Consider the following 143,567-nt stretch of genomic DNA (forward strand, 5'->3'; position numbering starts at 1 on the left):
TATGTTCTTTCTGGTAACATCCTTGTATGTTTTTGCTCCTGGAAAATCATTACATGGCTTCATTTTTTTTTATTTGCTTAGTTTTCTAGGTACTTAACAAAATTAAAGCCCCAACTCTATACTGAAGCTATAAGGTCCTTTAATTTTTTTTTTTAAACAAATCTGGAAACTCCAACAATACTACTTTAAAAGTTGTTGGAGCTCTCTTCAGTGCTGCCGCTCCGATGAGATTAATTACTTATCCTCTCCTTCTCGCACAACACTAATCATCCTGGAATTCCACACTTGCTTGTCTTTTCAGTCTTTTGAGGAATAGAAGTTCAGAATTTTAATAAGTCAAATTCATAATTTTTCCCTTTGTGACTGTGCTTTTAGTGTCCTATTTTTGTTTTATGGCTTTAAGATTTATTTATTTGAGAGAGAGAACGTGTGCACGCGCACGTACACACACACACACACACACTAAGGGGCAGTGGGAGGGGGACAGAATCTCAAGCAGACTCCCCCACTTAGCAAGAAGCCCGATGTGAGGCTGGATCTCACATCCCTGAGGTCATCACCTGAGCCAAAATCAAGAGTCAGAAGCACAACCAACTGAGCCACTCAGGCTCCTATTTCTAAAATCACTCTCTATCCCAATACCTTGAAGACATTTTGCCATATTATATTCCAAAACCTTTATTGTTTTGCTTTCCACATTTAGGTCCACAACTGACTTGGAAATGATTTTTGTGTATGGTGTGAGGTAAGAATAAAATTTTATTTTACTTTCTCTATATATTTAATTGGGCCACATAATTTATTAAAAAGACCATCTTTCACCTACTATTCTGCAGTGCTATTCATGTTAATCATCAAATAACTGTGTATGTGTGAATCTATTCCTGGAATCTTTAATCTCTTCTGCTGATATGTTTATTATCCTTACATTAATACACTGTTCAAGTTACTGCAGACTTTTTTTAAAAAAAGATTTTATTTATTTATTTGATAGAGATCACAAATAGGCAGAGAGGCAGGCAGAGAGAGAGAGGAGGAAGCAGGCTCCCCGCTGAGCAGAGAGCCTGATGCGGGGCTCGATCCCAGGACCCTGGGATCATGACCTGAGCCAAAGGCAGAGGCTTTAACCCACTGAGCCACCAGGCACCCCTACTGCAGACTTTTTTTTTTTTTAATTTTTACTTATTTATTTGGCACAGAGAGAGAGATCACAAGTAGGCAGAGAGGCAGGCAGAGGGGGCGGGGGAAGCAGGCTCCCTGTGAAGCAGAGAGCCTGATGTGGGCTTGATCCCAGGACCCTGGGATCATGACCTGAGCCTGAGCCGCCCAGGTGCCCCTTTACTGCAGACTTCTAATACATCTTGACAACCAATAGAGCAAACCCTTCCAATTCATTCTCCTTTAAGTGTGTCTTGGCTCTTCTCAACTCTGCATTTCTATATAAATGTTAGTATTAGGCTTTTTTATTTTCCAGAAAAAGTACTGAAATTTTTATTGGGATTGCAATACATCTACAGATAAATCTACAGATGATTTTAGAATAAATTTTCATTTCACAGTATCAGGTCTTCTAATCCTCCTAATCATTCAATTTATTTTGGTCCTCTTTAATTTTTCTCAATAATTTTTTACTGGTTCCTGAATAATCTTCTCTATAAATTTCATTTTATAGACTCTGTTGGATTTTTTAAAATTGTGATGAAATATACATAACATAAAATTTATCATCTTAACCATTCAGTGTATAGTTCAGTAGTGTTAAGCATATTCATGTTGTGCAACCGATCTCCAAAATTCTTTCCATCTTGCAAAAACTGAAACTATACCCATTAAACAACAGCTCCCTCCTCCCCCTCCCCCAGTCCCTAGCAACCTCCATTCTATTTTCTGTCTCTATGAATTTCACTGCTCTCTTGATTCCATTCATGTAAGTGGAATTATATAGCATTTGTCTTTTTGTGACTGGCCTATTTCACTTAGCATAATATCCTCAATATTCATTCATGTTGTAGCATGTGTCAGAACTTCCTTCCTAAGGCTGAATAATATTACATTGCATGTATAATACCACATTTTGTTTATCCATTCATCTCTCAATGAACACTTGTTTGACTTCCATCTTCTGGCTATTGTAAATAATGCTGCTATGAACAAATACCTCTTCGAGACTGTTTTCAATTCTTCTCAATTTGTACCCAGAAGTGGAATTACTGGATCACATTTTTAATTTTTTGAGGAACTACAGTATGTCCTTTTAATTCTTCTTACATAATTATTTTTAAGTAATGGGAAAAGTCATATTAACAAACATTATAGAGTATATTTTTAAAAGAACTTTATGTTAATCCAAAGAAAATATTTTATAAAAATCATTGCTATATACAAAGCAAAAATTGATGAGTTTTTTTTCAATTCCCAAGTGGTTTTTGAGACATTGGCTTTTTTTTTTTTTTTTTGAGACATTGACTATTAATGTCACAAGTACTCGTTAGTTAAATTAGGTTGGGAAACACTGTATTACCTGAAAGTGAATTTGCAGCAAGAAGCAGATTAACCTGTGAGGCAAGTGAGTAAGGACAGCTATTTAATTAAGATATATTTATTGAGTGTGTATTCATATACGTGTTTTTGATGGATAACAACAAGAAAGAAAAAGAGATGTAGTCCTAAAAGAACTTAGGATCTGGTGGGTTGGGGCTGGTGGAAAGGCAGCATAACACATCAAATAATTAGAGGAAAATTATATTGAGTATAATTAGGTGCTAAAGGTGTGATGTAGTCAAGTTCTACAGGGGAGGAAATCACTATAGGATGAGGTCATTGGAAGAAACTTCATGGTGAAATAAGCTGGGCCTCAAATTTGGGCAAAGAAGAGACATTTAAGACTCAAAGAATTAGGGCACCTGGGTAGCTCAGTGGGTTAAAGCCTCTGCCTTCAGCTCAGGTCATGGTCCTGGGGTCCTGGGATTGAGCCCCACATTGGGCTCTCTGCTCAATGGGGAGCCTCCTTCCCCCCCTTCCTCTCTGCCTGCCTCTCTGCCTACTTGTGATCTCTGTCTGTCACATAAATAAATAAAATCTTAAAAAAAAAAAACAAACAAACTCAAAGAACCCCTTTAGCAAAAGCGCAGCAGTACAACTGAGGACAGCCCTGCGGCTCTTTGGCTCCCCCCTTCTACACAGTTATCGACTTCTGTGCATCAATAAAACAACTCCAATTTTTCTTGTAACAAAACACAGCTATCTGTCTTAAAGGTAAAGTTCTCACCTTCTCCTCAAAATACGGAGATACACAGCCCAACAGTCACTGTATTCATCACTGGTAATCTCAACTACTCCTCAAATTCAGGCGGAGTCCCACTGAATATTGTTACCTAATGAGTACACTGTGAAGTTAACTTTCGACTCTAGGTACATGAAAGAGAAGAAACTGGTCAGCATATAAAATGAACACATATGTTTAACAGAAAATATACAATGCTAATGCTGTCCTGGTTTCTGTGATTTGCTGGGAGGCTGCCAATGAGAACTGTATCTCCCTTCTTCCACTCCCCAGTCCACATTTCCTTCATCTGGAGTGACCCAAGCCATCACTCCTAGGCACCTCCAGCTAACTCCCTGGGTCTCACAGTCCTTCTTGTCTGCATTTATAGGAGCAACTTGAGTTCACCTCACCTAGAGTGACTTTTTTTTTTGGCCAGCTGGTTCAATGGTATAAGTAGTCCAAAATGTCCAGAAGGCATTCTCACTTTCTAGTTCAACTGAACCACTGTGTCTGCTAGTGGAAGCATTCCTCCCTTGGAGACTATGACTTTCAGAACAGCATTGCTCAAGGTTTCTGGGGCAGGAAAAGTAATTCTGCAAATGGGTATTGAGTTTAAAAGTGAGAAGAACCCCTCCCACTTCTAACCCTGGATGCCCAGATCCATATGTTCTGGCTATGGGGGCAAGAACACCCTGTAACAGTTGCTGATTCGAAGCATGTACCATATCCTGTGAGGTAGAATCACATTCTTTGGGGGTATCGTCTCCCAACTGGCACCACAAGTGAGTCTTCAATAAGCCATTTCATCTCTCAGGTAGGCCATCTGCTCCTAGGTAATGGAATATGTGGGTTAAGGCCACTGGATTCCATAAGCATGAGCCCCATGCTGTATTTCCTTAGCTGTGAAATGGACGAGAAGCAGTGCCGTGCAGAATACCGGCGGATGGACAAAGGATTCCCTAAGTACACAGACGGTACAGCTGGCTGAGGTATTGTGTTGAGGGTGTGGAAAGAGTCAGGGGAAATGTTCTGCTGGGTCCTGAAGAGCTGCGTGCTGAGCTTGTCAAGCCAGCACACCAGAACCAGGACGGGAAGCCCCTTTCTCTTGTCCTGTCTTTCCAGAGCCTCCTACTGACAAATATTAACATCACGCTTGTTGGTAAAAGAAAAATATTTAATAGGCCCATTTCAAGTTTACAGACCAGGCAAGGGGTGAGTTTCAATAAACTGCTAGCTGGCAAAGGACTGTAATGGGTTGAACAGTGTCCTTCCAAAATTCATGTCTACCTGGAAACTCAAAATGTGACTTTATTTAGAAAATGTACATTTTTTTTGCAGATATAATGAGGTTTTTAAAAAAGATTTTATTTATTTATTTGACAGAGGGAGACAGTGAGAGAGGGAACACAGCAGGGGGAGTGGGAGCAGGAGAAGCAGGCTTTCCAGTGAGCAAGGAACCTGATGTGGGGCTCGATCCCAGGACCCTGAGATCACAACCTGAGCCAAAGGCAGGCACTTAACTGAGCCCCCCAGGCACCCCTGCAGATGTAATTAGTTAAGATGAGGTCACACTGGATGAGAGTGGGCCCTAAATCCAATGCTGGTATCCTTTTAAAAGAAGATGAGACAGGGAGCCACACTTAAACACAGAGAGAAGGCGGCCAAGTGATGACAGAGGCAAAGAATGCCAGCAACCATGACAAGCTGGAAGGATACAAAGAAAGACTCTTCTCTAGAGCTTTCTGAGGGAGCGTGGGCCTGTTAACACCTTGATTTCAGACTTCTAGCCTCCAGAACAATGAGATAATACATTCTTGTCGTTTTAAGCCACCAAGTTTGTCGTAATTTGTTATGGCAGTCCTAGGAAACTCATACAGCACCAAAACATTAGTTCCAGTTTGGGGAGAACCAACTCATACATGAATATCTGAAGCCCTATGCCTCGGGAGAAAGGCGAGAAGCAAGACCCTATATGGACAATGTGCTGAACACCTGAGATTATAGCAGATTCCGAGATTCTACCATATAGCTTTCCTCTCATTAGGCTTTACTATCTTACCAGACATGGTTCATGGTATTGCAGGAAATTTCCAATGTCCGTCTCTTCACATGAAAATGTCATGAAGCCATTATGCTTTATTCCAATGTATCCTCCTGCAGCCTCTCTCTGACCCACTGGGCTCTCCTCATGGGTTATCTGTCTTCCCTGGTAAGTGCTGTCCCTTGAAATCTATCTGAGCAGTCTATTAAATTTCAGAAACCATCCCTTTTATCAGTTTGATCCTCTTTTTATTCATGTATTTATGGAGCATGAATTAACTAGAAATCACTTGCCAGCTACCTTAAAGGGAACAAATAACACAGAGAATACAAGGATGAACGAGACACAGACCCTGTATGACATGCACCTGAGCGACGCAGACACATCTTGGAAGATCCAAGATTTCTACTGGGGAGATGGTGGTGCTCATCCAGGAGATCAGGAGGAAAAAGAGGCGAGTGGAAAGGAAGTGAGGAAGAACTCATGTTGAGTTTACATTGCCTGTGAAACAAACAAGGAGTGTCCATAAAGTCCTCTCTATGGGGAGGCGGCTCAAGAAAATGCTCGGGCTTAGGATATAAACCGGAACTCATTTGTTTAGAGATTGTATTTGAAGGCATATATGTGGAAATAGAGAAATAGCCCAAAGAGAGCCCAAGTGTGAGAAATGCAGGAACCAAAGGCAGAACAACAAAGAACATGAATAATATGTGGGATTGTTGAAGAAGAGGAAGCAGTGTAAGGAGGGCTCAGAAGAAGGAAGAGAACCGGAAGACAAAGGGGTAATGAAGGACAGAATTAAAAGTGGAAGAAGTACTGTAGTTAATAATGTGAAGTGCCGGCTTCCTGGGTGGCTCAGTTGGTGAAGCGTCTGCCTTCGTTTCAGGTCGTGATCCTGGAGTTCTAGGATGGAGTCCTACATCGGGCTCCCTGCTCACCAGGGAGCCCGCTTCTCCCCTGACCTCTCTCCTCCCATGCTCACTCTCTCTCTCACACAAATAAATAAAATCTTCAAAAAAAAATAATGGAAGTGCTGAGAAGATAAGGACTAAAATAAGTGAATTGTATGTATTTGGCAATAGGGAAGACAAGTGAGGGGCGAAGGGTGCAAGCTCCTTACAGAAGGCTTAAAGGAAATAGGAGGTACGATTGTGGTTTATTCCTGTAACTGATGTTATAATACACATAATGGAAAAGTCAAATTGGTCTATGAGACCTGGAATGGACAAGGGCAGTCCCTTACCCCATCCCACTACTAAGTCCTGCTCGGCAGAACTACATCCAACCTTCTATTTTTATAGCTGTTTCTATGGGGATTTACTTACATGTTCTAAATAACGTAAGACAGCCATCTCTTTTGATATTTGACCTTTATGTGTTATTAAGTTCATATTATGGAATAGAAGGATTTAGCGCTCTTATACAGCCACATTACCTTCATACACAGAATTGTCAAGACCCCCCAAACCTCCCAATATACTTCTAACTTATTTTGGTTAGATCAGATTTCAGTGTTCACATTATAATGACTATGTACGTATTATTCATAGTTAAGCCTTCCAATGAACTATAATTAAATTTCTTGCACACCATTTTGTTTGCCTGGACTTAATGATAAATGAGTGTGGTTCCCCCCCCCCTTAGCTTACTCTTCTATGTAGTCATCACTAACCCTGCCAACATTGCAAACTTTCAGTCCAAAGCATGTATCAGCGATGGAACATAACAAACACACCCAGTACTCTATCTGAAGTACTTTGCCGCTTGGAGGCATGTGCCTTGAGCTCTCCATCTTCTTAGCTCCAAAACTTTCACCTAGGGTCTCCTTTGTCACCCTCTCGAGAATTTCCCTCATTACCTACTATGTTGAATCCCCCATCCAGCTTTTCTTACTATGATTACTCTCTCTTTTGGGTAGACCTCCAGTAGCCTCCTGAGAAAGGGTACATGGGAGATGATTTTTTTTTAATACTTCACATATCTGAAAATGCCCTTATTCCTACTTTGAATATCATTCATCAGGGCTTAAGTTAGAAGTCAATTTTCCTTAAGATTTTGATGGCAGTGTCCATCATCCTCTAGACTGAGAAGTCTAATATCATCCCATTTTACAATTTTTATTTTGCAGTTAGATTCTGGAAGCTCTTAGGATCTCAAATTTGTTCTATATTTTGAGAAATTTCGGAATGATACAGGTCTTCATCCTTTGTGCTGTGCATGCAAAAGGCTAGCCCTTTTAATCTGTGAATTCTCATGTTTCAGTTTTGGAACATTTTCTTGGAAAACCTTTACTTAAAACTCTGCCTTTACTCAGCATCACATCACCCACACTGGGGAATGGGGGTCAGAACTCAGCCCTTATGAGTCATTCAAAGAATCCATACTAGGAAAGTGTATATCATCTTTAGGTTGTTTGATCATCTCCAGAATATTTGGTAAAATGGGTTCTACTAAGAATCTAAGGCAGACTTCACCTCAGAGACATTGCTGAGTGGGCAGTTAAAAACATCTCCACCCATTTCTGTGCAATAATTAAACTAGTTTAAATAGGAGAGGAAATGGGCGAACTAGCTGATGGGTATGAAGGAGAGTGCTTGTTGTGCCTGACAACTGGTGGCGTATGGAAGTGCTGAATCACTATGTTATACACCTGGAACTAATATTACTATTTAACTAACTGGTTAATAGTTAACTAATAGTTAAATAGTTGATATTTGAATAGTTAATAGTTAACTAATAGTTAACTATTAGTTAATAGTTAATAATAATGCCCTGAAAAATGAGTGTGGGATAGAGATAAAAATAGAAGGAACAATTGAGTATCTGTTTAAAGATCATTTAGAGTACCCATTCCCTTCCATGCCTCAGCTCAGTGGATGGCTACCATGTCTACTCACCTATGCAGAAGTCTACAATTTTCTTCTCTGGAAAGGTCTCTGAACTGTAGGACACTTTGCATCTATAGTAGCCCTCAACCTCACCCTAACCATCATCCCAACCCAAACACTAGTCCTACCACTAACCCATAACTGGAATATCTAAGTGTAATTCTTTCCCTAAACCTAACCCTCTAGCAAAATCTCTGAACTACAGGGTACCAGGCACAAACCCTTCCCTTAAACTTAACCCTTACTGTAACCCTAACCCTAATGCTAGAATTGAGAAAGTTCCTGAACACAAAATAAGAAAAGCTGAGAAGCAGCCAAGTTATTGTGGGGAAGATCTCAAACCTTTAAGAACTGGTAATATTTCTGAAAATAGGTGGAAAGGTAGAGATACAAACTGAAGGAACAACTGAATTTCTTTTTAAAGAATATTTAGGGGCAGGTGGGTGGCTCAGTGGTTTAAACATTTGACTCTGCGTTTCGGCTCAGGTCATGATCTCACAGTTGTGAGATCAAGCCCTGCCTTGGGCTCTCTGCTCAACAGGGAGTCTGCTTCCCCTCTCTCTCTCCCTCTGCAGCTTCCCCAACTCGTACAAACACACACACACACACACACACACACACACACACACACACACTAAAAGAAATAAATATTTTTTAAAGAAACAGTATTTAGAGCTCTAAATCCCTTCCATGCCTCAGCTTGGTGGATGGATGCCATGTAAAATCACACTGAAACAGAAGTCTAAAGAGGCCTCTGAACTGAAGGATACCAGGCTCATACCATAACCCTAACCTGAACCCTAACACTACCCCTCTCCTCTAATCCCAACCAAATCCTATGGATAGGTCTCTGAACTGCAGTACCCTCCCCATGGCCCCCAACCCACCCCCTTCCCCTAGCTCTATCCTGAACCCTAACCCTAGAGGTGAGTGGGGAAAGGAAAAAAGGTAAGGGTGGCATATATATATATATATATATATATACACACACACACACAGTGGAATATTAGTCATTAAAAAAAGTATAAAATCTTGGCATTTGCAGCGATCTAGATGGGGCTAGAAAGTATGATGCTAAGTGAAATAAGCCATTCAGAGAAACACAAATGCCATATGATTTCACTTATATGAAATCTAAGAAGCAATACAAATGAGCAAAGGGATAAAAAAGAGAGAGAGAGATAAACCATAAAAGAGACTCTTAACTATGGAAAACAAATGCGCGGTTACCAGAGGGGAGATGGGTGGTTGGGAGGATGGGGAAAATAGGGGATGGGGATTAAGGAGCCCACTTATGTGATGAGCACTGGGTATTGTATGGAAGTGTTGAATTACTATATTATACAAACGAAACTAATAGTACTCTATGATAAGTACTATAATAGTACTCTATGATAAAAATAAAACCTTCCCAAAAAAATAAGTTTTAATTGAGACAAATTCACTATCAAATACCAAAGAACCTACTCTAAAGATGGGAAAAGAAATTTCATTTACCAATTGTACAGTAACCTGTCTGACATTTGGACCAGGTTTCTAACAGCTTGAATTTGGCTCTTCATTAAGTTAGTCCGGGAAATAGACATTGCCTTTGTTTCTTTATTGCTAGATACCATGAACCAGCTCCAAGATTCAGTCAGAGCCTTGCTACTCAAAGCATTATTATCACCTGAGAATGTGCTAGAAATGCAGAACCTTGGGCCCTACCCTCAAACCTTACTGAATCAGAATTTGCTTGTTAACAAGCTCCTCAAGTGATTGCTATGCACATTTAACTTTGAGAAGCAGTGATAATGAGTCATGGACATCTTTGAGAATCAGACAGATGATGCAGACCAGAGGTCTCGGACTAGAAACTAATCAGGTGATGGACCTGGAAAGGGGCAGCTGGGGACCTTTAGCAACTGGGGAAAGCAGCCTCTAAGCGTCCACAGGTAGCAGCTACTTCACTCCAAGAAACATTCACCCACAGGGAAGACAGGATCAGTATTCTTTTTTTTTTTTTTAATTTATTTGAGAGAGAGACAGTGAGAAAGAGCATGAGTGAGGAGAAAGTCAGAGGGAGAAGCAGACTCCCCATGGAGCTGGGCGCCTGATGCGGGACTTGATCCCGGGATTCCAGGATCATGACCTGAGCCGAAGGCAGTCGTCCAACCAACTGAGCCACCCAGGTGTCCCGACAGGATCAGTATTCTTAGATTTTTCAGTTTTCCAAAACTGAGTAGTGTGGATTTTTGAAATGTATTGAATTAAAATTTAAACTTTCAAATTGAATTTACAATCCAATTGCAAAACTGCAGGGCAACTAGAACACATCAACAGGCTAGTCTTTGTCAAGATCAGTAGCTTGTGTCTTCTGTTAGACCCTGTCCCCAGAGAAGTACACATATACCCCTAGAAACACATAGTTCAGTGGTGTCTGTTAGAGCTCTGTACCATGATTCTTACGCTGTCAGTATGATAGTCATTGGCCCTATGGGGCTACTGAGAACTTGAAATTCGAAAAGTGACTAAGATATTGAATTTCTAATTTTATTTTAGTAAGTTTATACTTAAGTCACCACATGTATTTAGTGGGAACCACATCAGGCACACAGATACAGAGCCCAGAGACCGTGGGTTAAATCTCCTCTCCGGATGGCAGGAGGGGTGAAATAAAAAGGATTACGAGTGCACTTACCTTGATGAGCACTGAGTAATGTATACAATTGTTCAATCACGATATTACACACTTGAAACTAATCTAACAGTGGATATTAATTATACCTCAAAAAAACCCAAATAAATAAACCAAAAAACTTTCCCAAACAACCTTTCCTTTTGAGGCAGTTCTTTATTTAGCTAGTACGGAGGTTCTCAACCTCAGCTGCTGTGGGAGACCAAAAAATGGTCGCAAAGACATCAGGTCCTTATTCCTGCAACCTGTAAATGTTACCTTATTTGGGGAAAAGGTCTCTGCAGGAGTGGTTAAAATAGGGATCTTGAGATGGGGGGATTATCCTTGATATTTCGGCTAAGTCTTACATGCATTTACATGCAGCCTTACCAGAGGGAGAAACGGAAAGACATGAGGATGCTGCCTTAAAAGAACAGAGTGAGGCAGTCACAAGCCACAGAGTGCTGGCAGCCACCAGAAGCTGTAAGAGGAAAGGACTGGATTCTTCCCTTGAGCCTCCAGAGGGAGTACCACTCTGCTGACATCTTGATTTTGGCCAGTGCAACTGATTTCAGACTTCTGGCCTCCAAAACTGTTGTTTTAAGGCACCAAATTAGTGGATGTTATAGCAGTCCTAAGGAACTGATACAGCTGCCCACTGGAATTGCCTGGGGAGCTTTACCTACCTACATTAATTTATTTAACCTTCTTCCAACAAGATGACTATTGTGATCCCTAGTTTATAAATGAGACAAGGATTGGCAAATTTTAGGAACTTACCCACAGTTAGCTTGGGGCAGAGTTGAGGAGAGAGCCCAGGTCTGTCTGCTCACTTCTGGAAACAGCAAACAAAGAAGAGGGAAATATCCAAGATGATTTCTAAGACTTCTGCCTGCAACATGGAGCCAAGAGTAGTTTCACTATCAAAGCAAGGAATCTGAGAAGCATGGCAGTTGAAGGTGTTAAGTAGGGAAAGATAAACTCAGTCTGGAATGCTTCCTTAGTTGTTTTCTTAACTCAATACTTCATTCTTGTCTTCATGACGAGAATGGTTTGCATCGTTCGCTCATCCAAACTCCCACAGCTACTCAGTGTGCACCTACAATTGGACCTTCTACACACACTCCACCACTCTCTTGGAAACCATAGTTCCACTGCAAGCAAATTGCCTTTTATTTCTAAACCTCTAACTAACTCAGTATCCTTGCAGAAACATGGCAGCTTGTCTCTAACATACCGGCTTCATGAATCTCAAGGCAAGGAAAAAAATGAGTGTGTGTACAGATGGATAACAGATCCACACCCATGAAAGTTTCTAACCATATGGAGAGGAAATATGTTGGGATAAAGAAATAGAATGACTGGGGCGCCTGGCTAGCTCAGTTAATGAAACATGCAACCCTTGATCTTGGGGTTGTGAGTTCAAGCCCCATGTTGGGTATAGAGATTATTTAAAATCTTTAAAAAAGAAAGAAAGAAAGAAAAATACAGTGATGAAGAAGAAAAGTAGAAGAGTGCTTATAATATTATTACAGGGATGCCTGGGTGGCTCAGTCAGTTAGGCATCTGCCTTTGGCTCAGGTCATGATCCTAGAGACCTGGGATCAAGTCTCACTTCAGGCTCCTTGCTCAGCAGGGAACCTGCTTCTCCCTCTTCCTGCTACGCTCACTGCTTGTACTCTTTCTCTCTAACAAATAAATAAATAAAATCTCAAAAAAAAAAAAAAAGAGTTAAAAAAAAAAAATCTCTGGGTGGGTTCAACAACCTGTATCTTGGGCGTACATTTTCCAAGAGTCCCTATGGAAAGTGGGTGGAAGAGGAAGCCAATATGTGGAGTTGTGGCCTTGTAGCTCATTTAGCCCCCAATTTTTTAAAATTTTTTTAAGATTTTATTTATTTGTTTGACAGAGAGAGAGATCACAAGTAGGTGGAGAGGCAGGCAGAGAGAGAGGAGGAAACAGGCTCCCAGCTGAGCAGAAAGCCTGATGCGGGGCTTGATTCCAAGACTCTGAGATCATGACCTGAGCCAAAGGCAGAGGCTTTAACCCACTGAGCCACCCAGGAACCACCCCCCCCCCAAATTTACTTTTAAATTGACTTAAGATTTACCTGAGGAATAAAAATATATATATATGCCAAAACACGTGTGCAGGTGGGTTCTCACCTTTCTAAGGGCCATTAGGTTCTCCCGTGAAATCCTGGGGCCGAGGTGGGGGAGTCAAACCCGTTCCTTAAAACAGCACTATTTGGGGTGCCTGTGATCGTGGGCGAGTCACGGAACTTTGGGGCTTATTTCTCGTAAACTGGGAATAACCTTACTGGGTTATTGAGAGTAAATGGAATAACCTAAGTAGAAGCCCCTAGAGAAATAACAACGCCGGTTTATGTGAACAGGGACGCCGAGCAGCGGGATTCCTAACCCGCGTCACACTGAAAGCTGCCGCGGCTCGTCTCCATGGCAACCGCCGCTCCCTCTCCGGCTGGCCCCAGCCCGCCACGGGGACCGGAAGCAGCTTCCAATCGAGCGCTTCCCCCGCGTCTTCCGGATAACGCGGGGTCGCTTTTCCCGGTCGGGAGGTGAGAGCCGAGGCCTCTTCTGAGACTCCAGGCCGCGGGGAGAAGCGTCCTCACCCGGGGGTGGGAGGAGGCGGCTGCGGCCGTCGGCACCGCCGCCAAGCAGCCCACCGGGCTCCTCCCTCCGCGCACGCCCTCTTTATTCCCGCCGCGACTCCTGTCGCACCTGGCGCTTCCCGCGGCCCCTACCTGGCCCCGCACCTCCTTGCCCCTCACCTTGTCCGCAAGCCCTTAGCTCCGACCTGCCCGCGCAGCCCCGCGGCGCCTCGGCCGCAGCCGAACCCGTTAGGTTCCCAGCCGGCGCGCGCTCACCTGCGCTCGGCGCAGCGTCCGCAGTCTCGCGGGGCCGGGGCCCACGCGGGAGGGGCGCTGGCGGGGCAGGTGGGCGACGCGTCCGGGGACCCTCGAGCAGCGGGCCTCAGCGAGCCGGCCCCCTAGGGGTGGGATTCTGGACCGAGAGTCCGTCCTCCGCGGAAGGACCCCGGATTCGCGGCTGTGTGCGAAGCTCCTGCAGGGAGCCCTAAGGCTGCTGGCCCGCGTGCGGTGTTGGGGGTTCGGTCTCCCCGTCTTCCGAGTAACGCCGAGAGCTGGTGTGCAGGAGGCATGTGTCGGCTGCTGGTGCTGAAGAGGCACAGTGCACCGCGGCCGCCCCTCTCTCTCCGTGACTTCCCGAGGCTGCTTTAGTTTAGGGTCCCTCAATGTAATGCCCCCAAAAGGCTTCCAAACTCATGGCCTCAACCTTTCCCGCGGATTAGGTCTCCACCCTACATTCTGTCCTGGCCCAGTATATCATCCAGGTCTGCTGCTGCTCCTCTGCCCTGGGACGTCTGGCCTCCTGACCACGCAGCACCGTGGGTAAGTGGATGGCCTGTGACCCCTTGCCCGTGCTCTCACTCCCTGAGCTTGCCTTGTTCAGTTCCTCATCTACAACGTGGGCAGGAAAATTACGAAACAGGGCTTTTGAGAGGATTTAAATAAATTTATATTTAAGGTGCTGAGAAGCGTGCGTCGTAAATTCTGTGTGTCATTTGCTACATCGCAATCACTGTCGTATCACTTTTTTGGTAACATTGTTGTCTCTCCTGCTAGAATATAAGCTTTAAGGAACCACAGGCTTTGTTCAGGTCACTGCTGTATCATTGGTGTCCAGAACAGCGCTTGATGAAGTCGGATGGAAATGGTAGACTGCCTGAAGAGGACAAACGGGCACATACAAGATTTTTTAATTAGCCATCAGTTATCAGTGATGCATATACTAAAATGGTGCTAAAAGTGTCTTTCAACCCCCCTTTCTGCGAACAAGCTAATGACACTTGGGGAAATTGCTGTCCTCATACATCACTATGCTGCTGTTGACACTGTGGATCGATAAACAGTCTTTTCTGTAATTCATTTGATAATAGATAGCAATACATTTGCCACTCTCCTTAGAGCCGGATAAGCCAAGTCCTTGGGATATCCTTGAATAACTTGGGGGAAAAAAAATATATTCCTGAAAATGTGCCTCCCAACATTATTTATGATAGTATTTATGATAGTAATTTATGCTAGTAAAAATTTATGATAGTGAAAATTAGAAACAACTAAATAGTCTCTGATAAAGGAAGGTAAATAATAAAGATAATATGGATCGGAAGCAGAGCATGAATAAATGGAAGCATATTAAGATGGAGGAATATGCAATTATTTTTTAATAGTTCCTTTACTGTCAAAATAGTATTATTTTAATACTATTTGATAGTATGAAACATGATGTTATATTTAATACTCTTTAATAGTAAATGTTGAAAAAAATCCACATGAAACTACTTCTCTCATGAGACTATTTCTTAGCACTATTTGCAGCAGGCTAGAAAAAAATTAATTAGCTCCTTGAGCCTGCTGAGTCATAATTTTTCTCAAGCTTCCCTTATTTCTGCTCTCTAGGAGTTCCTGCACAATCCTGGCTGATCCCTTATTGTTATACTTAGTCAGCCTCGTGTGCATGATTTGCAGAATAAATTGGGAATTACTCATGCATATGAATTAATGCATCTTAGCTCTTCGATTCTCTCAAGGAAGGATTCTTTGAAAGCGTGGTTTATACTAAGATTAAGGGCAGTACTTTCTGTATAGTCTGTTACTAATCTTAGATGTGTTGTTCTAGGAAACATTTGTCTGTGTCATGTTCCCACTTGTTTCTTTAATCATATTTAAGGAGTGTCCTTAAGGAAAACGTCACCTTCTTGGAGATTAAAGCCTAGGTCTCTGTTCCCAGTCCAAATGTCTGCAGAGCTGAGAAAGTCATCACTTCTTCCACACACTTCAGAGGGGTCTGACAGCGCTCTGAGAGTGAAGATGGAAGAGGAAGAGCAGACCTGTGATCTGGACTCCCACCTCCCCTGGAGCGGCTGCTGCAGCCCAGAGACCTCCCGCCAGTGGTTCAGGCAGTTTGGCTACCAGGAGTCCCCTGGTCCCCGGGAGGCCCTGAGCCAGCTCCGGGAGCTTTGCCATCAGTGGCTGAGGCCGGAGGTGAACACCAAGGAGCAGATCCTGGAGTTGCTGGTGCTGGAGCAGTTCCTGGCCATCCTGCCTGACGAGCTACAGGCCTGGCTTCGAGAGCGCCGGCCTGAAAATGGAGAGGAGGCCGTCACTCTGCTGGAGGAGCTGGAGAAGGAGCTTGACGAGCCAGCTGAGCAGGTAAAAAGGCATCTGGTGGGGATGAGTGACCGGGTTGAGTCAGGAGCTCTGAGGCATCACTGGGGATAGAGCTCTCAAACTGTACTCCTACTTAGCACACTAAACACGGAGGGCAGTGAATGTACTTCCACCTGTGCCAGAAAACAGACTGTGGCTCCGCTTTCTTCCTCCTTTTTCCTGAATCCCCGGGTATTTTCCATGTAGTATCTTCTCTATTATTTTTTTTAAGATTTTATTTATTTATTTGAGAGAGAGAGACAGCCCAAGCAGGGGAAGTAGACAAGGGAGAGGGAAAAGCAGGCTCCCCGCCAAGCAGTGAGCCCAACGGGGGATTGATCCCAGGACCCCGGGATTATGACCTGAGCCGAAGGCAGGCACTTAAGCCAGAATCACCCAGGCACCCCTTCTTCTCTATTATTTTATCCCAAGTCTCAACAATATTCCCTTCTTCAGTCTCAGTTATACCTAACTGCTTCCAGGTCCTTTTTGGACAAAACGAGGACAAGCTTGCAGAGAAACTGGCATCTTGGGAAATCACTCAGGAGTCACCATGTAGCCGGATCAAGCCTGTAAAGCAGCAGCTGCCATTGGCTTCAAGGGAGTTCTACTCAAGACAAAAAGGTGAGAGGCGGGACTTGGTTCATGGGGACAACCCATCATGTGTCAGCCCACCACACACATCCCGGCTGCTTTCGGCAAGAGGTCTCCAATCTCCGCTCCTGCTTCCTCTCACCGTGGGGTCTTCCACCACTAGATGTTGTGCGAATGATCATTCTCAGTGTTTTGTTCTTGTTTCTTTCCCAGAGAGTTTCATAATCTCTCTCAGATTTTTAAATCCTTGACATCATCTCCATGGGGATTTTCAAGCCTTTTATAAAGGAGCATGACCCTTGGGCTCCTGAGTGGCTTAGTGGGTTTAACGGCTGACTTCAGCTCAGGTCCTGATCCCCATGTCCTCGGATCAAGCCTTGAGTCAGGGCTCCCTGCTCAATGGGGAGTCTGCTGCTCCCTCTCCCTCTGCCCCTCTCTCAATGTGTGCTCATGCTCTCTCTCTCAAATAAATAAAGTCTTTAAAACAAACAAACAAACATGACCCTCTTCTCAAATGAAATCTTGCACGGAGTTCCAGTACATAAAACAGATGAAAACACAGCTACCCTCACTGAAGCAGGAGCAAGCAGCGTCCATCCACAAGGGCTCCAACTTGGCCTGTTCCCCCCATGGTACCTTCGGGCAGCCCCTGAGGAACCCCAAAGTCGCAATCTAAAGACCACTGGTCTACCTCCTCATTTTCTGTCTAGCATCTTGCTTGGTTACTGGTGCCATGTAGTATGAGAATCACCATATTCCTGCTCAGATGACTTTGCCCTCTCATGATGACTTGAATATTTTCCTCTTCTCCCTCACATCCTAAACTGGCCTCGGTGGCTGCTTGCATCACTTTTACAAACGTGCTCCAAAACGGCTTACACAGCAGTCTGTTCCTCTATTGCAGATACTCAAAAAAATAAGAGCTGTGGGGAAAAAGCAAAGCAGGAGCGAGGTCTTACTAAATAAAGTAGGGACAGAGCTTTATTAAATGAAGTGGTGGAGAAGGCCTCTTTGGTGAGCCGCATTTGAGCAGAGGCCTTTCTTCTAGATGACCATGCTGGATGAAATGGGAGTCAGAAATAAAGAGGGAAACCCCACTTGGGAGGATCTCCCCTTCTCCCCCTCACACGGCTTCCATATTCCACAGGTTAAGCTAAGTAAGGTTAGAGTTTTTCCAAGATACTTTTGGTAAGAAAATCCAGGAAACTAAAAATACAAAAATACAAAAATTTATTTTATAAATTATAAAATAAATTTTTAAAAATTTAAAAAATTTTAAAAAAATAAATTATAAAATAAAATAAATTTATTTTTATAAAAATAAAAAAATACAAAAATTTAGAGACTTAGAGAGTAGTTCTCTTAGTTGACAAGTACCTGCTCCCAAGAGGCTTGCACCAGGCACTTAACATCTCCAGTGTAGCAAGTGTCTTGGCTTAACTAGGAGAGATTTCTCCTAGTGTGAAAGTCTTTTCATACTCCATCAGCATCGGGAGGGAACCTCCCCTACCCCAGCAGCTTTTTCTGGTAATGACAACAAAAGTAATCAACCTCAAAGCCAGGTCTTGGAACCCCATTGTTGACAAGAACTACGTTCTTGTAGAACTATATTCTACATCTGAATTCCCTCAGAGAGGCCTTTATATTTGTTGTTTTGTTTTGTTTGTTTTTCATTTTATTTTTTTCATCCAAATAACTGTACTCTTTAATCGCCACCCCCTATTTCCCCTATCCTCCCCAGTCCCTTACTGTCTGGTAACCATCAGTTTGTTCTCTGTAGTTAAGAATCTATTTCTTGGTTTGTCTCTCTCTTTTTTTTTTCCTTTCCTTGTTTTGTTTTGTTTCTTAAATTACACATATGAGTAAAATTATGTGGTATTTGTCTTCCTCTGACTGACTTATTTCACTTCCCTTAATACCCATAATACTCTCTAGCTTATCCATGTCATTGCAATGGCAAGATTATATTCTTTTTATGGCTGAGTAATATTCCAGTGTGTGTGTGTGAGAGAGAGACAGAGACAGAGACAGAGACATCACGTCTTCTTTCGCCTTTCATCTACAGATGGACACTTGGGCTGCTTCCATAGTTTAGCTACTGGAAATAAATGCTGCTCTAAAACAGGGTGCGCATGTATCCCTTTGAATTAGTGTTTTTGTACTTGTTGGGTAGATATCCAGTAGTGCAATTCCTGGATTATAATCTTATTTTTAACTTTTTGAGGAACCCTCATACTGTTTTCCACAGTGGCTGCACCAATTTGCTTTCCCACCAACAGTGCAAGAGTTTCCCTTTGTCTCCACATTGTCGCTAACACTTTTTCTTGTGATTTTGATTTTAGCTATTCTCACAGGTATGAGATTGTATCTTACTGTAGTTTTGCTTGGCATTTCCCTGGTGATGAGTGATGCTAAACATCTTTTCATGTATGTGCTGCCCATCTATATTGTCTTCTTTGGAGAAATGTCTATTCTTGTCTTCTGTTCATTTTTAAATTGGATTATTTGGTTTTTTGGTGTCAAGTTGTGTAAGTTCTTTATATATTTTGGATACTAATCCTTTATCAGATATGTCATTTGCAAATATCTTCTGCCATCCAGTAGGTTGCCTTTTAGGTTTATGGGTTGTTTCCTTTGCTGTGCAGGAACTGTTTATTTTAATGTACTTCCAAGAATCAATTTTTGCTTTTGTTTCCCTAGCCTCAGGAGACTTATCTAGAAAAATGTTGCTTTGGCTGATGTCAGAGAGATTACTGCCTTTGTTCTCTTCAAGTATGTTTATGTTTTCAGGCCTCACATTTAGATCTTTAATGCATTTTTTAGTTTACTTTTATGTATGATGTAAGAAACTGGTCCAGCTTCATTCTTTTGCATATAGCTGTCCAGTTTTCCCAACACTTTGTTGAAGAGACTGTCCTTTTCCCATTGTATGTTCATTCCTTCTCCATTGAAGATTAATTGACTATTAAATTGTAGGTTTGTTTCTGGGTTTTCTATCCTCTTTATTGATACATGTGTTTGTTTTTGTGCCAGTACCATACTGTTGTAATTACTGTCATGTACTATAACTTGAAATCTGGTATTGTGATACCTCATTTTGTTTTTCTTTTTCAAGATGGCTTTAGCTATTTAAGGTCTTTGTGATTCCATACAAATTTTAGGATTGTTCTAATTCTGTGAAAAATGCTGCTGGTATTTTGATAGGGATTGCAGTAAGTCTATAGATTGCTTTGAGTAGTATAGACATTTTAACAATATTTGTTCTTCCAACCCATGAGCATGGAACATCTTTCCATTTCTTTGCATTGTCTTGAATTTCTTTCATCAGTGTTTCATAGTTTTCAGAGTACAGGTCTTCTATCTCTTTGGTTAAATTTATTCCTATATCTTTTCTTCTTTTTGGTGCAATTATAAATGAGATTGTTTTATTTTTTTTTTAAGATTTTATTCTATTTATTTGACAGAGATCACAAGTAGGCAGAGAGGAAGGCAGAGAGGGAGGGGGAAGCAGGCTCCCTGCTGAGCAGAGAGCCTGATGCCGGGCTCGATCCCAGGACCCTGAGATCATGACCTGAGCTAAAGGCAGAGGCTTAACCCACTGAGCCACCCAGGAGCCTATGATATTGTTTTCTTAATTTCACTTTCTGCTGCTTCATTATTAGTGTAGAGGAATGCAACAGATTTCTGTACATTGATGTGTATCCTGTGACTTTACTGAATTCATGTATCAGTTCTAATAGTTTTTTGGTGGAATCTTGAGAGTTTTCTAGGTAAAGTATCATGTCATATGCAAATAGTGAGAATTCTACTTCTTCTTTACCAATTTGGAGCTTTTTATTTCTTTTTTGTCTGATTGCTGTGGCCAGGACTTCAGTACTATTTTGAATAAAAGTGGTGAGAATGGACAGCCTTGGATTTTGAAGGTAGAGATCAGACATTGAAGTCACTTTGGAATTTGAGCTATCAAAAATGAATTTGAGAGAGAATCCTTACCATTTACAAAATGATTTCTGTTTACACCAATAATAATGTCATTCACCTAGTACTATAAAATACATATAAGAGTAGAAGATTTTTGTAAGTGGGTACTCTGTGCTACCCTTGATTCATTTGAGGTGACAGTTATGCTAGTCTATAATCCTCCCCTTTTCCCTCCTAATTTGTATTTCTGACCTTATATTCCATATTCATTCTTGACCCCTTGGCTTTCTTCATTTATCATTATTAAACTTTTATTTATTGACCTACATACTAAGTCTTGGCTATTACTACCCACTGCCACATCTGACTCCTCTCCTTTGGTTGCTTCTCTGCTTCTCCCATAATTTCTCATCTTCTAGTCCCTTTTCTTCCAGAGTTCTTTTCAGTCTCTGATATATCTTTTTACCTCTAGCTGTTGCATGGAGATTTTCATCTTTATAATTGACTGTCTCCTCAGTATATAAATCTTTCCTTTTTGCCTTATGATCTTCTTAATGTTTTGTGACTTACCATCTCAATCTTCCACATTGTGGTGCTATTTTATAGACATGCTAGCAATAAATAATCGGTATATATTTTTTTGATCATTCTATTTGCCTTTCTTTCTTTCTGAACAGAGAACAGTGACATTGCTTTTCTGTGTATTATTTCAGCTAAAGACACGAAAGCTACAAATGTGAATTCAGCTTCAACACAAAAGACTTCTCCAGGTATAGAACTGCATTCCACTATTTCCAACACCCTTCATCTGGACGCTCCCCAGAGTTGCACGTATAGAAGAGCCTGTGAACAAGATGGCAACTTTGAAAGAAGACGGAGAAACCCTTTTGGAAAAAAACAACACAAGTGTGATGAATGTGGCAAAGTCTTCAGTCAGAGCTCAGCCCTCATACTCCACCAGAGAATCCACAGCGGGGAAAAGCCTTATGTGTGTGATGTGTGTGCAAAGGCTTTCAGCCGGAGTGCCGTCCTGATTCAGCATCGAAGAACACACACTGGGGAAAAACCCTACAAGTGTCATGAATGTGGGAAGGCCTTTAGTCAGAGCTCAAATCTTCTCAGACATAGGAAAAGACACACGAAAGAAAAAGTCCCATCGGCGTTGTAAGGGAATCAAAGCATTTGCTCAGAGCTTTTTCAGCGGGAAAAGACACAAAGCACAAACACTCTTTTAGTATTTCAGTGGTTTTAGTGGGCATTAGTTTGCTTTCAAAAGTCATGAAAGCTTCAGGAGAGAATGTAAAATATCTTCTGTCAACATTGTTTGCTCTTCTGCTTGTCAATTCAGTGTCGATTCAGATGTTCGAGATTCGAAAGCTTAATTCATATTTCTATCCCTAGGGCAGCTCTTGAACAGACATTCCCAAACATGTTCTATCTCCATTACTAATACAAATCATGAACTAGCACATTTCTCTTTAGACAAGTTTTCCCTGTTGAGAAGGAATGTGTGTATTACTCAGTATAAAAATAAGTATCTTCCTCCATTCCATAATGAACATTGGAATTCCCAGACCAAAGATTAGAGCATGTTAAAAATTTTCACCATTTGTTTTTTGTTACCAGATTCAAAATCTGAGAATAGGGTTGAGGAGGCCCAAAAGAATGTGTACTTTCAGACCAAATTATTGTTAGGGGGTAGATGAATAAAGACATCTACTCTCTTATGAAAATTCACAAAAGTCTGCACTATTGATGATACTAAGTAGTTTGCTTTTTTTTTTAAGACTTATTTTTAGAGAGAATGTGTGTGTGTGTTAGGGGGAGGTGCAGAGGGAGAGAGAATCTCAAACAGACTCCCCTGCTGAGTGAAGAGCCCACGACCCTGAGATGATGACCAGAGCCAAAATTAAGAATTAGATGCCTAACCAACTGAGCCACCCAGGGGCCCCCTAAGGAGTTTTCTATGTAGGAAAAAAATAATCTCCTTTACAATGTAATTTGGAAATAATTCAGTGAAAACAGTAAGATGGCTCTACATGTCTAAGGGAATGGCATAGGAATGTTGTAATAAACAGGGCTATCTCTGGGTGCTTATATAAGGTTCATGAGCATGTTAAAATGAAAAAAGGGAGATGAAGAAAGACTGTCCAAAGAAGACTGATAGAACACGAATATGAGCAAGCATGGTCTGTAATGGAGACTTGTGCCACAGCTTACATGGAAAAGGAAACCCTTAGCAGCTGACAGGTCTCCTTTGGTGTTCTTCAAGGCCCCTTTTCCGGCATAAATCAGCTGTGAGCATGTTTCAGGCATCTCAAGACAAGCTTTTCAGGGTCTTATGTACGTTCTCAGTAAGGTCTGTTTCTAGACAAACTGTCTAGACACCAGCCCCTGGGTTTTGATGCTCTTCCACAAAATTCTAAAGTTTAGTTTTAAGAGTCCACGGAGTTTTGCCCATATTTATGTCAATCAGATTTCCTGTTTAAAATGACTGATTAAATGTTATTACAATTTTTCTGACAATACACATCATGATGTTCCCTTTTCTAGGGAATCTTGATAAAACTATTACAAGAATACATGCATTAAAATGTGTTCTGTGGGTTCTAATATATGCATTAATGTGTTCTAATCATATGTTCTGATTAATCTAGTTAATCTAATATCTAATTATGTGTTCTAATACATGCATTAAAATGTGTTCTATGTTCTATGTTCCTGTGTGGCTCAGTGAGTTAAAGCCTCTGCCTTGGGCTCAGGTCATGATTGCAGGGTCCTGGAATCGAGTCCCGCATCGTGCTCTCTGCTCAGCAGGGAGCCTGCTTCCTTCTCTCTCTCTGCCTGCCTCTCTGCCTACTTGTGATCTGTCTCTCTGTCAAATAAATAAATAAAATCTTTAAAATGTGTTCTATGTTGCCACAGTTACCAATATGAAAGCAGATGTTAGAAATGAAGGTCCTTAGGAGAAGGGAAGAAGGGGCTCATAGTGAACTTTGGAATCGTTGTGATGTATTGTATTATCAGAAAATCTAACCACATCTAGTGCTTAGAGTAACTCCAGAAACAAATATGGGGTTACTGTGCTCTACTTTGAATATTGATAATGTAAGATTGGTAAGGGGAGAAGTGAATGTAAATTATAATTATAGAATTTTCTGATAGCAATTATACTTTGTGTCTTTGGGCTCATTCTCATTGTAATTAAAGGAACAAGCCATCTATGAAAGCAGCGAATGCTGTATTGTATATGTGTATTGTGAATTATTGCTTAATTAGGGAAAGACAAGAGTTTCTTGTTACTAGGAATAAAATGACAGAATGTCAATCAAGTGTGCTGAGGAAAGTTGTCTTCACTTGGTGCTGTCATAAACCTTAAGAGATGACATTCTCCGCATTGTGAATAATCTGAATTTCTCCCTGAGAAGGTGGTATGAGTCATACATATCTAAGTACATGACAAGTCTTTAAAGGGTGGTGTTGTGTCCTAGAAGTTACTCATGGACTTACATAGTCTCCTAATGCTAGTTCACTCAAATGGAGGTTTAATATGACTTGGGCTAAACTTGATATGAAAAATGAGCATGATGTTAGCAACCCCATTAGATTTATTTCTGTAGATAGTAAGTACTCCCAAATGAAATTGATATTTTTATGAATTTCACTTCATCGTGGCCTTTAATATTAGCTATAATTCTATGCTCTCTCTTTACCTCTCTCTCATTCTCTTCAGAGACCAGATCACATGTTGGTCACAGCCGTTAAACCTTCCGGAACTGGGAATGCTTCTGCATGCAAAATGCACGTGTGATGGTTTAAACAAGTAAGGCTTTGTAGCCAGAAATCTGGAGGTGAGTTGCCGCTGGCTGTCAATCAGCAGGTGGACAATAACTGGTCTAGATGTGGTCTCTGCCCTTTTGGCCTTTCCCTCCTGCTGATTTTCTCAGGCAAGAGAGCTGTCCCAGCTCCAAGAATGACATCCTGGGCCAAGCCAGGAAGGAAGAGGAAAAGGAGCTCCAGTCATGGCCATCTCCTTTGCTAGGAAAAGTAAAAGTTTTTCACGAAGTCCCAACAAAATTCTGCTTACGTTTCCTTGTTGCGAATGTGTTTGATAAAGCATGAGTTTTCAACCTCTAGAGAGAAAATGGCAGGGCAGGTCAGTTTTGGCAATGACGCTGGGTCAGCCAACAGTGTTTGCCACACTCCTGGGCCACCTTCCTTTTCATGGGCAGATGGCTGTTTTTGCCTCCTGCATTATGGGAAAAAAGCCCAAAGGTAAGTTACAACCTCCTGCCATCAAATTTGTCAACGTACCTACACCCACCCCTGATATCCCCTCCAAATGAAAGGGGTCTCTCTTCTCCCTCACCATTCCTTCTCACCTCTGAAGGAGCTTGGCTGTCGTCAGTTATTACCCTTCTCTTCTATTTCATCATCCTTTCCCCTCTTTGAGGATGCATCTCTCAACATTTAAATATGGTGATGTGACTAGCCCTCCAAATCTATATTTTTCTGGTGTATCTTTACAAAATTTTACAAAATTCTTCCCCCTGAGAAGAAAATGGCCCTTAGCTTTGACTTCTTCATATGCATCTATTTCTTTCAACCAGAACGATCTTTCAAAAACAAACATTTGATCATATCCCTTCCTTGCTCAAAACATAGGCTTCCCATTGCTTTTTAATTTTTTTAAGGTTTTATTTTTTTATTAGACAGAGATCACAAGTAGGCAGAGAGGCAGGCAGAGAAAGAGAGGAAGAAGCAGTCTCCCCGCTGAGCAGAGAGCCCGATGTGCGGCTCAATCCCAGGACCCTGGGATCATGACCTGAGCCGAAGGCAGAGGCTTTAACCCACTGAGCCACCCAGGCGTGCCCCCACCGTTGCTTTTAATATAAAGTTTTTGAGGCTTTTTGTGATCTGACCACAGCCTAGCACTTCAGCTTTATCCCTTGCCATTGCATCCTTCATACTCTATGCCAAAGCTATTCCGGATTAGCTAAAGTCCTGCCTCCAGGCCTTTGCATGGGGTACTTTGGAACTCTTACCAGCTTCTGCACTTCTGAATACACTTCTCCTGTGTATTCTAGCTTGCCACTTCTTCCAGGAAGCCCTCCACCCTAACACACTAACAATAGATTGGGGACCACTCCCACACCCTTCTATTCATTACATAGCAGTCTGTTCTTAACTGGTATTACATTTATCACACAAAATATCAAGCTGCAAATGTGGTCCCAAGAAGAGGAAGATGAATGACACTTTGGAAGAAAGAAGTCGTGAGATAGTGAAAGAAAAAGTGAAAAAACCCTCCCATCTCCTGGAAAGGGCGAGGCAAAGGGAAGGTCAGACACAGGCGTCCCTCTACCTCTGCGTCCAATCCCTGCAGAAATGCCAGAGGGGATTGGGAGAGAACTTGAAAGGGGAGAAGGCTGGGCCCACCTGCTATTGAGTGCATTGGCAGAGCAATTGCTGAACAGACCTCCCGTTCTCCAATACTGGACTACTGTAAAAATGGCAATGCAGTGTCGGGCAAAGGACCTCTACCAGCTAACAAATGACTTAGAAGATCTATGGCAGTTCTCCATGCTCATTGGGAGCCCTGGAAAAGAGCTGATTGCACCAGCTGGAGAGTTGGGATCATTGCACAAAGGAACTTTGTGGATCTTACAGCTACAGCTGCAGAACCCAGCTGGGAGTCTCACCCATACTTTAGAGGGTGGCTAGAACCAATGTAGAGATGACAAATGAAGGGAAAGATACTGGCCTCCAGCCTAGCCAAGAGAACAAATCACTGGTTGCTGTAGGTTAGGTGAAAAAGCACCACAGCAGACTACCTGTGAAGGCTAGAGACCAGAAAAGGACAGCAAGCCCATCTGAGACCCAATCCACAGCATGGCCTCACCTAGGCAAATGTAAACCCCCTCCCCAAATATCCAGATGGCAGAAAAGGGCAGAGGAAGTTAAGAGCATGTTAGGGAGTTGAACTTAAAATGGACTGAATAATTGAATTCTTTTACCACCACCCACCCACCCAATGGGGTGGGAATTCAAGCAGCAAAAATATCAGTTATAAGAAATTAGCTTCATTTTACTTTGCATATTTGAGAAGAATTGTGATAACTTTTTACCCCGCCAAATGGGCACTTATATCTGCTTCTGCTATTTTATGTTTCTTGAAAACATGAACTGACCCATTCACTGGTGTTTCTGAAGCATTTAGCATAGTACCTGATCCATAACACTTAGATACTTGTGGAATGAGGGGTGCCTGGGTGGCTCAGTCAACTAAGCGTCTGCCTTCAGCTCAGTTCATGATCCCAGGGTCCTGGGATCGAGCGCCACGTCAAGCTCCACACTCAAAGGGGAGTCTGCTTTTCCCTTTCCCTTTACCCCTCCTCCCCATCTGTGCTCTCTCTCACTCTCTCTCTTAAATAAATAAATAAAATAGATTTAAAAAATACTTGTGGAATGAAAATATTTGCAAATTGTATATATGATAAGGGATCAATATCCAGAATATATAAAGAATTCCTACAGCTCAGCAAGAACAAAAACAGCAAAAACAATTTATTTCAAAAATGGGCAAAGGACATGAATAGCTATTTCTCCAAAGAAAACATACAAATGACCAATAGGCACAGGAAAAGATGTTTAATACCACAACGAGATATACCCATTAGGGTGGCTTTGATTAAAAATAGAAAAAATAAGGGATACCTCGGTGGCTCAGTGGGTTAAGTGTCTGCTTTCTGTTAGGTCATGATCCCAGGGTCCTGGGATTGAGCCCCACATGGGGCTCCCTTCTCCTTAGAAGGCTACTTCTCCCTCTTTATCTGCCTCTCTCCTTGCTCATGCTCTCTCAAATAAATAATAAATAAAGCCTTTTTAAAAAATACAAAACATAACAAATATTGGCAACGATGTAGAGAAATCAAAACACTTGTGCATTGCTGATGGGAATGTAAAATGGCACAGCGGAAACCAGTTTGATGACTCCTCAAAAAGCTGAACATAGAATTACCAAATGATCCAGCAATTCCACTCCTAGGCATATTATCCAAAAGAACAAAAAGCAGGGACTCAGATAGATACTTGTATATCCCTGTTCATAGCAGTATTATTCACAATAGACAAAAGGTGGAAATAACCAAGTGTTCATTAATAGATCAATGGAGAAGCAAAGTGTGATATATAAGTACAATGAATGTCATTCTGCCTTAAAAACAATGAAATTCTGATAATGCTACAGCATGGATGAAACTTGAAAACATGCTAAGTAAAATAAGGCAAACACAAAAAGAAAAATATTTTGTGATTCCATTTATATAAGATACATAGAATGGCAAATTATAGGGACAAAATAGACTAGAAAGTTACCAGTGCTGGGGAAAAGGAATGAAGAGTTATTTAATAAGTACAGAGTTTCTATTGAGGTGATAAAATGGTTCTGGAAATGGGTAGTGTGATGATTGTACAACATTATGAATGTATTTAATACTACTGAATTATACATTTAAAAATGGGTAAAATGGTATGGGGCACCTGAGTGGCTCAGTCGGTTAAGAATCGGACTCCTGATTTTGGCTTGGGTCGTGACCTTGGGGTTGTGAGATCAGGCCCTGAGTTGGGCTCTTGCTCTCAACATGGGATCTGCTTTAGATGCTCCCTCTCTCTCTCTACCCCTCCCCCTCACTCCTGCTCTCTCTAAATAAATAAATCTTTAAAAAAATTGGTTAAAATGGTAAATTTTATGTAAATGTTGCCACAATTAAAAACAAAAGCATTGGGCGCCTGGGTGGCTCAGTGGGTTAAGCCGCTGCCTTCGGCTCAGGTCATGATCTCAGGGTCCTGGGATCGAGGCCCGCATCGGGCTCTCTGCTCAGCAGGGAGCCTGCTTCCCTCTCTCTCTCTGCCTACCTCTCCATCTACTTGTGATTTCTCTCTGTCAAATAAATAAATAAAATCTTAAAAAAAAAAAAAAAAGCATTGAAGGAAAGAAAAAGGGAATTACTTTTATATAATCCCTGCCCTAATAAAGTTTATATTCTAGCAAAAGTAGAAGCAAAACCCTACAGAATGAATGTTATTGAAAGGCAAGGATCTGGAAGACAAAATCCAGACAAGTGTTTGGTGAAAGCACTGACTGAATGTGAGCCCAAATAATGCTGTCTTTGCCACTAACATTGAGGACAGCCAATGAAGAGACTATACCAGCAGCCCTAGAGGAAGATTGGGGTGGACTATATCTGTAACAAATCCTGGACAGTTAGTAAATAATATTAAAATTAGTTGTACTTTCCATCTTGAATACAAAGTATTTCCTTGTGAGGCGCCTTGGTGGCTCAGTTGGTTAAGCGACTGACTACTGAGCTCAGCTCAGGTCTTGATCTGGGGGCGGTGAATTCAAGCTCCGTGTTGGTCTCCACACTGGGCATGGAGCCTACTTTTTTTTTCCCCCAAAAAGATATTTCCTTATATAAAACTATATGCTAAATTAGTTTATCCTGAAATTTTACCTAATGGATGTATCTTATTATTTGGGTCTCTTAATCTTACTTGAATTTGAATTTAGCTCAGATTAACTAGCCTGTCTTTGGTTGAAGTATTATTTTTATTCAGAGGCCAGAATGACAGGGTTGGCAGCTTATATAATGTATGCAACTCTAGTGTCCAAGCTAATGATCAGTTGGGTAAACAGCTGCTATCTTTTCCTACACAGCTTGGCTGGCTCCAGTGTATTGCAGGAGTTGTCAGGACGCTAGGTATAATATCACCATTTGGACAGGTCAGTGGGGTTGCATCAGAACTAGATTAATCCTTGGGTGCCTGGGTGGCTCGGCAGGGTTAAGCCTCTGCCTTCGGCTCAGGTCATGATTTCAGGGTCCTGGGATCGAGCCCTGCATTAGGCTCTCTTCTCCGCAGGGAGCCTGCTTCCCCCCCTCCCCCCCCCCCCCCGTCTCTCTCTGTCGCTCTGGCTACTTGTGATCTCTTTCTGTCAAATAAATAAATAAAATCATAAAAAAAAAAAAGAACTGGATTTTTCCATTAGACTTTGCTTTTATTCACTGCCTATCAGCAGTCTTATCACCTAAGCGGCTTTATAGTTTGCCCTCTCAACATTCATTCAACTCCAAATGATTACTCAAAGCCAATTATGGTAATGTTCTTCCACCTGCAAGTAATTTTGATTTAGGAATGGGCATATCCGGACGCCTGGCTCAGATGGCTCAGCGTCTGACTTCAGCTCAGGTCATGATCACAGGGTCCTAGGATCAGAGCTCCATGTGGCCCTTCCAGCAAAGCGGCAAATCTGGTTCTCCCTCTGCCCCTCCCTCCCACTCAAGCTCTCTAACAAATAAAATCTTAGGGAAAAAAAAAAAAAGGAAAGGAAAGGTGTGGACATATCTCCCAACCTAAGTCAATGAAATGTGAGGGGAAAACTTTTATGGTTTCTGGGAATAGCTTGCTTTCTCTAAAAAGGAGACACAGAAGAGATGATACCTTTCTATGTCCAGATGTTGCTGTGACTGGCTATGATGAGGCAATGCTGCGACAGCTGGCAGATGAAGCTGACACACGGAGGAAGGAGCTAAGAAATCTGCAGAGAAGAGAGACTCAAGTCCTGATGTCCCGTTCCTTGAAATACTTACATTAGAAAATAAGAAAGGTTTAAAATCAGTGATCTAATTATCACCTTAAGAATCTGAGGGAAAAAAGTTGAAGAGGATTTAGAACCAAAGTAAGAAGAGGAGACACAATGATAAAAATAAGAACAGAAGTTCTGGTTCTGGGGAAGGTAGAGTAAGCTCATTCCATTCTGTCTCCATGGAGAGATTCCCACAGAATGCTGGGCAGAGTGAGTGAAGCAGCTTCCTGAGGGGCTGTCAAAGTAAAGAGTAGCCAGCAGACTGGGGAAGACAACTAGGATGTAAAGTTCTACTGAACTGCATTGAATTTACCCTCTTTTTCTCCTTTATCTCCTAGCCTAGACTCTGCTTCCTAGTCTGAAACCCAGAAGTGCACACAGAGAAAAAACAGAAAGAACTCCAAGAAAAATGTAGACATGTTCTGTGTCTGGCCTAAGTGGTAAGAAAAAGCCTTCAAGGGTCAGAAAGATGGGGGAAGTCCCTATCCTTTTTTTTTTTTTTTCTTTTTTAGAGAGAGAGTGAGTTGGGAGAGAGGCAGAAGGAGAAAGAACTAGAGAATCTTAAGTAGATTCCATGCCCAGCGTGGAGTCTGACACAGGGCCCAATCTCACAACCCTGAGATTACCCCCTCAGCCGAAATCAAAAGTCAGACGCTTAACTGAGCCACCCCAGCGCCCCAACCCCATATCTTTTTTTCTTCATTTGACTTCTCTCCTATCTCAGCCTGCAGGCAATACTATGACCATGGCAGCAGCAACACAGCAATGGCAAGGGGTCCTAGGGAAGTCACCTTAAACTCAGAAGGAGGGGAAACTTTAGCTCTGATCAGAGGAGGTATTATTCCAAGAGTATGGTGCCAATCCCTGTGGCTTTTATTTTGTGTTCTATCACTGACTGACCAGAAAGCAGACATAGTTGAGAGAAGACGACAGCAGAGCAAGGAAACGATAGCCTGATCTTTCTAGCTGGAAGACTACTAACAGAGGTCTCGGGGAGCCAGAAAATGTTGAGTTTATTGCAAAGAACAGAGAGCTGAGGTGTAATCTTTAAAAGTAATGTCTGAACACCTCTGCTCACCTCTAAAGCGCGCATGCGAGGATGTGACCTTGCATTGCAGAGCACAGTCTCTGAGCACTGAGCTCCAGAGTAGACTGGCCACCAGGTGGCAGGCACAAAGGACTGGAAATGTTTGGAAACTGAGCTGACTTTGGAACCACAGCCCACACGGAACTTGTGGCTAGACCCTATCTGGGGCAACTGCCTACTAAAACAAACAAATCAACTTTCTGCTTAGGATTTAAAATGATATCCAGAATCTGATAACATACTATCAAAACGTGCAGGATCAATGCAAAATTATGAGGCATAGGAAGAACCAGGAATATCTCAATTTACAAGGAAAAAGAAAATCAAATTATACCACTGCCTAAATGACACACCTTAGGACGGTCAGAAAAAGAAGTTAAATCAGGTATTATAACCAAGTCTAAGAAGTAAGGGTGAATGAATGGGAAACGGAAACATCAGGAAAGAAATCAAAGATAAAAGAGAAGACACAAATGGAAATTTTAGGGCTGAAAAATACAACAACCAAAGTAAATAGTCACTGGACGAGCTCAGTGGAAGAAAACAAATGATGGATGAAATAGTCACTTATACACAGCAACAAAAATTACCCAATTTAAACAATCCTGGGAATAACAGATTGAAAAAAAAATTCTTAATAAACATAGGCACAAAAGTCTTCAAAAAATATTACCAAATTGAATTCCGCAATGTATCAAAAGAACAAACACCTGAACCAAGTGGGGTTTACCCCACGGCTATAAGGTTAACCCGGTAGCAGTTTCAAAAGGAAAAACCACATGGTCATATAAATTGATGCAGAAAAAAATACTTGGCAAGATTAATCATCCATTTATGTTACAAATAAAGGGAAACTTCCCCAGACTGATAAAGTGCATCTGTTAAAAACCGAGAGTTTACCACACACCAATTAGAAGGGCCAAAATGTGAAACGTTAAGAACACCAAATGCTGGCGAAGATACAGAACAACAGGAACTCATTCATAGCCGGTGGGAATGCAAAATGGCAGGGACACTTTGGGAGAGACCTTTTGGCAGTTTCTCACAAAACCAAACATACTCTCACCTTATGATTTGGCAATCACACTCCTTTGTATTTACCCAAAGGAGTTGAAAATGTACAATCACACAAAAACTTGTACAGAGATGTTTATAGCAGCTTTATTCATAATTGCCAAAACTTGCAAGCAGCCGAGATGTCCTTCAGTAGGTGAAAGGATGCATAAACTGTGGTACATACAGACAACAGTGTATTATTCAGTCCTAAAGAGAATTGAACTATTAAGCCATGAAGAGATACGGGGAAACTGTATGAGCATGGTACTAAGTGAAAGAAGTCAATCTGTAAATACTTCATACTGTATGATTCTGCTATATAGTGGACTTCCTGGAAACTATGAAGACAAAAAGGTAAGTAGTTGCCTGGGGGTGAGGGGGATGAGACAGGCAAAACACAGAGGTTTTTTTAGAGGAGTTAAAATACTCCGTATGAGGGTGCCTGGGTAGCTCAGTGAGTTAAGCCTGCCTTCTGCTCAGGTCATGATCTCGGGGTTCTGGTGTTGAGTCCCACAGTCGGCCTCTGCTGAGCAGGGAGTTTGCTTCTCCCTCTCATTCTCCCTCTGTGCTCTTCCTTTCTAAAATAAATAAAATCTTTTTAAAAAAAACCCTCTGATTGATATCATAATAATGGATGTGTTATATCCATAATAATGGACATAACAGAATGTATACTATTAAATGTGAACTCTAAGGTAGACCATGGATTTTGGGTGATTATGATGTGTCCATATAGGTTCATCCTTAGTAAAGTTATTTACCATTCTGGTAAGTGATACTGATAATGGGGAAGGCTATGCATGTGTGGGGGCTGAAGGCATATGGGAAATCTCACAACCTCCCTCTCAATGTTGTAAACCTAAAATTGCTCTAAAAAAAAAATAAAGTCTTATACAAAACAGGGGCACCTGGGTGGCTCAGGGGTTAAGCCTCCTGCCTTCAGCTCAGGTCATAATCTCAGGGTCCTAGGGATTGAGTCCCGCATCGGATTCTCTGCTCAGTGGGGAGTCTGCTTCCCCCTTTCTCTCTGCCTGCCTCTCTGCCCATTTGTGATCTCTCTGTCAAATAAATAAATAAAATCTTTAAAAAACAAAATGAAACAAAAATCCTAGAGTCAATATCACACTCAGTTATGAAAGACTGAATCCCTTCCCCTCGATGACTGGCAACAAAGAAATTATGTCCAGTCTTTCTATTCCTACTCAACATTGTATTGGAAGTCCTAGCCAGTGCAATAAAGCAAGAAAAAGTAAAGTAATATAGTTTGGAAATTAAGAAATAAATTTTCCCTGTGTTCACTTTGGCAGCACATATACTAAAATTGGAAAGAAATAAACTTTCCCTTTTTGTAGATAACATGATTATCCACATAGCAAATTCCACTGGATCTATAAAAAGTCTCTAATAGGGTTGTGATGGTTAATTTATGTGACACCTTGACTGGATTAAGGGATGCGCAGATAACTGATAAACTATTATTTCTGGGTATGTCTGTAAAGATATCTCCAGAAAAGATTAGCATTTATATCAGTAGACAGAAGAAAGAAGTTCATCCTCACCAATATGAGTGGGTATCACCCAGTCCGTTGAGAGCCTGAACCAAACTAAAAGGCAAAGGGCGGGCAATTTCACTCTCTTTACTTTAGTTGAAATATCCTTCTTCCTGCCGCTAGAAGAGCAACCAGACTGAATTATATCATCAGCTTTCCTGGTTCTCCAGTTTGCAGACAGCAGACTATGGGACTTCTCAGCCTCCATAACTGCATGAACCAATTTCCTAAATAAATCTCTTTTATATATATTATATATCCTTTGTTTCTATTTCTCTGGAGAACACTGATTAATACAGGAATTTGTCAAGGTTGTAGGATAAAAGTCAATACACAAAAACCAATCGCAGTTGACCCTTGAACAATGTGGCATTAGGGGCAACAAACCTTCTGCACAGTCAAAAATCCATGTAGAATTTTTGACTTACCAAAAACTTAACTATTAATAGCCTACATTTGACCAGAAGCATTACCTATAATATAGTCAATGAACACATATTTTGTATGTGTATTCTATACTATATTATGATAAACTAAGCTAGAGGAAAAAAGGTATTAAAAAATCATAGGGAAGAGAAAATACATTTGCTGTACAGCACTGTATAAATATATATATCCATATAAGCAGATCCACACAGTTCAAACACATGTGTTCAAAGGTAAGCTGTATATTTTAAATATTGGCAATGTACAACTAGATATTTTAATATATCATTTTAAATATCTCCAAAAACCAGTTACACTGGTTTAATAAATTGAACAAAATTTATTTTATTTTATTTTATTCAAAGGAATAAATTGAACGAAATATGGGCAGGATTTGTACACTGAATTCTACTAAGTGCTAATGAATAAAATAAAAAAAATCAAGCATTGGAAATACAGTCAATACTATCATAATAACTTTGTATGACACCAGATGGTAACTACACTTATCAAAGTGAGCATTTCATAATTTATGTAATTGTTGAATCACAGTGTTATACACCTGAATCTGATATAATATTGTATGTCAACCATAATTCAATTAAAATAGAATTTAAAATTTTTTTTTATTATTTATTTATTTATTTGATAGAGAGAGACACAGTGAGAGAGGGAACACAAGCAGGGGTAGTGGGAGACAGAGAAGCAGGCTTTCCACTGAACAGGGAGCCTGATGTGGGGCTCAATCCTAGGATGCTGGGATCATGATCTGAGCTGAAGGTAAATGCCTAATGACTGAGCCACCCAGGTGCCCCTAAAAATAAAAATTTTTTTAATTTTAAAAATCAAAGATCAAAATGAATGGCAAGATACAGTGTATTAATGGATTGGTGGACTCAATATAATTAACATGCCAATTGTCCTTAAATTGATCAATAGATTTAATTGATAGAAATTCTAGTACAATATTTTTGTAGATATAGGCAACTAATTGGAAGAGTTGCATGGAGCACTAAATGAATTAAATATTTGAACTAATTTTGAAAAAGTAAAACAAAGTTGGATGATTCACACTACCAGATTTTTAACTGTTACTAAAGCTATAGTAATCAAGAGTATGGTATTATCAAAAAGACACATAGATCAGAATAATAGTCTAGAGAGTATGGAAACAGACCCACAGAAATATGGTTTGTTGATTTTTCATAAAGATGAAAAGACAGGGTGCCAGGGTGGCTCAGTCAGTTAAGCATCTGCTCTTGACTCAGGTCATGATCCTGGAGTCACAGGACTGAGTCCTGGGATCGAGCCCTGTATCGAGCATACTGCTCAGTAGGATGTCTGCTTCTCCCTCTGCCTCTGCTCTTGCTCTCTCTCTTTCTCATTTACTCTTTCTCTCAAATAAATAAAATCTTGTTAAAAACGATGAAAAGGTAATTTAATGGAAACAAAAGAAACTTCTTGTCAAACAGAACTGGACATCTGTATGCAAACCTTCCCCCTCACACAAATCCTCAACTTATAATTCACAAGTTTTACTAAAGTTAATGCAAAACAAATCATATATTAATATTAAATATAAAAATATAAAAATTTTAGAAGAAAACATGAAGGAATCTTCATGTACTGGTGTTATGTATTCTCAGCTATGACACCAAAAGCACTACTTCTAAAATTAAAAAATGAATGAATTGGAGTTCATCAAAATTAAATATTTTTCTCTGTGAAACACACTATTAGAAATAAAATTCAAGCTACAGACTGGGAGAAGTAATTGCAAATGACAACATAAGAGACTTGTATCTAGAATATGCATATACTTAAAAAAGTTAGCAGCAAAAAAATTTTTTTTTAATGAGGTGGCATGGGGGGGTGGAGTACTTGAACAGACACTTCACAGAAGAGTATTTGTGGATGGCAAATAAGCAAATGAGAAGTTACTCAACATTATTAATCTTTAGGGAGATGCAAATGAAAACCATGATGAGATATGGCCATACACATATTAGAATGGCTAAACAACAACAAAAGATACAGCAAGTGTTGGTGAATATGGAGCATCTGGAACACTCATACATTGCTGGTGGTAATGTAAAATGGGACAGCCATTCTGGAAAACACTTTGGCAGTTTCCTATAAAAGCAAGCATATAGCATATAGTGTTTGTGTGTCTCACTGTGTGTGTGTGTGTGTGTGTGTGTGTGTGTGTGTGTGAAAGAGAAAGGAAGAGACATAGACTCTCCTTTCACTGTGGACTTCATTACAATGCTTAAACATAGCTATCAACATATTTCCAGTTGCACATTTTTTTAAAGATTTTTATTTATTTATTTGACAGACAGATCACAAGTAGGCAGAGAGGCAGGCAGAGAGAGAGAGGAGGAAGCAGGCTCCCCACTGAGCAGAGAGCCTGATGCGGGGCTCGATCCCAGGACCCTGGGATCTTGACCTGAGCCGAAGGCAGAGGCTATAACACACTGAGCCACCCAGGTGCCTCTCCAGTTGCACATTTTAAGTATTGTTCACCAACATTATTCTCTAGGCAGATTTTCTAGAGAAGGGGAAAAAGCCATATATAAAAAATACATTATACATATTATAGATATAATTTCTTACATATGTAATTTTTTAATGCTATCTTTCCAAATTCATATTTTATGTGCCATATATTATTGATTCTGGCTCAATGTTTCAATTTATTTAAACTAAAATAAAAAATCATATGTATCAGTCAGCTCCAACTGCTATAACAAAATACCATAGACTGGGTGGCTTAAATAACAGGAATTTATTTCGGTTGGGAAGTCTAAGATCAAGAGGCCAGCTGATTTGGTTCTCTGGTGAGGGCTCTCTTCCCAGCCTGCAGATGACCACCTTCTCACTGTGTCCTTATGTGGAGAGGAGAGAGAGGAAGAAAAGCTCTCTCCAACTCTTCTTATAAGTGCACTAGTCCCCACCTTCATAACCTCTTATAAACCTAATCACTTCCCAAAGGGTCCATCTTCAAATACCTACACGTTGAGAGGCTTTCAACATGTCAATTTGGGGGGGGCACAAACATTCAGCCCATAATACTATATTCAGCAATACATTCAGCAGTATAATACTATACTCAGCATTCCCTCTTCCAGATATTTACTCTAGAGAAATCAAAACTTATGTTCACCCAAGGCCTGTCCATGAGTATTTACAGTAGTTCTATTCTTAATTGCCCAAATCCAGAAACAACCCAAAAGTCCTTCAATGGTTGAATAAACAAACTATGAGAGCTGCAGTAAAATACTACTCAACAATAAAATGAAATGAACTGGAGTGCCTGGGTGGCTCAGTGGGTTAAAGCCTCTGCCTTCAGCTCAGGTCATGATCCCAGGGTCCTGGGATCGAGCCCAGCGTTGGGCTCTTTGCTTAGCAGGGAGCCTGCTTCCCCCCACCCTCTCTACCTGCCTCTCGGCCTACTTGTGATCTCTGTCTGTCAAGTAAATAAATAAAATCTTTAAAATAAAATAAAATAAAATAAAATAAAATGAGCTATGGAGACATGCAATAATGTGGATGAGTCTCAAAGGCATTATGCTAAATGAAAGATATGTACAAGCTTACATACTTTATGATTCCATTTATGTAATACTCTGGAAAAGCCAAAACTATTTTTTTAATTCTTTTTTTTTTTTTTTGATTTTGTTTATTTATTTGATGGAGATCACAAGTAGGCAGAGAGGCAGACAGAGAGGGGGAAGCAGGCTCCCTGCTGAGCAGAGAGACCATTGCTGGGATCCATCCCAGGACCCTGGAATCATGACCCGCGCTGGAGGCAGAGGCTTTAACCCATTGAGCCGCCCAGGCACCCTGCCAAAACTATTTTGATGGGTAATAAATTAGTTGTTACTATGGGTTAGGGATGCAGAGAAGTTGTAAGTACACCCCGAGGAAGTTTTATGGAATGATGGAACTATTCTGCATGATTTTGGTGGTAGTTTCACAAATCATGTATTAAAATTCATAAAGCTATATGCCAAAAACAAGCACCAATTGTACTGTATATTGTTTTAAAAGAAGTAGAACTCCATGAAATAAACAAATAATTGAGCAAATAAAGCCCCCAAAAGTTGATTCTTCAAAAAATAGTAAAATTGATGAATTAGTAGCAAACTGGCAAAAAAAAAAAGCAAACCAAAAACTACCAATTTTAGGAATGAAAGAGGAGACATCACTACTGATACAACAGACATTAAAAGGATATTAAGGAACTAGTATGAACAACTTTATGCCAATAAATTTGACAACTTACATGAAATAGAGAAATTTCTTTTTTTTTTTTAAAGATTTTATTTATTTATTTCACAGACAGAGATCACAAGTAGGCAGAGAGGCAGGCAGAGAGAGAGAGAGAGAGAGAGAGGGAAGCAGGCTTCCTGCGGAGCAGAGAGCCCGATGCGGGGCTCGATCCCAGGACTCTGAGATCATGACCCGAGCCGAAGGCAACAGCCCAAACCACTGAGCCACCCAGGCGCCCCATGAAATAGAGAAATTTCTTGAGGGACACAAACTACTTCCGCTTACATCTCATTGACCAGAACTGAATCACATGCCCATTCCTAGCTTCCAGAGAGGCAAAGTGAGTATATGGCAAAGAGAAACAGAATGGCCATGGAGGGCTTAGTTCAATCACAGCTTACTTTCTATGGCTGGGCACAGTGTTGCCCAACCCCCTCCAATCAAAAAATCAGGACTATATGAGAAGTAATGGGGAGTACTTTTTTTTCTTTTAATACTGATTTATTTATTTGAGAGAAAATGAATGAACATGCACACCTGCAAGCAGGGGGAGGCATCGAGGGGGAGGGAGACAAGCAGACTTCCTGCTGAGCCGGCGGCCAGAGAAGGGCTCCATCCCAGGACCTGAGATCATGACCTGAGCTGAAATCAAGGGTTGACACTTAGCTGACTGAGCCACCCAGGTGCCTGGACAGTGTTTTATGTAGGTAGTTAACAATGCCTACCGCATTTAGCTAGTTGCAATCAATACTCCTGGTACAGGGGCGCCTGGGTGGCTCAGTGGGTTAAGCTGCTGCCTTTGGCTCGGGTCATGATCTCAGAGTCCTGGGATCGAGCCCCTCATTGGGCTCTCTGCTCAGCAGGGAGCCTGCTTCCTCCTCTCTCTCTGCCTGCTTGTGATCTCTGTCTGTCAAATAAATAAATAAAAAATCTTAAAAAAAAAAAAGACTCCTGGTACAGTGCACTTATTGGCTAAAATGGACTATTTAACCAATGTACTTTAAATACCCAGAGGGAAATACTTCTCAACTGGGGGCAAGGACTGAGACCTTCAAAGTAATTGTTATAGAAAAGCCTAGAAAAGATTGTGATTATTCTTGAATGAAATCTGGTTATGATTTCACAGGTCTGAGGGCTGTGCTTTCCTTCCACTGTGAAATTTTTTCCTACTTTGCTTCCTCTATCTTTGGGTGCCTCTCTTCCCCTTCAGCACACTCCCTCATGGAGGTGTCCCTCCCCTGAGTGTACTGTGTTCTTCTTTTACTGGAGTACTTCTCTACTGCCTTATAAATACTTGTGTCTTTTTGTTCATCTCCTAAACAAGACAGTAATATTAAAAGAAGGAATCATGACTTCACTGTAGTCACATCTCGGTCTCTGGAATCCAGATAGTATTTACCTGGTTTTTGTTTTTTCCCATTAGTTAATAAGTGAGATGCTTTCAAAGCAAGGTTGAAAGATTTAGCTGGTAAAGAAACAATGAGGCTTTTTAAAATTGAGACAGATTAGTACTTACGTAGACAGTGAAGCCAAGAATTGCCAAAAGGTGCTAGTTCCCCATGAAGGATCGTCTCACCTCAAAAGGATAACAACAAAACAGAAGGAGTCAGATGACTTCAGTTTGAGATGTGGAATGCTTTGTTGCTAAGGGGCTAATGCCACGCTGTATCTGAGCCTTTTAATAGTCAGCAGCTGTAGGCCAGGCAGGTGAGGCGGACACCCCATCACAAACCAGCAAGCAATGAAGAACTGTCTCAGGACAGCGTCCTTGGAAGACAGGGTTGTGAGTGGCAAATCGCCTTATTGCAGCTCCTCGGAAGCTCACAAGGATCACAAGGTTGTTCTGCCAAGAATCAAATCAGCTGCAGTTCAAGCCTCACCTACATGACCTATGTAGGTATGTGCAGCTGGTATGGAGCTATGCCTTACTCAGGTTGCTCAGAGGAACATGATGCTCTATCTTGAGTGTATCTTTAAGATGGCAACAGGGGCTCCCATTCAAGAAAGAGCCCACATAATGGGGCTCAGAAGGATAGTGTTTCAAAGTGGGTGTTGTGAGTTCCTGCCCTCAAAAGAATAAATTAAAGAAGGAAACCTCATTATGGTTTCCATTTACTCTCTCAGAATTAGGAATAACAAAATGAATCCCAGGCAAAGAGTTTCATAACATTTTGCAACACTTTCAATGACCCCAAGTATTTCTGTTTGGCACTGTTTATCTATTTTCTTTTCTAACTTTAATTAGATGTAAAAATTCTTAAAGCAAAACAAAATAAAACAAAAATGCCTTGAGCTAGCCTTTAGGGTCACTAAAGAGTGAAAAGCTGGGAAGAGCAGCCAAGCAGTTTGGTGGCAGTAGCCAAGTAGGAGAGTGAAGTGGCAGAATTTTGTAGCCTCCTAAATGAGGAAAGAGAGAAGAGGCTTCAGTTAGCAGGAGTTCTGGGGAGACAAAGTTCCTGTCAGGTAGTAAATTAGTGCTATACCATCAGCAGCTTGCTTACTATCTCTCATTCATGAATCCAGCAGAGGCTGAGGGCACTTTATGAAGCCCTGAATGAAGCAGAAAGCTGAAGCCTGACGATCCTGAAATGTTTCTGGAAGGCTGGAACTGCACTTCTTACAGAGACATTAAACAACAGGGCTCTTTTGTGCTGTTCCTGATGCCTGACATGTGACCTAGCAAAAGGGGCAGTGTGGCAAGCCACAATTCATTTATTTAACAAATATTTATTGAGTTCTCTATGTACCAGGCAGTTAGCATCCTAGAACTAGGTGGGGATACTGTGGTGTACAAAACAAACAAGGTCCTTGACCTTATGGGACTTACATACCAAAAAAAAAAAAAAGTAAAGAATGGGGGAATAAATGAGATCACTCTACTCTGGTAGGAAGGGTGGGGAGACTTCCAGTGAGGCTAAGAATCCAGGGTCCCAACGAGCCTAAGAGCTGAAGTCAGAGTCGGGAGGCAGGGAACAGACCACAGGGGCCCTTGCAGGCCAGTGTAAGGAGTTTTTATATCACACTTAAGGCGGTAGGGATCCTTTGAAGGCCTATAAATAGGGGAATGAAGTGGGCTGGCTTACTTTTCAAATGAAAACGTCAGCAGCTGTTTTGTGGTATAAAATGTCAAGTCTGAAGTCAGAAGATGACCATGCACTCTGCGAATTCACTGAGATCACTGCCAAAGCTCTTAAGAGTCTCGTCTTGTTTGCCCGACAAATAATTTGGTCAAAATAAAGCTGCATAACATGCGTGGGAGCCAAAGGTTGGAGTCATGCTTTGGTTTCAAATTCCCCCCACCCCTTACTAGTTTTGAGCTTTAGGCAAGTTATTTACTTGTGCCTCAGTTATCTACCTCGGCTGTGAAATGGGGACAATAAAAGTTCTTGCCATCACAGACCTGCTGTGAAACGACAATATAGGTAGCTGGTACAATGCAGTAAGCCCTCATAAATACTCGCTTTTAGTACTTCTTTGAGAGGGTTACTGTGAGCTTCGTATGAGAGAATACCGCCTGTGAGAGGGCTTGTGAAACCGTAAAGACGATCTTAATGGCAGAATTCTCTCTTTCTTTTCTCTTCCTCTTAAGCGGAACACAGAACTCCCGGCTATCCGAGGAGAGAGGCGCGACGCCAAGCGCAGCCTCAAAGCGGTCATTGTCGTCGTGCCGCCCCTCCCCCGCCCGGAGCGCATCTCCATGGCAACGCGGGGCTTCGCCTCGCCCCGCCTCCTGGGACCCGCAGACCGGAAGCAGTCCGCGCCGGGGGCTTCTGGGAAACGGCTTGTGAGAGGCGTTTCTGCGTCTGCTTTGGACAGCGAAGCTGCTGCGGATCCTGAGTTGGAGGTTTGCGCGAGCATGGGGGGAAGGGGGTGAGGGGGATGCTGGGCTAAGAGGCTGCGGACCTCTTGGCAGGAGTCAGCGAAGAAGCTTGGCCGGGACCTTCCTTGGCTTCCCTGGAAGCGCGGAGGACAGGCCGCGGTCGCCGGGTCCAGTAGTGGGGGGGCGGATAGCTGTAGAAGGAAAGCCAGATTGGACTCTCAGCACCATCGGAGAATCCCCCATCTCCTGTGCCCTCCGCGACCCTCGGTTCTCCCCCTCCCCCATCGGCCGGTTTTGTTCTATTTCGAGGCCTGGTGTCTCGCGGAGGGTTCTGGGACTCGTTTTGGGCGGAGGTGGGAGAGGGCGGGCCTTGCGCGGGGGCTGCCGGGGCTTGTAGTTCCGCTGGACGCGGACGGAAATGCCGTCGCCCCGACGCTGTTGGGGCAATGTGGTCTTTAGGCATCTGAAATCCGCCGGCGGGAATAAGGAGAAGAAGAGCTGGTGGACGCCGGGGCGGGAGCGGGATTTGCAGTGGAACTCCGCGGAAGTGAGGCGGGATCACCTGGAACGCGGCTCCCCTCCCAAACACTGTAGCGACCGCGGGCCTTCCCTCCTTGGCGCCTCCTTGACGGGCCAGGAGCAGGCTGCCGTAAGAGAACTTAAAAGGGAGAGAGATTTCTTTCCTGTAGAATGATAGAGGCTTTGATAAGGTAGGGTCCTGGAATAGGAACCAACGAATCTGTTGGCTAAACCCTATTTAAAAGGCCGCCACACTCCAGAGTAATTAAACCTGTCTGCATGCCTTCTCTGATAAGGTTTATTCTGATAACGAACCTTATTAGGATTACAGGAGGTTTTGTGAAATCTTTGGTTTTCAGATTCTGGGCCCTAAATAGATACACGGAGTAGCTGCATGGCTCATTCCTAGTATGTGTTGTAAATGATGGCATGGGCATGACTGTGCAAATACAAGGAAAGGATCAGAAATCGCAGCACAGGGTTTCTCTGAAGGTAGAAGCTGGGAAAGCTGTGAGTCATCCAGTGTGAGATGATGAATCTGGGCCGGCCGATGCAAGAAGTTATGGTGTTACACTAATCCCTTCTCTTCATTGAATTTGCCGTGATCGGTGCGGGTCATTATGGATTTAAATGTAGTTACGGTGTCGTGGGTGACAATAGTATTTGCATTTCATGGCACCTAGTGGTTAGGTTTCTTTTCAGTATTAATCTGTTACTGAGCGAGTGGATATTTTTTCACACATATTTTAATCCCAGGGAGTTGTTGAACATTTAAAAGATCTTTCTTAACTCCTTAAAAAACATAACCCCTAAAAGCATTTTGTTAAATAATTTTTAAACAGTAACAGAAAAGCAGTCCCTGCTTTGAATTGAACTGCATGGGTCAGGGACAACAAGTCTTGAGTTGCAAGTAATGTGTTCCAGGGTTAAACGCATTTAAAAAAACACTGAGTTGGACAGGTTCCTACTTGGACTCTTTTGATTATTGAAATAAGGTTTGTTGACTTAGCAGGTCACATATTGGCCAAATTTTTTCTAGAGGGCTGGATGGTAAATATTAGATTTTTAAGACTATTGTGTCTGTTGAAACTACTCAACTCTGCCATTGTAGCATGAACCGTGGACAAATAAAATTATTTATGGACTCAAACATTTTAATTTCGTATCACTTTCACATATCATGAAGTATTCTTATGGTTTTTTGCAACCATGTAATAATGAAAACTCTCAGTACGTGTTGTACAAAAATCGTAGCAAGTCAGATTTGGCTGTGAGCTATAGTTTGCCAGCTTCTGTAGGTTATTGATTGGAATTTTTAATCTGGTTAAAAAAGAAAAAAGTATCTTTTACTTCCTTATCCGTATATGTTCAGATTCTTAGGATGTTTGGTTATTTATGTTGGTTTGTTTTAATTTCTTGTCCCTCAGGAGTGCCTGTGAAGAAAACAGGGTATTTCCCTGAGGCCTGTATCCTGCCTTGATTGACTTTTCTTTAAGTATTATAAATCAGGATGTCTGCACAGTCCGTGGAAGAAGATTCAATACTTATAATCCCAACTCCAGATGAAGAGGAAAAAATTCTGAGAGTGAAGTTGGAGGAGGATCCTGATGGTGAAGAGGGATCAAGCATCCCCTGGAGCCATCTTCCTGATCCAGAGGTTTTCCGACAGCGATTCAGGCAGTTTGGATACCAGGATTCCCCTGGGCCCCGTGAAGCTGTGAGCCAGCTTCGAGAACTTTGCCGTCTATGGCTCAGGCCAGAGACACACACGAAAGAACAAATTTTGGAGCTGGTAGTGCTGGAGCAGTTTGTTGCCATCCTACCCAAGGAACTGCAGACCTGGGTTCGAGAGCATCATCCAGAGAATGGAGAGGAGGCCGTGACAGTGCTGGAGGATTTAGAGAGTGAGCTCGATGACCCAGGACAGCCGGTGAGTCTGCTCGTGTCACTGTCCTGGGTCAGAAGCACTGGCATAGCAGTAGGCAAAGCTCCTTAGTTAATTCTGTTCAAATTAAAAATAATGTTTATCCCCACCTTGCCCACCCCCCCGACTGTTCCCCTCTAACCATGCTTTGTCATACATGCCCCTGCAGTATGTGTGTCGTTATGGTTTCTCTTACGTTTTTTTAGTTCTGAATCTTGTAAGATTTCTTCTCACCTGAGCCAAACTTCATTTTTTCCAGGTTTCTCTCCGTCGACGAAAACGGGAAGTTCTGGTAGAGGAAATAGTTTCTCAAGATGAAGCTCAGGGATTACCAAATTCTGAGCTTGATGCTGTGGAGAACCAGCTCAAGTGGGCATCCTGGGAGCTCCATTCCCTAAGGCATTGTGGTGAGGACCAAAACTCCAAGTGGGCTAGAGGAATAAAGGGAGTGTGGGCTTTTTGTCCAGAACTCCTTGCTTGTTCCCACTAGGGGATAGGGAATAATCACCTTAACCTGGTTTTGTAGACATAGACACACTATAGGATCTTGATTTTTACAATGGTTTGCAGACCGCAGTTTTTTAATTCTTGGGCATTAACATCATCAGCCTTTTCTTCCCTTTACCTCTTGAAGACCTGCCCATTTCAGGCTGACATTTGCCTTACGTTGAGCCAGCACCCACCTGTAGATTAGGTCCCTTTTTAATTTATTTATTTACTTATTAAGATTTTATTTATTTTTTGGAGAGAGAGAGTGTGTGACAGAGATCACGAGTGGAGAGGAGAGAGAGAAGCAGGCTCCCCACTGAGCCAGAAGCCAGACGCAGGGCTTCATCCCAGGACCCTGGGATCACGATCTCAGCCGAAGGCAGACACTTAACCACTTAACCACCTGAGCCACCCAGGCGCCTCTGAATCCCTTATTTTGCATGCAATATTCTCTGTCATCTGTTTCATATCCTTTCAGTCTCCTGCCTAATCTTCTTGGCATTATAGGCTTACCTGAAACCTCTTCAAATCCATTCTTTTTGTTGCTGACCACTGAAGTCTTTCTAAATTTTTGATTATTTTTATTTTTTCTTCAACATCCTACTTTAGAGCCTTTTTTTTCCTAAGAAGCATCTTTTATAGAAATGATCCTTGGATAAAACTCTTAACATTTTCCAGGTATTTATGCAAAAATAGGCTCTGTAGCTAAAATATGCTTTAAGCACAGAAAAATAAAAAACTCATGATTATAATAAGTCATTTAAATTAGTCTTTCCCAGTATATTGGAAATCGACACCATAGACTTAGTGTACTTTGATACAACCCAGTATATTCCTAAGCCTGCTGGGTTTGTGTGCATATTTATTTGAGACTGCTTTGAGAATCTTTCAATGAGGTAGTTGTAAATAATGCTTGTGTGTGCCACAGATAGGGTCTCATCACGTTTTCTTCCCATCTGAGGACAGTGCTAGGTGACCAGAACTGGCGGGGTGAGGCTGACGTCTGCTGAGAGCCCGTAGTTTTACATGTTTCGTGAAACAGTCTTCTCTGGAATGAAGTTGGAGAACCACTATCCTTGGTCATTGGAGGTGATATTTTCTTGGGTAGAAAATTTCTCCCCTGACTGAATTTTAGAATAGTTTTTCCGTATTTGTAAATGGTCTCATTTCAGGGGTCTGGTCTCTGCCACATTGGGGAACTTCTTTTTTTCTGTGCCATTTGTCCCCACATAACTTTAACACTTGTTTATCTGTTTTTCATGTCCCCACTCCTCCCTGATCCACTGCACCCTTCAGTCTCTTGTTGTTAGTCTTCTCTCTTGACTTGATCCCTTTCGTAATCATTATAGACTTGCTCACTGTTTACCACTTTTCTGATTGCTGCTGCTCACCCTCTAACTGCACTCTTCAAGGCTTGAAGTTTCAGGAAAGTCTGACATGAGAATTGCTCATACTGCTTGCAGGAGTTTAAGGGTACCATGTTGGTAGTTAATTCAGTTTTTTGTTTAACTGAGGCATAGAAATAATAACTCTAAGTACCATGGCAAATACCAAGTAGGGCAACCTTTATTTACAGGAAAACTGTCACTTTGCAAGAACTGTTGAATATATGTGTTATGTCTTGAGTTAACAGAGGATACCCCCAGCTTATCTTCAGTTTCTTATTAGGACATCTTCTGGGTTCTGCTTTTAGTGTAGTGTTGGCTGTAATCTGCCTGGCCTTGCTCATTTCAGAAATAGTCATTGCTTGTTATTTACACCGTAATAATCTGATGTAATTTCTCCTTTCCTCAGAACAAAAGAATATTGTAATGACCTCCTGGTGGCCAGTTTTATATTTCTTATGACATTTCAACCAGACCTAGCTTGCATCATTTTGTCTGACAGTCTTAGAATTTGCCATCATTCTGCCCATTGTTTTCTGACTAGTACTGTATAGCCCATGTGCTTATGTTACCACTTTTATTCAGGTAATAACCTTTTAATTCCTCATTATGTTAGCATGCCATTACCTCCCTTAGCCTCTTAATCAGTTGTTTCCCTTTTTTGTTTTTTGGTTTTTGGTTTTTTTTGGAGTAGGCCACCTTACCACCAGTTTTCAGAGTGCTCTTTGTAGATATATGCAGGCTCTTTACTTTTAGTTCAGTTTTACTAAATTTTTCTTTAGGTCTCTCTCCTTCCAGAATAGAAAACGAGTGATAATAACATTTTTTCTTTATTTCAGACGATGATGGTAGGACTGAAAATGGAGCGCTAGCTCCAAAGCAGGAGATTCCTTCAGCAGCAGAATCTCATGAAGTTCCTGGCACTCTCAATATAGGTGTTCCTCAAATTTTTAAGTATGGAGAAGCCTGTTTCCCCAAGGGCAGATTTGAAAGAAAGAGAAATCCCTCTCGAAAGAAACAGCATATATGTGATGAATGTGGAAAACACTTCAGTCAGGGTTCAGCCCTCATTCTGCATCAAAGAATCCACAGTGGGGAGAAACCCTATGGATGTGTTGAATGCGGGAAAGCATTCAGCAGAAGTTCTATCCTTGTGCAGCATCAGAGAGTCCATACTGGAGAAAAACCTTACAAATGTCTTGAATGTGGAAAAGCCTTTAGCCAGAATTCTGGGCTCATTAATCATCAGAGAATCCATACTGGGGAGAAACCTTATGAATGCGTTCAGTGTGGGAAATCTTATAGTCAAAGCTCAAATCTTTTTAGACATCAGCGAAGACACAATGCAGAAAAACTTCTGAATGTTGTGAAAGTATAAGAAATTACAAAAAAAAATCAGCACTCAGGTCTTTTTCTTCAGAAATGAAGACAAAATTAAAAACATGAAATGATAAATAATAGTTTTATTTCCCTATATAGACTGTTAGAAAATCCACTGGGAAATGTAGAAAATCTTCACCCACCATTATTTTATCTTGAAAGAAATGATGTCATACCTGCCTAGAAACTGAAATTTTCAACTTAATTCAGGTGTTAATGCCTAAATCTTCCATGTGATATTTATATTATTACTTTTCCAAATAATGAACTACCTGATTCTTTGTCCCTTTAAAGTTTCCTTTTTAGACATACATTATTTCTTTGTTGATCATTAAAATGTTCTTTGCAAGGATACATTCCCTTCTACATTAAAAGGCAACATAGGAATCATAAAATCTGAAAACTGAAACCATTTTTAAAAGATTTACCCTTCTGCTTCCTTTTACCTAATTTGAATATGCATTTCAGAAAATAGAAGATAAAGGATGACCAAAAGCCTCAAAGTAAAATGAGCCTTAAAACTCAGATAAGAAGTGATGGTGATAAAAGATCAAAAAGTGAATGGGACACCTAGATTGGGCAAGACAAATACTTTGATCCAAGAATTGAAGTATATCAAGAATTTATCTCAATGTAATTATCTGCCTGCAGGGAAACTCAAACACCGCTTATCCTGTCTAATTTGATGGCATCCCACTAATGAGAATCATGGTCTCCTGTGTTACCAGTAGAAAGTGGACAGTGAACAGTAAACACTTGTAAAACTATGAGAGTAGACATTCTAACACTAGGGAAGAATTTGTAGTGAACGGCAGTGTTGAAGGGCAAATGTAAACAGGAGGGTAATGGTCTGTCTTGGCTTTTAGAAAACAAGAGACTTGAAGATCTAATTTATTATTTTGCCTTCTTTTGGTTAAGGACATAAAAATCTATGACAGGTGGGCAACAAGTATCAGGTTTGCTGTTTTATTCTTTTGGTACAAAAGGGTTGCACACCAGGCTAACAAAACAGCCATGCATTTATTATTAAACATTTTCTACCGACAAGGCACTGTGCTAGGTACTGTAACCCTACCATAGGTAGGTAGATATTTCTTCCACTGTAAATCATTGGGGATTTGGTCTGAAGCTGTTTCATGTGGGTTAGCTGCTTCCCTCTGTCTGAGCAGTCCTGGGGGAGGTCATCTCTGAGATTCACAGAGCCATAGTTCTCTTACCAGGGTGTGTATTTGGGGGAAAAGAAGACTCCACTCATAGAGCTAGCCAGCTCTCCAGCAATCTTCAGAGGTGAGTCCAAGAAACTTTTAACACAGTTTGGAGGTTTGTGGGTCTTTTTTAAAAAAAACTAATCAATCTCTAATAGCATTGAGGTTGTACTTACATGTTAAGTTGAATGGATTGTTCTATTTAAAAATAGGTTATTAACAACTAGTTTATTAACTATCAGAATTGATTGAACTATTTTTTTTTAATTTTAAGTCTTAACACATTTTAAAAAATGTATAAAAAGTAATACATTGTAGTAGTAGGATTATATACTCCTTGGCTGAGAATCCCAAGTACTGTGGTTTTACTGTTTAGTGGAAAACTCTGGAAGTTAAAATAGAGAATATGAGGAAAGACTTCTTTATAGTGGGCATTAATTGTGTGGAAAATGACCCATGTGAATAAAAAGATTTCATAGTTCCAGAGATTTTGGTTACATCTGGTGCTTGGATCAAATTTGAAAATGGAAGGTGAGATTTGCATGAGCCTGTTAAAAAGCATAGTAATAAATGCAAGGCCAGCTGGTGGAAAAGTGAGGCAGAATGGAGCTTGTTTATAGATTTCCTGATAACAATTAATTATAAGAAATGTGCTTTATAGATTAAGATTTATTGAAGTATAAATATGTAGTAATGATATAATGTATTTTAAGTTATACAAGAAAATGTAGGGACTTTTGTTTGGGTCTTTTTCTCTTTGTGGCTGAGAGGAAACAAGTCAATGTCCAATAAAGCTATAAACTCCTCCGCTCTAAGATAAAATGATCTTGAGTTGATTTATTTATTTATAACTGGCTTCTTTCCAAGTAGGTTTTGAAGTGGCATATTTTTACTACTTCTGCTGAAATGACAGAGTTCTTGTATCAGAGTAGGTAAAAAGGGAGCAACCTCTCAATAGCTAGAATTTCACCCTTTTTTTAGATCTTACATCTTTCCTGTATACAAAGAAGCTTCCCTGTGGTACATTTGTCACAAATGCCAAAGATGTTTGGTATAATGTCAGAGCTTAGAAAATGTGGTGTTAGACTTGGCAAATACGAGTTTATCTTGTCAGCTCTGATACCTGTGCGTTGTTTAGAAGGGATTCTGAAGCTAAGGCAAGGCTCTGTGGGGAAACTGGGCTGGACCCAAAAAGACTGGATTTTAGGGTATATGGGAAAAGAAATGGTAGTCTTTGTAATCACCATCTTCTATTAGGCTAAGTCCCTAGACCAATTGATTTAAAGTAACTCTTCAGTGATTTATTATTTCATCCAGACATTAATTTATACCCCCGCAGATAGTCATAGTTAGCAATCTGGGGGCTGCCCAGCCTCTGATGAAGTGGTGAGCTGTCCATTGCCAAGCAGTGCCATCTGTTTGGTTAGTAAAAGAGCAGTCATTGTTCACGGCACGCAGACCGCTGATAACTGCCCAGTAGTTACTGAGCATTTGCTCATTACTGCTAAAGTTTCTTTTGGTTTTCTTGGAGGTTAAATCCCCAAAATTTGATTTAGCAATGTGCGTATCACATTTGGTAAATTGAAGGGAGGGTTGTATGCATTGAGATAATCTGCACACCAGGCATCAGATCAGTCACTATACCTATCTCACTTAGATTGGTAGGCAAGGAAAGAAAGATTCGGAGATTGTGTGATTTGCATGTGGCCAATTAGAGCTAAAACTCAAATCTAGTTTGTGATTTACCCCTGTGAACTTAACAGGGGTATCTATCTTTTCACGGTGTAGTGAGTGATGGCTGTTCAACCTTGATTTCTAAATGTCAGTACAGAAGTGTTAAATGGAAAAAGGACATTCCTCTTCACACTCTTCCTCAGAAGTAATACTTACTTGGTTTGCTGTTCTTCCAGACTTAGGAATATACATATTTAAGCAAAATGTGTTAATAGTTGACACTGAGGTTGCTGCGCATGGGCACTGTTGGAAGCGCTTTACCATGGATTAGCTCTTAGTCCTCACAGCAACCATATGAGGTAGGTACATATCCCTGTTTTCCATGTACTGCACTGAAAATTGCCTCCCCTCCCTCTCACCTCGATGTAGACATTGTTCTTTATGGCTGCACACTGCTCCATTGCATGAATATACAGTAATTTATTTAACCCCTTATTGATGGAAAGGAAGTTCTTTCCAATTTTTTATTATAAAGGGATAGGTACCATCCTTATCCATCTATTTTGCTGCCTGTGTAGATACTATTTCTGTAGGATAAATAGCAGGAAATAGATTTATCAGGTCAGAGAATGTGCACATTTAAAGTGTTGAGAACTAGCACCAAAAAGATGGTACCAATTTGCAACTCCCATCAGTAGAGTGCCTGTTTGCCCCCACTCCCACCAACCCTGAATCCTGAATGTTTTTACCACTCTGGTAGGTGAAATTTGTCTTTTTATTAATAAGGAGGAACATCTTTTTATGTTTATTGGCCATTTCCATTTCCTGTAGCTGTTTGCCATTTTTCTTTTTTTAATTATGAAAGTATAAATGACTACCATCTCATTATACTAAATACACAAGTATAAGAGCAGAGAGGCCCGTCTCTCCAGCACTTCCAGTCACATTCCACCGTCCACAGTTTGACATAAATCCATCTAGCTGCCTTTCCATACATTTCCATATGAATATACATAACAATGCTATTTTTACATAAAACCATGGATATGTATTGTTCACCTTCCTTTTTCTGATTTTTCCTTTAGTCTCAAAAATCCTGAGGTCTTTACATTTCTTTAATGGTTGATTAGGATGCAATACTATGAAAATCCCATTATTCAACTATTCCCTTAACTTTTTCTCTTGCTATTTACACTGCCAAAGGAAACATTTTTTCATATATTTCTGTGCACATGTGTGAATTTCTTTAGGATGGAGTTGTATGAGGTGGGTAGTTGGGTCCAAGGATACGCTTTCTGATAGACCCATCTTAGCCTTCCCAAAGGTCTTCATAACGTTCTGTTTTTACCCTATGTATGGAAAGTGCTCATTTCCCCACATAGCCTTACCTACGCTTGGTAATTGCTATCTAATGGGCAAAAAAGAAAAAAAAAATCATCTTGTATTTCCTGATTAATGGTGAGGTTGAGGTTATTTTCATGTTTATTATTGGCCACTTTTATCATGGATTGTTTGTTCATGTCCTTTACCTATAATAGCTTTTCTGTTGGGTTATGTGTGGATCTATGTTGTTGGGTGTTTGGGGGTTTTTGTTGTTGTTCAGCATCTCTTTCCCCATTGTCTGGTAACAGAATCCTTATTTATTGTGGGGAACCCATTCCCTGTGGCTTAGACGAGTAGGTGACCCGGTTTGGCCTTCCTGAGTCCTGCAGCTTCTTAGCCACAGTGATTAAAAGAATGGGCATGTAACTCAAGCCAGGCTAAAGAGAGCTCTCAACAGAACTTCTGCTGGAACTATTGGAGAGAAGGCTCTACAGAGATTCCGTGAACTAAGGACTGTGTAAGCCTGAATTTACACCATGTGGAGAAACTCAGGCTAGCAGAAAGAAATGAGAACTCAGTTCTGATATCATTTTTCTGGAGGCCCTAGATCCAGCTGTGCCTAAAGCCTGCCCTACCTCCGAACTTTAAAGTTTTGTGAGCCAATAAAGTCCCTTTCTTGTTTAAAATAACTGAATTGGGTTTCTGTCCTGATTAATATAGGTTCTTTGTATTTTCTTACTGAATTGTAGAAAAACTTTGTAATTCTAAACTCTAGAATTAACACTTTATGCACTATATAGGTTAATAAAATTAGCATGGCCTTCCATGACTTGGCCTCTGTCAGCTTCTGCCACTTGTTACTCCACCACACACATAACATTTTACATTCCAACAATAACAAAGCATTGGCATTGGAACATCTGCGGATGAGAAGCTTTTTGCACAACTGTGTGTGTCATTTCTCTTCCATCCTTCATATAGATTCATTCATTAATCTAGGACTCAGGACTGGGGATTATGCTGCCAAGTCTATGCTGTACCCACCTCCAACCACTGCTCTTTGAATATTCCCCTCAAACTTCCCCTGTATGTGACCCTTGATGCCCCTCCCCATGGCCATCATTTTATCCTCCCCTCCCCAAATACGATTCTCTGGGGCCCTAATTTTATTATCAGACCTGGGGATTTGAAGTTGCTAACATCCAAAACTTAGGAGTTAACGTATATTGCTTCTGTGTGTGGAAACTACACACAGCAGTAGAAAAAGGAAATGCATATTCATATGCCATGTGAATGAATGATGAGAAAATATTGGGGGAAAAAGGGAAATTTGAGGAAAGATGGGAATAAGTATAAGAAAGCAAGCCATGAGACTGGAGGAGAGACATTCCATGCGTGGGAACAGCAAGTGCAAAAAGCTTGATGTGGGAGCAATGCCTGATTTGTTCAGGAAACAGTAAGGAGGCAGAGTCACTGACGAAGAATAAACATGAGGTAAAATAAGGGGTTAGCCTGCAAATAAATAAGGGAAAGGGGACCAGATCGTGCAAGACCTGGTTAGTCATTGGTAGGGCTATGATAGGAGACCATTTTTGGGCAAAGAAGTAGCATAACTAAGTGCTAAGAATAGAACAAAGTGTCCAGCTCCATATGTAAATTCTTAAATAATTTTTTGCATTTTTATTTTATTTTATTTTTTGTCAGAGAGAGTGAGCCCAGGCAGACAGAGTGGCAGGCAGAGGCAGAGGGAGAAGCAGGCTCCCCGCCAAGCAAGGAGCCCGATGTGGGACTCGATCCCAGAACGCTGGGATCATGACCTGAGCCGAAGGCAGCCGCTTAACCAACTGAGCAACCCAGGCGTCCCTTTGCATATTTTTTTTATGAAGGTAATAATAGAGTTCAGAAGTGAAAATCACTCAAAAAGTGACCCATGAGTCTACAATCTTAGTAACATCCCATTAACATTTTAAGTTTCTCTATACACATATATAAATGTTCTGTCTATACCTATCCCCATCTGTACCTATTGCACTGATATTTACAACAGGGGGGAAAAGAGAGGAGTAAGGTGCCCATATCTTGGTTTGTTAATGCCTTCTTTCCTCTTAATTTTGGATCATCTGTGCTTCTGCCTGAATCCTCCACTGGCTTTAAGCTATCCTCTCATACTTAAAGACATGTTTCCAACATTCTCCATCTTGCATTATCAATTTTCCTCTCTTGGATTTTTTATGATGCAAATTTTGTTTTGTTTTTAAATCATGAACACAAAAAATCCGTTGGGCCAAGATGACCAGATCTAACTTGCCTGAACAAATGTAAAATATATACCATAAAGAATCAGAGATGGGAGCCCTGAGAGATGGGAAACAAGTGAAACAACCTTGGGTTGTCTCAGTTTACTACCTGGAGAGAGTTTCTAGGCCTCAGCACAGGTAAGGAGAACTCAAGCGGAGCCTGGCACACTCCCTAAGTTCAGAAGATAGAGCAAGGGATCCTGGGAGGCCACAGTGGTGGCTTTTGCCAGGCGATGTACCAGATAGGAAAGAACTAAACAGGGAACACTGGAGAGCTGCAGAGGGCACCCCCCCACCTTCAGCTGAGTACTGAAGAGCACATTTGTATAGCTACCTGAGGTAGGGAAAAAAACATCCATAAGGATGAGAGAGAAAAATCACTGGAGCTCACCAAGGGTACCTGTTAGAAAATCTCAATTCATAGGACGTGAAAACACGGTTCTCAAGTGCAGTTTTGCCTGCCACTACCGCCCGCCCTCCCGGACATTTGGCAACATCTGGAGATGTTTTTTGATTGTTACAACCAGACAAGATGAGTTCTACTAGCGTCTTGCTGATGGTGAGAAACTCTGGATTTGAACAGTAGGAAGGGTCCTGCCTCCTTAGCAGAGAAAAACTGAACCCTAGACTCATATTCCCTAAAAGATACTTCAGAGTAAGACCTGAGAGGATAAAACTGTACCCCAATAATTTAAATACATCCCAGAACAAAACTCAAGAATATATATAAAAAAGAGAAACTCCAGCACCTGCTAAGGCACAATGCATAATGTCTGGCATCCAATCAGAAATTATAAATCAAGCAATGAACCAGGAAAATATAACCCATAATAAGAAAAATCACTCAATTATCCCAGAAATGACAAAGAATTAACAGACAAGCACATTAAGACAATTATAACTACATTCCATATGATCAAGAAGCTAGTGGAAACACTGAACATGTTTGGTAGAGACATGAAAGGTATTAAAAAGCAACCAAACTAAACTTCTAAAGACAACTACAATGTCTGAGATTTTAAAAAATAAAAAGCAAAACCAACAAACAGATGGGATTAATTGTAGTTAAGGCATAATAGAAGAGATGAAGAAAAAAAATTATAAAAGACATACCAATAGAAACTCTTCAAAATGAAAAATAGAGGAAAATATTGAGAAAGAATGCATAGAGCATCGACTTGCTGTGGTACAATATCAAGTGCCTGATATGTGTAATCATAGTCTGAGTCCTCAAAAGCAAGAGAAGTATAGAGAAATATTTGAAAAAATAATCTGTGGATTGCAGTACTTATGGGGAAATTTATAGCAATAAAACAGAAAAAAAAAGTTGTGGGGCACCTGCGTGGCTCAGTTGGTTAAGTGCCCAACTCGATTTCAGCTCAGGTTATGATCTCAGGGTCCTGAATCCAGTCCTGCATAAGCCTCTGCGCTTGGTGTGGCGCCTGCTTGGGATTCTCTCTCCCTCTACCCCCTGCCCCCACTCCTGTGCACTTGCTCACTCTATCCAAAAAAAGAAAAAGTCTTAAGGTGAGCTACCTCACCTTCCATCCTAAGAAACCAAAATAAGAACAAATTAAACCCAAAGTACAGAGAAGAAAGGAAATAGCAAAGATCAGATTGGAAATCAAAAAATAACACAAAAGCTAGAAAAAATTTCTATATTATTTTCAAACCAAGAGTTAACTTATAAAAAAGATTAATAAAATTAATAAACTTCTAACCAGATTGTTGGGGAGTGGGAGGGGGGGAATGTGGGAAAAGAAAGAGAAAATAAATATTATGTCAGGAATGAGAGATGTGACATTACTGTATGTTAAACAAATTCTTATCCCCATAAAGAGTTGTAGTATAGTTTGCTCACCTCCATATTGCTGATTCCAATACTCATTTACTAGACATCTATTGATTACACCATCAGCAGTATTTTGCATAATTGACATATTTACATTTGGCTTCAAGAACAACATGTTTGGTTTTTCTCTAACCTCATGGGGCATTTCTCCTCAGTCTCAATGCAGCTCTCTCTTCATCTCTCTGGACTTCTATATGCTGTGGTGCCTGAGGGCTCAGGGTTCAAGTCTCTTTCCTTTTCTATCTATACTCTCTTCCTGGGTGATCTCATCTGGTCTGGTCTTCTTAAATTTTACCTATGACTGCAAAGTCTGTATCTCAGCCTAGACCTCTTCTCTGAACCACAGGCTCATATACCCCAGCAATAGCCACTCCGCCTGCTTTAGCTCGAGTTCCTAAGGAAATAGGACCGAAGATAAAAACAAAACCAAAAATGACAAAAACAAAACCTTATTGGTAAGACTTTTTTGGGGTGATGCAATCCCAGAAAAGGTTGAGGAGGGTAAATGGGAGGTGAAGGAAGGAAGGAAAGCACATACAAGCGGGTGTTGCTGGGGCATCTCATAGCTTCCCACAGCTGTTTGCCTAGTCTCACTGTGTGTTCTCAGCACCAGCGCGGTGGGGGAGCTCACCATGGCGGCAGAGGAGGGAAAAGATGTTTCTGCAGACTCTCCTGCCCTCTGGTCTGTTTCTACCACTGAATGAGAATTCCTCCACACTTCCAGGTGGTACCATTCAGCCTCACACAAGAGGAGCTGCAGGCCAGAGGTCAAGTACAAGTCAGTAGCTCCCTGGACCTGCAGTTCTGTGGCCCTGCAACTGCAGGGGTGGATGGTGCAGGCAGTAGTCTTAGAGGGTTATGGGTATCCGAACAGAACACCCACTCTGCAAATAGGAAGCATCTTGTAAAGTGTTTGGAACAATGACTAATTCAGCATCTTAAACCTAACGTACCCCAACGTCAAATCTTTAGTTTCTCCCACACCTGTTCTTCTCATAGTCTCCTTTATCTTAGAGAGTGGCAGTTTTGTCCTTCCAGTTGCTCTGGCCAATAGTCTTCCTGCTTTCCTGCTTGCCCTACTTCACTCAGTTCACAGCACAGCAGTCAGCTCATACAGAAGCTCATAGAGAATGCAGACCATGTCACTTTGGCTTAAAATCCTCTTCTTTTTTGCTCCATTTAATTGTCAGAGAGGCACTGCATCTGCCACTTACTCTTAAACTATTTGGAAAAAAACTCTACAGATGATAGATAAATAGGTAGATAGATAGATATCTGGTTAGACAAAACAGGTAGAGAATTATAAAGAAATTATAACAAAATGCCAACACCTGGGGAATCTGGGCGAAGGGTGTATAGGAATTCTTTGTACTATTCTTGCAATTTTCTATAAGTTTGAAATTATGCCAAAAGTCAAAGTTAAGGAAAACATAATGGCCCAGTAAGGGTGAATTACTAAAGGAAAATCAGGGTGGGTGCTATTATTGAGAAAGCTTGGGGTGGGGCTGGCGTGGGAGGAATACTGAGAAAGCAACCATAAATATCCACCATAGCCATAATTTAACGTGATGTTGTAAAGCTGTGCTTACAGACATATAAAATGTTATTAACAATAGAGAAAATTCAGTTTACCATTACCAGTATTATTTTTGGAAAAATAATACATACACACACACACACACACACACACACACACACACTATATATATATATAGAATGGCACACATCAAATTTCCAGGTTCACAAAATAGACTTCTTGATATAGTGACTTTTATCTTTATTCTTTTACATATTTTACGTATTTTTTGCTATTTACAGTAAGTTAGCAGTATATTTATAATCAGCAAAAAAAATCAAAATCAATAAAATTAAGAAGGAAAGTTCTCATTTAGGTCAGGAGTCAGCAAACGTGGCCCTTCTGTAAAGGGCCAGATAACAAATATTTTCAGCTTTGCAGGCCCCACAGTTTCAGTTGCAACTCTGCAACTCCGCCATTGTAGCAGAAAGCAGCCATAGATAACACATGAACAAATGGGCATGGCTGGGTTCCATTAAGACATATTTACAAAAACAGGTGGCAGTACCTAGTACTTTGCTGACCTGTAATTTAGATTGGTATCCTTTTCCCTAAAGAATGGCTTACAGGCAGGGTGCCTGGGTGGCTCAGTTCGTTAGAAGTCTGCTTTGCCTCAGATTAAGATCCCAGGGTCCTTGGATTGAGCTCTGCAGAGACCCTGCTTCTCTCTCTCCCCTGCTTGTTCCCTCTAGCTCTATCACTCAAGTGGATAAATAAAATCTGAAAAAAAAAAAAAATGGCTTACAGGCAAGAAATATTCCCCTTCCTATGGAACTTCGTATGGGGCCTCCTGGACCAACTGATGGTCTGAGAATTCCACTGGCTCCATGCTCTATCACTGAATAAGTAGGTTAAATGAAATTCAGTGAAAATATCTAACTCAAACCACGTTTATAAACAAGTAACAAACCCTTTGCCTAGAGAAGTGGAATGTGATATTGTATGATATTGTAGATGGATTTTGTCTGTCAGAGAACTGGATCCCAACTGTCTGAAAAAAATACTCCTTTTAATATGCCCTGGGGGCTCAGCAGCACCTCCCTGACTGCTGGAGTGATCAAAGGCCTGAAGGGAGTGCGAAAATCTAGAAAAAGCTGGGGTCCTCCTGGTCTCATTCCAGGAATGAAATCTTGCTCTGTAAAGAGCATAATCTACAGCTTCCATAAAATTAGCTGGGTAATGTACCATCTTTTGCTATTGTAAGGGCCTATTTAGGCAGAGCAATTCCATCTGGTTAAACAGTGATTTTGTTGTTTACGCAGTAAAAAAACTTAAACTGACCCTGCCACCACCACCACCCTGCCCCCCTCCAGGGGAACTTACTTAAAAGCAAGTCCGGGAAACTAGTAAAATATGGTTGACCAGTCCCAGGTAACAGAGTCCAAACACAAGAGCGGGTCAGGCCAGGTGGAGACATCCAATTGTGGAGTGCGCATACTGTCTCCCTAGCTACCAAGGAGTGTGGGCCCTGCCTTTTGGGCGCCTTTTGGGTGCCAATTCTGACCACGGTGCTAGGCTAGTTCAAATATCTACTATAGAGTAAATTGTAATTCAATTGGCCACCCATGTGTGACTTAGCATGACTATGCAACTTTCTCTGTGTGTGATAATCTTATTGGCCACCTGTGTGTGGCCAGGCTCAACCACATAGCCTTTGCCTTTTAAAAGGTAGTCTGTAAGGCAGGGAGGGGTCGCCCTCTCTGTAAGAGGCGGCCCCCAACAGTCAGTTTGATTCTCGATGCTTGGTGCGAAATAAAGTTTTACTTGACTTTCGCTTTGTATCAGTCTCGCTCCTTTGATTACGGACCCATCACTATTACCTTGAAGAGACTGTGGAAGATTGGTTTACTTCTTACTTTAACATGTGGAAGTATTCCTCACTGTGGTATCTGGCCTGGACTATTCTTTATAAGAAAAATTTAAATTACAATTTCCTTAGTAGACCCCAAATTGTTTAAATTTTATATTTCTTCTTGAACTAATATGGGATAACATTTCAAAATTTTTGATGAAATTATTAGTCGTATCCTTTATATTCTCTCTCTAACAGCTGTAGATGTGCATTGATGGCCACGTTTGTGCTCCTTACACTGATAGACGGTACTTCTCTCTCTTTCTCTCTCTCTCTCTTTTTTTTCTTGATCAGTTTTGCTGGGGCATTCTCAATTTTATTTCTTTCAAAAGCTGAACCAAAATATTTGTTTTCCGTTTCATTAATTCATGCTCTACAATTTCTTTCATTTCTTTTTTCTTTTCTTTTCTTTTCTTTTTTTTTTTTTTTTTTAAAGAAACCGTGTATTGTCTGTCGACCACATTTCCATTTTCTGTTTAATGGTCTGTGGAAGAACAGCTTAAAGCCACTCAAGAGTTAGTCATTCCTCTCCATTCAGGGACCTGAGCAGTGGGAACCGCAGACCACCCTTCAGGAGGGATCTGCTGACAAGGCACGGAGGTCACCCGCACGCCTTCAGAGCGGTCTGTGACCTCAGGCTGAGGAGTGGTAAATCCAGGAGCCGGAGCCGTCCGTTCACTCTGAAATTCCTCTGTGGTCACAGCCTTTTCAGCAGCGGTCTGCTCTGCCCTACAATCTCTTCAGAATCTCTGTGGAAGGAGAGGTCTGGGAGGACCTCCTCTAGTTGTACCCAGGACCTGGTGCCACGCATGCGCAGACCTCCCTGGGTGGCACCCTCCACATCAGACCCACTGAGTGAGCTCCCTTGCCTATGGGATGGCGATGTCCACGTACAGCAGATGGGTTGCTCTACCATGGCTGTGGTGGGCAGGTCAACACCAGACACGTCTGTGAGAGGCCGGTGGTCAGCCCTGGCAGCAGTAACCACCAGAAGTCTTTGTTCCTGGAACACTCCCTGGATCTGGTTAATGAAGGCTCTCGAAGTGAAGCGGCCAGCCATAGTGGGGGGTCCAAGGACGGCAGCAAACTTCCGCACAACTCGTTGGCCAGTATTCCTGAAGATCATGACCCTGACATCAGTTGGGTTTCTATGGCAACAATGGCCTGAGCTGCCAACAGAGGCTACTCCTTGGTTCTCTCCAAATTTATGCTAAAGATGCCATCACTTTTCCTTTTGTAGATGTACTATTCCACTTAGAAGTCAAGTTGGTACCACCTGAGTGGGTTCCCGCTGCGAGGAATTTGAGAACACCCTCTTCCTTCATTTGGAGAACATCAAATATTCTGGACATTGTGAAAATTTCCCTTTAAGCTACGATGGGAACCCAGAACAGCACTGTATGAACCTCTCTCTACATTCTTTCTTTAGATCTACTTACTATTCTTTTTCTAACTTCTCGCAATGGATATTTAAATCAGTGAATTGTAGCCCTGTCTTTCCTAATATAGGCACTGAATGCCATAAATTTCTCTTTAATCAGGGCTTTAGTTCTTTCCCACAATTTTTACTATTATCCAGACAAAGATACCTTCCAAATTTCCACTATGCTTACTTCTTTTACCTATAGGTGATTTAAATTGTCTTGATTTCTAAACATTTGGGAATTTATTTTTTAGTGTGTGTGTGTTACTGATTTCTAGCTAATTTTATTGTTGTCTGAAAACATATGCTAAGTCTTCCTGTCCAATGTGGTAGCCACTAACCAGATGTGACTATTTAAATTAATTAGAATTAAATAAAATGTTGTTCATCAGTCACATTAGCCACATTTTAAGGGCTCAGTAGCCACATGTGGCTAGTGACTATTAACTATGTGATTACTGTACTGAACGCTACTGACAAGAACCTATTAAGTTCTATTGGACAGCACTATACTAAATTATTTCAGTCTGATGAATTTGCTGAGGCTTGCTTTACAAACCAGCACATGGTCAGCTATGGTAAATGTTCTTTGTACACCCAAAAGGAGTTTTCTGCCAGTGTTGGTTGCACTGTTTTCTGTATGTTAAGTAGGTCATTTTATTAACATATCCTGTATGTCCACATGTACTATATTCTTAAACATTTTTTTTTCTGCTTGTTTACTGAGAGAGCTGTGGGGAAGTCTTCCACTAGGATTGTGGAAGACTTTCTTTCTCATTTTAGTTTTGCTGTCAATTATAGCTTTATATACTTCGAAGCAAAATTATTAGATGTATCTACTTTGGAATATTTGTATTTTCTTGGTAAACTGACTCTTTTATCAATAAAAATGTCCACTTTTATCTATAGTAAGCCTTCGGTTTTAAGGTCTACTTCTTGTCTAATATTGGTACAGTGATTAACAGCTTTCTTTTGGTTAGTGTTTTAACGGAGTATCTTTTTCCATACTTTAATTTTGAATTCCCTGGATCCTTGCTCTTACAGTGGGTCTTGCTTGAGCAAGTACCCTATAAACTATAAGAAATGCAAGAATTTTTCTCAAAGTTCATTTATATGTAACGTAATTACTGGTGTAATACAACTACTGATCTACCATGTTCCTTCTCAACACTTGTTATTGTCAGACTTTTAAAAATCATATTTAGGGCGCCTGGGTGGCTCAGTGGGTTAAGCCGCTGCCTTCGGCTCAGGTCGTGATCTCGGGGTCCTGGGATTGAGTCCCGCATCGGGCTGCTTCCTCCTCTCTCTCTGCCTGCCTCTCTGGCTACTTGTGGTCTCTGTCTGTCAAATAAAATAAATAAAATCTTTAAAAAAAATAAAAATAAAAATAATATTTATATATATGTAGTGTTACTTTTGTAACTCGTTTCTAAAACCTAGTGAGCAAGTGGATTTAGAAAACTTGGGGAAGTGGAGAGTGCAGGATGGCTGTACAGCAAGGTGCTTAGCCAGGATAGGGAATTCAGGAAGATATCATGAGGGTGTGTAGGAAGCAGTTGGTAGAAATGTGCAGTAAGCAGTTGGCTCTTAAAATTTATCCTCAGGAGAGAGGGGTAAACTTGATACAAATTTCATCATCCTATTTCTTCACTTTTTAAATCCCCCAAAGAATAAAGCTATTAATTATACCTTTTCCTATTCTCTTCTCAACTTACTGTCATGTCAATGCCTCTTAGCTCTTCTGCTTATGACCCTCATGCTTTTATTTCCAGACTTCAAAAGTTTTTCTTTCTGCCCCTTCCCCATTTGATTTTACTCTTCCCAAGGCAGTAAGATGATCATACCATTCCTTGGTTCAAAGATCTCAATGGCTTTCCACTATCTTGAGAACAAATACAGAAATATGAAACTCAATCCTGTTATAACTAGTACTCTTCCATTTTACGTGATACTAAATGCCAGAAAGTTGAAGTGCCTGCTCATTTAGCATCATACTCCTTAGCAGTCTTTTCTCGTACTTCATTTTGATTTCCACCTTATTCTCACCCTCTTAAGTACATGTTTTAGTCATTATTTGCAAAAACACTTGAGTGTAAGGGCAGGAACCCTTCCTATCCCCTTGAGTAGTACTCAGTAGTGCCTGACACTGAATGTGTATTGAATGAATTAATGACTAAGCACATACTCCACATTTCTTACACCCTCTTGCTTCTGTGACTTTGTTGACTACTCCCTTCCTGACTCTATGCCTCTAATCCCATCCTTCAAAACTCAAATCTCTGGAGCTCCCCAAACTTTCTTTCCAATTAGAATTGAACCCTACTTCCTCTTATAAGCATCTTATCTACCTCTACGATTGTATTGAGCCATGTGTTTTCTTTATACATCAGACTTTATCACATATGCTTTGTATATTCTCTGTGTATACCACAAAACCTTAAAAAAATGCCTTGCACATTGTAGATAACAATAACTATTAAAGTGATATAGTAACTGGAGGATTATAGGGAATATTCAGCGTATAGCAGTGGAATCTTAACAAATGGTTAATACTAGAAAAACAATTTTAAATTTTTATTCTTAAATAAGTTTCTATTTTTCAGTTAAAAACTTTGCATATAGTAGCCTATTATCATATGTATATCAGAAATCAAAACCAGTCTGATAAATGTTGCCACTTGAAAAAAATCGACGTCTTTATTTTTAGACAGAATATGGTATACAAATTAGTCATGTGGGCACTACTTCAGCTCTCATTTTTGTTTATCTATAGATGACATAGTGCTAGACTCTGACATATGGAATTTAAAAAAATTGTCTCATATTTAAGAAACTGTGATTAAATGGTAATATGGAAGAAATGATTTCAAACCACTGGTCTATGGGCTGCATTATTGAAAGCAAAATAAGTCCATATTTTCTGTCCCTATTGCAGGAACCTGAAAATTCCTACTCTTTAGGAAAACCGAAACTAGGGCAAAGAAAAAAATTTTTGAGAAAATAGGGCACTGGAATTATGTAGTTAACAAGTTTAATACCAGAATATCATAGCATGTTCACACACAGGGAATTTAAGACAGATTAAGTAATGTGAGCATAAGGTAGGACTCTCTGTTGTCAGGTGGTAAGTGGCATGCCGATTATGAGTGAATGCTAATTAAGATGTAGAAGGGGTTTAAGTTTTCCCCCACATGCTCTAATGTAACTTCTCTGATATGTAATAATTAGGGCTCACTAAAGGTTTGAGATAATGACACTAATACATTTCCTTCTGAGCTGACTGCACACCCCATCACACTGATCTTTACAGTATCTGATAAGGTTCTGCATTAATATTGTTATTCATTTCTTATAATGATAAAACTCTCCCCTTGTAGATTGTATTTGAATAAAAGACCAGAGGCTTGTTTTTTCATTATAACAGACAGAAATTTCTTTCCATTGTTGCTGACATTCAGTAATATTTATTCATATTGAAGGTTTTCTCAATTACTCATGGAACTCAGAATCTTTCTTAAGTTTAGTAATGTCTGAGCTCTCAGTTAAACTTTCATTGTAGAACTTGGTGTTTTCTGTCCAGTGTGTTTCCTTTTAATGTAGCACAAGAGTTGAGCACTGATTAAAACCATTTTCATAATCAATAGCATTCCTAACATTTTTTTCTGGTATAGTGTCTCTGGTATGAAATAAAATCTGTGAATACTCTGAAGGTTTTCCCACATTTATCACACTTAGCCTGTCTTCCTCAGAATGGACTGTCTCATGATTAATAAGCTCAGAGAGCTGGCTAAAACTTCTGTTGCACTGGACACACATGTGGGGTCTCTCCCCAGTGTGGATTCCCTGGTGTTCAGTAAGCTCAGAGCATGTGCCGAAGGCTTTCCCACATGCATCACATTTACATGGCTCTTCACCAGCGTGGATTCTTTGATGGTTAATGAGATCAGAGCGCCGACTAAAGTTTTTACCACACTGATCACATGAATATGGTTTTTCTCCAGTGTGGATTCTCTGATGTAGGATAAGAGCTGAGCACTGACTAAAAGCCTTTCCACACTCGGGACATTGATAGGGTTTTTCCCCAGTGTGGATTCTCTGGTGTTTGATAAGGTCTGAGTTCTGGCTGAAACTTTTGCTGCACTGTGTGCATGGGTATGGTTTTTCTCCTGTGTGAATTCTCTGATGAAGAATTAGGTCAGAACTCTGGCTGAAGGCTTTCTCACAATGATCACAATGATACGGCTTTTCCCCAGAGTGCACTCTCTGATGTTTGGTGAGGTCTGAGCTTTGACTGAAACTTTTATTGCACTGGTTACATGCATACGGCTTCTCTCCAGTGTGTATTCTTTGATGTTTAACGAGGTCTGAACGACGACTAAAACTTTTAGTACAATCACTGCATGGATAGGGTTTCTCTCCAGTGTGGATTCTCTGATGGAGAATAAGATTTGAGCTCTGACTAAAGGTTTTCCCACACTCATCGCATTCATAGGGCTTCTCCCCTGTATGAATTCTATGATGTTTAACAAGGTCTGATCTTCGACTAAACATTTTGCTGCACTGGCTACATGGGTAAGGTTTCTCTCCAGTGTGAATTCTCTGATGATTCATGAGATCTGAAAGTCTACTGAAGGTTTTGCTACACTGATTACATGGATAGGGTTTCTCTCCAGTGTGAATTCTCTGATGCAGAATAAGTACTGAGCTCTGATTAAAAGCTTTACCACATTCATTACATTTATAGGGTTTCTCTCCAGTGTGGATCCTTCGATGTTTAATAAGATCTGAGTTTTGACTGAAACTTTTGTTACACTGATTACATGGATATGGTTTCTCCCCAGTGTGAATTCTCTGATGCAGAATAAGATCTGAGCTCTGACTGAAGGCTTTTCCACACACATCACATTTATATGGTTTCTCCCCAGTGTGGATTCTTTGATGTTTTATAACATCAGAACTCTGACTAAAATGTTTGTTACACTGGTTACATGTATAAGGCTTCTCTCCAGTATGGATTCTCTGATGCTTAACCAGATCTGAGCGCTGGCTAAAACTTTTACTACAGTGACTGCACTGATAGGGTTTTTCTCCTGTATGGATTCTCTGATGGATGATGAGATCAGAACTCTGACTGAAGGCTTTCCCACATTCATCACATTTATATGGTTTTTCACCAGTGTGGACTCTTTGATGTTTAATAAGGTCTGAGCTCCGACTGAAACTTTTAATGCACCAAGTACAAGGATAGGGTTTCTCTCCAGTATGAATTCTCTGATGCAGAACCAGAGCTGAGCTCACACTAAAAGCCTTTCCACACTTATCACATTCATAGGGTTTCTCCCAATGGGTTCTTCGATGCCTAATAAGGCCTGTACTCCAAGCAAAGCTTTGCCCACATTCATCACAGTTATGCTGTCTTCTTTTAAAGAAATTTTGATCCTTCTCATTTAATTTATCCCCAAATTCACAAAATCCTCTGCATTCAGAATCCTGGAGGACATCATCTCTGGGGCTGCCAGACTCCTCAGGCAATGGTTCAATTTTTGTTGTAATTTCCTCCTCTGAAGTCACCTCTCCAATCTTGGTCTTAGTCTCACCACCTAGAACAATAAAAAATCCAAATGGAATGTATTCTTCATACTGTATATCACAATATAAGAGTGCTCTAAAACACTGAAAATTATCCTCTGAAAGAGCAATTAGGAAGAATCAATAAGTAATGGATCATAAGAACCATGTATTGAAATGGTTTACCAGATATGTCCTGCATATGTTTGTCACAGGAGATCTGGGAATACTGAAACCTAGTCAGAGTAATTATGAAAGTTCTGACTAAATTAAAACTAATACACAAGCAACTTATTAACATAAGTAAGGTAAGCAATATGAAAGAGTTCTTGAGGGACAGCGGAGAAGGAGAGAGAGAAGGCAGCAGTGGCAGCCTGGCTGTCACTGGGAAGAGCACCAACCAGCCTGATCAGAGGCTACTATTGGGGGTTAAGGCAAGCTCTGTTTAGTATTACTAGCCAATGCAACAAGACATGAAAAATAGGGGTGCCTGGGTGGCTCAGTGGGTTAAGCCGCTGCCTTCGGCTCAGGTCATGATCTCAGGGTCCTGGGATCGAGCCCCGCTTCGGGCTCTCTGCTCAGCGGGGAGCCTGCTTCCCCCTCTCTCTCTGCCTGCCTCTTTGCCTACTTGTGACCTCTATCTGTCAAATAAATAAATAAAATCTTAAAAAAAAAAAAGACATGAAAAATAAATGAGAGATACAAACAAGAAAAAAGTCAAACTGTCTTCACTTGCAGACTATACAATCATGTATATAGAAAATTCTAGGGGCGCCTGGGTGGCTCAGTGGGTTGGGCCGCTGCCTTCGGCTCAGGTCCTGATTCAGGGTCCTGGGCTCGAGTCCCGCATCCGGCTCTCTGCTCAGCAGGGAGCCTGCTTCCTCCTCCCTTTCTGCCTGCCTCTCTGCCTACTTGTGATCTCTCTCTGTCAAATAAATAAATAAAATCTTTAAAAAAAAAAAAAAAGAAAATTCTAAAGTATCTCAAAAAAGTTATTAGAGGGGCACCTGGGTGGCTCAGTGGGTTAAAGCCTCTGCCTTCAGCTCAGGTCATGATCCTGGGGCCCTGGGATTGAGCCCCACATGGGGCTCTCTGCTCAGTGGGGGACCTGCTTTCCCCACTCTCTCTCTGCCTGCCTCTGCCTACTTGTGATCGTGGTCTGTCAAATAAATAAATAAATAAATAAATAAAATCTTAAAAAAAAAATTATTAGAATTCATACATGAGTTTATTAGAATAACATACAAAACCCAACTGTATTTTAGTATACTACCCATGAAAAATTAGAGCCTAAAATTAAAAACGTTTTTAATTACACCAAAAATAAAATATTTAAAAACAATTCAACAAAATACGTGTATATGTTTATAATGAACACTACAAAACACTGCTAAGAGAAGTTAAAGAAGACATAATAAACAGAAATATATGTCATCACTTATGGAGAGGAAGATTTAATATTGTTAAGATGGTGGATTTCTTCCCAAACTTTGCTATAGGTTCAATGCAACTCCAATCAAAACCTCAGCAGTATTTTTTCAGAGAAATTGACAAACTGATTCTAAACTTTATGTAGAAAGGCACAGAAGAGTCTAAACAATTTTGGAAAAGAAGAACAAAATTAAAGAAGTTACACTACCAGATTTCAAGCTTTATTATAAGGCTATAGTAATCAAAGCAGTATGGGACTGCATAAGGACAAGCATATCCCCTAATGGAAAAAGACTGAGTCCATAAATAGATCCAAACATTTATGTAAAACTGATTGTCAACAAAGTTGCTAAGAAAATCAATGGTGAAAGGATAGTCTTTTTCAAACAAAAGATATTGTTATATCTTTTCAGCTGTAACAGTAACATAAATTAACCATCTTTTCTTATGCTATATACAAAAATTAACTAGAAATTTAATATAAACATAAACATAAAAACTAAAACTATAACACTTCTAGAAGAAAGCAAAGCACAGATGACAAAAGTTAAGGCACAGAACTGTGAGAAAATAAATTGCAGTTTAAGCCACACAGTTTGTGATACTTTGTTATGGGAGCCCTAGCAGACAAATAAAGCATGTTTTTGAACTATACACATTTATGGAATTATATCACATATATTCTATGATTTGTTTTTTTGTATTTTTTTTTGCTCAACATTATGTTTGGAAAATTCATCCATATCAATCGTTTAACTGCAGTCTACTTATGTTCACTACCATAGTGTGACATATACCTCAATTTATTTAGCCATTCTCCTTCAATGGACAGTAATATTTTTTATTTCAAACAAGGCTCATATGAATCTGCTGCTACATTTATCTTTATGCACATATTCAAGTGTTTCTCCAGGTTACATAAACTTAGGACCAGAATTGCTGGGTCTTATTTTTGAGTTTGAGTTCACACTGCTCTATATGCTAACCAATATTAAGTCTATCCTTTTTTTTAACTCACTGCAATCAGGCTTTTATCTCCTTAACTCCATCAAAACTGCACTTATCAGAATCCCTAATAAGCTCTATCTTAACAAATCTGATGGTCAATTCTCAATCTTCTTCTGTATTTATCTGACATAATTGATTACTCTCTTCTTAAAACATTTTTCTTCTAACTTACCTTTCCCCTACTCTCCATAACACAGTATACTTTAAATTTTTTTTTTTTAATTTATTCATTTGTCAGAGAGAGAGAAAGATAGCAAGAAGGCACACAAGCAGGGGGAGTGGCAGGGAGAGGGAGAAGCAGGCTCCTGGCTGAGCAAGGAGTCTGATGCAGGACTCCATCCCAGGAACATGGAATCATGACACGAGCCAAAAGGCAGATGTTTAACTGACTGAGCCACCCAGGCATCTCCAGAGTAATCTTTATATGTTATTATCATGCACAAAATGTTCCAGTGGTTTCCTATTACACTGGGAATAAATTCTGTGTCCTTACTATGGCTCAGAAGGTTCCATCCCGTCCTTTCTCTCTCTGCTCTCATTTCATTCCCGTTTCCTGTCTACCCCAAACTGACACTGTTCCTGCTACATTAAAGGGCCTCTGGCATTTGCTGGTCCCTGTGCCTAAAACACTCTTCTCTCAGATAGCCATGTGGCTTGTTTTCTCACTTCCCTTATATCTCTAACCAACTGTTACCACCTCAGAAAGACACAATACTTGGAGAGCTCTGCATTTTTGAGACAACAGATATCACAGTCGAATGTGCTGAAATGACCAATATTAGTACCCTGACTCAAAATTTAAAAAAAGGCTTTGCATGGGTCCAGGTTGCAATGTAAGCTGTCCTATCACATGACTTTATTAACCCAGATAACCAATAGTAAGAAATGTCTGCCGTAGTCAGGGATGCTGTATTAAGGCTTCTGCAAGCCTCCAGAAGAGAACTACACCGGAGTAAGGCCATATTCTCTTCTGCCATCAATTTTCTAAGTGAAAAACAGATGCTGGCTTGCTCTTGGGCACTAATAAGACTTAATGCTTCACCACAGAACACTAAATGACTATTACAAGCTGATCAATGTGAGCTACCCAGTTGACCCACCAAATCCTAAAACTAGACATACAGACCAGCATTCCATTATAAAAGCAAGGATGGAAGACAAATTCCATGTGCTAGTGATGTGGGTTTCCTTTTGCTCCACGAATCCCCTCCTTATTAGCCAATATTCATGGCCTAATGGGAATTCCCTCTTATCAGTTAACAGAGGAGGAAAATGTATAGAACTGAGTTATAGATGGGTCTGCTCAGTGTGTGGACACTAGCAGAAAACGAATCTTTCACTTACACCTTGACTCTGAAGTGACCTGAAACATACTGGTAAAGGCAAATCCTCCCATTAGACAGAATTTCAGGTATACACCTGGCTGTCCACTTTCATGGAAGGCAACAGAGCCTAAGATACACATCTGTACTGATTCATGGATAATGACTAATGGGTTATTGGTTAGTTAGGTAGCTAAAAGAACAAGCCTGGAAGATCAGATATAAGGATTATAGAAGAAAATTATAACAGACCTCCTACAATGGGCAAAGAATGAATGTATTTGTGTTCTGTGTGAATACTCACCAAAGGGCATCCACTTGAAAGAAGCCTCTCAATCAGATGGACATGGTGATCCACGTTGTGAATATCAGTCAGCTTTTTTACTAATGTTTGCCCAATGGATTCATGTACAAAGTGGTCATGGAAGCTATGTGTGGGCTCAACAATATGGGTGTCTACTTACAAGGCTGATATGCCTATTATCACAGCTATATAGCCATGCAGCCAACTGCTGGGACCAACCCTGAGCCCCTAACATGGTACAATTCTCCGGAGAGGAACGAGCCCACAACTAGGGGGCAGATTCATCAGACGTGGCTCCTTCTATCATGAAGAGGGCAAAAATTTGTTTTCAAAGGACTAAATATATAGTCCAAATACAAATGTGCACTGACCTAAGAGAATGCTTTATTTATTACCATGGGATTCTATACAATAATACCTCCAGAGGAGTAGTTTTACAGGGAAAAAAGTACAGCAATAAGCTCACACACATGTAATTCACGGGTCTTACCACACGTCCCATCATCCAGAAGTAAGTGGATTCCAATAATAGTGGAATGATTTACTGAAGGCTCAGTTACGGTACCAGGCTAGGCAACAACACCCTAATCTTGGGGTGCTGTCCTACAGGATGCAATATGTGCCTTAAACCAGAGGAGAATAAACAGTGTTGTCTTATCTATGGCCAGAGTACCTGAGCATAGGAGCCAAGGGTAGAGGAGTAGTAAAATGTCTCCTTTCACTATATAACTAATAATCCATTCATATCATGGATTGTATTATATTTATATTCTTAAAGATTTGAGAGAGCACATGAGTGTGCATGCACACGTGGGTGGGGGCACACAGAGAGGGAAATAAGCAGACTCCCCACTGAGCAGGGAACCTGATGTGAGGCTTAACCCCATGACCCTGAGATTACAACCTGAAATGAAATTAAGAGTCGGACAATCAACTAAATGGCCACCCAGGTGCCCCCAGATAATTTTTAATTCCTATCCCCATAATCTTGGGCTTGGTGAGTTTGGGGTTCTGGTTCTCAAAGAAGAAATAGGTCTACCATGGAACAAAGTCATGATTTTGTTAAATCTGAAGCTGAGACTGTCTCCTGGCCATTTGGGTTCCTCATGCTGCTGAACCAACTGGCAAGAGAAAGGGTTGCTCTGCTGGCTGGGATGACTGATACCAATTGATACTGGGGGTTGGCTGCTGCTATATAACAAGGGCAAGGAAAAAAAGGCGTGGAAATCAGGTAATTCAATGCGGGTGCTTCCTAGTTCTCTCCTGTCTAAAGGCCCAATCAATGGTACACTGAAATAACATGGAAGAGACAAGATCATCAAAGACTCAGATCATCCAGGAAGAAAGGTTTATGTTACTAAACTAGGTAAAGAAGTCTGCCACTGAGATCCTGACAGAGGGTAGAGACAACATAGAATGGGTGATGAAAAAAGATGTTATGATTATCAGTTTTGGCTTTATGAATAGTAAAACCTGCAGCAGTGATTTTAAGTTAATTATGTCTTCACCCCCTTTACCTCACTACCTAATATGAGGAGCATCAATGGCAGTGAAGTTTCACGTTTTGGTGGGGGGGGGGTGGTATAATTTAATTACAAGTCAACCTGTGAAGCAGAAGCTTAAGAGACTGTTTTCTCTGTTAGGAACATGATAAACCAAACAAAGGACAAAAGTAAATATAATAGGTTAAAAGGGGTGGACTGTAATGGGATATTCTCCTTTTGCCCCTCTAGGTCTACTGTTCATGTTTCTCTGTGCTCCAAGAGGCTGATACTAATTTATGGACTGCAGCACTTGGGATTTTGTGTCCTCTGGCTTGCAATTAGATTTGGCCCAAAGTAGGAGGAGAACTGTAGAATGACCAACTATCCTGGTTTGTCCAAAACAGATGGGGATCTTGGGATATAGGACTTTCAGTGCTAAATCCCAGGGGAAACCAGGATGAGTTCTTCACTCTACATCCTGACTCCCTTCTTGCTGGGCCAGGAGTTGCAAGTGACTGTGCTTCTTTTAGCAAAGGCTATGGCTCCTACTGGGGAGCTCTACCCTACAGCTATACTCTCCAGGATCTGGTAATCAGTCTCTCCCTTTGTAACACTAGGCCTAAGGGTAGTAACTGCTTATTTTTTTGGTCCCAAAGCTGTACTCTAACCCTTATTAATTTCTGTAATCCTGCCCATCTTCTTCATGAAATGTTGAATTACCAATTTGAATGAACCATCTGTTTCCTGCTAGAATCCTGACTGATATATCCTGGTATATTTTCTTTGTAACCATTACCACTATCTGATGTTCTACCATGTATTTATTTATTTCCTATTTCCCCCACCAGACTGTAAGCTCCTTGAGGGCAAAGGCTTTTCTGTTCAGTTCACTGCTATATGCCCAGCACTTAGAACAGGATAAGAGTAGCCCCTCAATAACTAACCATATTATATGGTCAGCAATAATTAATAAGCTATATTCTGATTAACAAATAAACATTTATCAACAATAAATATTTGTTGAATAGGTGATTACTTATTAGAAGGACACATTGTTAGTAGTGACTATCTTTTTTATTTTTAAAGATTATTTATTTATTTATTTATTTATTTTTAAAGATTTTATTTATTTATTTGACAGAGAACACAAGTAGGCAGAGAGGCAGGCAGAGAGGAGGAAGCAGGCTCCCTGCTGAGCAGAGAGCCCGATGCGGGACTCGATCCCAGGACCCTGAGATCATGACCTGAGCCGAAGGCAGCAGCTTAACCCACTGAGCCACCCAGGCGCCCAAAACCCCTATTTATTTATTTATTTAACAGGCAGAGATTACAAGTAAGCAGAGAGGCAGGCAGAGAGAGAGAGAAGAGGAAGCAGGCTCCCCGCTGAGCAGAGAGCCCGATGCGGGGCTTGATCCCAGGACCCTGGGACCATGACCTGAGCCGAAGGCAGAGGCTTTAACCCACTGAGCCACCCAGGCACCCCTATTTTTTTGAAGATTTTATTTATTTATTTGTCAGAGACAGAGAGAGAGCAAGCACAAGCAGGAAGAGGCAGAGAGGGAAGCAAGCTCCCAGCTGAGCACAAGGAGCCCAATGTGGGACTTGATCCCAGGACTCTAGGGTCATGACCTGAGCCGAACGTAGTTGCTTAGCCAACTGAGCCCCCCAGGCATTCCAGTGACTATCTTTAGATGGTGGAGCTGTATGTTATTTAAATTCCCTGTTTTGTGTCTTTCTGTATTTTATAAATGTACTTTAGTATAATTATATTATTCTATAGTAAAAAAATGTTCTTTCACACACACTCTAAGAGACACAAACACATGCAATATGTAAATTTATATAAAACTGCAAGAAGGAGACCCAATTCTGTAGTAATTCTCATGAAAAATGAGAGCTAGATGCCTTACAATAGATTCTTAAGGAAAGACAAGTTCTAAATATAGAAGAGAGAAACAAAACAAAATAAAAATACTCAAAACTATAAAGAGGCAGAAGATCTGGAGTATAAAAAAAAAAAGAAAAAGACAGTAAAATTTCACAAGCAAAATGAGAGGACCAAAATCAGAAAATAGCAAAATATGATGTGAAAATGAGACCCTGCAGAACACCTGAATAAGAATGGGATTAAAGAGGGGCCTGGGTGGCTCAGTGGGTTAAAGCCTCTGCCTTCAGCTCAGGTCATGATCTCAGGGTCCTGGGATAGAGCCCCAAATTGGGCTCTCTGCTCAGCAGGGAGCCTGCTTCCCTTCCTCTCTCTCTGCCTGCCTGTCTCCTTACTTGTGATCTCTGTCTGTCAAACTGATTAAAAAAAAAAAGAATGGGATTAAAATTATCTAACTAAAAATAACAGTGCCTACCACTTATAAAGAATTTACTAACAGTCTGGTCTGTGTGCAGAACTTTATATAATGTAATATTATTAGTGCTTGTGGTGTTTGTTATAGTAGTAAGGGATCCCAACAAACCCTATCTCCAAATAACTACATCCTTGTGTAGTTCTTTTCCACAATGACTCTGGAACGTCTATATAACACAAACATAAGTTAGAAAAGTGCTTATGCATCCCAAGGCTTTCCCTCTCTCCGTATGGAAAACTGTCTGCCCCGTGAGAAAGAGTGGGCTGGACAGCTACAGGTGGGTGACCCCAGCCATGACCAGCACCAACAGCCAGACATATATGGCTGATACTCAGACCCTGGCCCTAGTTGAGCCACTAGATGACTGCACAAGTGATCCCAGACGAAACCAGGAGAAAAAACTGCCGGCTGAAACCAGCCCAAGTTGAGGACCTACAGAACCATAAGAAAATAGCATGGTTTAAAAATGTCTGATGTAAAAAAAATAATAATAATTAAAAATAAATAAATAAAAATGTCTGATGTTTAAGGTCACTAAATTTTGGGGTCCTTTATTATGGAGCAATAGACACAACCCTCAAAATAACCTCCAAGGTATGAGTTACTAAATACTTATAAAATGAGGAAGCAGAAAGCAGAATCGTTTAAAAAAAAAAAAAAAAAAGAAAACGCAAGTAATTTACTGAAGCTAGTACATGACAAAGCTAGTATTTGAATCCAGGGTGTCAGACTCCAACCAAACTTTTAATTAGCCCAATCCGTACTTGAAAAAGATGACTTGATAAGATTTTAAAGGGAAAATATCAAACACTGACAGACCGGTGAGAAAGTGATTATAAGGGGGAAAATGGGCAACTGGGAACTTAAGAAGAGGAGGGAACTCCATGAGAATCTGACTGCCAGAATTCACAATAAAGCTATGTGACTGGGCTTGTAGCACTCAAGACATGATACCGCCTAATATAGTGAGGGATAGGGAACGAAGAATACCGATAGCCTGGAAGACACTAACACCGCACCATTAACAACCCTCCCCACCACCTGAACCGCCTACGAAAGGTAGAATGCACTGCTTCTCACCTGACAGAAGGTGGTGTTCTTGAGACTCATAATTAAAGTGGATCTCCATGGGCTGTAACTGGACGCTTGGCACCTCGGGGAGCAACTGGAGAATTACCATTTCCTCAGTAAGCTTTTCTTGTCCGCATAGGAGTCTGAAACCTGGAGGCAACGGGGTACCCCTGGGCTTGGAAGGCAATCATCGTGGAGACCGGAGATATAATTTCGGAGAAACATCCTCTAGATATAAGAGAAGTGAAGGAGAAAACAAAATCTCATTTAATTTCCAAGTGGTTTTCTCCGAGAATTTATTAGGCTTCCTCCCTCGTGATGAGGCTCGGACAAAAACCATTTTGGACGTGCAGTCTCCATCCAAGACTAGGGACCTTCAAACATAACTGGCGGTAAAGGCTCCTGAAATAAGAATGTAACTGGGAAGAGAAGGCAGGGGAGGATATTGTAAAATTCTGTTTCGGCGGTTAACGCTCTATTCGCTGCCTCTCCTATACCGCCCCGGCACTACTGGTCACCATCATTATCCCGCTTTCCCTCCTTCCCTTTTCCCAGCGCTCGCATATTCAGGCTGCTTTTCCCCCGCACGCTCTGCGGATCTGCGAGGATGCACCCCCCTTCCTGATTCCACATGTCCCCAAAGTTTCCGGTGTTCATTCGGTTGAACCCAAGGCCGCGGAGGCGCTGCCCGGGTACCCAAAGCACATTAGGCCGAGGACCCACCGCCCCAGGAGCAGCGCCTGGGGGCGACCCGCGCGGCCGGGACTCTCTACAGACTGCAGAAACCCCACAGGGTTTCCTGGCGGTGCCGCAAGGCAGCCCAGGAGGCGAGATCACCCGAGGTCCCCTGGCTCCCATGACCTTACATCACCCATACCTCGACGTGTCCTTCAGGTCCCTGTCAAGCCCCACGCGCTGCGAAACCGCCATCGCCGCGTCCACTCTAGGAAACTGGGAGGATTGTTCAGCTCTATGGCGCGAGGGGCGCCCGCCCCGGCGCAGGCGCAAGGGGTCGGCGGCAGGCTGGGGGCGGGTTGAGGAGATTTAACCCCTGAACACCCGCGTAGCTGATCCAGTCCCGCTGTAGCGAGCGACCTGGTCAGCCAGCGACAGGTCCCTTGCTGCCGTACCTGCCGGTTCTTGACGTGAATGTCGAAACATCTTTCGGGAAAGCTCTCTGGGGCAGGGTAGGTTTTCTGACTACATAATGAGTTCTTCCTTAATATCTCTCTCTCTTTTAAAATCCCCACGCCACCTCCTATTCATACTCGCTGGTGTGCTTCCATTCTAACTTTCTTCCTGTCGTCTCTGGTTTTTTCCCCTAGAACAGTGGTGTGCCTCCAAATCACCCGGAAGCCTTATTAAAAATTTTTACTGGGCCCCACCCCTAGAGTGAACCTAGAACTCAGGATCATAGGTACTGCTGCTGTTGGCTCTGGACCACACTTTGAGAACCATTGCCCTACGAATTAATTCCTGACTTGCCGGGAAGCTGGATTTTGATGTACTTTGCCATCACGGAAGGCCATAGGGGTCTTTTTTAAACAGTTTGCTTAAGAGGAAATTAAAAACAAAAAACAAAAAAACAGAAAAACAAAGAAAACCATGGAGACATATGAAAATGAAAACACAACAGCCCCAAAATCTTTAGGATGCATCAAAAGCTGTTCTAAGAGGGAGGTTTATAAAATACCTGCCTACTTCAAGAAGCAAGAAAAATCACAAATAAACCAACCAAAAAATACACCTGAAGGAGCTAGAAAAAGAACAAACAAAACTCAAAACCAGTAGAAGGAAGGACGTTGATAAAGACAAGATCAGAAATGAACAAAATAGAAACTAAACAATTTGCTTGCCAGTGCAATCCTTATTGTGGCTAAAGGATCAAGGTGAGAAGGATCTGAAATTTGGAGGAGCAGGGTGCACATTGGGGTAGGAAAGGATATTGTTGTGTCCTTGGATATTTCTTGGGAAGTACAGGGGGAGTTAGGAGAAGGATTGAGACATATAAGATGTTGGGGAGAGGTACAGGTTTGAGAAAGTGGTGGCTGGCTGAAATGATGGCTGAGGTGGAAGTAGAGGGCTTTGTGTCCCAGCCCAAGACACTCTTCTGATATATGAAATCTTAGAGATGTATAAATGAGACTCTGATATTCCTTGTATGGAATATCAAGAATGGAGTGGGTCCAGCCTCCCAAGAATGGAGTGAAGATATGTTAGAAAGAAGGCAAAACAGCTTCACTGTGATATAACAGACATAGAATAATAAGCAAATATTAGAGTATATAATTTGATAAGTTTTGCATATGCACATAATTGTGAAACCATCACCACAATCAAAATAATGAATGCATCCAACAAGTTCAGAAGTTTTCTGTACCTTTTGTATCTCCTCCCTCTTCCCAAAGCTCCCAACCACTGTTCTGCTTTGTGTTACTAGAGGTTAGTTTGTTAGTTTGCATGTTTTAGAGACTTATTTAAATGGAATCATACAGAATGCAGTCTTTTTTTCGTCAGACTTCTTTCACTAGGCATTATTTTTATTATTATTTTTAAATGATTATTTATTTATTTATTCGACAGAGATCACAAGCAGGCGTGGGGGGGTGGGGAGCAGACTCCCTGCTGAGCAGAGAGCCCAATGTGGGGCTCCATCCCAGGACCCTGGGATCATGACTTGAGCCAAAGGCAGAGGCTTTAACCCACTGAGCCACCCAGGCGCCCCCACTGAGCATTATTATTTTGAGATTTATCTGTATCTCGGTTGTCTATCAACTGTCCGTTGCCTTTTTTTTTTCCTGAATAATATTTCATTAGCTATATATATATCACAATTTGTTTAACCACTCACGAGTTGATGGGAGTTTGGGTTATTTGCAGTTTTTTTACTATTACAAATCAAGCTGCTATGAACATTGTTGTCCAAGACTTTATATGGACATGTACTTTTTTCTCTCTCATGGTAGCTGTATGTTTAACGTTTTGAGAAACCGCTACTCTATTTGTCAGAGTGGCTGAGCCATTTCGCATTCCCACCAACAGTGTATGAGAATGCCATAGCTGGTATACTACTTTAAACAGGTGTTGAGTAAAAGAGAATGAGAAATGTAACCAGAGGTTAATTCTTATGTACAAAGGTGAGGCTTTTGTTCACTTTTTACCTGGAAGTGATGATGTGACTGTGGATTTTCTGAGTGTTTAACCAAGGAAATCACACTTTTTTTCAGATTGTGCTAGATTTGTGGCTTTGTGGAGTTTTACCGAAGATGTTGCATTCTCCAAGCTGAGAAGCCAGCTTGGAATCTGTTTGATCAGTCGGCCAGAACAACCAGAGACCCAGCTGTGGTCCACACCAGCTGACACTGAAGGCGTTCCTCTCGGTAAGGTAAAGGAATTCAAAGGTTTCCAGAGAGATCAGGAGTGATAATATGGGCATGGGAAAAGATAAGAGATTCTCCAGAATGAAAGTGATAGGTCACCTGCCAATATTCTACCTGATTTTCATTTCCTATTCCATTTCCTCTTGGGGGAAACTAGGCCAAACTAACAAATGTCTGATTTATACATTGATTCTATAGCAGTGGTTCTTCATCTTTTGGGGGGTAATGTAACTACTTTGAGAATATGATAAAAACTACAGACCTCTGGGGCACCTGGGTGGCTCAGTGGGTTAAGCCTCTTTCTTTGACTTAGGCTATGATCTCAGGGTCCTGGGATTGAGCCCCGCATTGGGCTCTCTGCTCTCAGCGGGGAGCCTGCTTCCCCCTCTCTCTCTCTGCCTGCCTCTCTGCCTACTTGCAGTCTCTCTCTCTTTGTCAAATAAATAAATAAAATCTTAAAAAACAAACAAAAAACAGGGGCACCTGGGTGGCTCAGCTGGTTAAGCGACTGCCTTCAGTTCAGGTCATGATCCTGGGGTTCCAGGATCGAGTCCCACATCGACTCCCTGCTCAGCAGGGAGTCTGCTTCTCTCTCTGACACTCTCCCCGCTCATGTTCTCTCTCTCTCACTCTTTCTCTCTCAAGTAAATAAATAAAATCTTAAAAAAAAAAAAACAAAAAACTATAGACCTCTTCCTCACAAAGTTGGACTTAAAGACCTACTTCTTATCCTGTATTGCTTATCATGTATTATATTGTATTAGAAATTAATTTCCCTTGATAGTTAAACTTCACAAAGAATGAACTTCAATCTAAAAATCAATTCCCAGGTCCAGGTAAAAAAGGGAAATAAATCCAAAGTGTGAAGCCAAATGAAAAATTTAACATTCCTTTTGATCAAATAAATATTTATATGTAGGCTGCTGCTGTTTGATTTTGAATGGCACGTCTAAATTATGGACAACACAACAACTTTGAAATATTAATATGCATGTCCAGTTGACTGTGTCTTTTTAAAAATAGAACAAATGCTGGGATGCCTGGGTGGCTCAGTCTATTAAGCTGCTGCTTACCGCTCAGATCATGATGCTGGAGTCCTGGGATCTGCTCAGCAAGAAGTCTGCCTCTCCCTCTGCCCCTCGCTCCTGCTTGTGTTCTCTGCCTCACTCACTTGCTCGCTGTTTCTCTCTCTCAAATAAATAAATAAAATCTTAAAAAAAAAGAAAGAAGAAGAAGAACAAGGGCTAAAAACTGAGATTCAGAAAGCAAAATAATGGCCAATAGTATCAGTTCCTAAGGTTGACTTTGACAGAGATGAGTAGGCTTATATCCCAAACACCAGAATTCTTCAGGACCTCTAGAGTTGAATTCAAATCAGATTATTTCTTTTATATTCAATCAGTGAGGTCATTGGCATCAGTTTGAAAAGTCTTCAACTTCAAAACCAAGTCACAGTCATTTAAACTCTTGGTCTGTACTTAACACATTGTTGTGGGTTGAATTGTGTTCTCCCAAAAGATATGTTCAAGTCCTAACCTGTGGTACCTATGAATGTGACTTTATTTGGAAATAGGATCTTTGCAGATATAATCAAGTTAAGATGAGATCATACTTGATTAAGGTAGGCCCTAACCCAACAACTGGTGTCTTTATAAGAAGAGGTAAATTCAGAGACAAAGGAGACTCAGGGAGAGGAAAGGACACCATGTGAATGTGGAGGTAGTCATTAAAGTGATGCATCTACAAGGCAAAGAACACCAAAGATTGCCAGCAATTACTGGAAGTTAAGAGACAGGTGTGAACCTCAGGGTCTTCAGAAAGAGGATGGTTCTGCCAGCATCTTGATTTTTGGATTTGTAACCTCCAAACTGTGAGCGTATACATTTCTGTTGTATTAAGCCACTCTGTAGTACCAAAAGTGAGGAGCTGCTTTAACAAATACCTAAAAATGCTGATGTGGGTTTGGAGTTGAGTAATGACTAGAATTTGGAAGGGTTTTGAGGCTCATGGCAGAAAATATCTGGTTGCCTTGAAGAGACTGTTGGTAAAGGTATGGATGTTAAAGGTGACTCTGGCAAGGGCTTGGAAGAAAGTGAAAAGGAAAATAGAGAACTTTTCTGTCATCTTAGAGAATACATATATTGTCATGAAAAGAATTTTGCCAGGACTAATGAGCATTAAATATATTGGTGAGGTCTCAGACTGAAATGAAGAAAACATTATTGAAAGCTGGAGAAAAGGTGATACTTGTAAAGTAGCAAAAACTTGGCTGAATCATTTCTCAGTCTATCCTTGCTCTGGAGACAAGGCCATGGAGCTGGACAACATTTTGGTGGATAGATTGGGTGTATAATTCATGGATCCAACCAACTACCTCAACGGAAACCAGTGATAAAGTGCAGTGATTCAGGAAGGATCTGAGACGAACCCCTGCATATAATTGTGTGGATCTCCTTGATATCCACAGACACCAGCATGGTTCTTGAGACTCTTATATCACCAGAAACACTGCCAGTATGGACTGAACTGGACAGAGAGAACAAAATGAAGGAATCTTTCTGGGAAATTTCATGCAGGAAATGGGGTGACCAGTAGGCTGGTCCAGGGCTGAGAGACCAGGGCCACCTTAGCTGAGAGGGACTGATGGGGCTTCCATTGGCCCAAGGGACATATTGAGCCACAGAATAATTTGGGAACTCTACAAATATTTGGAAGTTAAATAGCCCATATCTAAATAACCCATGGTTCAAAGAAGAAATCACAAAGGAAATTAGAAAATATTTTAAACTGAATGAAAATGAAACACAACTGGGTGTGGTGAAAAAATAATGAATACTGTTTTTCTGAAAATAAATAAATTAAAAAAAAAAGAAAATGAAACACAACATAAACAATTTTATTAGATGCAACCCAAGTAGTGCTTAGGGGAACACTTATAGCTTTAAAATGCCTAAATTAGAAAAGAAAATCTCTTATCAGTAACCTAAGTTTCCACCTTAAGAAGCCTGAAAATGGGCAGCAAACTTAAAAACAAAAAAGCAGAAGGAAAGGAGTAATAATGATTAGAGTAGTTATGAATGAAATGGAAAACAGAAAAACAATAAAGAAATATCAATGAAACCAAAATTTTGTTCTTTGAAAATATGAACAAAAATTGACAAACCTTTAATATGCAGAGAAAGAGGGGACATCACTACCAACTCTATAATAATTTAAAAGAATATAAGGGAATACTATGAATAACTTCATGCCAACATATTACACACCATAATCGTCATGGACAAATTCTTTGAAAAATACAAATTTACTAAAAGTAACTGATGGACAGACGCCTGGGTAACTCAGTCAGTTAGCCATCTGTCTTCGGCTCAGGTCATGATCCAGGGTCCTGGGATCAAGTCCTGCCTTGGGCTCCTTGGCTCAGTGGGGAGCCTGCTTCTCCCTCTACCTGCCTCTCCCCCTGCTTGTGCTTTCTCTTTGTCCCTGACAAATAAATAAATAAATAAAATCTTTTTTTTAAAAGCGACTGAAAAAGAAATAGAAAATATGAATAAATGTATGAAAAGTAAAGAAGTTGAATTAGTAATGAAAAGTTTTCTAACAAAGAAAATCGCAGGCTCAGATGCTTTCACTAGTAAATTCTGTTGAACAGTTAAAGAATACCAGTCTTTTAAAAAAAAAAAAAAAAAGAATACCAGTCTTTCACAATCTCTCCCAGAAAACAGAAGGGCCAGTAATTAATTTGATGCCAAAGCAGACAAAGACATCACAGAAAAAGACAGCTACTGACCAGTATTTCTAACAATATAGATGCAGGGCATCTGGGTGGCTCAGTGGGTTAAGCCTCTGCCTTCAGCTCAGGTCATGGTTCCAGGGTCCTGGGATCGAGCCCCGCATCGGGCTCCCTGCTTAGTGGGGAGCCTGCTTTCCCCCTCTCTCTGCCTGCCTCTCTGCCTAGTTGTGATCTCTCTCTGTCAAATAAATAAAATATTAAAAACAAAACAAACAAACAAAAAACAATATACATGCAAAAGTCCTCAATGAAATATTAGCAAATTAACTTCATTAATATAGGGGTGCTTGGGTGGCTCAGTTAGGTGCCTGCCTTTGGCTCAGGTTAGGATCTCAGCTTCTTGGGATGGAGCTCTGTGTTAGGCTCCCTGCTTGGTGGGGAGCCTGCTTCTTCCTCTCCCTTAGCCCCTCCCTGTTGCTTGTGCATACTCTCTATCTCAAATAAATAAATAAAATATTTTTAAAAATTAACTTCATTGATATGTAAAAAAATTATATATTATAACTCAATGGAATTTATCCTAGTAAGTTGGTTTAATATTCAAAAGAAATTACTAATATTTGAAAATAAATTAATGTGGTCAGAGATATAAATAGATAGAGATATAAATATCTCTTTCAATAATGTTTAACAATAATAGAATGAATGAGTATTGGTTTAATCATACCATGTAACATTATTAGAAATGAAATATATACAGTGTACATTTACACAAAACAGTATGAACAGATTTCACAATGAAGAATTCATCCAGACTTTAAAAAAATACATATCGGGGCGCCTGGGTGGCTCAGTGGGTTAAGCCGCTGCCTTCGGCTCAGGTCATGATCTCAGGGTCCTGGGATCGAGCCCCGCATCGGGCTCTCTGCTCAGCAGGGAGCCTGCTTCCTCCTCTCTCTCTCTGCCTGCTTCTCTGCCTACTTGTGATCTCTCTCTGTCAAATAAATAAATAAAATCTTAAAAAAAAAATACATATCGAATTCCATTTCTATACAATTCAGAAAGAGGCAAGACCAACTGTATCATGTCAAAGTTCAATGTAGTGGCTATCTTTCAGGGCTAGAGGAGGGTGGTGACTTGAGAGCACAAGGAGACTTCTGATGATGGATAATATTCTGTTTCTTCATCTGAGGGCTGGTAACATGAGTATGTTCAAAAAATAGTATGTGCACTTATTTACTTGTAAAATCAGCATTACTAAGCAATTCTATTTGGCTGTTCTGTAGTCACAGCATCAAAACACAGACCAAAATGCACCATTTTTTATTAAAACACTTCATTTTATTTTCTGAGACTCCACCTACCTATCCTGTCTCATTCTCTCCCCATCAGGTCTGTATTCCTCTTTTCTTCTATCTTCAATTTTTCTTCCTACTCACATTTTACCTTTTTTTCTCTACAAATATAATTAGGTGCCTAGTATTTTAATTTTATTTTTTTTTTAAAGATTTTATTTATTGACAGACCGCAAGTAGGCAGAGAGGCAGGCAGAGAGAGAGAAGGGAGGAAGCAGGCTCCCTGCTGAGCAGAGAGCCTGATGCGGGGCTCAATCCCGACACCCTGGGACCATGACCCCAGCCCAGCCAAAGTCAGAGGCTTAACCCACTGAGCCACCCAGGCGCCCCAAGGTGCCTAGTATTTTTTTTTTAAACAAACACCTTTCAATCCTGTTGCCTAGTCCAACGAAGTGTCCTTTCTTTTTCCTTCTTGCACGATTGCATTTCTCAGAAGGAATTACCACCTGTTTTCCATATCTGATCCTAATACTTCTTACCCCGGGCAAGTAACATTCCACAGATAACATCTCTCAAGCCCTTCCTGTATCCCTCCCCTTAATACCAGCGTCACCAAAGCTCTAGCCTCCTCCCCTTCTCTGCCCGACTGCTGGTCACCTATTCTCTCTCCTGAAACACTCTGTTGGCTTTTATGATTGAACCATCTGGGCTTTCCTCCTTCTAGAAGTCTCTCTTTTCTATCTGTTCTTGCTCATCCCACCCCCAAACATAGCTATTTTATAATTTCCTGTTTATTTTCCATAAGTTTTCCTTTGGATCTCATCCCCTTCTCCATTTTCAGTCATATTTTCAGATACTACTAAAATTCTAAGTTCACATTTTTTTTTAAGATTTTATTTATTTATTTGACAGAGAACACAAGTAGGCAGAGAGGCAGGCAGAGAGAGAGGAGGAAGCAGGCTCCCCGCTGAGCAGAGAGCCCGATGCGGGACTCGATCCCAGGACCCTGAGATCATGACCTGAGCCGAAGGCAGCGGCTTAACCCACTGAGCCACCCAGGCGCCCCTAAGTTCACATTTCTAAACGTCTTTTTTTCTTCTCCGTTTTGCCCTTCAATCCAATCCACGCAGTATGTCAGATAGTGCCCCGAAGTACCATTCCTGCCATGTCACCTGAAAATGGCCTGCACTGATTACTAAAAGCATTTCTAATTCCCGAGGCTGGCATTTGAAACTCTCCAAACCTGACCCACCGCATCCCTCAGCCTAGGTTCGAGCCCACGAAGATGGGCTAGTTCAGGCCAATGTCCTGAACTTCCCACTGCTGCGCTCTCCCTCAGACCACTGCTCTAAGTCAACAGTTGTCTGGTAAGACTCAGCCTGAGTAGCGCCTTCTTCGATCGAATTATTCTGACTGTCCCGCTACGTGTTCATGCCCTTGTCCACGACGGCAGGGTCGATCCTCCGCCTGGCCCCCTCGCCAAACCTGAGCTGGGCCCTTCCCCTCAACCTCCACGCATTCCTCTACTTAGCTTCTAGAACTGCCACTGGGGATAGCGTGTTTGTGGTGTACGAACGCAGTTTTGTCCTCCTCTTCCCCACATTTACAGAGGCAGGGTTCTATTTTTATCTCCTCGGAGTTCCACCAGGCGCGTGCTCTCTATATATTTCTTTTGTCCTCCGTCCGTCGCCTGTCAACCATTTTGAATCGGGGCTGTCCCCACCAGGTCCCACTGGAGACTCACTCCCCTCAGCTTCGCGTCCCTCCTCCCAAGCCTCGGCGCCCGGCGCCTGCCACAGAGCCGCAGTCCTCCCGGCTTCCTAGAGGGGCGCGCCCGCCCGCACTTCCGGCGCGCGCGTCCCAGGGCTGTTCTGTCGCTCCCTGGGGTCGGTGCGGCAGCCTGCCGAGCGAAGGGTGAGTGAGGCGGTCTGGCGGCGCGGCCGCGCGTGCTTCCCAGATCGCCCCCGTCCGACTTCTGTCCACCCCGCCGCTTTGCCTCGGCCGTTGCTGCCGCAGGCAGAGCCTGTGGCGGTACCAGGTGGCCGCCCCTCCTGGATGCTTCTGTCCGCCCGTCCGCCCGTCCGTCCGTCAGTCGGTCCATTTCTTCATGCATTTGTCTGTCTGTCTGCTCACCCACCGCCCTAGCGTCCTTTGACTTCCCAAGCACTTACCCGGCGCCTCCTGTGTCCCAGGCCACAGGCCGCGCAGTCGGAGAAGAACTGAGGCAGTCTTTCTTCCCACTTAACGCGGCCAGAACTCGCTCTTGAGTCAGGTCTCAGCTGTTCGTCTTAACTTCCCCGGTCTAGCTAGGTTCGACCCTCACGGCCCTTTCCACTTTCCACTTTCCCCTGCATAGTTCTTACCAAGACTAAGTTATGTGTCCTTTCTGTTTAACGTCTGCCTCCCTATGAAAATCTTAAATTGTATAATGGCAAGGACACGGACTGACTTACAACTCTCTGCTCGGTGCCTCGCGCAGGGCCTGCACAAAGTAGGCATTCTGTAAATATTGTTAGAGAAATGTGTGGGAAAACACAGGACCTCGTCCACAGGGCCACTGGTGTGGTGCGGAAGGCAGTTCAGCAGACTACATATCTAAGAGCGTGGACCGATTTGTTTGAGAGCAGTCCAGACTACATCACTTCCACAGCATGGGACCGGAGAGAAATTATGTTTCTGTTCAGTACAACAGTAGAACCTCGACCATAAAGTGCTGTGAAGAGGAAGTGAACAGGTAGACTGTGCTTGATTGTACAATAAAAGCTCAGAGTTCTCTGTTACAACTAAGTAAGAGAACGGTGCAGGTATATTAAATAACAGCCATACTGCCGGAAGCAGTTTTGTCCAAAAAGTGTCCTGGAGGTTCTTGGGTTGCTTGGGTTAAGAGCTAGCTGGGGCCAGGTTCTCACCTCCCAGAGGGAAGGGCCATATTTAAGCTCAGTGCTTCCAGCCCTCCACAATGGGTTCCCTAGACAGCTCTGTAAACATGGACACTTAGAAACACAGTTCTGGTCCTAAGCAGTCGCCTATGGCCCCCACTGATAAGGCTGCTTTCTCATATTTACACTATGAGAAGGTGGAAGGAGCTCTTCCCTGAAGCAGCAGCACCTCCCCAGGATTCTCTTTTGTGGGGTGATGGAAGAATCACAGGACCAGTGATCATTTTACTCAGCCTAGCTGGTAAGTTTCCCCAATAAAGCCTATTCTATAACCCATGCCTTGTGATGTGGAATTTTGCCTTTCCCTTGCACCATGTCTGTCATGCATTGAGAGCCTGTTCTGGGCCCAGTGTTTTAAATATGAGTTTTATTATTACGTATGGTGAGGCCAACAGATCAGGAGATGATTGCCATTCAAAAGATAGTTTGTTACTCATAGTTCTCAAGAGGAGCAAGAGGAAGAGGCATGCCATGTCCCACATGGTCATATGGCAAAAATCACAGGTTCAGTCAGGAGACCAGGTGAGGGGAAGTTGGGCGGGAGCCTTTTCTGTGGTTTCCGTGGGATGGTTTGGGTCAGCAGGCTTAGGATTGACTAGTTTGAATAGCTTAAGTGATAAACTAGGTAATAGGTAAACTCTCTGGCTTGTTCCTAAGTTTTTGGCATCTGGCCCTGGTTGCTTAGGGCAGGGGAATGGTGGCCCTGGATGTGAAAGCCCGGTGCAGGAAGTGATGGGGTATGGGTTCTGGTTGGTGGTTTGCGTATGAAAAGCACACTTGAGTTTATTATCTGTAGAAATCTGCTAGCCCTGAGAAGGACCATCCCTTCAGTGTAAGCAAGGCCCAGATGTCAAAACCCCAGAATAAAAAGCTATGCTTAATACACCAAGCACTACTCTACCTGTCTTATGTTACTTCCAATTCCTGTAATAACAGTGCAATGAAAGTACTATTAACTCCATTTTTAGGAGAGGAAATGGAATCTTAGAAAGGTTTGGTTGGTGACTACTGTCACACAGCTATTAAGGTAGTAAGAGGCTGTACTATGATTCCAAACTGTTGGGTCACTTGACTCCAAAGGTGGTGTTCCTCCTGTGAGCTAAGTCATTTTTCTGCAGTCTAAGAAGTGCCATGGAAACATCTTTTAGTCCTTATTAGGCATTTGACATGTTGACCACTTCCTCTTTGAAACTCTTTTTTTCCACTATAATGTATTCATTCATATATTTATGGCACCTACTCTCTGCTGTGCATTGGCTTGGGTGGTAGGGAATGGTGAGCAAAAATGCTGATGTAACTTAGAGCTGAATCATGGAGAAGACATGTATTAATGCAATAGTCTCACTAAAATATATAAACTGACAAAATGAGAGCAGGGCTCTGAGAGAAAGGAACATAATTTTTTTTAACTGTGTCTCTTATGACTCCTTGACTGACCCAGCCCCACCTGCACATCAGAGTCAAAGAACGTTTTACAAATATAAAACCAGAGATTCTGACTCAGGCCGGGGTGCAGCTCAGGCATCTGTAACATGAAATTTTGCTCCCCTGCATTTGCTTTTTAAAAACTGGTCAGAGGAACAGGGTCAGATTTGCAATTTTGTAAAGGTTGCTCTAGTTCTAGTATGAGCAGACAGTGTGTTATTGTATAGTGTGACAGGACAGTTAAAGGGATGAAGATGGTAGTGGCAGAGATGGGGAAGGGCAGATTCTGGAGACAGGCAATAAGTCATTAGGACTTAATTTGCATTAAATACAGGAAGGAGGTGTTAGGGATGCTTTCCGTTTTCTAGAAATGCAGCCAGGTGGATGTTCCTAATTCCTGAGGGGACCACTGGGAGAGGAGCAGAATTGGAGTGGGAGGAATCATCAATTGGTCATGGATGTGCTGTTTTAGGTCCTTTCGTGAAATTCAAGAGGCATTATGGGAGTGAGGAACAGTAAATAGGGCTTGTGCTCAGATAAGAAGTTCGGAGTAGAGATGCCTGTGAGACAGTGAAGACAGTGCCAGACTTAAGGGCTAACCTATGGAACTCTGATGTAGAAGAGGTGGGCCCGTGAAGGATGGAAGAAGGAAGAGACAAGCTTTATGATGGAAAATTTCCCTTCGGCCGCATAACATAGAGGTAAGTTGGTGAGGCATAATATTTATAATAGAAATTTAGTATCACAAACATTGAAGTTAAAGGGCAAGACCCATGACATAGACCAGTGATCATTAGGCAAAGCACACATATCCATGTGATATAGCCCTTGGTAAATGCTGTATACACAGTGATACATAGATCTGATGATGCTTTGTTATGGGATTTCTTAAATGGCAATAACCACATAATAAGAACTAAAGAAATGTATTTAGTATTTTTCAAATACTAAAAAATTAGGAGGAAAAATATCCCAGGTTTCTCTGTGTTTATATATGTATGGCAAGAAACAGTTTAGGAAATGCTCCTTTGTAGTATCTCACATATAATTTTGTCATAAATCACTCAGGAAATGATACCACCATCCTTTCAGTCACCAGCAGCAGGGGAAAACCTATCCTTGACTCCTCTTCCAAACCCTTATCCAGTGTGTCCCCAATTCCTGTCCAATCTCTCATCTTTATCTTTGGCTCCCATAGCTTAGGCCCTCTCACCCAAGTGGTTGCCATAGACCCTTCCTATGCCTTCTCCATAGCCCTTCCTGAGTGGGCAGATGGACCCTCCAGCCATTCTAATGGCTGTGGGGCTCAATGCAAACTCTGCAATACAATCTTCCAGACCCTTGGCCTCCTCTCCCTCTGTGGGTGCCTCCTTTCTCACTATTCCTGAACTATGCCCCAGGCTCTGGCCTATTTGTTGTTGTTGTTGTTGTTTGTGTTTTTTGTTTTTTTGGTTTTTGGCTTTAAAAAAAAAAAAAAACATGGGTTCATATCAGAAACATTTGGAGGCACTTATTGAAGTCTCCCACAGAGAATCTGACTCAGGAAGTCTGTTGTGGGGTCCCTGCTCCATGGCTGATTCTGAGCCAGAGAGGACAACCACGAGTCTGGCCTCCCTAAACCACCCGCACCCCTCCTCAGTGCAGTCCTTCCACTGTTGTCTTTCCTTGAATAACCTGATGTGACATCTTCACCCGCTCATTCTTATCAGACTCTTGCTGGCGTGTCTTCTCCCGGCAGGTATCTCTCCCTGGTCTTAGTTGTCTCTGTGTCTGCTACCATGCCTGCTTCCCTCTATCCTTGGATTTATCACACTGCATTTGCACGTTTACTCTAAGGAGTCTTTGAGGACAGAGCTTTTAATCCTGAGAATCCTATTCAGTAAACTGCCTAGCATGTAACTCAAGTATTTGTTGAAATAATGAGTGAAGGAATTCATTCTCTTTTCTTGGTACTGTCTTAGAACTTGTGACTTAAAGGCAGGAATTCTTTGTACATCTCCTCTGGCCATTCTCCATGACACTTTCCTAACATTTTCACCGTCATTTAAAATGTGTAGTATCAACCAAGATGATCCTGGGCTAACCCATTCTGTAATAAAAAACAAGTGCTTTGGAATTGGGCAACCCTAGGTTCGTGTCTCGACTTTGCTATTTACCAGGCTGAGGCCATGGGTAAATTAAATTACTTTTAAAAATCTCAGTTTCCTCATCAGTAAAATGGGGATGATAATACCTCATAGTAGTATTGTCAAGCCCCAGTAAAATAGTATTTGTAAAGTGCCCGGCCCATAGTACGTGTTTATTAAGTGCAAATTCCCTTTTGGGGAGACCCATGGCATAATAAAACTCAGTACTTTCATTGCAGAGTTTGGTTCTGCTGCTTACAGGCTGTGTATCTTTGGTTAACTTATGTATCTTAGGAGCTTCATTTGGAAATAGACATAATTATGATCTTTTGGAATTATTAGGGAAATTGCATAAAACATACGTTAAATGTCCAGCTAGTGTTGGCATCTAGTAGGTACTCAATAAAATGGTGATGATGATGATGATGATTCTGTAGTGTTTTTCCTGCTTTCCATGATCCAGAAGTATGATTTATTATCCCTGATACTGACCCTAACATTATTTCTAAAGGTTCAATTGATTTTATTAATTCTTACATTTTCTATTTCCTGAAAAAAAATCTTTTCCTGAAAAAAATCCTAAATCATCTATAATGTATTTTTATCTGGTAACTCCATTTTAGTCATTTTTCTTTATAGAGCTATACTCTATGGCAACTTGTCTTTGAAAACCTGCATTTTTATTCTAAGCCAATTTTTTTCCCCTGTGTAACATTAGCATTGTCTATCTCGGGAGTCCCCTGAAGAATCAGAATTCAGAAGGAATCTCTTAGACAAGGGAATCCATTCCCTTCCTGACTCAACTGGGCAGCATTTTCAGACGGTCTCTGCCCAGAATGTCAGGAGAAGCTGCAGGCCTGGCCTCCCATGCTCCAAAAGAACAAGAAGGACTTATAATTGTGAAGGTTGAAGAAGAGAATTATGTTTGGGGGCAGGACCTTGGCCTTCAGGGAAACACCTGTAGCCTGGAGACCTTCCGCCAGCGTTTCAGGCAGTTTGGCTACTCTGATTCTGCTGGGCCCCGGGAGGCCCTGAGCCAGCTCCGGGAGCTTTGCCATCAGTGGCTGAGGCCGGAGGTGAACACCAAGGAGCAGATCCTGGAGCTGCTGGTGCTGGAGCAGTTCCTGGCCATCCTGCCTGATGAGCTGCAGGCATGGCTGCGAGAGCACCGGCCTGAAAATGGAGAGGAGGCCGTCACTCTGCTGGAGGAGCTGGAGAAGGAGCTTGATGAGCCAAGACAACAGGTAAGTAGGTGATGTGTTTGCTTATTTTTTATCAATTTTAAGTTAATGGGGAAGCCATTATGAGTGGTCTTGACGTCACCGCTATCAGAGTTATGAAATTTCTGTCTTTTGGGTTATTATTTGTGCACTGGGATCAAGGGACTGGGGCTTTTAATCCTGTTGTTTTCTGTCTAATCATCTGAATTCAGTTTCTGGCTCTAACTGCCTTGCCCATTGTTCTAGGGTTTTTTCCTTCTGTATCCTCAGAATCATAGTGCTGGTACTTGATTACTCCTAGGACACGGTTCATGGCCAAGGAATGATCTGGAAGGAAATGACTTCCAAAGGAGCAGTGAAGTCTCTGAGTATACAGCTCCAGCCTTTGGAGAACCAGTGCAAGAGTGAGACTCAGGAGTGCCAGACTTCCCATGAGAGAGGTGGGGAATTGCAGTCTATTTGGGGCTGAGGATGATGGTACGGATATCAGCTGTGACATAGTGCATTTTCTTGACAGTCACTTGTGGCTGTCATTAAGTATGGTGGAACGGCCCCCTCCTTGCCTTGAAATATTCTTCCATTGGCTGTGCCTAGAATCTAAAATTCCAATATAATTTCTAACTTTGGGTTAAGAATTAAGGTCTTCAATAAAATTCTCTAACACCCATAATAGTCAAAGACCAATATACTGTGTTTTTAAGTATTATGGACCACTGGCAAGGCAATACCCAAGAGGGAGATGAATTATGTATTAGTAGCTGAAATACATAGTAATTTAGACAAGGAAGTTCAATATTAAGAATTATGGACTATAATGGGGTTAATTACTGAGTGGTTAAAAAAGAAGAAAGAAACAACTCTAAAGAATACAGGAATAACACATGTAGGGAATCTTCAGGGCTGAGGCCAAACACCCAAGGAAGGCACAAATCTCTAAGAGAGTATCATATCTTCCTAGACGGCATCTCACTGCCTCTGATTCAATCTGCTTCTTCCCATCTCTCTGGTCATCTTAGCACATTTCTCTCGACATTTTTCAGTTTCTCCACATTCATTTGATATACAGGGATCGAACAAAACAAAACAAAACAAACAAAAAAACAAAACAAAACCCAAACCTCTAGTGAGGATCTGATTAATTTAAAATACACGATAGGTTCATTTCCCAGCTCTTATCTGTTGTACTCCATATGCTTTTGTTCCTTCCCAGTAGCACATTACTGTTGTGGACTGATAGATCTCATTGTGCTCATCTCTTTTTAGTCTTAGGGGTCTTGGTTAGCCCTGCCTCTGAAGAATTAATGTAGAGCATGTCATATCTTTCACCCAGATTGTGAGATTTAAATCACTGGGAGGATCTACCTTGCAAGGATTTTAAGAGTCACCATGTCATTTTTACAACCTTATATCCTGGGTTATAATTTTCCCATAGGTACTTCACTATCCTAACAATAGATCTTCCTAACAATAGATCTCCTAGATCTCTCCAGAAGAAGAACCTGAGATACGGAGATCTGGGTACATGTGATTTATTTAATTTTTTTTTTTAAGATTTATTTATTTATTTGACAGAGAGAAAGAGATCACAAGTAGGCAGAGAGGCTGGCAGAGAGAGAGGAAGAGGCAGACTCCCTGCTGAGCAGAGAGCCCTCTGCAGGGCTCAATCCCAGGACCCTGGGATCATGACCTAAGCTGAAGGCAGAGGCTTAACCCACTGAGCCACCCAGGCGCCCCAAGGATGCATGTGATTTAAAGGAAGCAGTGCTCTTGAGGAGAAATCTGTAAAGGAGTGAGAGAAGCAGGGTTAGGAAGGGAAGAGATCAAGCCATGATGTGGTCTTGGGTAAAGTCTAGCCTTGGCTTAATATCCTAATCCCTGCCCCACTCCCCTTGAGCATAATGGCACTGCTGAATTGTCCCTTCTTACCTCGTGGGTGGGTGGGGGAGAGGCAGTAAGGATATAAATAACACCCTGGGCCAGATGGTTCTCATCAGCCAGGGCAACTTTCCAGAGAAGGCGGCAGCTGTGGGTATTAGGAACCAACACTCCCAGCAGCTGTGGGAAGGAGGCACCAAGTTCATAAAGCAGGTCTGGATGGGCAGTGCAGCATACATTTACATAATTTTAAGGCTAAAAGCACGTTTGTTAATGTGCATTTAAAGCCACATCCCTAGGCAAAAGGCTTTTAGACCACACGGTCTCTGTCAATACTAGGGGACATAGGGAAAAACTGCAGGCCTTGATGTTGTGCATCTTTGAATCCTGGCTCTTCCAGTTATGAACTCTGTGGTCTTACAAAGGTGCTGTTGCCTCTCTGAGCCTTCGTTTCCTGATCTGTAAAATGCAGTCAGGTTTAAAGGACTACTGGGAGGATGAAAGTAAATGAACAGTTTTTTAGGTTTTCCTCCTCAAAATAATTCTGGTTTCCTCAGCCATCATCTAGTCGTCTCCTTCTGAGTTACCAGAAATCTAGAAACAAGAGGGGCTGGTTGTGAGAGTTGAAAGTTTGGCTCCAGGTGGTTGCATCTGTCTCTTTGTTTCCATCTGCCTTTGACCATTTGCACATGAGACAGTGAGCATATAAGACTCCCATCTGACCCCAGAATGAGTCAGGAAACCACAACATTCCTTTTCTTATGCTGTGAGTGTCTTATTCTGTTTGCTTATAATTGTTTGATCTAGAACTTGCAATTGCTGTAATGCATTCTTGTTCTTGCTTATGTAAGTCTGCTCAGTTTACCCTGAAAGAATTTCCTAGTCCTATATTCTGCTCTCCTACTTTTCTAGGAGCACCATTTATTCAGGTTTCTTAGACTTCTTTTTTTCTCCTGAACACTCCCTATTCTCTTTTCCTTTCCCTCATTACCAAAAAACGCATCTTCTCCTCTAACCCAGGATTGTCTCCTAGCTTCTTGGTCTCTCACTGCTACTTCTCTTTACCACCATCTCCTCTAACTAATGTCTTACCCTGCTCACCATCCCTCCTCTCCACTGCTGACTCCCATTCTATGTCTCCCTTACTCTCTGAGGGTGCCATCTCTCACTGCCCTAGGCCACTTCTCTAAATTCTAGATTGGGAAGCTAGTTCTTTTTTTTTTTTTTTTTTTTAAAGATTTTATTTATTAATTTGAGAGAGAGAGAGAGAGACAGAAATAGAGACAGAGAGCAGGAGTGGGGAGGAGAGGGAGAAGCAGGCTCCCCACTGAGCAGGGAGCCTGATGCAGGGCTTGATCCCAGGACCCTAAGATCCTGACCTGAGCTGAAGGCAGACACTTTACCAACTGAGCCACCCAGGTGCCCTGGGAAGCTAGTTCTTAAGAGTTTTCCTCCTTTTTAGGAAATACCCATTTCATTTGGGTAACTTTCAATTCCAGTTATAATAGATTTCTTTCTTCCAGTATGGGGATCCAATGACACTAGTATTTCTGTTCACATTTTTAGATGGCAAGCTGGCAAGTGACAAGGTATTAACAACAAAACAAGAAATTATTGAATGTGTAGCGTCAGCGGCCATGATATCCCCAGGAAGACTTCCTGGGGAAACTCCTTCACAACAGGTAGTTGGAGAAGCTTTGGGAGGTCTGGACAACTTTGAGAAGCCAAAAGGAACTGCTGCAAGGAGCAAAATGAGTCCACTTCCTTCCCAGGAAAGACATCTTAGTCTGGCAACCTTCAACAAGAAAATCTCCACTGAAGAGTGTGTCCTTGAATGTAACCAGAGTGAAAGGGCTCTCGGTGTGAACTCAGATGTCTTCACACGACAGAGAGTTCATGCTGGAGGAAAGCTCTACAAGTGCTTGGACTGTGGGAAAGCCTTTTGCCAGAGCTCGAAGCTGATTAGACATCAGAGAATTCACACTGGAGAGAGGCCTTATGGATGTAAAGAGTGTGGCAAAGCTTTCAGTTTGAGCTCGGACCTTGTTAGACATCAGAGGATTCATAGTGGTGAAAAGCCCTATGAATGTTGTGAATGTGGTAAAGCTTTCAGGGGTAGCTCGGAGCTCATTAGACATCGGAGAATTCACACCGGAGAAAAACCGTATGAATGTGGTGAATGTGGGAAAGCCTTCAGCCGGAGCTCAGCCCTCATTCAGCACAAGAAAATTCACACTGGAGACAAAGGCTATGAGTGTACTGAATGTGGTAAGGCTTTTGGTAGAAGCTCTGTCCTTATTGAACATCAAAGAATTCACACTGGAGAAAAACCTTATGAATGTAACGAATGTGGAAAATCCTTCAATCAGAGCTCAGCCCTCACGCAGCACCAGCGAATCCACACTGGGGAGAAGCCTTATGAATGTAGCGAGTGTCAGAAAACATTTAGGCACAGGTCAGGCCTTATGCAACACCAGAGAACTCACACAAGAGTTTAACTCTTGAGTAAGGATTGTACAATTGTGTAATACCAGGGATTTGGTGAGGTTCCCACCAAAGTGAGAAGTCTCCTGAGAGCAGAGTTTCTGTCCTTCCAGTCTAAGTTAGTACATGCTGTACAAGGAGATCCACACAAAGATGGTTGTTGATGTGCTGAATGGGCACCTTCACAGTAAAGTCAGGTCTGGGGCAAAGATCCTGAAAGAGCTCCTTCTAAGATGGGCTGAGAGGTGGTGCCTCCAATGGCAAGGATCTCTGTGCAGCAAGAAGAGCGTGCATTTGGCAGCTGGAGGCATGGGCAGAGGGTCATTTGGTTCTCTAAAGTATTCAATTGTGAGGCTGTGAAATGTTCAATCATGCCCTGGATCAGTTTATAGTTCATTCTGTGCCCTTGCCAGCTCTCTTCTCGACCCCGAGCTTCCTGAGGTCAGTTTGTTTATTGTGTACCTGCTGTGTGCCAGCCATCGGGGCAGACATAGCATTGCCCTCCCAGAGTTGAGAAGTAATAAAATACAGATATATATATATGGCAAGTAATTACAATAAAGAGTGGTAAGTGCTTTGGTGGAATAATCTAGGATTCTGTCAAAATACATGGCAGGGGCACCTAACCTGGTCTGCAAGTTATTGAAGTCTTCCTCAATGTGATGAAATCTCTGTTGGGAAATAAAAGGTGGATATAAGCCAGGTCAAGGCGAGAGGGAAGAAAACATTACAGACAGGTTATGGCACATACGAAGGCATGGAGAGAGGATCTAGAGATGTCTCTTCATGAGGACTCCTCTAGCAGGAATGTGTTCATGTAGACCCTGGTTTGGAAGCTAGGACATGTGTTGATTCCTCACTTCCTGTTCATAATCAGTGAGTTGGGTAGCCTATCCCAGACCCAGAGTTACCTAAAGACCTTGAGGGACTCAGGAGAGTTAGTGTGATGATAGACTTTGCTGCATTGTATGGAAAAAGGCATGTAGGTACGCCAAAGAAAGAAAAAATGTTGGAGGCTAGAGGGACAATGTCGGTGTCCCATAACCCTAGGGCTCAGGAAATGGGAAGCTGACAGGAGCCTGGGAGTGGGAGGTATGCCTTCCCAGGATCCACTATTCCTCATTTCCTGTCATCTCCTTACATCAGGCTGGAAGATACTAAGCTACTTGAAGGCAATGAGTACTTACTGAATTATGTCCTTAGATTCCTTAAAACTGTTTCTCTGTTAATTTTATTTTGGCAGTTTTAATTAGGCCACCATTAACTGCTAAAGGCAATTCATATGTAAGAGAAGGTTTGATTTCTCTTCTAAGATACCCTGATTTCCCTTCCAGATACTATCTCTTTTGAAGACTTGGTGATCAAAGATGTTTTGGGTAATAGGGAGGTGAAATTGGGGTGGGGGGGCAGTATTTGTATCCATAGGTTGGACGATTTTCATTGAGTGAGTCAGTTGGAATTCTGGAGAGACCCTTCAAATGGATGGAGTTGCTTTTCCTCTAGGTGACAATCAGATGATTTCATGTTTTTAATTTTATTTAATAGGTTTTTTCTAGTTTGTGAATTAATTGTAAATGTTGATAATATAGAAAATGAGAGGGGTGCCTGGGTGGCTCAGTGGGTTAAAGCCACTGCCTTCGGCTCGGGTCATGATCTCAGGGTCATGGGATCAAGCCCTCAGTCAGGCTTTCTGCTCAGCAAGGAGTTTGCTCCCCCTGCCTTCTCTGCCTGCCTCTCTGCCTACTTGTGATCTCTGTCAAATAAATAAATAAATAAAATCTTAAAAAAAAAAAAAAAAGCTTTTAAAAAAATATAGAAAATGAGAAAGTAGAAGTCACCCTCAACCCCACCACCCATAAAAATACTGTTAGTATTTTGCAGTTCTATAATTTTTTTTCTTTCCTCAGTCCTAGTATTTTTTGGTAAAAATCGTGTTTGGTAAATCATTTTTAGTAACTGATTTTAACATTTATACTTTGAGTATATACTTAAACTGTTTAGTATTAGAATGTAATACAAGATGTATTGTAATAAAATTGGAATCTTAAGGTTTGTTTTGACATGACTTGTTCAGGAATAGGAAGCCTAGTAACACAAGAGGAGGTGTGCTGGGAGAAAGGGGGAGGGAATTGTGGCAAGAAATCAGGGAATGGGTGTGCTTAGCTTTTGTTTTCTTGTCCAGGTGTCTGGAAACATGCCTAGTCCCTTGCGCTGCAGTTCACCAAGTGAAGACACAAAATTTAGGGGCAGCTGGTTGAGAAACCATGGGAAAGAGAACAAGTAGCCTCTTTAAACACACATACACATTGTGTCCCCTCCTTTAGGAGCAGGAGCCTCAGAGACTGCCATAGACCTTCCCTTCTCTCTCAGCAGGTCAACAGAAACATGTGCAGAAAAACCCTAAAACCCTTTAGATTTGTGATCATTTGCACCAGCCAACAAGAGTGTTGCAGATGGTAAAGTTACTGAGTAGCAGTGTGTGTTTCTGATCCCTCAGGAAGCAGGGAGCAGATGGTATCAATGGGGTCTGGCCATAGAGCTCACCCTTCCTCTTTGCAGAAATGCTCTCCAGGTCAGTTTCTACTGCACGGGAAATATTCTAATTGGCAGTTCCCTGACTTGGAAGATTCACTTAATGGGGCAACAGAAGCAGAGGATTTCACAGGAGAGTTTGGAGACCCCACGGTCAGATTTACTTAAATTTCCAGTCTCCAGCTGAACAGAATTGCAGTCTATGGAAATGAGGAGGGAGAAGGAGAGAGGTAGTAAAGTGTTATTAAGCAACCTGCCTATATTGCACATCTGTTTTTTTTTTTTTTAAGACTTATTTATTTGACAGGGAGAGAGAGAATCATAAGTAGGCAGAGAGGCAGGCAGAGGAGGGGGAAGCAGGCTCCCTGCTGAGCAGAGAGCCTGATGTGGGGCTCGATCCCAGGACCCTGAGTTCATGACCTGAGTTGAAGGTAAAGCCTTAACCACTAAGCCACCCAGGCACCCCAAATTGCACATCTTTTATTTATTTATTTATTTATTTATTTAAGATTTTTATTTATTTGACAGAGATCACCAGCAGGCAGAGAGAGAGGAGAAAGCAGGTTCTCCACGGAGCAGAGAGCCCGATGCGGGGCTCGATCCCAGGACCCTGGGACCATGACCCAAGCCGAATGCAGAGGCTTTAACTCACGGAGCCACCCAGGTGCCCCAATTGCACATCTTTTAAAATCACCTTTGACATCTACCTTATATTGATGCCTGCTCTCTTTCATAAACACATAGAACTTTGAAGTTTTACCTCTGAAATTTCATCTACTTCAGCTCCTTTAAACTGAGAGTTGAGGTGTGACTTGCTCTTGGCTGCAGAATTATGGAAAAGCACTAACATGAACAAAGGACTCTACTTCAAGGTTATTGCTTTTCTCAACTATAGATATCCTTCATGCAAATAACTTGTATTTGCACAGAGATTTATAATTTGCAGGACTTTTCTGTACACTAATGTGAGATGGTTTTGTCTGGCACTGTCACTTAACAATGAAGTCGTCATGGATCAGGGACTCCTGTGTGGCTCAGTGGGTTAAAGCCTCTACCTCAGCTCCAGTCAGGACCTAGCCCCGCATTGGGCTCTATGCTCGGCGGGAAGCCTGCTTCCCCCTTTCTCTCTGCCTACTTGTGATCTCTGTCAAATAAATAAAATCTTAAAAAAAAAAAAAGTCATGGGTCAGAGTTAAGTTAGACAGCCTCCTAGGACTTGGGACAGAGATGCTACAGAAAGCATGTGCTTTCCAGTATTTCTTGACTATCCTGGGTACTCATTCCTTTTAACCTTTTTTTCCTCAAAGTTTAGAAGTATTTATTGTAGGCAAATTTGGAAGACAGAAAATCACAAGAAAAAATTCGATCACCTATAATTCTGTCACCCAGAGATAGCCAGTGTAGCACTCTGAGAGTACAGATTTCCAGGATTTTTAATGCATAAATATATTTTTACATGGAGTCATAGTGTACGTTTTATTTTTACTTAAGATATGCTGTCATTTCTTTTGACATCAATCAACATCACTTTTTTTTTTTTTACAGCTTTTAAGAGTTTGTATACATTCATGATGTTTTCTGAAGCATACATTTCCAGGTAGAATTTTAAAGTCAAAAGGCAATGGTTAAGGCTTCTGGTACTGATTGCCAGAGATCCTATCTATTCACAGCTTACCAGCAGCACTGAAATCCCAACTTCCCTGAATCTTTATGAGGGGGAAAAAAGTACCATCTCAATTCTTGCTTTAATATACATTTTTAATTCTACCAAGACTGCCCGCTTGTCACCCACTGGCACTTGTTCTTTTGTGATTTGCTTACTGAAGTACCATTTTTTTCTACTCGGACTTCTTCATGAGGATATACTAGAGAGAGATGGCTCCACAGAAGGGTTTTTTCCTTTTGCCTGGGGTCAAAGTCTGACCTCACCACTTTTTAGCTGTAGGATATTGACTAAGCCATGATTCTAAGCCTTCATTTTCTCATCTGCAAAATATGTGCTGTCAGAGAAACAACAAATATATACAAAGCCCTCAGCAAAGTACCTGTTATATGTTTCTTTGTAGGTTAAGAACTCTCTGGTAAAGAATCTCTCCCTTTTGTAACATGTGTTCTATCAATTCCTACTTAACAATTGTCCTACCCTTTTCAGTTTCTTTATCCTGGGAGAGAAAACTGAGAGTTGAATATTAGTAACTCTTGTCATGTTACTTTGTTATCCTATCCCTTTCTTTTCTTACCTTCTCTGGAAGCAGGGGGATTTAGCCCACTGGCTTTCTTACTGGTTAGTTTCTGTTATCTATGTATGTTCCAACAGGAGCATTCTCTACTTATCCTCCTGAAAACTTGTCTTTTGCAAAGCTCAGGATTCTAAATTCCCATAGATTTCTATTTTTGGCAAGGTGTTTGAACTCTGACCAGTTGGGTATTTCTTATTAATAGGTTCTTCTGTTGCTAACCTATATCCCTTCTTGCATCACACTGAGAAGCACCAGACTAGGGATACTTTTCCTGCTGGGTCCCCCAGAAGACAGTAGTCTCTGGATGGACCAGGACTGTTACCTTTTGTTGCCCCTTCCCTTCAGCATTCTTTAAAATTCGTAAGACTGAAATACTGCAAAATGACAATGACATAAGGCAAAACTGAACACATGTGAGGTGCCTGGAGGCTCAGACCCAGGGACTGATACTGTTTAGCACCTGAGCCCAAGGGAGTGCACCAGAACTGTGGGGGTACAGCCCCAGAAACAGATGTGGTAGTCATAGCCGCTTCTGACCCAGAGACTTGCGAGTGAGCAGGAAGCGGACAACAGCTCTGATAGCCTCAAGAACCAAAGGAGCTCTTCCGTTCAGGAAAGAGAAGATTTAGAATTCTAACAGGTACTTAACGTTGAGGATAGGCTGGGCTCTTTCTAACCACCCTGCCTTCCCCAAACACACAGAAGGTCTAGCGGAGCCTACAAGCAAGAAACTAGTTATTAACCCTTTCCCTTGGCTCACACCAGACCATGACAAAGCTCCACTCTACCCTGTGGCCCAAGGACTCGGGATTTTGTCTAATAACAGGTGCTTCTCTGCTGGCTCCTACTTTGCTACATCCACATTTCTTACACACCTGACTCCACTTCAAAAGGAACTCAACAGCAACACTCCACACAAAATGGCCTTTTCTCAGATGTGCCAGACATTCTTCCTGACCTTTGTCTGTTCCCTCTGCTGGGAATATTGTTCTCTAGCCTGCCTGCCTACTTCCCTGGCTAACTCCTGTACATTCTTCAGTTTGTTTTTCTCAGAAACTTTCCCTGATCCAAGGCTGGCTCAGGTACTCAATGTCACAGAGCCCTGCTCATGCCATGATGCGTTCACCTTGCCCATTCAACCACAGAGACCGTCTGATTCCCCATTGTATTCCTAGTGCCTGGCAAAAGACAGGACTTCGAAAAGTGAACTGCTGGATAAGTTAGTATGTATTCTTTCCACTACCTCATTTCTGGACTGCCCTGGGCTCAACACATCATCTATGCACTGCTTCCCCATCACTCTTGCTGCCCTGTCACTGTTCTTAATTGGCCAGTAAAATTCTGTATTCCTGAGACAAATGTCCCTCATACTGTCCACACCATATCCCAAATCTGGCATGTGGACAGTCAGACGTGGTTGACAGCCCGGGTTGCTGTACCCCCTCATGGAAAATGAGGTTTCAATGTTATGTTCCCATTTTTCTTATTTCCTGAGTATTCCTAATGGTAAGAGGAAAGCTGGAAGCAGTGATTCTTCCATCTGCTGCTCTGATTAGTCCTAGGAAAAGCTTTCAAGGAACAATTTGCAGTAGCATCGGGAAGTGCTGCTCAGTTAAGTCAGCAAGACTCCAGACCTGGGTGTTTACCGCTCCGGAGTCTTGTTCCAAAAGTAAACCCTTTCCACTAACAAAGATAAAAATCTGACCAAAATATTTACAACATCCATTGTACTGCCAAGTTACTTGACAGTGTGCACCCTCTGATGGCGCAGGAGGACTGATCTGTGCCTGAAAGCCTTCCCACATTCATTACATATGTAAGCTTCATCCCCAGAATGGATTCTCTGATGCTGAACAAGGGCGGAGCTCCTTTTGAAGGTTTTGCCACATTCATTACACTGATAGGGTTCCTCTCCGCTATGAATTCTCTGATGTCTGATGAGGTTTGAGCTCAAACTGAAAGCTTTTCCACACTCACTACATTCATAGGGTTTCTCTCCACTATGGATCCTCTGATGGGTTATCAGCTCTGAACTCTGCCTGAAAGCTTTTCCACATTCATTACATTCGTAAGGTCTCTCTCCCGTATGAATTCGCTGGTGTCTAATAAGCTTTGAGCTTTGGCTAAAGGTTTTCCCACACTCGTTACACTCATAGGGTTTCTCGCCAGTGTGAATTCTTTGATGTATAATGAGATAGGAACTTTGACTGAACGCTTTGCCACATTCATTACATTTACAAGCTTTCTCCCCAGTATGAATTTTACGATGTCTAATGAGGGCTGAGCTCTGGTTGAAGGCTTTCCCACACTCGCTACATTCATATGCTTTCTCACCACTGTGAATTCTCTGGTGAATGATAAGGTATGACCTCAGACTAAAAGCCTTCCCACACTGGTTACACTTATAAGGCTTTTCTCCAGTATGGATTCTCTGATGTTGTGTTAGAGAGGAATGCTGTTTGAAGCTGTGCCCACATACATCACATCTATAAGGTCTCTCTTCTGTAGGAACTTTCTGGTAAGTTATAGAGTTTGTACTTAGAATCAAGCTGCTTTGAGGCTCAGGATGGTCTCTCTTTCCCAGAGATTTATGTGTGAAGATTACTTGACTAAAACTGCCCCCTTGGGTAGGGAATCTTCTTAATTTCTCCCCTGTAGGACTTTCTTGTTGCCACTCTAAATTACTGTCATGTTCACTAACTCCTCCAGATGAAGGCTCCTGGGGACGTCCTTGTGATTTTTCTCCTGAAATGTCCTTCTTGGTCACAGATTCGTGGTTCTCACGATCTGAAATGATAGCAGCAAAAATAGACTGTTTTATTTCTCTAGTCACTCTCAGTACCCACTTTTCACGTGAGAGAAAACAGAGGCTTCTATAGACAAGAGGTTGAGGTCCACACCTATCTTTCTTTAACTGCCCATACTGGTTCCTCCTCCTTTCTAGTATGAAGGCCTATACCTACAGTCTGAAGTTTATTCTTTCCTGCTCCCTCTGAAATTTCACTTGATCTCTATGACCTAGGTTTCAGTTACTACTTATGTGATAAGCTAATGTCTCCCCAGATCCCCAACTCTATTCTATTAAGCTCTAGACTCTCATCTCCAATGCTAATTGGGATATTACTTGTGAATACCCCACAAGCACTAAAATGGCCCAGACAAAACACATATTTTTTCCCCTTGTTTCCCACTTCCATTTACACAATAGCACCATCATTAACCAAGTTTTTCAAGACTAATACCTGAGTATCATCCCCAACTCCTTTCCTACATTCTCCACTTGTAACCATGACCAGCTTCTGCAATGCAATTTGAAATGCTGGTGAACAGGAGGCAACTTTGATCCTCCTTCTCACCAGAATATATCTTGACTTACTCACTGGTGCCATTTAGATTACAACAGTCTCTAACAGGACGCCACTCTTGCCTTCCTCAAATCCATCCTCCACTCTGCAGCTAAGTTCTAAAACACAAGTTCAGTCAACTACTCTCTTGTCCAAAACCTTTCAACTGTGCTCCACTGTCCTATCCAAACTAATTAGGATGATCTCCAAGTTTTCACAACCTGGGTCTCATTTCCCTCTCTAGTTGTGTTTCGCCATCTCTCCCCTATGAATTCTCTTTTCAGTTAAACTGAATTACCTGCGGTTCCCAGGATGGGTTGTATTCTCTCACCTTCAGGACTTTGTGGCCTTGCTTGTGTGATACTGTAATACAGTATATATGGATTTGGTCTGCACCCTCAGTTCCTGGCACAGAGCTTTTAAAAGCCCTTGTAATCTCCTAAGTGGTAGAGGTGAGAGGCGTATCGTTTGTTATTCATAATAAGCCCCTTTCAACCAGTACCTCAGTTTATGCTTATGAGGTAACTCAGGAAGGCTGGGGGCTGGCTGCCAAAGGAACGAACTATGTGATTAGAAAGTTGAACTTTCTGCCCCACCTTTAGACCTCCACGGAAAGGGACTGGAGGTTTAACCATCAATGGCCAATGATTTAATCAACCATGTCTATGTAATGAAACTTGTATAAAAACCTTAAACAAAAGGGCTTAGAGAGCTTCCAGGATGGTAGATGCATCCAAGAGCCACAACAGTGGTGAACCTCTAACTTCACAGGGGCAATAGCAAGCTGGATCTTGCCCTGCGTACCTCTCCATCTGGCTGTACGCTTGCATCCTTTATAAACTGGTAAGAGTAAGCAAGGTGTTTCTCTGAGTTCTGTGAGCTATTATAGCAAATTATGAAACCCGGAGAGGTGGTCATGGAATGTCAAATTTGCAGCCCAATCAGACAGAAGTGTGGGTGAGGTGGGGATTCATGACATGCGTTTGGCTTCTGAATTGGGGGATGGGGAGGGAAGCAGTCTGGTGGGACCAAAACCTTAACCTGTGGGGTCTGCATTAATTCTAGATAATTAGGCTCAGAATTAGAATTGCTTAAGATGAGGGAAAACCCCACATATCCAGTGTGAGAAGTGCTTTGAGTAGAAAAGTTTTTTTCCTTTAGGATGGAACACTCCCTCCGCTTATTTACCAGTTTTCTTCTTAGTCATAGTTCAGATCTTAGTTTAGGTGTTTCCTCCTCCAAAAAGTACTCCTTGAACCTCTAAGGTTGGGTTAGGTGTGTTCATATGTGCCCCCATAGTACCTATGGCCTACTTTTATTCTGTAATTTATTATACTATATTGCCACTGCCTTTTTGCTTGTTCACCACCCCATCTAGATGCAAGGTCTTGAAGACAGAGACCCAGTGCCTCCCACAGTACCAGACATATGTTAGCACCCTATTAAGTTACATAATCAAGGAATAAGTTAAGAAATGACAGTGAAACTGAAACAAGAAGGGCTCACTGCACTTCATGAGGGTTGCTGAATACAAAGTTGCTGAAAAAGGTACATCTGGTCTAGAGTAAGACAGGTGAGAAGTTCACATGCGGCATCTTTGTAAAATGCACGCTCAAAACCAGAGGCCTGATAGCGGTTCCCAGAAGAGTTTCTACTTTCTTACCACTTTTGGGGGAAAGGCAAGGTTCCCAGGGTTTCAGCTGTGTCTTTAAAGGCTGGAGTTGGATGTTTGTTAACTCCTGGGATGTTCCAAGACCTGTCAAATCCTTCCATGGCACCGCTGGTCCCTGAAATCAGGAAAAAAGTGGTTAGCTTTCTGAGAAACTCCCTAGGGAAAATGCTTAGTAAAAATTTCGAAGAGGGCAACAAAGACAACTCCAGGAATGAGTGATAGGAAAAAGAACTATTTAAGGACAGAGATAGGTATAACCACAGTAGTCACTGCAGGGTATGGTTTGGTGGAGACAACTTTCTCTTCCACTGCTGTGAGGATGCCACATGCTCTAGTCTGTACATTTCTCTTCCCCCAACATATCACATCTCTCTGTTCCCACCTGCTGCTGCCCTGCATCATCAAATTCCCTCTCCAAATCCTCCAACAGGGTCACAGCTTCCTCGCCGCTTTTTGGACTATGTTGCTGAACCCAGATCTGCAGCTCCTCAGGCAGGATGCTCAGAAACTGCTCCAGCACCAGCAGCTCCAGGATCTGCTCCTTGGTGTGCAACTCTGGCATGAGCCACTGATAGCAAAGCTCCTGGAGTCGGCCCAGAGCTTCCCGGGGTCCAGGTGTCTCCTGGTAGCAAAACTTTCTGAATTGTTGGCGGAACAATTCTTGGCAGGATCTGGTGCTCCCACCTTGCTTACATTTCTGACCCCAGGAAAGGCTTTCTTCTACTTTCACTAGTATTAGTTCTTGATCCTGAGGACTCTGAGGTACCAAGGTTGAAATTGTTCTGGATTCCACAGCCATTCTGGCCTAAACAGTGGAGCAAAAAGCTCACTACAACTGGGTACAGTATTTCAGTTTCTTTGAGTAATCTCTTTGTTCCTGAAAGATATAAAAGCACTGTTAACTTATAGCAGTGAGAAAAAAAAAATCTTGTAAGAACTTAAAATAAAGGTCAGTCATCCCAGTAATGTATTGAGAGGGAAGAAGTGTGAGACTGTAAAATAATCAAGTGACAAACTAAAGATCACTTGCCCATTTATCATCCATTTAGAATTTTTACCACTAATAATAGAAGAAATTATTTTAGAAGCAAAAGAATGCAGTATTACCATGAATCACATAACACAAAATCTCCTTTTCAATTCCTCCAATCCTGATGGTTATCAAGGAGAAAAATCTGTCTTTAATTTGTAGAACTTCCTCTTTAATAAAGTATAAGCCTCAGACTTCTAAGGGTAACAATATCTAGCTAGGATTTAATAATGTTGACTTTCAAATATTTATTTTTATGGGTGCCTGGGTGGCTCAGTGGGTTAAGCCTCTGCCTTCAGCTCAGGTCATGCTCTCAGGGTCCTGGGATCAAGCCCAGAATTGGGCTCCCTGCTCAGCAGAGAGCCTGCTTCTCCCTCTCCCTCTGCTTGTGCTTTCTCTGCCAAATAAATAAAATCTTTAAAAAATAATAATTTATTTTTAGTTACCTTCTATCTGTGGCAGATAATGACGGCTTCCATTTGCAGGAGTAACAACATTTTTAAAACTTTATATTAAATATGAGTTGACAAATAAAAACTTTCACCTGCCACTTGATCAAATTTAGTTTTCAATGCATTTCTTCAACAAACGCTGAGGCACTTACCATGGGCTCTGTCGTGAGCCAGGCATAAGAATACTAAGGTCTTTACTTTTGAGTAAACGGATCTACAGAGGAATTAACCAAGTGTTTGTTAAATGCGTACTGTGTGCTCAAAAACACGTCCGTTATCGTAGAGACACAAAAGCAGCAAAAAAGTCAATCTCCATTCTCAAGCTTAGCATATAGGGGAATGAACATTTTTTAGAGTGAAATATGGCAGCAAATAATTACGTATTCAATTTTGTGATATAGCTCACACAGGACCTGATTCGAGGACGGGTGAGTATCGACCGGAGGGTATGCCCTTGAAACTGCGGGACACATCAATACCATCTGACCCTAACACGACAGTTAACTTTAGAGATTAGAACAGTTAGGCTAGGCATCAGCCCATTTTCATAGCCCGGCTAAACGACCGCATTTGCGAAGTCACGGCGGGGAGGAGTAACTGCCCTTTCTCCTGGAAAGTAAGGGCTTGAGCTGGCCTCCGCGGGCTCCCAGAACGCTCGGAAACACCGCCTGGACAAGGGGCCGCGCGACCCAGGGGTGGCCAGGCCCGGGGAGCAAGGCCCCTTCGCCTCGCGCCCGCCGTCCGGGCCACGCGCCCTCCCCGCCCTCCCTCCGCTCGGGGCCCGCGTCCCTCACCGCGAAGCCCAGCAGCGGCCAGGGCGCAAGCCGCCGACTCGGAGCGGCGAGTCACAAAGACCGGAAGTGCGCTCTCGCGACCTTCCGCTCGCGCGTCCCCCGGAGCCTCCGCGCTCCCCACCCCGTGCTCCTAAGCAGCCAATCGGCGCCGCGGGTTCCTCGTTCCCACCGCCTTCCGTCTCCGGAGCCCCGCCCCGCGGAGCGCAGAGGCCCACGCGAGAGAGAGCTGGGAGGGGGGCGTCCTTGGGAGAGGTCACTGCGAGCCGGAGGGCTCCGCTCCTCGTCTCGGGTGCCTGCTACCCAGACACCCACCGCCACCCACCTCCCGTGCACCACTCCCTGTTGTCTCATCTGCAGTTTTCCAGAAAAGTATTAAGATTTGCGTGTAACTCTCGTGCGTTTCCATCACCTCCGGCAAAAGCAAACGCACGAACAGGCTGAACAAAAAATGACAGCCGCTCCTGTTGCCCTTTCGGAGCATACCGTTTCAGCCTTACGAGAGCTCTGCGCGTAGCTCTGTTATACCCGCTCTCCAGCCGTAGACACTGCCCAAAGTCAGGGCCCGTCGAAGTCCCCGTAGCTCAAGAAGACTTTGGTGTCCCAGGCTGCGACTCTAAAGAGGGGTATTCCCATTTTTCACTGGAACCCAGTTGGCATTAAGACTAAGTGATTACATTTAGTAGGTGAAAATGATGTTTCATGTTGTTTTAACTTGCATTTCATTTAGATCAGAGACCTTGAGATTAAGGTATTTTCTTTGATGTCTTTGCACCATTTATGATTTTTTAAGGAAATGGCTTTTCCCATTTTTTAAAATTGAGGTGGAACTATTTTCCTTTTATTTTATTTTTTAAAAATGTTTTTTAAAGATTTTATTTATTTATTTGACAGAGAGATTACAAGTAGGCAGAGAGGCAGGCAGAGAGAGAGAGAGGAGGAAGCAGGCTCCCTGCTGAGCAGAGAGCCCGATGCGGGACTCAATCCTGAGATCATGACCTGAGCCGAAGGCAGCGGCTTAACCCACTGAGCCACCCAGGCGCCCCACTATTTTCCTTTTATATGTTCCATAGGTTTTTTTACTTGCAAGGCTATCAGCTCACTTGTTAAAAATACTTCCTTTAATTTTCTTTAAAATGTTGGTACAAGGTGGTGTGTATACATGGAAACATTATCTTTTGTAAGCTAAGGCTATTGAGACATATTTGGGAAAAAATAATTAGCTTTCAGAGTGCTTAAATCTTAATCATTGTGAACCAGCTATGGTAATTTTACAGATCAAGAGAACAAATAATATTATCGTGTGTTTCAGTTATCCATGTCTGCATAAATCAAGCAGCAGATGTTTTATTGTTCCCAGTTCTGTGGTCAGGAATTCAGGCAGGGCTTAGTAGGGGTGCCTGGCTCCTGCTCGCTGAGGTGTAAACTAGCATAGCTTAACTGGGACTAGAAGGTGCAAGAATGCTTCCCTCACATTGCTGTGCTGCCTATTGGCTATGATTACTTGATTCTCCGCTGTAAAGCTTCTCTCCCTGTAGTCTCTTCATCATTCAGGAGGTTAGCTGAAGCTTTCTTATAGGGTGCAGGGGTTCCAATGGAGTGAAGGAGAAAGGGAACAGGCTAGTTCTCTTAAGGCCTAAGTTTGGAATTGGCATTATATTAATTCTGCTGTATTCTGTTGGCAGAAGGACAGGGCTCCTGGGAAGGGGAAATAGACTCTAGCCTTTAATAGGAAGAACAGCTTAAACATAGAAGGAAATTTAGACAATTATCCTTGCATCCAGTTTACTTCAACTTTTTATACAAAGAGGGCTACTACTTAGGAGTGGAACCGTTGAAAGAAAGAAGGAATGCTTTCAATTACAGTAATAGAAAACCTTACTAAATATCCAGATGTAAGCCTTTTAATATTTATTTATTTAGCCACAGAACAGAATCATTTTATTAGAACCCTGCTGTTTGTTTGTTTGTTTTAAATTAACATATATTCTTTGGTTCACGGGTACAGATCTTTGGATCACCAGTCTTACACAATTCCCAGCACTCACCATAGCACACACCCTCCCCAATATCCATCCCCCAGCCACCCTATCCCTCCCACCCCCCATACCCCAGGGCAGCCCTAAATTTGTTTGTTTCCTGTTATTAAGAGTCTCTAATGGTTTGTCTCCCTTCCCAGTCCCATCTTATTTCATTTTCCCCTCCCTTCCCCCCATGAGTCCCTGCCCTGCCTCTCAAATTGCTCATATCAGAGAGATCATATTAAGCCTTTTTATTATCCCACATAGCTACATGTGTGGAGATAAGGCCATCCCTAGGGTTGTGAAGGATGATATTGTGATAATATTGTGAAGGATGCAGGTCCTTTCCATCTTTCTGCTCTGCCATTTTTAGGTTTGTTGGCCTGTTTTCCAATCTGGCTTCCCTCGTGGTCCTAAAATGACTTAGTTTCAGATTACAGATGATACCCACAAGCAAAAAAAAGGAACCCCCTTATGTTCTGCCCATTTTTAAGACTAAGAAAAGCCTTGGCCCTCAGCTGATTTCTTCTCACATCTTAATTACAATTACTTCAACTGTCTATGCCTATCACCAACAAAGAGTTGTGAGAAGTCCATAATGGGCTCAGGCCAATTAAGATTCATATCCTAGGTGAGAGGAGCAAGTCAACCTCTCCTGAAAGACAATCTGGGGGAGGTAAACAAAATTAAGATTATGTTAAAAAGGCAAAAATGTTAAGGGCAGTGTAGGAGTGCTGACAACACTGATTCCATCTTTGGCCTGCCATCTCTTTCATGCCCTCACAATGACCTCCCCTCCAGGCTATAGGCTTCAGGCCCTGTGGAGGTTAATGCATCCCCGGACCTGAATGCAGGAAGGCTTGTTCTGATCTCCCCTAACGTGACACACAGAAGGCACCACTTTAGATAAATAGTAAAGGTGACTGGCCCGCAGAAGATTCCTCTTGAGATAACTACCCTGTGACCTCCTCATCACGAGACTGGCTGTCTAGAAGGTGGGTATTAAGGTCTGGATTCAGCTGGGGAATGGCTGCCTCCTGCGCTGGATCCTGTCTGCCTGATTCTCCCTCTAAGTTCCCGTGAGTAAGACTGTAAAGAGTTATGGTGTCACTTGTGTTGTTTTTCTGGGGCTCCTGGGTGGTGCAGTCAGTTAACCATTGGACTCTTGGTTTCGGCTTAGGTCGTGATCTCAGGGTTGTGAGATTGAGCTCTGTGTCAGGCTCCCCATGTTCTGCGCCGTCTGCTTGAGATTCTCTCTCTTTTTCTCTAAAATAAATATATTTCTCAAAGTGCCTTCTCAGTTTGGAGGATATTTTACGAACTCTCCTCGGCCTCCTAAAGGCTGAAAAAGAGGATAGGTTGATGAATGCTGAGTGTGTTATAGTAGCATTTACTTCATGTAGGTAACATGATTTACCTCTGTATAGGTACTAGGAAGAAAAAGGTTCCTGTCACTCCTTGTAATAGGGGGTGTATTTAAAATATAAACCAGTTTCTTAGTTGCAAGAGATGTAAGCTGGGGATTTATGGGTAGGACGTGGTTAAAATTTCTGGTGGGAGAGTAATTCGTTACTCTTAAGAAAGAGCCTTAGACAACATTTTCCAGTTACATGATGTCTTAGTCTGTTTGAGCTGATAATAACGAAAATACCGTAAACTCGGTGACTTATAAACAACAGAAATTAATTTCTCATGGTTCCACAAGATGGAAAGTCCGTGATCGAGTTGTGTAGGTTCAACTTCCAGTGAGGACCTTCATGAGCTTCATAGAGTCGTGATGGGTGAGTAAGGCTATCTATTCAGTAAATTTTAACTGTTTGAATTACTGTATCACATTCAACAGTGCTCTCCTTCAACTTCATTGGGCAAGATAAAAGTCTGAAAGATTGAAAGTCTCTTCACTGTAAACCACTGTTCTGTCACAAATGACAGAGAAAATGGTTTCTTGCTGCTTCAGGGAAGTGGATGGAAGTATGTGAAACACTGGTAAGAAAAGTGAGGGATTCAAAGGAAATACAAGTGAGGTTTTTTCACTTGAGTTACAACTATGAATCCTGGAGCATAAACTCCATCGGGCTTTGGTTTCCCACATTGTCTAGTATAGCCCAGCACACGCCATACAAAAGGGAGGAGCGGGTCTATTCAAGTATTTAGACAAGGAGCCGCTGAGGTGGCCCTAATGCCTTAGCAGCTTATGTAAGCAAATGAAAACCTGAGCTAGTATGGATGCCTTTAAAAGCCTCAGAATTAAGAACTAGAGGCTTAAGAATAGCTAATCACAAACAGCCAACTAAGCCTTCTCAAATTAGGCAACAAGTTGTAGCCAATCAAAGAAATTTCTTTGATTTGCTTCTCCATTTTTGCTGTTCGGCCTTTCCCTTAGCCCTGGCTGGTGGAGCGCCCCACGCCATTGCCAGTTTGGTGCTGCCTGCTGTTCCTTGAAGTTTGTTCAAAAAAACTTCAAAATGGGGGCTTCTGGGGGACTTAATTGGTTAAACGTCTGACTCTTGGTTAGGCTCAGGTCGTGATGTCCGGGTCATGGGATCGAGCCATGCATTGGGTACCATGCTCAGCAGGGATTCTGCTTGGAGATAGTCTCTATCCTTTTCCTCTGCTCCTCCTGCTTGTGGTTGTGCCCTCTCTTTCTCAAATAAATCTCAAAAAACCCAAAAACAACAAAAATCTTCAAAATTTTTGGATGTGAGGGTAATCTGGCTGTCTCCCTGATGATGGAGAGGGTTGATTTGCTGATCTGGCTGGCTAGGCGCATGTCCTGTTTCTCCCTCACCCCTACCTGTGTGTCCCTCCGAAGTTGTGCAATTGGTTGAAGAGGATGACCCTCCCTGATAACAGAGGACTCTTCCTGGGTCAAGGGTATACGAGTAGGTACTCCCTCCCCTGCTGGAACCTCTAAACAAGTTCTCAAGGTCCATTAGTAGGAGAATTAGGGTGGTCAAGCTTCAAGGATTCCAGACCCTTCCAAATGAGGCACTGCACGGGGCAGTCTGCTTTTCTTTAAAAACAAAACAAATGAAAAAAACCCCACAAAACTTCAAAATTTTCATGTACCTCCATTTACTTTTTAGTAGTGCTAAAACTAGGGATTGTAGGTATTTGAAGGGTTCAAAGATGGCAAGTGTTCAGAAAGGAAAAAATACATTTTTAAAGATTTTATTTATTTGACAGAAATCACAAGTAGGCAGAGAGGCAGGCAGAGAGACGCGGGGAAGCAGGCTCTGTGCTGAGCAGAGAGCCCAATGCAGTCTTCAATCTCAGGACCCTGAGATCATGACCTGAGCTGAAGGCAGAGGCTTAATGCACTGAGCCATCCAGGCATCCCAGAAAGAAAAATTTTGAATAACAGACTTTTTTAAACCCAGGATTTATTTTAATCGGGTATAGTAAGAGGCCAGTCATGGTGAGAACTGCCTTGGGGGGAAAAAGTTTATTACAGTTCCCTAGAGGGTGGAGACACTGCATGCCACACAAGGCCACGTGGGGTTACAGGGAGAATCAGACACAGAGAGAACTGGAACTAAATTTATTTTTCCTTTTTTTAAAAAATACTGCTGGGAAGTAGCTGAGTGGGGATGCTCCCTATCGAGGAGAAGGCAAAACGCCTGGATGAGGCTTGCACTTGGAGGGTTTGTAATAGATTTCCTGAATGCCTGATGATGGAGATGTTTGTAAAACAAAAGAAAACCTTGGACTGTTAGCATGACCTTGCATTTCCAAAATGCTATATCTTCAGCTACAAAATATCAGAAATCCGGACTCCACCAGCTTATTGTTACTGTTACCCTGATGTCACCCCTTCAGCTTTGTATTATTTAGAGACCCATAATAGACATTGTAAGGGAATGGGACAGTGCTCCCTTGTAGTATGCAAAACAGTAAACAAAGACCTTATTTACCAAGTTGTTTCTTTTTGCATCATTGTAAAAGAAAGCCCTTGAAGTTGCTCGTGATGCGGTTGTTTACTTACCATGCCTAGCAGAGTTAAAGCTACAGGTACACTCTTCCTGTCCTACTTTTCCCCCTTTCATTTCAGCATAACCGCAATCACCAGTCTCCTCCTGGTTCTTAATCCTGTCCGTCACTTCTGAAAGATCTTTCCTTAGGATTCTGTTCTGCCTTGAACAGAGTGATCATTGAGTGATTCAATGAAGATAAATTCTAAGATAAGTTTGGTGTGGGGGGGTGCCTTTCTAAATGCATAGAGTATGAGTAATAAAACCAACAATTCAGCTAAAAGCTGAGTGAAACATTTCCTGATGGTTTCGTGAGCGGGAAACAAGAGGCTGGAGAGAAAGCTTTAAAAAAAAAAAAAAAAAAAAAAGCTGTAGGACTTGGGTACTAAAGACCTTCACCTCATTTCGTTATAACTGTTGTTTGTGGTAAGGTGGAAATGTTTAAAAATCTCATCCGATTGCCTTGAGCTTGTAGTATTTGTCTAAATTCTTTTATTGTAGCAATCATTTAGAAGGAAATCTAGGTTTTATTTGAATTTTTCTACAGAACAGTGAATGTATTGAATACCCATTGGGTTTCTCTCTGACCCTGCCTAATGATAAATTTAATTAAAAAAAAAAAGATTTATTAGAGCATTTGTGTACACACACACACACACACACACACACACGCGGACGGGGGGGGGGGGGATCAGCGGTGGGGGAGCATAGGGAGAGAGAGAGAGAAGCTGACTCCCCGCTGGGTAGAAGGTTCTCCCTGGAGCTCCATCCCAGGACCCTAGGATCATGACCTGAAAAGGCAGGTCTCCCAACCAACTGAGCCTCTGAGAAATTAATTTTTGCTCTTGTCAGGCATTATGGTGGTAAGTGACTAACAAGTTTATATACTACCCAGTATTTAGGCCTTCTGAGGGCCATATATGTTATTTTAAATTATATTAAATTATATTTAAATTATTTTTCAGAAGGTACAACCTAATTTGCTTACCTTTTCTGGATTTATTTTGCTTTTAAAAATTACGTTATGTTTTAGTGGTTGGGATTATACTGCTTCAGGTAATCACTTCCCTTTATAAATGGTGACTTCTTTGGTTATTAAAAAGATCCAGTTGAATAGCTATTTGGATTTGCCTGATGTTAAGAATTATTTAGGGTCTTTTTAAGGCTAAACGTTTCTAAGCCTTCCGTTAGAACACCTAAGGAGGTGTTTAGAATTTATGTTTTTGACAAACACCCCAGACAAACACTACCAAAATCCCTCTTACTTTTGTCCTTCTTTATAGGCCATCTGCATTCCTATTCTAAGATGCCAACCAGGGCCTGTCAGGAGAGACTTAAATGAACTATGGAAACAGTAAAATCTTCCCCCACCCACCCCATACCGCAGAAGCATTGATTTCATTAAAAAAAAAAAAAATACACCAATGGGAGAGTGGGTGGCTCAGTTGGTTAAGCATCTGCCTTCAGCTCAGGTCATGATCCCAGGGTCTTGGGATTGAGCCCTGGGGACTCTCTGCCTGCTCAGCAGAGAGTCTGCTTCTCCCTCTTCTTCTGCCGCACACTCTCTCTTCTCTGTCTCAAATAAATCTTTTCTTTTCCTTTTTTATGATTTTATTTATTTATTTGAGAGAGAGGGAGAGCGTGCATGTGAGAGAGCACACAAGTGGGAAGGAGAGGGAGAAGCAGGCTCCCTGCGAGCAGGAGCCCAATTCAGGGCTGGGGACTGGATCCCAGGACCCTGGGATCATGAACTGAGCTGAAGGCAGGCGCTTAACAGACTGAGCCACCCAGGCACCCCCGTCTCCAATAAATCTTAAATAAGAACAGAAAAGCTATGCACCATAGCCCAGCGAGGTCATGTTGGAGAGGGAAATCCTCAGCTTCCCAGAGGCCTGATGTTAAATTAATACTGAGTGAAAGCATTTGGCGGGGGTGGGGAGAGGGGAGGGGTAGGGTGGTGACTTGGTGGTGGTGAAGATGTCCAGCTGCTTTTACCTTTAAATGGGAAATTGAGGTGCTTGACCATGGAAAAGCCAGTGTGACCAGATCTAGCTTGCTTGGCTTTTGGGTCTTTGTATTTACCATCTGATTGGTTGGGTGGCAAATCCCTTCAAAGTTGCCTTTTGAAAGGAAAATTAGGGCAGCTGAATGTTAGTTTGCTCTTCTCCAGAAAGATACGATCAAACACAGGAGAAAATGTTTTGATTGATGGCTTCTTTACATACTAACCTTTAGGACATATTTACCTTTGAAAAGGGTTTTGTTGCTTTCTTATCAGGGAATACCGAGAACTGCTTGACAGAGGTTTGAATCAGAGTTGAATGTCCCATAACCAGTGACCTGTTTGCTTCTAGGGTCCAAGCAGGAACAGAAACTCTATTTTCAGGTTTTCAGAAATTTTTATTATTTTTTAAAAAGATTTTATTTTTAAGTAACCTCTACTTGAGTGGTGTTCAAACTCACAACCCCAAGATCAAGAGTCACACGCTCCACCAGCTGAGCCAGCTAGGTGTCCCTTAGTTTGTTTTTAGTTAATGAATTAAGGACTACTAGGTTTAAGATTGATTCAAGAATGCTATTTAATTCTATGAAAACCAGATAAAGGATAAAATACTGTTTTCTTTGACTCTCTTGAGTATCTGTTTTTATCCTTTGATTTGCATGTTCTAGATTTATTTCACAGGGGCATGGAGGTTTATTGCTCTCTGCCTTGATGCTTATGCTTTAAGGACAGTATAAAAATCACTAAACAAAAATACATGTTGGACATTGCTGTTGGGGAAATGGAAGTGTTCTTTTCAGTGACAGTCAAGAGTGCTTAATGCTTGCTCTTTAAGAACCAAAGATACCATATTTTTGCACTTTTTAAATGTACTGCACATTACCATTCCCTTTGAAAAAGAGTGTATTGAAAATTTTTAAAGCTGTAATTTATACTAATATATGATTTTTGGAAATTATGGAACTATGGAGATAAAGATACATACTTAATCCTTACTCCGCCTGACACAAACGTTTCTTTATATCATTCCTCTAAAGTTGAACTTTTGGAGGCAGTGACTTTGTAATTGCCAGCACCTTGCAATGGCCTCTTATCAATCCTTATGTATTCTGAACAATAACATTTGTCTCTGTTGACAGCCTATCCCTCCCCTCCCCCCGGCCTATCCACACTTGGCCTAGCTAGCTCCTCTTTACTACCTACCTTTTTCTTTCTTTCTTTTTTTTTTTAAGATTTTATTTATTTGAGATAGGACATGTGTTCATGGGCGTGGGGGTGTGTTGCAGTGGGAGAGGGAAAAGCAGGCTCCCCACTGAGCAGGGAGCCCATTGCAGGGCTCGATCCCAGGATCCCAGCATCATGACCTGAGCTGAAGGCAGACGCTTAACCAACTGAGTCACCCAGGCCTCCCACTACCTCCTCCCTTTATACCTAGTTCTTTATACCACTGCCAAGCTCATGTTCAACACTCTTCTCTTCATAAGCATTACTTCTCTAGGAGAGTGACTGAACTCTATTTGTGTGTAAGTGATGCCTAAATTTGTTTTTCCATCCCTGACTTGTCTACTGAAGGAAAGTGGCTTGTTTCCTCCTTTCCCTTCTGATACCCAGTGTGTGGGTTTTCCACATCCAGTGGTTGTCTAGTCCCACACCTGGGTGTGCCACTGTTCATTCAGCTCCGCCGCCAGGCCCTGCAGGTTAGGGGCTCAGTCCCATGACCGTCTCCTCACTTCAGACACCAGTCACAAGGAGCAGGTACCCAGCTTGCCTACACTTCTCTCTGACCTGACCACAAATTGGAGGTTCCTGCAGCCCCCATAAGGTTTGGGTGTTTGTTAGGCTAGCTCATAGAAATCGGGGAATACCTGACTTACTATTGTTGGTTTCTTACAAAGGATGCAAATGAACAGCCAGATGAGGAGTTAGGGCGAATTCGGGAAGAGTCCAAGTGCAAGAGCTTCTGTCCACACAGAACTGGGGTTGTGTCCCCAACCTGCAAGCTCTCTTCATTGGTGTAGGATTTCTGTGGAGGCCCCATTTCGTAGTTACAATTGACGAAGTCATTGGCCACTGACGATTCACTCAATCTCTATTTCTCTCTCCTCTTCCTGGAGGTTAGAAGTAGGGTGCGGGACTGAGTATTCCAGTTTTTCTCATCATGTCATTGGTTCCCCTGGCAACCAGCCCTCCTGCTCCCTCTCATTAGCTAGCCAGTGTGCTTGACAGGGGCTTCTTGTGAATAACAAAAGCTTCTTCTCTTACACCTAGCTCAGAAAATCCCAAGGGTTTTAGGACCTCTGTGTCAGGAACCAAGAATGAAGACCAGACAGTGGTTTCCTCTTACATCACAGTATTCTATCTATCAAGTACCAGATCTTAATTTCTGGTTTATATGAACATCTATCCAAGCACGGTGAACAGTCCAGCAGTGTTTCAATATTCACACAGCCAAATCCCATTCAGCTACCTTCCTTTATTTTGAATCTATTGATAATGAATTGTTGTGGAATTATTATAATAGAGTATTATCTTTATCAGCTTTTTAAAATTTCTTCCTAATGCCATGACTAAGCAGAAATCTAGGGCCAGTGAAAGGGCAAATTAATCATTTTTAAAGTCTGGTCCTATTGAATTATCATCCAAAGTAGCTCAAATTTGTTGTTTTCACATTTCCACGATTTCAATTCAGGCCTTTAAAAACCTTCTAATAGGTTTTTAGTATCCTTGATTTCTATCTGGCCTCTTATCCTAATGCATCTTTCAGATTGTCGCAAGAATCTTAACATGAATCTGATGGATCATCCTATTTGTAAATCTTTGCTGCCTTGCTATACCCTCTACTGTAAGGCACACACCCTTACCATTTCATTTAACCTCTTCTTCCTTTGGACCCATATTAACTGATGTAGAAAGACATTAAGGTTCACAGCCTATAGCCAAGAAAGGATTCTTGAGAGGTCTTTGGTGCAAATAAAGGTGGTTTTATTAAAGCATGGAGACAGGACTGTTGGGAAGAAAGAACAGTACTAGGGTTATGAGGAGTGACCCGTTACACACTTTCAAGGGATGGAGTAAGCCTCCCAGGTATTTTGGAAACAAGGTTTCCAGGATCCTCAGGGGGCTAATTATTATTAGGAAAAGGTCATTTATTGCTGCTGAGTAAAAACTCAGCCTGAGACTCTTCAGATGTATACTGGTGGGTCATGTGCTTGGGGACGATTGCCAGCATGGATCCTGGGGAGAGATGAAGTTTCCAAAGGAATTTTTATATGTTAAAGTAGACATACAGGATCCTGGGGGTTGGGGTAAGATTGCCTTTTGCCCTTAGCAAAGTATTAACATTGAGGCAGCTGAGTTAGAGGAAGGTCACCCTGCCTGTTTCAAGGACTTGTCCATGGGCTGTGGGTAGTAAGGAAATTTACTAATTTTTCTTCCACCCTAGTTCCCACATCATTACCCATCTGTGTACTTGGGCACCAAAGCTGATGTTCCATTTCTCTCCTGCTACTGTCTAGTTTCTTTACCTTCGTCCTGACTTCAATCAATAACATTTTGCTTTTGGTTGAAATCTTCAGCATCGTTCAAGGACCGTGTATGTTATTTTCCCTATGAAGCTTTGCTTAGCCCGTAGGGCTCTGTTACGGTCTGCTCTTCTTGACTAAGAATAGTATTCCTTGATCGAGCCCCGCGTCGGGCTCTCTGCTCAGCTGGGAGCCTGCTTACACCTCTCTCTCTCTCTGCCTGCCTCTCTGCCTACTTGTGATCTCTGCCTGTCAAATAAATAAATAAATCTTAAAAAAAAATAGTATTCCTTGGATCTGCAAAGCACTTGAACATATTATTAAATTAAAAGTACTTTAAAAAAAAGTTATCCTTAAAATGTTTTTATTACCATTTAGTTTTTTGTTTTGCCGAGAAGCGGAGCAGTGGGGTGCCTGGGTGGCTCAGTCATTAAGCATTTTCCTTCAGCTCAGGTCATGATCCCAGGGTCCTGGGATGGAGCCCCACATCAGGATCCCTGCTGGTGGGAAGCCTGCTTCTCCCTCTCCCACTTCCCCTGCATGTGTTCCCTCTCTCGCTGTGTCTCTCTTTGTCAAATAAATAAAATCTTAAAAAAAAAAAAAAGTGGAGCAGAGAAAATTGTCTAAACTACTGTCATCATCATTGTTAGCCTTGCTTTGACACACATTGAACAAATGTCTGGATCACTTACATAAAATTGGGGTAGATTGGGGCAGAGAGCTCTAACAATTGGTCCTGCATTTAGCAACTCCATGAACTCTACAGTAGACCTGGAATGATGGGAAGTGACTGTGCTTCTCCTAGTGAAAAGATGATCTGTAAGTCTCCACGTTTCCTTTGAAATTCAAGGTCATAATCAGATTCATACTCAACATACTAATTTCTCTTAAGATTTTATTTGAGAGAGAGAGAGCATGCATGACCAGGGGAGAGAGCAGGAGGAAAGGGAGAAGCAGAAGCAGGGAGCCCAGTGTGACTGGACTCCGGGCTCAGCCCTAGGACTCCCAGATCATGACCTGAGCTGAAGGCAGATGATTAACTGACTGAGCCATCCGGGTGCTTCCACACCCAACATGTCTAAGCATAGTGACTACTCCTTTACAGAATTTTAAACAAGTCTTGAATAAATTGTGTGCAGTTAAACAAGCCTAGTCAGTTTAGTCTTGGTTTAAATAGCAACTGATTGCTCAGTCACCTAGGAAACTGGATGGAAACCAGGGACTTGAGTAAAAACCCTCTAAATGGAGAACATGTCAGGATCTCTTAAAGCTCTCGAATCAAGGATAGTATTACCAGTTTGTGTAACTAAGCATGACAACATGGCAGAATGAGATAAAATTAAGAAAGCACATAAGTGAATGCATTCTGCTAATGACTGAATCTAACGGAACCAATCCAAAATAAATTCAAATAAGTAGTCGTTAATTTAAAAAATATAACTTACCCAACATTTTATTATAATTTTATTGGTCTGTGAAAGGATCGCATGCTAGTTACATCCTACAGGTATAATAAAATACATGAAGATGTTGAACGTCAGTCTAAATAGACGTACCTATGCCACGGGATAGATACCTCTATTTTTGCTAAAGTGTTTACTTGTACAAAGAAGGAATAAATTAATCCACCTTAAAATCCTCACTGGTTTTTGTAGTTGATTGTATTATTGTTAGTATCTGTTAATGAATTGTATATAAAGGGTTAATAGTATAAACAGTAAAATACATCCCATATTAATTGCTTCCGAGATCAAAAGTTCATCAAATGTGCATATTAGAGATATTCCAGAATATTCAAGCAGTTTTCAATGTTTTCCTTCCCAAGCTCCCTTTGTTCCTCTACTTCTTTGGCTTCCCAGCAATCTTGCTAGTTTGTGTTGTTACACTTGTGAATTAACAAGCAGGTGATAATTAGCAATAGCGGTGACCTTGGATCTAGTTATAAAATGGATGAAAGCTTCAGTTACCTTTACACCTTTGGAAATACGACTTGCTGGAGCCAGTTCAGTAAACAGATTTTGTTTATCCACTGTTTAGTACCTCAGTTTTAAGAGGGAAAAACTCTGTTGTGGGGGGGGGAACTCTGTTGGGGGGCGGGGTACTGTCACAGGATTCTTGAAACCGTTCCTTGGAGCATGCTGCCACCTGTTGGCCAGATAAAGCAGGGCAGCTGCAGTTGGATCCCAAGGGAGGCTGAAGTATTATTTCTCATTCCCATTAACATTTAACACTTTTAGGAACCTAGAAAATTTGGATTTTCAACATCTAGGGGATTCATCAAATATTGGAATTATAGAGAAAAAACTGTAACAGCCTAAGGAACCAAATAATCTGGAGCACTTTGCCTGGAGTTACATGAGTACAAAGATGCTATAAAAAACACGAATACACCTACTTTTGAGCTGTATAAAGAAGAAAAAAAAATCAACCTTAGGAAGTGTTCTGGTGAATCTCTTAAAATTCAATTTATCTCATGTATGCTCAGTCTTGTAAATCTGTCATCACTTTTTAAAAGCAATGGCATATATGAAAACTAACTTTGGCCTAAATGAAGAAGTTGTACATTTAAAATGTCGTTAATAAATAAAATCTGTGTTATGACACCTAAGTTTTTGATACTTAGTTTAAAAACCAGTGTTTATTTAGCACCACTGAGCCAAGAAGTCTACTAGGTTCTGTGACTTGTACAGTGAATCAAAGACACAGGGTCTGCTCTCTGGAAACCTGTCTAGAAGGTGATACAGAGACATCAACAGAATTCTAGAAAAGCACGGGCCCCTGGGTGGCTCAGCGGGTTAAAGCCTCTGCCTTCAGCCCAGGTCATGATCCCAGGGTCCTGGGATCGAGCCCCGCATCGGGCTCTCTGCTCAACGCAGAGCCTGCTTCTCTCTCTCTCTCTCTCTCTCTGCCTGCCTCTCTACCTACTTGTGTTCTCTGTCAAATAAATAAATAAAATCTTTAAAAAAAAAAAAAAAGGCAGAATGAGGAACAGTATGTACAGAGTGCTTTGGGAGTATGGAGGAGGTACTTGAAACCCCAAGTTGGGTTATGGAAAATAATAAGCAGATAAGAGCAAATATTCTTTAATATGTGTATGCGTTTACTGCTGATATATGCAGACTTAAATTTATGTCCTCCATAATGAAAACTTTAACTCCAACTTTATATTGTCAGATATCTATCTAAAGTGTCTATTATTCATTATAAAGATTCCTCCTTTTTCTTCTCCCAAGGAAAAGTACTAAAATTTAGGCAAATCACGTACTATTTCCGTAGTTAAGATGTAAACAATTTAATAACTAAAGCTTAGAAATGACTAGCGGCTGCGCAAGTGTACATATTTATAATCTATTTGGATTTAATATCTGGTGTCGTAAGAATGATCACTTTGCTTTTCATGATCGCTTACCAATACTGTAAATGTGTTATTTTCTGACTTATAATTTAGATTAGTGTTCTATAAAAGGACTACTTTTTTTAAAAAAAAGATTTTATTTATTTATTTGACAGACAGAGATCACAAGCAGGCAGAGAGGCAGGCATAGAGAGAGGAGGAAGCAGGCTCCCTGCTGAGCAGAAAGCCCGATGTGGGGCTCGATCCCAGGACCCGGAGATCATGACCTGAGCCGAAGGCAGAGGATTTAACCCACTGAGCCACCCAGGTGCCCCAAAAGGACTACTTTTTAAAATTGATTTTCATTTCTTTAGATCTGTAAGTTTTGAGAATATGATTCCCTTCTACTTTTTTAAAAACGAGGGGTCCAAATGCTGGACCCTGAGATTAAGATTTGAGCTGAGATCAAGAGTCAGGGGTTTAACGACTGAGCCACCCAGGTGCCCTAATTCCCTTCCACTTTTACATCTGTTTTGTTTAAAATGAAATGACAAGCTGCTGGCCTGGAATGAATGAATGAATAAATGAACAAATGAGTAGGTAAATAAACACACAGTGCACACACAGTACGCAACACATACAGACAACAAGCTGTTGGCCTGTCTTTCTCAGGCTTTAGGTTGCTGCTGTAGGAAACCATAGGTCTTTGGTATTTTCTGGTAGTTCCCTTCCTACTGAAGAAGACATGTTCTCTGCTCTGCCAGTGGCCTGCTTTCAATGTTGTCCTTTTTTTAGATTTTATGTCCCTTTAAAATATCATGGCATTTCTAGCTCTGAGAATTTGATGAGAATCTGTTGTTCATGCCTTTAAAATTAGCTAAAATTATAGATCATTGTTCCTATGTTGAAGTAAGTTTTAATGAAAAAAAATTTTTTTTGACCGTTGAATGGGAAATCCTATTTCATCGTTTTGAACCAGGGGCTCTTTGTAACATCTTAAAACTTCTAGTCTCTGATTAGAAGGTGTTAACCAGAATATTCTCCACCTTAAAAAAAAAATTGGGTGGGATACCTTTTTTTTTCCATTTAAAAAAAATTTAAATGCAATTAACGTATAATGTGTTAGTTTCAGAAGTAGAGTTCAACAATTCATCAGTCCTACATAACACCCAGTGTTTGTTGAATCACATACCCTCCTTGATGTCTATCACCCTTTCTCCACATCCTCACCAACATCTGTCATTTCCAAACAGGTTAGTTTTAGCTATTCTGACTGGTGTGAGGTGGTACCTCATTGTGGTTTTGATTTGTATTTCCCTGATGCTGAGTAATGTTGAGCATTTTTTCATGCGTCTGTTGGCCATTTGGATGTCCTCTTTGGAGAAATGTGTGTTCATGTCTTCTGCCCATTTCTTGATTGGATTATTTGTTCTTTGGGTGTTGAGTTTGGTAAGTTCCTTCTAGATTTAGGATACTAACCTTTTATCTGATCTGTCATATGCAAATATCTTCTCCCAATCTGTCAGTTGTCTTCTGGTTTTGTCGACTATCTCCTTTGCTGTGCAAAAGCTTTTTATCTTGATAAAATCCCAATAGTTCATTTTTACCCTTGTTTCCCTTGTCTTTGGTGATGTTTCTAGGAAGAAGTTGCTGAGGCTGAGGTCAAAGAGGTTGCTGCCTGTGTACTCCTCTAGGATTTTGATGGATTCCTCTTTCCCATTTAGGTCTTTCATTCATTTTGGGTTTATCTTTGTATATGGTGTAAGGAAATGGTCCAGTTTCATTCTTCATGTGGCTGTCCAATTTTCCCAACACCATTAGTTGAAGAGATGGTCTCTTTTCCATTGGATATTATTTCCTGCTTTTTCAATGATCAGTTGACCATAGAGTTGAGGGTCCATCTCTGGATTTTCTACTCTGTTCCATTGATCTATGTGTCTGTTTTTGTGCCAGTAGCAAACTTTCTTGGTAACAACAGCTTTGTAATAGAGCTTGAAGTCCAGAATTGCAATGCCTCCAGCTTTGGTTTTCTCTTTCAATGTGACTTGGGTATTTGGGGTCTTTCTTCGTCCCATATCAATTTTAGGATTATTTGACCAGCTCTGTGAAAAAAGTTAATGGCATTTTGATAGGGATTTCATTGAATGTATAGACTGCTCTAGGTAGCACAGACATTTTAACAATATTTGTTCTTCCAGTCCATGAGCATGGAATGTTTTTTCATTTCTTTGTGTCTTCCTCAGTTTCTTTCATGAGTGTTCTATAGTATTTTGAGTGCAGACCCTTTACCTCTTTAGTTTTATTCCTAGATACCTTATGGTTCTGGGTGCAACTGTAAATGGGAATGACTCCTTAATTTCTCTTTCTTCTGTCTTTTTACTGTATAGAAATGCAAACTGATTTCTGTGCATTGATTTTTATATTCTGCCACTTTGCTGAATTCCTGTATGAGTTCTAGCAATTTTGGGGTGAAGTCTTTGGGGTTTTCCACTTAGAATATCATGTCATTTGGAAAGAGTGAGTGTTCAACCTCTTCTTTGGCGATTCAGATGCCTTTTATTTCTTTTTGTTGTCTGATTGTAGGGACTATGTTGAACAACATCGGTGATAGTGGACATCTCTGCTGTGTTCCTGACCTTAGGGGGAAAGCTCTCAGTTTTGCATGGATGCCTTTTAATAGAGGTTAAAATGAATAAAGTAACCTTTAAAAAAATATGCTTAAGGGGCTCCTGGGTGGCTCAGTCGGTTAAGTGTCCAGTTCTTGAGTCTGGCTCAGGTCATGATCTCTGGTCATAATATTGAGCCCTGTGTTGGGCTCTGCTCTGGGTGTGGAGCCTGTTCAAGATTCTCTCTCTTCCTCTGCCCCTTCCCACCCTTAAAATAAACTGCTTTAAAGTTGTCTGACCTCTACATCTGAAACCAACAATACATTATGTTAATTAATTGAATTTAAATTTAAAAATAACAAATTGGGGCGCCTGTGTGGCTCAGTGGGTTAAAGCCTCTGCATTTGGCTCAGGTCATGATCCCAGGGTCCTGGGATCGAGCCCCCCATCAGGCTCTCTGCTCAGCGGAGAGCGTGCTTTCTCCTCTCTCTCTGCCTGCCTCTCTGCCTACTTGTGATCTCTGTCTGTTAAATAAATAAATAAAGTCTTTTAAAAAAAAACACACACAAATTGTTTTTAATACAAGTTGATAACATTTTGAAAGATTCCAAAAATAGGTTACAAAATGAAACATTTTTGTTAGCTACTCAGTCTCACCTGTCTACCTGTCTACCTTCTGGATAGCCAATATAAATGTTTTGTTACGGGGCACCTGGGTGGCTCAGTGGGTTAAGCCGCTGCCTTCGGCTCAGGTCATGATCTCAGGGTCCTGGGATCGAGTCCCACATGGGGCTCTCTGCTCAGCAGGGAGCCTGCTTCCCTTCCTTTCTCTCTGCCTGCCTCTCCATCTACTTGTGATTTCTCTCTGTCAAATAAATAAATAAAATCTTAAAAAAAAATAAATAAATGTTGTGTTACATACCATTACAGAATTTCTTTGTGCATATATATGGAAACAAAATATATTTTACCTCTTTTACTTAAAAGGTAGCATACCATATACTGTTTTCACTTCACTTTTTTTTTTTTTTTTTTAAGATTTTACTTGTCAGAGAGAGCATGCATACACAAGCAGGGAGAGCAGAAGGCAGAAGGAGAAGCAGTCTCCTTGCTGAGTAGGGAGCCTGATGTGGGGCTCGATCCCAGACCCAGAACCCTGGGATCATGACCTGAGCCAAAGGCAGATGCTTAACTCACTGAGCCACCCCAAGTATTGCTTCACTTTGCTTTTTAAAAAAAACTAATAATATACCTAGAGATCTTCCTATATTATTAAAGAGCTTTCTCTCTCTCTCTCTCTCTCTCTCTTTTTAAAAACCACATAACATTCTAGCCTGGAAAATTTATTAGACCATTATATTCAATCAATCAGTCCTCCTACTGATGGACATTTAGGTTGTTTTACATCTTTTGCTGTTATAAACAATCCTACCAAGAATAACCATATACATTTAAAAATAGGATATTGACCTTTTCTTGTTTTTCTGCATCTCTTTTTCTCATGTATTTGTGTGTTGGGGGGGGGTGGATCTTTTCTCCATGAAGAGCTTTTTTGATTTTTATATAATCAACTTTGTCAATTCTTTCTTCTATAGCTTCCCCATTTTGTATCATGGTTAGAAAAGCTGTCCTTACTTCAAGGTTATGAAAGAAATGTCTACTTTCTTTAAATACCTCTATTGCTTTATTTTCACATCTAAGTCATTGATCCATTGAGAATCTCTCCTGATGTAGAGTGTCGGTCTAACATCCTTTTTTCCAAGTGACTACTCAATTGTTACAACACAATTTATTGAATAACCCATCTTTCCCTAACTAATTTCAGATAATACCCTTTTCATCTACTAAACCCCTGTGTGTATTTGATTTATTTCTTGGCTTCCTGTTCTGTTCTTTTGGGTTTATCTGGCTATATATATGTCATTTTCCCAAGTGACTTTAGATTTATTAAACATTAATAGGATTTTTTATTTTTGTTCAGTGAATAACTTGGGGTTGTAAACATCCTGTATTTTCAGAAAGACAGATTCTGTTTACCAAGGTAAGGTATGAACACAGTCAGATGACAGAGCTGCCAGTGCTGGCACCTTGATAGGCCCAGTGTCCTGGCCTTTGTGTTTATCGTAGGTCAACATTTTCTTGGTTGTTAGAGGGATGCTTAAAATTTTAGTAGCCATGTAGGCTCCCAGATGTTAGCTGTATGGCCTGGACATGAACTGGCTGGTGTAAATAATAAAAGAAAAAAATTTTTTAAAACATTTACTTATTTGTTTGACTGACAGAGATCACAAGTAGGCAGAGAGGCAGGCAGAGAGGTGGTGGCCGAGGGGAGGCAGGCTCCCTGCTGAGCAGAGAGCCTGATATGGGGCTCAGTCCCAGGACCCTGGGATCAGGACCGGAGCTGAAGGCAGAGGCTTTAACCCACTGAGCCACCCAGGTGCCCCTAAATAATAAAAATTTAAAAAAGCGTTTGATCTTGTCCAGCTCTACAACATAGGAAAATAAAATTCTTAAGAAAATTATTTCATTTATTTCTTACCATAACTTGGTAGGTAATGTTATTTCATTATATGGACTATGAAACCAAGAACAGATTGGTTAAATGAACCCAAGTTCAACGAAGGAGTGGTGGAACCTGGATTTGAACTTCAGGGTTTTATTTGTTTTGTCTTTGAGATCATTACAGTTACAAAGGAACTGCAAACATAGTAAGGGAGAGGCCCTGTGTACTCTTTATCCAGCTTTCCCCAGTGGTTCCGTAAGACACAAAACCACTGGGGAAACTAGGCAAAGGGTTACATCTTAGGTAATCATAGTACTGTATTAATACCAAAGCATGGAGTCTGTAGAGTGTGTGTGTGTGTGTGTGTGTGTCTGTCTGTCTCTGTGTGCGTGCATCTATGTCCTTCTATCACGCCTACATTGGTATAACCTCTGCAGCATCTAGGATACAGAACTATTCCTTCACCACAAAGATCCCCCTCATGCTCTGCATTTATAGTCATGGCTCCCCTCATTATCCCTCATCCCCAGCAACCACTAATCTCTTCTCCACATTTATAATTTTGTCATTTGGGGAATGCGACCTCATGGAGTAATACAGTATATGACCTTCTGAGACAGCCTTTTTCCACTCCCCCCCACCCGCCATAATGCCTTCGAGTGCCATCTGGGTTCTTGTAGGCATTTCGTTGTAGACGGCATAGAGTTGGGTTATGATTTTGATCTATTCTGCCAATCTGCTTGGTGAACTTAGACTGCTTCCATTTAATTTAGTTACTGACATTAGGGCTTAAGTATTCTATTTTTCATTTTGTTCCGTCTCTCCATTTTGCCTTTTGTGGGTTACTAAAGTATTTTGTAGAATTTTGTTTTATCAGTGATCTTTTGAATGTATGTCTTCATATTCCTTTCTTAGTGATTGCTCTAGGCATTATATTACATATACATAGCTTATCACAGTCTACTGGTGTTGACATTTACCAGTCTGAATCAAGTATAGGAACTGTACCTCCTTTTAAGTTCCCCTACTTCCCACATTTATAATATAATTGTCTTAAACATTTCCTCTACATACATTGAGAACCACACCAAATAATATATATATATTTTGCTTCAACCATCAAACATAATTAAGAAAATGCAAGTGGTGATGGAATGTCTGTTGTATTTACCTTAATCTTTACTCTTTTTGTTCTTCCTGATGTTCAAGTTTCCTCCTTGTGTTGTTTCCTTTCTGATTCAAGAATTTCTTTTAGCCATTCTTTTAGGGAAGGTCTGCTGACAACAGATTCTCTTATTAGTCTTTCATCTGAGAATGTCTTATTTCTCCTCTATTCTTTTTTTTTTTTTTTAAAGATTTTATTTATTTATTTGACAGAGAGAGATTACAAGTAGGCAGAGAGGCAGGCAGAGAGAGAGGAGGAAGCAGGCTCCCTGCTGAGCAGAGAGCCCGATGCGGGACTCGATCCCGGGACCCAGAGATCATGACCCGAGCCAAAGACAGCAGCTTAACCCACTGAGCCACTCAGGCGCCCTCTCCTCTATTCTTGAAGGTTATAGAATTCTTTTCTTTCCATACTTGAAATAGTCTTTTTATGTTTATGTGTAATATCCAGGTATTTTAGCTGTACTTAGTAGGAAGAATAGAGAGATGAACACTTACACCATCTTGTCCTGGAACCAGAAACTCCTGGAACAGTTTTCAGTATTTAATATTATTTGTATTCAAATTTAGAAAATGGGGTACTCCACGAGTTCCCCAACATATAGTTGATTTTTCCCCCCTGAGTATTCTAGAATCATCACCAGTGGTATCAAAATTTTATGTCCTAAAGTCACCAGAAAGTGATGTCAAGAACAAAGCTTAGGATACTGGATGCAGGGGCACCCAGCTGGCTTGGTCATGAAGCACTGTAACTCTTGATCTTGGGGTTGTAAGTTTGAGCTCCACGGTGGTTGTGGAGATTACTTAAAATCTTAAGGGGTCACCTGGGTGGTTCTGTCGGTTAAGGATCTGAGTCTTGATTTTCACTGGGGTCACCATCGCAGGGTTTTGGGATGGAGCCCCAAATCGGACTCGGGCCTCAGTGCGGAGTCTGCTTGGAGATTCTCTCTCTCCTTCTGCTCTGCCCTCCCCCCGCCCCACTCATGTTCTCTCTAAAATAAACAAAATCATTAAAAAAAAAGATCCTAAAAACATATTGGGTACAAAATCTAGATGCAGTTTCTAGGGAGTATAAAAACAACTTATTTGCCAAAAGAAAGACATTAGAGTACAAATAAAAATGCCAGCTGAATGTATCCAGTGTTTGCCACCCATTCTCTTTTGGACTGGTTAATTCTGGGAGCTTAATGAAATAGTCCTTTGTGAAAGGAAAGGACCTTAGAATCATTGAAGACTCCTTTCCAAAATCACACGTGCAGGACTGTAGTGAGACACATTCATTAGTGTTGATTGGAGTTATGTAATTCTTATTACTCACGGTATTCTAGCTCCCTTTGTCAGTGTCCAATCTAGTGCCAGACTCCCAAAAGGCCCCGAATTTGGCAAGCGCACAGTATGATGAAATGCATAGCCGTTTCTTAAAAAAAAAAAAAAAAAAAAAAAAAAGAGGGGGGCAGTCCAAGCTGTTCTAAGTTTTAAGCTTAGATTTAATCAAGTCCAGCCACAATTATCCCACCCAGGAGCTATTATCACATTCTTCCTTTTGAAAGCAGCTCAAACCACGGAATTGTTGGCAGTCACATCCAATCCTTTAGGAACAAAAAAATTCTTGGAGCCTCCCAGTCCCTAGCTCTTATTTCTTTTTCCTGTTTAACATGTTGGTGAAGTTATTTGGGAAACAAACAAACAAAAGAAGATTTGAGTTTTAATTTGTAAATCTTCAATTTATTGCAAGATATCATCATGCTAATAATGCAGATATTGAATCTGGGAGAAAGAGTAATTGGAAAATTGGCTTATGAGGGGACTGATAAAATTATGTATCAATATAAATATTTCTATTAATCTTGTTAACCAGCTATGTCTATGTCTGTGTATATACATGGATATCTTAACTAGAAAAGCAAAACCCAAAACCCAAGAGATAATGGCAGTAATCTCAGACATTAAAAATGACCAGGTTTTATTAAAATTTTTTTTAAGTTAAAAAAAATTTTAAAAAAGATTTTTATTTATTTATTTGACAGACAGAGATCACAAGTAGGCAGAGAGGCAGGTAGAGAGGGGTTGGGGGGGAAAGTAGGCTCCCCGCTGAGCAGAGAGCCCAATGTGGGGCTCGATCTCAGGACCCTGAGATCATGACCTGAGCTGGCAGAGGCTTAACCCACTGAGCCACCAAGGTGCCCCTAAAAAAATTTTTTAAGGGGGCAGCACACCCAGTGTGGAGCCCAGCTCAGGGCCTGAACTCTCGACCCTGAGATCAAGACCTGAGCTGAGATCAAGAGTTGGACGCTTAGCCAACGGAGCAACCCAGATGCCCCTTAAATAATTTTTGAGTGGCAACTCCTTGGGCTGAGCTGTAATGCCCTGTCCACATCTGTTTCTTCACCTTTCTTTTATAGATGTTTATGTGAGAAAGAAAACATTTAAAGATACGTGTATTCTACCTGCACCTTGTCAGAATTACATGTGGTTTTGTTTGGGATCTCTTTGTTTTATACGATGGCGGAATGGCCCACTTGAGGTTTAATGAACAGATTATTTTCCATTGTATGGGACAAGTGCACACCAAGGAGGGCCTTATAGGGCTGACCATGAATGGTGAGGGATGTGCTCATCCTGAACAAAACCGAGAAGCCCATGGAGGTGTGTTTTGGTTCTTTCTTAAATCTGTACCTTGTTTTCCTTCCTGAATTCACCATTTCCATCCACAAGCCCTGTCCTGAGGCCTGATTCTACTTTCACATGGCTGTCAAAAATTTTTTTTACTAACATTGGCTCAAGGTGTGTATAAAAGATGGTTTAAGTAAGCTAGCCTTCTTTACAATCTTTTGCTTTTTAAATGAGATCTTTGGAAGATAAAGTACTTTTTTCTCTTCTGCTGTGCCTGCCTGCAGCTGGAAGGAAAGAGTTAGCATCTTGAAGAGAGAGCCCCTAGTTTGTGCTTGTTTGATAGAAAGAGTTGGCTTTTTATGAATTATAGAAGCCACTTCTTGGGGGGAGAAGGGCTCTAACTTGAAAAAAAAATCACTGGAGTCCAGCCATCCAGGGCTCTCAAGGGAAAGGCTTAAGTTAAAGAGCCTCCCTAGTCGGGTCATCAATCCAAATAAAAAAAGTACCTGCTCATTGAATTGCAAGTGGCCATCTGCTTGCTTACTCATGTGCTGCTTTTTTCCTTTGGGCTGGTGATTATTTTCTGGTCTGGCCCCTTTTACTAACTAGCCTAAACTTGAGCTTTAGGCGAACCTCTTCCGTTTGGTTAAGCCATTTGAAGGGGAAAAAATTATTCTCAAGTTTACATGGACTGGTTATTGAGAATCTCGGTTGACTTGTGGCTTTTGCCGTGTACATTTGAATACTCCTAAATGAATTGTTTTATTTTATTCTTTTCTCGGCTTGGCAGTGTAGATCATAATGTTTACATTTACTGGTTTTTAGAACTAGACAGTATTCTTTGTTTCTTCAGTAAGTCCTGTAATATTAAAAAAGAACTCAGTTTTAAAGTTTAGATAACCAGTGCTAACCATTTAGCCTGCATTCTTTTGCTATGTTTATACCCCTACAAGCCTGGGCCATGGGCTAAATATCTAAATGTAGCAAATACAGTTGTAGGAGAATATTTCTGTGATGTGCTGGGGTGGGATGGGGAAGTGAAGGAGAGAAGCTGCTTCTTTTTTTTTTTTTAAGATTTAGTTTATTTACTTGTCAGAGAGAGAGAGCGAGAGTTAGAGCACACACAAGCAGGCAGAGTGTCTGGCAGAGGCAGCAAGAGAAGCAGGCTCCCCGCCAAGCAAGAAGCCCGATGCGGGACTTGATCCCAGGACCCTGGGATCATGACCTGAGCCGAAGGCAGAGGCTTTAACCCACTGAGCCACCCAGGTGTCCTGGAAGCTTCTTAAGCGAGATGGAAAACCCAGAAGCTTGGAGTCAGATTTGAATTAAATTAAAGGTTTAAACTATCTGAAGATGAGACCCAGCTTGAGAAATTGTTTATAATTCCCAAACAATTGAATGCATGATGTTTTCAAGGTCCATCCGTGTTGTTGCATATATCATGCTATTTAGGCAAGGAATTCCAGGGTTATGGGGACTCAGGGCACGGTCTAGATGGGGAATGCCTTTATGGGAAAGAGGAATGCCGTGAGAGGAAGACTGGAGCAGAGACTCAAGCAAAATAGAGTGGATGAGGATGGACATTGCATTATTTATTGAAGTGAGTAATTAGAAATACTGAACTGCTTAGCAGTAGAGGAAAGGTTGAGTATATCCTTTTGCTAAGCCACTAAAGTATAAGCCATCAAATACCTTAACCTTGCAGGCTAAATAGCAACATAGAAACTGTTTACTATGCATAATATCCATTGTGAAATATCCAGGCTGCAAAATTGAATGGACACTAGGACTTTACATAAAACATCAACTAAAGATCAATTTCTAGGAATTTATCCCACCATTATACTTGCATATCTGCAGAAAGATATAAGTACTAGAAGTCTCATTGTGGCCTTGTTTGTAATAACGAAAAATTGTAAATGAGTGATTTGGTATTCTATTGAGACTAGGTAAATAAATATTGCTACATTCATATATTGAAATAATATGCAGCCATTAAAAATAGTGAGACAATTCTCAATATGTGCATACATATATAAAAAAATTTTTTTTAAGAAGAACACATCCTTTAATCTTCTGTCTCCCTCTCATACTATCACACTATTGGTTAAAAAGTTTGTTTTTTAGGGGTGCTTGGGTGGCTCAGTCAGTTAAGTGTCTGCTTTCAGCTCAGGTCATAATCCCAGAGTCCTGGGATCGAGTCCCACATCAGGCTCCTTGTTCAGCGGGTAGCCTGCTTCTCCCTCTGCCTGCCCTGCCTTCTGCTCCCCCTGCTTGTGCTCTCTCTCTCTCTCTTTGACAAATAAGTAAAGAAAATCTTTTTGAAAGAAAAAAGCCTGTTTTTTGTCTCTTTCCTCCTTCATTCATTTCTTAAATTCCACATATGAATGAAATCATACGATATTTATCTGTCTTTGACTTATTTCACTTAGCATTATACTTACTAGATGCATCCATGTTGTTGCAAATGGTGAGATTTCATTCTTTTTGATGGTTGAATAGTGTTCTTTTATATATATTGGAATGGAATACTGCATATATATAACTTCATTCTTTTTGATGGCTGAATAGTATTCCATTATGCATACACATATATATGGGAATGGAATATATTTTATATAAACATGTAAAACAATATAGATGCATATATATGTGTATGTATGTATATATGTGTGTGTATATATACATATATTTATAAACGCCACTTCTTTATCCATTCATCTATTGATGGACACTTGGGTTGATTCCATAATTTGGCTATTATAAACAATGCTGCAAAAAACATTGGGGTGCATGTATCTCTTTGAATTAGAATATTAGAGTTATTAGAATTATTATTAGAAATATTAGAATATCTCTTTGGGCAAAAACTGAGTAGTAGAATTACTGGATCATGTGGTAATTCTATCTTTAACTTTTAGAGGAACCGCCATACTGTTTTCCACAGCAGATGCACCAGTTTGCATTCCCACCAACAGTGCATAAGTGTTGCTTTTTCTCCACATCCTGACCAACACCTTTTTTTCGATTTTAGCCATTCTGACAGGCGTGAGGTGTTACCTCATTGTGGTTTTTTTCTCTTATTGTGATTTTGATTTGCATTTACCTGATGATGAGTGGTGTTGAGCATTTTTTCATGTGTCTGTTGGCCATCTGTGTGTCTTCTTGGGAGAAACGTGTGTTCATGTCTTCTGCCCATTTTTAAATTGGATCACTTGGGTTTTTTTGGTGTTGAGTTGTGTAAATTCTTTATTTCGACTATGAACCCTTTTTCAGGTATGTCATTTGCAAGTATCTTCTCCCATTCAGTATGTTTTCTTTTAGCTTTGTTGGTTGTTTCCTTTGCTGTGCAGAAGCTTTTTATTTTGATGTAGTCCCAATAGTTTATTATTGGTTTTGTTTCCCTTGTCTCAGGAGGCATAGCTAGAAAAATGTTGCTATGGCCAGTGTCCGAGAAATTATTACCTGTGTTCTCTTTTAGGATTTTTTATGGTTTCGGGTCTCACACTGAGGTCTTTAATCCATTTGGGGTTTATTTTTGTGTATGGTGTAAGAAAGCAATCTGGTTTCATTCTTTAGCATGTAACTCTCCAGTTTTCGCAACACCATTTGTTGAAGAGACCATCTTTTTTTACATATTCTTGCCCCTTTTGTTGAAGATTATTTGACCACATAACTGTGGGTTTATTTCTGAGCTTTCTATTTTGTTCTATTGATCTGTGTCTATTTTTGTACTAGTACCACTCTATTTTGATTATTACAATTTTGTAGTACCTCTTGAAATCTGGGATTGTGATACTTGTAGATGAGTTCATTTTTTTAAGATTGCTTTGTCTATATATATTTATTTATTTATTTATTTATTTTGGTGGTTCCATACAAGTTTGAAGATTGTTTGTTCAAGTTCTGTGAAAAATGCTGTTATTTTGATAGGGATTGCAGATTCAATTCTGCAGATTGCTTAGTGTAGTATGGATATTTTGACAGTATTCTTTCAATCTGTGATTGTGGAATGTCTTTCCATTTCTTTGTCATCTTCCAGTTTTTTTCATCAATACTTCATAATTTTCAGAGTACAGGTTTTTCACCTCCTTGGTTAAGTTTATTCCTAGGTATTATTATTATTATTATTTAAAGATTTTACTTATTTATTTGACAGAGAGAGAGAAATCACAAGTAGGCAGAGCAGCAGGCAGAGAGAGGGGGGAAGCAGTCTCCCTGCTGAGCAGAGAGCCTGATGCAGGACTCTATCCCAGGACCCTGAAATCATAACCTGAGCTGAAGGCAGAGGCTTAACCCACTGAGCCACCCAGGCACCCCTAGGAATTATTATTTTTGATGTAATTATAAATAGGAATGTTTTCTTAATTTCTTTTTCTGCTGCTTCATTATTAGAGTATGGAAATCGATTTCTTTTTTGAGGGGGGAATATAATGGGTTTCTATATTTTGGTTTTATATCCTGTAACATATCTGAATTCATTTATCAGTTCTAGTAGTTTCTGAGTGGCGTCTTTAGTCTATATATGGTATCATGTCTTCTGCAAATAGTGGAAGTTTTACTTCTTCCTTAGTAATTTAGATGGCTTTTATTCCCTTTTCTTCTCTGTTTGCTGTGGGTAGGGCTTCCAGCACCATGTTGAATGAAAGTGGTGAGAGAGGATATCTTTTGTCTTGTCCCTTAGGGGGAAAAGGTTTCTGTTTTTTTCAACCAATGAGTATGATGTTAGCTATGGGTTTTTCCATATATGGCCTTATGTTGAGGTATGTTCCCTCTAAACCTACTTTGTTGAGGTTTTTTTTTTTTTTTTTTTAAATCACGAATGGATGTTATACCTTGTCAAATGTTTTTTTCTGCATCTATTGGAATGATCATATGGTTTTTATCCTTTCCCTTATTGATGTAATGTATCATGTTGATTGATTTATAAAAATTGAACCATCCTTACATTCTGGGAATAAATCCCACTTGATCATGGTGAGTGCTTTTTAATTATTTTTATTTTTATTTTTATTTTTAAAGATTTTATTTATTTATTTGTCATAGAGAGAGAAGAGAGAGCAAGCACAGGCAGACAGAGTGGCAGGCAGAAACAGAGGGAGAAGCAGGCTCCCCGCCAAGCAAGGAGCCCGATGTGGAACTCGATCCCAGGACGCTGGGATCATGACCTGAGCTGAAGGCAGCTGCTTAACCAACTGAGTCACCCAGGCGTCCCAGTGAGTGCTTTTTTAAATGTATTGTTGGATTTGATTTGCTAATATTTTGTTGAGGATTTTTCACTATGTTCATCAGAGATATTGGCCTGTAGTTCTCTCTCTCTTTTTCTTCTTTTTATTTTTATTTTTTTAATGTCTTTATCTGGATTTGGTATCAGGGTAATGCTGGCCTTGTACAATGAATTTGGAAGTTTTACTTCCTTTTTTTTTTTTGGAAATAATTCGAGAAGAATAGATATTAACTCTTCTTTAAATGTTTGGTAGAATTCAGCTGTGAAAAGATACAGTCCTGGACTTTTACTTATTTGGAGTTTTTTGATTACTGATTCATTTTCTTTTTTGATTCCTGATTCATTTTCATTGCTGATAATTCATCTGCTCCTATTTTCTATCTCTTTCTGATTGTGTTTCAGAAGTTGTGTTTCTAGGAATTTATCCATTTCTTCTAGCTTGTTGAATTTATTGGCGTAGAATTTTTCATAATATCCTCTTCTAATCCTTTGTATTTCCGAGGTGTTGACAAGTGTTTCTCCTTTCATTTCTGAATTTTATATGAGTCTTTGTGTGTGTGTGTGTGTGTATGCATCTAACGTTAGATCAGTTTTGTTATCTAACTAACAGTTGATCAATTTTTTTTCCCCCAAAGCACTAGCTCCTGGTTTCATGGATCTCTTGTAATGCATTTTTTAGTTTTAATTTTGTTTATTTCTGCCCTAATCTTTATTATTTTCTTCCTTCTACTGGTTGTGGGTTTTGTTTTTTCTTCTTGTAGGTGTAAAGTTAGGTTGTTTATTTGAGATTTGTTTTCTTAGGGTAGGCTGGCATTACTATAAATTTTCCTCTTGGAAGAGCTTGTGCTGCATCCTAAAGATTTTGGCCAATTGTGTTTCCATTTTCATTTGTCTCAGTATATTTTCTGGCTTCCTCTTTGATTTTTTTTTTTTTTTGACTCATTCGTTGTATAGTAGAATATTATTTAACTTCCATGTATTTGTGCCCTTTTCAGATTTTTTTCTTGTGGTTGATTTCTAGTTTCATAATGTCGTGATTAGAAAAGATGCATGGTGGGTGCCAGGGTAGCTCAACTGGTTAAGTGGCTACCTTCTGCTCAGGTCCCGATTCCAGGGTCCTGGGATTGAGCCCCGCATTAGGCTCCCTGCTCAGCAGAGAGCCTGCTTCTCTCTCTCTCCCTCTGCCTGCCACTCTGCTTACTTGTGCTCAGTATCTCCCTATCAAATAAATAAATAAAATCTTAAAAAAAAAAAAAGATGGATGGTAAGACTTCAGTCTTTTTGAATTTGTTGAGACTTGTTTTGTGGCCTAATATGTGATTATATTGGAGAATGTTCCATGTGCACTTGAAAAGAATGTGTATTCTGCTGTACTAGGATGAAATGTTCCGTTTGATCCATCTGGTCCAATGTGTCATTCAAAGCCACCATTTCCTTGTTAATTTTTGTTTGGATGATCTGTCCATTTCTGTAAATGGATATTTACATTTATTGTATCACTACTAGTTCCTTTGTTTGTTATTAACTGTTATTAACTGTCATGTGTTTGGGTGTTCCCATGTTAGGTTCATAAATATTTATAATTGTTACATCTTCTTGTTGGATTGTTTCCTTTATGATTATGCAGTGTCCTTTTTTTGGTCTTTTGTTAGTCTTGTTTTAAAGTCTATTTTGTCTGATATAAGTATTGATACGCTATCTTTTCACTTCCATTGACATCATAAATGCTTTTCCATCCTTTACTTTCAGTCTGCATGTGTCTTTAAATCTGAAATTAGTCTTGTAGGCAGCATATTCTGTCACTCTATGTCTTTTGATTGGAGCATTTAGTTCATTTACATTCAAAGTGATTTTTTTTTTTAACAATTTTTATTTGAGAGAGAGGATACATGAGTGGGAGTGGGAAAGGATGGGGGAGTGGAAGAAGCAGACTCCCTGATAAGCAGGGAACTGGATGTGGGGCTTGATACCAGGGACCCTGAGATCATGACTGGAGCTGAAGGTAGATGCTTAACTGACTGAGCCACCCAGGCAACTCTCAGAGTGATTATTGATAGATACATACTTACTGTCATTTTGTTACTTGTTTTAGGGTTGTTTTTGTAGTTCCTTCTCTTCCTTCTCTTGCTCTCTTCTCTAATGGTTTGCTGTCTTTCTTTAGTGATAAACTTGGATTACTGTTCTTTTTGCATATCTATAACCAGTCTTTTTATTTGCAGTTACCATTTGGTTTACATATAACATCCTCTGCATATAACAGTCTACATTATGTTGATGGTTGCTTAAGTTTGAACCCATTCTAAAAGCACTAAGTATTTACTCCTCTCTTACCAGCATTTTAGGTATACAGTGTCCAACTTCACATCCCTTCATTTTGTGAGTTCCTTAACTGATTTTTTTTTTTTTTGGTGCCAATTTTAAATACAGTTTTTATTTAAGACATTGCATTTTCCACTTAACAATACAGTGCTTATAAAGTACAATGTTTATTTCATTTCCCTGTGCACATATTCCATATTCAAGTATCAAGAATGCCCAGTTTTTTTTGCTATAGCAGCTCAACATTACAACTGCCATGGAATTTGCTACAAATTTGGGTCCTTTGAATATTGTGTGTGGAACAATGCTCAACCTATTTATTCTCAAATTGGTTTAGTCAACCTCTTCAGTGGTGGGCCCAGAGGAGGCACCACCAGAGGGAGGAGCTCCACCACCAGGGAAGCCTCCAGGCATTCCTCCTTGGTGATGATGGGGTTGCAGACTTTCTCCAACTCTTTCTGCTGGTGTTCAAATTCTTCCTTCTCTGCAGTCTGGTTCTTATCAAGCCAGTTGATGATTTCATTGCACTTGTCAAGAATCTTCTGTTTGTCTTCATCATTTATCTTGCCATGAAGTTTTTCATCTTCAACAGTTGCTTTCATGTTGAATGCGTCAGACTCAAGTGAATTCTTGGAAGACACCTTGTCCCGCTGTTTCTCATCTTCAGCTTTGTACTTCTCAGCTTCCTGGACCATGCGCTCTATATCTTCCTTGCTCAAGCGGCCGTTGTCATTAGTGATGGTAATCTTGTTCTCTTTTCCTGTGCTCTTATCCACGGCAGAGACATTGAGGATACCATTAGCATCAATATCGAAAGTGACCTCAATCTGAGAGATACTACGAGGAGCAGGAGGTATGCCTGTGAGTTCAAACTTACCAAGTAGATTGTTGTCCTTGGTCATGGCACGCTCACCTTCATACATCTGAATAAGCACACCAGGCTGGTTGTTGGAGTAGGTAGTGAAGGCCTGTGTCTGTTTGGTAGGAATGGTAGTATTACACTTGATAAGAACAGTCATGACTCCTCCAGCAGTTTCAATGCCAAGAGAAAGTGGAGTGACATCCAACAGCAGCAAATCTTGAACATTTTCAGATTTGTCTCCAGAAAGGATGGCTGCCTGGACAGCTGCACCATAAGCAACAGCTTCATCAGGGTTGATGCTCTTATTCAGTTCCTTTCCATTGAAGAAATCTTGGAGAAGTTTCTGAATCTTGGGGATACGGGTAGAACCACCCACCAGAACAATATCATGGATCTGAGTGAGACTTGTCTAACTTGGCATCCCGAAGAGCTTTCTCTACAGGGTCCAGGGTGCCACGGAACAGGTCAGCAGGTCAACAGGGTGATAGAGATATAGAAGTCGATTCCTTCATACAGAGAATCAATCTCAATACTGGCCTGGGTGCTGGAAGAAACTGTATGCTTAGCACGTTCACAAGCAGTATGGAGACAACGAACTGCCCTCTTGTTTTCACTGATATCTTTCTTATGTTTGCGCTTGATCTCTGCAGTAAAATGGTTGACCATTCGGTTGTCAAAGTCTTCTCCACCTAAGTGGGTGTCTCCAGCTGTGGACTTAACCTCAAAGATCCCATCTTCAATAGTAAGGATTGACACATCAAAAGTGCCACCTCCTAAGTCAAAGATCAGCACATTCCTTTCAGCTCCAACTTTTTTGTTTAAGCCATAAGCAATAGCAGCAGCAGTTGGCTCATTGATGATTCGAAGTACATTGAGACCAGCAATAGTTCCAGCATCTTTGGTAGCCTGATGTTGAGAATCATTGAAGTACACAGGTACTGTGACAACTGCATTGGTAACAGTCTTCCCAAGATAAGCCTCTGCGATTTCCTTCATTTTCGTCAAAACCATAGAAGACACCTCCTCTGGATAAAAGCTTTTTGTCTCTCCCTTGTATTCTACTTGGACCTTGGGCCTGCCAGCATCATTCACCACCATGAAAGGCCAATGCTTCATATCAGACTGGACAACAGCATCATCAAATCTCCATCCAATCAAGCGTTTGGCATCAAAAACTGTGTTGGTGGGGTTCATCGCAACTTGGTTCTTCTCAGCATCACTGATCAATCGTTCGGTGTCCGTGAAGGCGACATAACTTGGGGTGGTCCGGTTTCCCTGATCATTGGCAATTATTTCCTCTTTCCCGTAGTGGAAGACACCCATGCAGGAGTAGGTGGTGCCAAGATCAATGCCAACTGCAGGTCCCTTAGACATGGTTGCTTATGTGTGGGCCTGGCTCGGGTTGAGAAGAAGACAGCAATCCAAAGATCTAGCCCCAAGTTCAATGAGCCCTTAACTGATTTTTGTAGATATAGTTAATTTTACGGCTCTTGTGGTCCCTGCTTTTCCTGTTCTTGCCTACAGTCCTTTCTTTCCACTGAAAAAAATCCCCTTTAATCCTTTTTTGTAAGGCTGATTTCATGGTAATTAATTCCTTTAACTTTTGTTTGTCTGGGAAACTCTTATCTTCCCTTCTATTCTGAATGAACTTTTGGATATTCTTGGTTGCAGTTGTTTTCTTTCAGCACTTTGAATATATCATGTCCCTCCCTCTGGCCTTCAAAGTTTGCTGAAAAAAAAGGTGATTGCCTTATGGGGTTTCCCTTATTTGTAACGTTTTTGTTTTTTTCTCTTGTTGCTTTTTAAAGTTCTCCATCACTACTTTTTATCATCTTAAGTACTATGTGTCTTGATGTGGACCTTGTGTTGATTTTGGTGGAGGCTGTCTGTGCTTGCTGGATCTAGATTTCTGTTTCCTTCCTCAGATTTCAGGAAGTTTTCAGCTATTATTTCTTTTTTCCTTCTGCTTTTTCTAGTCTACCATTTACTCATCTAGTGTATTTTTAATTTCCGATATTTAGTTCTTCATCCGATTGGTTCCTTCTTAAGGTTTCTGTCTCTCTGTTAAGGGTCTCACTGATGTCCTCCACTCTTTTATCAAGTCCAGTGAGTATCTTTATGACCATTACTTTAAGTTCTCTATCAGTCATTTTACTTATATATGTTTCATTTCTCTTTTGCTGTGTTTTAGTCCTCTTCTTTAATTTGGGGTATATTCCTTTCTCCTCATTTTGTCTAATTTTCTGTGTGTTAGGAAAATCAGCTACATCTCCTCTTCTGGCAAGCAGTAGCCTTACGCAGAAGGGGTCCTGTAGTGCCCTGTAGTACAGCATCCCCTAGTCTTCAGAATCTGGTGCTTCATATCTGTCTCTAGTGTGTGTTGGGTGTGCCCTACTGTTGTGGCTGAACTGCATTTGCCTTAGTCTAGTTCTGCAATGGCTCTCTTTTCCTGTTGTGAGCAGTGTTTGGGCTCTGTGGTGTTCATAGGCCAGTGAGGGTCACCTTATGCTTGAGTTGGGTCAGACCAGGTGTTTGGCAGAGCTGTGGTCTCTCTGAACTGTAGGATGCTCTCCTTGTGTTCTCCTCTGGGAGTTTTTCACTGGTAGGTAGAGCCTGCATTCAGATCAGAGGCCACTTATAGGGCTGCAGTTGAACTGGTGGTATGTGTGGTTATCCTTCCCTCTCCCCAGGGGCAGGAGTCACTTTGGAGTACTGGGGCTGCTTGCACAATGCTATGTTTATTCCCCTACTTTGGATGTATTCCTACCTCTCTGGGTTAGAGGGGGCATATCTGCAGAGGAATGTAGGGGCAGGTCATGCTTTTGGCAAGTTAGGTACAGAATGCTTGTACTGCACTAGTTCCTGTAGGTGTTCTTCAGTATAGGCTGGGGAAAGGGGTGGTGCAGAGGAAAATGCATCTACCAGTTCTTCATTTCTTGGAATAGTCTCCCAGTGATGTCTGC

General features: G+C 41.3%; 5 protein-coding genes, 1 long non-coding RNA gene and 1 pseudogene across 7 annotated transcripts; 2 read left to right on the plus strand and 5 right to left on the minus strand.

Moving 5' to 3' along the window:
• The first annotated feature begins 13,317 nt into the window (after positions 1-13,317).
• On the plus strand, positions 13,318-96,936 carry LOC116571482. The gene is made up of 15 exons (XM_032309453.1): positions 13,318-13,428; positions 14,181-14,280; positions 15,683-16,104; positions 16,584-16,725; positions 21,330-21,781; positions 42,246-42,500; positions 42,874-43,125; positions 44,518-44,925; positions 57,249-57,386; positions 60,884-61,057; positions 76,479-76,898; positions 76,991-77,110; positions 91,595-92,065; positions 92,343-92,481; positions 95,483-96,936. The coding sequence occupies exons 3-15, from the start codon at positions 15,688-15,690 to the stop codon at positions 96,412-96,414; spliced, it is 4,320 nt and encodes a 1,439-aa protein (XP_032165344.1). The 5' UTR covers positions 13,318-13,428; positions 14,181-14,280; positions 15,683-15,687; the 3' UTR covers positions 96,415-96,936.
• On the minus strand, positions 37,161-42,438 carry LOC116572157. Its single transcript, XR_004278144.1, has 3 exons — positions 42,057-42,438; positions 40,173-40,232; positions 37,161-37,269 (listed from the first exon to the last, which is right to left on the minus strand). It is a non-coding gene; the product is annotated as an uncharacterized LOC116572157 (long non-coding RNA).
• On the plus strand, positions 42,413-53,069 carry ZNF24 (zinc finger protein 24). The gene is made up of 4 exons (XM_032310940.1): positions 42,413-42,500; positions 44,423-44,925; positions 45,179-45,326; positions 47,633-53,069. The coding sequence occupies exons 2-4, from the start codon at positions 44,506-44,508 to the stop codon at positions 48,169-48,171; spliced, it is 1,107 nt and encodes a 368-aa protein (XP_032166831.1). The 5' UTR covers positions 42,413-42,500; positions 44,423-44,505; the 3' UTR covers positions 48,172-53,069.
• On the minus strand, positions 60,606-61,489 carry LOC116572156 (40S ribosomal protein SA-like). The gene has a single exon (XM_032310943.1). The coding sequence runs from the start codon at positions 61,076-61,078 to the stop codon at positions 60,650-60,652; it is 429 nt and encodes a 142-aa protein (XP_032166834.1). The 5' UTR covers positions 61,079-61,489; the 3' UTR covers positions 60,606-60,649.
• LOC116572152 (zinc finger protein 271) lies at positions 64,011-77,249 on the minus strand. Its single transcript, XM_032310936.1, has 3 exons — positions 76,801-77,249; positions 75,933-76,151; positions 64,011-66,975 (listed from the first exon to the last, which is right to left on the minus strand). Exons 2-3 carry the CDS (start codon positions 76,030-76,032, stop codon positions 64,967-64,969), a joined length of 2,109 nt encoding a protein of 702 aa, XP_032166827.1. The 5' UTR covers positions 76,033-76,151; positions 76,801-77,249; the 3' UTR covers positions 64,011-64,966.
• A 3,357-nt stretch (positions 96,937-100,293) lies between the features above and the next one.
• Positions 100,294-108,575, minus strand: ZNF397 (zinc finger protein 397). Of its 2 annotated transcripts, XM_032310939.1 has the most exons (5): positions 108,465-108,522; positions 107,823-107,884; positions 106,571-107,065; positions 106,180-106,303; positions 100,294-103,959 (listed from the first exon to the last, which is right to left on the minus strand). In XM_032310939.1, exons 3-5 carry the CDS (start codon positions 106,985-106,987, stop codon positions 102,911-102,913), a joined length of 1,590 nt encoding a protein of 529 aa, XP_032166830.1. In that variant the 5' UTR covers positions 106,988-107,065; positions 107,823-107,884; positions 108,465-108,522; the 3' UTR covers positions 100,294-102,910. The 2 variants fall into 2 exon arrangements, with proteins under 2 accessions (XP_032166830.1, XP_032166829.1); XM_032310938.1 differs by lacking the exon at positions 107,823-107,884 and having other exon boundaries at positions 108,465-108,575.
• A 15,623-nt stretch (positions 108,576-124,198) lies between these two features.
• On the minus strand, positions 124,199-142,037 carry LOC116572148 (annotated as a pseudogene).
• Between the last annotated feature and the right edge of the window lie 1,530 nt (positions 142,038-143,567).

This window comes from Mustela erminea, chromosome 13 (genome assembly GCF_009829155.1).
Source record: "Mustela erminea isolate mMusErm1 chromosome 13, mMusErm1.Pri, whole genome shotgun sequence".
In the NCBI taxonomy this organism is placed as follows: Eukaryota; Metazoa; Chordata; class Mammalia; order Carnivora; family Mustelidae; genus Mustela; species Mustela erminea.

What these genes read in the sequence shown, in the direction of transcription:
- LOC116571482 (XM_032309453.1), top strand. Translation starts at nt 15,688, where the DNA reads ATGTCTGCAGAGCTGAGAAAGTCATCACTTCTTCCACACACTTCAGAG. An exon ending in CGGGCCAGGAGCAGGCTGCC is followed by an intron (nt 43,126 to 44,517) that starts GTAAGAGAACTT and finishes ATGTCTGCACAG; the next exon opens with TCCGTGGAAGAAGATTCAAT. An exon ending in CCAGACTTCCCATGAGAGAG is followed by an intron (nt 92,482 to 95,482) that starts GTGGGGAATTGC and finishes TCACATTTTTAG; the next exon opens with ATGGCAAGCTGGCAAGTGAC.
- ZNF24 (XM_032310940.1), top strand. Translation starts at nt 44,506, where the DNA reads ATGTCTGCACAGTCCGTGGAAGAAGATTCAATACTTATAATCCCAACT. An exon ending in TCGATGACCCAGGACAGCCG is followed by an intron (nt 44,926 to 45,178) that starts GTGAGTCTGCTC and finishes CATTTTTTCCAG; the next exon opens with GTTTCTCTCCGTCGACGAAA. An exon ending in CCATTCCCTAAGGCATTGTG is followed by an intron (nt 45,327 to 47,632) that starts GTGAGGACCAAA and finishes TCTTTATTTCAG; the next exon opens with ACGATGATGGTAGGACTGAA.
- LOC116572156 (XM_032310943.1), bottom strand. Translation starts at nt 61,078, where the DNA reads ATGATCTTCAGGAATACTGGCCAACGAGTTGTGCGGAAGTTTGCTGCC.
- LOC116572152 (XM_032310936.1), bottom strand. Translation starts at nt 76,032, where the DNA reads ATGGTAATTCTCCAGTTGCTCCCCGAGGTGCCAAGCGTCCAGTTACAG. An exon ending in AGAACACCACCTTCTGTCAG is followed by an intron (nt 66,976 to 75,932) that starts GTGAGAAGCAGT and finishes TTATTGTTCTAG; the next exon opens with GTGGTGAGACTAAGACCAAG.
- ZNF397 (XM_032310938.1), bottom strand. Translation starts at nt 106,987, where the DNA reads ATGGCTGTGGAATCCAGAACAATTTCAACCTTGGTACCTCAGAGTCCT. An exon ending in ATGATGCAGGGCAGCAGCAG is followed by an intron (nt 106,304 to 106,570) that starts GTGGGAACAGAG and finishes TCCTGATTTCAG; the next exon opens with GGACCAGCGGTGCCATGGAA. An exon ending in TTGCCTTTCCCCCAAAAGTG is followed by an intron (nt 103,960 to 106,179) that starts GTAAGAAAGTAG and finishes CTATCATTTCAG; the next exon opens with ATCGTGAGAACCACGAATCT.